Below are 140,121 nucleotides of genomic sequence, written 5' to 3' on the forward strand. Positions count from 1 at the left end.
TGTTTATTTCTTTTGTTTATTGGTCGCCGGCGACGTACACGCTTCTCTCCCCTTCCTTGCTTTTCTCCATAGCGCTGACATCTGGCAGGCTTCCACGTGCTTGTGGATGGATAGCGGATGAAATGAAGTACTCTAGATTTAGAGTACACCGTACGTGCGCTATATTTTACCGATTCGTTTGCAGTCTGTTGTTAGAGAGATAACGGATGTCTTTCTCCTCTAAATTTAGCGTTCAGTGTCATTTACATTGTCTTGTTGGAGGCAATCTAACGTCGAGCATCTCGCGTGCGTCGTGCCCGGGCATCGCCGCCACGGCCGTGTCCGTCGTCGTAACGGACAGCCGTTCCCCGTGCATAGGAATCCACATCGTGCTGCACCCCCGCAGGGCGTAGCGGAGCTCGGTGTGGCTTGCCAAAATGGAGAAGTGACTGCTGGGCCCCCATTTGGACAGGGAGCAAAGTGGAGAATTCACGATCTGTCCCTGATATTTTATTTTTTCTTTGGTACCCAACAGCAAATCCAGCTATCAAAGGTACACAATTGAGCAGTGTCCAGTAGCCAATACCACGTTTATAGAGTAGTGTCCTAGAGCAGATTTACCCATTCTATACCAGCACCGACGTAGAAAAGCAAGAGGAAGGACAGAACACTGCACTGTACTGCTATGTAACAGTATGTACACCACGTCCACGTGCAACCCTTTTTCACTGTTCTGGACCGCACGTGAAATCCGGATCCGTGGTAAAATCGATAGTGAGCTCATGATTTGGAGCATGCAGTTCAAAGATTACCTGAAGAAAACAAAGATAATGTTGCGTATGTTAGTTTCCTCCTCCACCTACCCAACACCTAACGACAAGTAATCTTCTGGAAAATAGATCTGCTAAGGCGTTAACACATATGTTCCTAAAGTTCGCTGAGCGTTTCTTTTCCTCCTTTTGTTTTGACATGATGGGTCAGAACAGGAAAAGTAAGTATTCAGGTCCAGGTACGCTACAGTTTTGTCAAAGAAAACTTCCTCTGCATGGAAAGCTGGATCAATGCTATTTCTTCACAATTTGGAGTTTTGGACCCAAAAAAATGTACAGCAAAAGCTGAAAAGTATCATAACCAGACAGCATATTAACGTAATAAGGATAGATAAGCTACGTACAACAATGTTATCCCCAGGTCTGAGGATAGGCGCTGGAACATAAAGGGTACACTGTGGTCCGCATGCCTGGGGAAAAAAATCAATTTCAGCTCTAATGAGCAAACACATAGATTATATTTATTAAAATTAACAAATGTAACTGCAAATTATGAACAATGTGCAGAACAAAACTCTCAGGATTGTACCGGCCAAAATCTTCCAATGTTGAAGTTGTTCACAAAAGCAACACCTTTGTTCCAACCACGAAACGATATGAATGTATCCTTTATCTCAGTCTCGTTGTCAATACGGAAATGGCCTTCATAAAACGCAGGCTCCGCAGAAGTGCTTTCTGTTATAAGATGATGCAAGGATACTGAGTTTTAAAGCACCATGTTTCTCAAAAACATAAATTAGATATGACATCCAAAGAAGAAACCAGACAAAATGTTGATTAAAAATTTCTGAAAAAAAGTTATTATTTTTCGTTCTTACTCAATGAATTAAAGATAAGAATGAACCCCACGTGTTACAGTAACCCTAGGAACTACATATGACACAGATAGCTAATATTGCTCCTAAGATCTGTACTATCGTAGAAGCAAGCTGTCACTCATGCCATGAGCCCATGATGAACCATAAAATGTGCCTGACTATTTTACAAAGACCATAACTGCATGAGAATTAATCGTCTGACCCTTTCACTGCTTGCAAAACTGTTTGAATGTAGAGAGTTACCATTTGAACAGCATGACGAGTCCTGTAAAATCTTTTCTGAGTCTCCATGAATGGACATTTTACTGGCTCCAGCATAAGGTATTTGAGTGATTAGTTGAAGTTTTGGAAGGATGTCCAGTGAATTGAGTGCCAGTGGATACATTTTCCAGTGACGGAGAGTAATGCCATCTATTTGAATAGGAGATAGTATTCCCTGTATTTCAAAACTGGTCACTGATCAGCAGTAGAAGCCTATACAACCATGATCCACACAAACGCTGCAGCTAAGGAGAGGCAATGTGGCACTTACCTTCCGGTCAAAAATATATGGCCCATAATTTACACGACCCATATTTTCTACCTGCAGATAAAACATATATACAGTAAGCAACAAACTATTAAGATTGTAAGAATTTTTCTTGGAGTAAGATTGTAAGAATAATTTAATGATGAATAGGAAACTTAGAGAACATGACATCCGTTCTTTTTTAGTTGATGTTTGAGAAATGAAAAAAAAACATTCTAAGGCATAACACTGAAGCCCAAGTCAATTAACAATAGTGTTACGACGCTAGAAACAAAGTTCTGAAGAAAATGCAAGAAAGATTACCAGGATATATAGGCTGGTCTTAGATGAACATCTTAAGTTCGGTATCTCTAGTGTTTTATTAGACCATCTTTCAATTACACCACAATATCTTAGGGTTCTAACACCAGCTGAGCAAGACACAAACACCTGAGCTCTGTCATGTACCTGCAGCAACACAGAATTCACGTCTTACAAGAGATGATCTTTCTTTGATGCCAACAAAATAAATATGAAAGCCAAAACCTTTGGAATTGACAGGATGCTTGATGGGAGTTTCCCTTGGTATTCTGACATGTACAGGAGAAATCCAAACATCTGACAAAATAAACCCCATTACAGATACATGAAACGTAAACTTAAATCAGAAGTCCAGTAAAAGTAATGGAAATACACATATAGTTAGTTACATTTGTTGATACCTGGCCTATCTGTTCCATATAAAGTGGATGCTCCGAAACAGAAACTTTCAGAGGATCATTGATATTATCAATGATGTCAAACAGAGAAACAACCTTTTGTAATTTCATAATCCCGTAACTTGCTTTTTTAATGTTAGCAGGAAGTGGATGGAGAGGAGTCCCAGTACACTCATGTATTACTCTTCTTAGCGCTGCTTGATAATTGTAATGATAAATCAAAATATAGAAATAAAACACTGCTTAAAAAACAAGTTATAGGCATATAAAGTTCTTTTTGGGAATTTGCCAGAGATTCAAATGAAGTCATTCCTGCATCCACTAATGACTAATCTACATTGGCACACACTATGCACAGGTTAGGATCTACCACTAAAAATCCATTGACTATTCCATTTTTATCAGATGCTAAATTTTGCAGGCCGAGACACAGTGAGCAAAAAAAGATATTTTTTGTTCCAAGTTAGTGAATATCTAAATTGGATGCATCATAGAACTGGTTTTCTTTACTTGTGGTCAAGGTCGTGTTTGTTGTATAAAAAAGACATGTATGTTTGCAAAGAAACCAAGTGTGTTGTGCTCCCCCGTTCTTATTTATTTGTCGCGGTTTAGTGTAAAAATGAACTAGCGGACGACAAATATTTAAGAACGGAAGTAGTAACGTGTAACGGTTCTTGTCCATTTTTTCTTTTTAATATAAAGATACAGAAGTCTCTTGCATGTTCGAGAAAAAAAGATTAGGAGTCAGGGAGTTTTTTTCTTTTCTGATTTAGGCTTTTTTTTACTTGTGATGTACTGCAAAGGTTTCTTGTCTCAGAGTTGAGATGGGGAGGTTGTGTGAAGGGGATCATTATTTCTTCTCTCCATAATATAAAGGCACGCTGTTAGTGTATATGGATTAGGCCCATGAGGCCCATGTATGAATATTGTATAGCCACCCTCTAGGGTTGGTCCAGTAATGTATTCTCTCTCCAACAGGTTTCTCCCTCCCCTCCAGCCGCAGCCGCCGCCGCCGCCGTCCCCTGCCGCGCGCGCCAGGACTGCGCACGCGCGCGCCAGGACTGCGCACGCGCGCGCTCGCGCCTCCCTCTCCCGTCCCGGTCGCGCGTGCCCGCGCCTCCCCCGGCGGCGGCGCCGCCTCTCCTCCCCGGTCGCGCGCGCCCGCGCTTTCCCCGGCCGCCGCGCCGCCTCTCCTCTCCCCATTCGCGGCCTCTGCTTGCTCCGACGCCCGCGCAAGGCCCAGGCGCGCGGCCCCGAGCACCGCGCAGCCGCCGCGACCCTCGCCGCCGCACGCGTGCCGCGCCGTCGTGCCCTCCATGGCCGGCGAGCACGACCCTCCTCCTCCCCCCTCCTATTCCCAGGTTTTTCCTCCCCTCACCTCTTCCTCCTGGGCTCGCGCCGCCGCTCCTGGTGCTCGCGCAGCCGCTGCTCCGCTCCGCGCCGGCGTCGCGCGCACTCCCCCGGCCGCACCATTCCCTCCCCACCCCCTCCCTGCTGCCGCCGCCGCATACCCTGCTGGCGCGCCGGGGCCGGTGGCAGGGGCGTGGGGGACTGGTGTCGCCGCCACCTCCCCTGCGCTCGCCGGTGTGCTGGGTGCGTGGGGGGCAGGGACTCACGTCGCCGGTGGGGGTGGTACCCTCCCTGCCGCGAGCGCCGTCGCTGCCCTTGCTGCTGTGGCGGATGACGTTCCCGCGGGGGTTGAGGGTCAGGGGGACCTTCCCCCTCCGCTCCCCCCTCCGCCGGTCGTCGATCCGCCTCCTGTCATCGACCTGTCACCTCCTCCACCTCCTACACCGGTCTCCCAGCAGGGGTACACCGTCGCTGCCCTCGCCGCTGCCCGCGCGGAGCATGCGGCGCGACAGGCCCGCCTGCGGGAGGCGGCCCTCATGTGGGAGCGCGAGCGCGAGGCCACCGATGCTATCGCTGCTCAGATTGCCGCGGCGGAGCAGCTCCTCGCTTCACCTACGGCCCACGACGGCGGGGCCACCTCCACTGATACCGCGGGCATCGTGTACGGCGTCCCGGCCGCACCGGTCGTCGGAACCGGGCACCGCACCACCTCCACCACCACGGTGCCCTGGCACGACCCGACCGACCCACTCGTGGCTCAGCTCCACCTTCAGGCTGGGAGTGTCCAGAACATTCGCCTGATGGTCCCTGTCGTCCTGGAGCCGGAGTCGCCGTCCTACGCTCGCTGGCGGGACCTGCACCTTCTCACCCTTCGTCGCTACGCCCTGGACGACCACGTCCTATGCGACCCCAACGGCGTGGCGCCGACCGCCGCGTGGGTACGCCTCGACAGCATCGTGCTCGCCTGGATCGTGGGGACGATCTCCGTCGACATCCACAGCCTCCTCCGGAACCTTCCTCACGCTCGCGCTGCCTGGCTGGCCATCGAGGGCCAGTTCCTCGGCAACGCCGAGGCCCGGGCTCTCCGCCTCGACGCGACCTTCCGCACCTTTGTCCAGGGGGACCTCAGCGTCAGTGAGTACTGCCGCAAGATGAAGACCATAGCGGACTCACTTGGCGATCTGGGTTGCCCCGTGGAGGACCGCATCCTCGTCCTCAACGTCCTCCACGGCCTCAGCGATCGCTATGCCCACCTCCGGTCGTTGATCATGCGCCAGCGCCCCTTCCCCACCTTCCTCCAGGTCCGCGACGACCTTGCCCTGGAGGAGATCACTCTGGGTGCTCAGGCTGCGTCGATCTCCGGTCCGGGGTCCTCGTCTTCCTCCATTGCGCTGGCGGCTACCACCCCGACCCGTCCACCCGGGCCGGGCGGGGGACGCGGTGGTAGAGGCTGGGGCGGTGGGGGCCGTCGCCGCCGTGGTGGCCGCGGTGGTGGTGGAGGTGGCGGTCCCGGCGGGGGCAGTGCTGGCGGTGGTGCCCGTGGCAACGCACCGACGTCGGGACCCCACCAGGGTGCGCCTTGGCCCACTTTCCACCACCCGTGGTCCGGGCGCATCTCCATGTGGCCGTTCCAGGGGCCAGGTTCTGAGGCTCGTCCCCCGGCGGCCATGTTCGCCGGTGCGCAGCCGGGGTTCGCCTTCGCCTCTCCGTCGCCCTGGACCTCGACACCTGCCGCTTCGTCGTGGCCCACGCCGCCGGCTGCTCCACCGTCCGGGCTGGTTGGTTGGGACGCGGCCGCCCTGGCTGCCTTCCAAACTCCCACTCTGACTCCGCCAATGGGTCCCGAGTGGATCGCGGACACCGGTGCTACCTACCACATCACTCCTGACCCTGGTATACTCACCTCTATTCGCCCTCCTTCTTCCTCTCTTCCTTCGTCCATCATGGTGGCGAATGGCTCGTGTCTTCCGGTCACATCTGTGGGTGCCGCCAGCACTACCGGCTCTTTTCGCATTCCAGATGTTCTTGTCGCTCCTTCTTTGGTCCACAATCTTCTTTCTATTCGTCGTTTTACTGCTGATAATTCTTGCTCTATCGAGTTTGACTCTTCTGGTCTTACTGTGAAGGACTCGGCAACTCGGCGCCCCCTCCTCAGATGTGACAGCACCGGCCCCCTCTACACCCTTCGACTTCCGCACGCCACCTCTTCTTCGTCTTCATCGCCTGACAACGCTACTGTTTTTGCTGCCACTACACCTACCTGGCATCGTCGCCTTGGTCACCCCGGACGCGATGCCTTGATGAAGCTTACTCGTAGTGCCACTATCCCATGTACTAGATCCCATGATGAGCAACTTTGTCATGCGTGCCAATTAGGCCGTCATGTTCGTCTTCCTTTTTCTTCTTCTTCCTCCCTTGCTACTCATGCATTTGATCTTGTACACTGCGATTTGTGGACTTCACCTATTACCAGTATGTCAGGCTACAAATACTATCTTGTGGTGCTTGATGATTTTTCTCATTATGTGTGGACTTTTCCTTTGCGTGCCAAGTCTGAGACCTTCTCCGCCCTCCGCCACTTCTTCGCCTGGGTGACCACTCAGTTCGGCCTCACCATTAAGGCCGTTCAGTGTGACAATGGTCGGGAGTTCGATAACTCCACCTCCCGTGACTTCTTTCTCTCCCACGGGATGCAGTTGCGGATGTCTTGCCCGTATACCTCCTCCCAGAACGGCAAGGCTGAGCGCATGATCCGCACGACCAACGACATCATCCGCACTCTTCTTCTCCAGGCGCACCTACCGGCACGCTTCTGGACCGAGGGCCTCCACACCTCTACCTACCTCCTCAACCGTCTCCCTTCCACTGCGTGCCCGGCTCCCACTCCTCACCAGGCACTCTTCGGTACCCCTCCGCGCTATGACCACCTCCGTGTCTTCGGGTGTGCTTGCTACCCGAACACCGCTGCCACTGCTCCTCACAAGCTAGCACCCCGTTCCACACTCTGTGTGTTTCTCGGGTACTCCCCAGACCACAAGGGTTACCGCTGCTTTGACCTCTCCTCTCGCCGGGTCCTCATCTCTCGCCATGTGGTGTTTGATGAGTCCGTGTTTCCCTACCCCACCACCACCACACCACCCTCCTCCGACCCTGACCTTGACCTCTTCACTCTCTTTCCGACTGATGCGATGGTCGAGCCACCTATACTTCCTCTTTCTGCAGGTACTAGCTCGCCGCCTGTCGGTACTACTCCCGGTCCGTTGGCGTCACCTCTCCGCGGGGCCCCGTCTCCGACCGCCCCCGGGCCGAGCGGGCCTACACCGCCTGCGGAGCCGTCGTTACCGACCCCTCCGACCCGCTTCGCACAGCCGGTGCGGGTCTCCCAGCGCCAGCCCCCGGTGCCCACGTCGCCGGCCGCGGGACCGCCGTCGTCGGCCCCTCCGGCACGCTTCGCCCAGCCGGTGCGCGTCTACCAGCGCCGGCTACCGCCGCCGGGGTTCGCACCACCACCGTCGTCCCCACCGGTGACCTCTCCTCCGACGGCGCCGCCGGTGGCCCAGTCCCCGCCAGGGACACCTACACCTCCGCCGCAGCCACCCGTGGCACGTGTCGAGACGCCGGTGTACCACCCGCCGCTCCTTCACCGCGACCCGCGACACGTCCACCCGATGGTGACGCGGCATGCGGCTGGTACCCTGCCGCCCCGGGTCCTGGCGGCCACGCCCGGAGACTCGCCGGTTTCTCCGGTACCCTCCTCCGTCCGCACCGCCCTGCTGGACCCCCACTGGCGTCGGGCGATGGAGGAGGAGTACACGGCACTCATCGCCAACCAGACGTGGGATCTGGTGCCCCGTCCGCCCGGCGCCAACGTCGTCACCGGCAAGTGGATTTGGACGCACAAGCGGCGGGCTGATGGTACCCTGGAGCGGTACAAGGCTCGCTGGGTTCTTCGGGGCTTCACTCAGCGCCCCGGAGTCGACTACGATGAGACCTTCAGCCCGGTTGTGAAGCCGGCCACCGTCCGCACGGTGCTCTCACTGGCCCTTGCTCGCTCCTGGCCAGTCCACCAGCTCGACGTCAAGAACGCCTTCCTGCACGGCGCCCTCACCGAGACTGTCTACTGCTGTCAGCCGGCGGGGTTCGTGGACTCCTCTCGCCCTAACATGGTCTGCCGGCTCAACAGGTCCCTCTACGGCCTCAAGCAGGCCCCCCGGGCGTGGCACTCTAGACTGGCTACGTTCCTGGTGACACTGGGCTTCGTGGAGGCCAAGTCAGACACGTCTCTGTTCGTCCACCATCATGGAGCAGAGACTGCCTACTTGCTTCTCTACGTGGATGACATCGTCCTCACCGCCTCCAGTCAGTCACTTCTTCGCCGCCTCATCGACGCGCTTCAGCGGGAGTTTCCGGTCAAGGATCTGGGCGTGGTTCACCATTTCCTGGGGGTCACTGCTGAGCCTCGCCCCTCGGGACTCCTTCACCAGCGACAGTACACTCTTGACATTCTGGAGCGAGCCAAGATGATTGACTGCAAGCCCTGCTCCACCCCAGTCGACACGCAGGCGAAGCTCTCTGAGGCCGAGGGTGACCCAGTCGAGGACCCCACCGGGTACAGGAGTCTTGCCGGTGCCCTTCAGTACCTCACCTTCACCAGGCCGGACATCTCCTACGCCGTGCAGCAGGTCTGTCTCCATATGCACGACCCCCGGGAGCCCCACCTCGCGGCTCTTAAGCGCCTCCTCCGCTACCTCCGGGGCACCGTCGACTACGGGCTGCTTCTTCACCGGTCCACCGCCTCCGAGCTGGTCGTCTACACCGACGCTGACTGGGCCGGGTGCCCGGACACTCGGCGCTCCACCTCCGGCTACGCCGTCTTCTTAGGCGGCAACCTGGTGTCCTGGTCGTCGAAGCGCCAGCCGGTCGTCTCCCGCTCGAGCGCCGAGGCGGAGTACCGTGCCGTGGCCAACGGCGTGGCGGAGGCTGCGTGGCTCCGCCAGCTCCTCGCCGAGCTCCACAGTCCCCTCTCCAGGAGCACGTTGGTCTACTGCGACAACGTTAGCGCCGTCTACCTCTCCACCAACCCGGTGCAGCACCAGCGAACCAAGCATGTGGAGATCGATCTTCACTTCGTCCGAGATTGCGTCGCCGTCGGCGATGTTCGGGTACTCCACGTGCCGACCACCTCCCAGTTTGCCGACATCTTCACCAAGGGTCTTCCGTCCTCGACCTTCGCCGAGTTTCGCTCCAGCCTCAACATCAGTAGTGGCTAGTTGAGTCTGTGGGGGGATTCTATGGTGTGATGTACTTCTTCTCTTCGAGTCCAGTCTGTGAACTCCGCTGCGACGGAAGTTCAGACTGCGGGGGGGTGTTAGTGTATATGGATTAGGCCCATGAGGCCCATGTATGAATATTGTATAGCCACCCTCTAGGGTTGGTCCAGTAATGTATTCTCTCTCCAACACACGCAAGTCTCCTGCGTGTTTGAGAGAAAAAAAAGCATGCCTTTGTATTTTGCATTATGCACATCTCCATGCTCCTTAATCGGTGCATCCTGCACAGTAAATAGGTCACGAAATAAGTTGACTTGCGAAAAAGGATCAATAAATGAAAGAAATTATTTGGAGTGATACTTACATAGTCATAAGAAGTGAGGTCTGCCTTGTAATCAGATTCATCTTGACCAGTGTTTGCACCATTATAAAATCCAAAATTGGTCCCGCCATGAGCCATCTGGACAACCTCATGAAGAAATAGAATTAATAGACCTAGACTGCAAATGCAATGCACTGATGAATGGGCTCCAGTGACAGACATAAAGTACAGCAGAACCATTGTGGCACAAAATGGTTTTAAGGGCTTTAGCTGTACTAGTAGCATCTGTTGTTGCGATTCTTTCACCCCAGTGTGTTAGCCATCCAGTATAAAATTCCCTGAAATGTAAGAGGTTCCAAGGTTAGGTAAAGTCACATCCAAAAAATAGATGACAGAATATTTGACATTGTGTGTACTGTAACCAACTTACGAACTTAAAGGGACTGATTTTCCTGGCAAGTTGTATTTCTTCTGTAATTTGAATATGGGCCATGGATTGGATCCAGTTTCAAAATCAACAGCTGCACATCAGCCACATTATCATTGGTTAAAGTGATTAAATGATCAAAATCAGGGTAAAATGCAAGTTTGGAAAATTAGATAGTTAGGCATGTCAGCATATTAAGGAAACATAATTATTTACTGTTACTGAAGGCAACAAGTAATCTATATCATAGCACAGCTCGGTTATCATATTTTTACCAGCAAAAACGTCATCTTGAGGAATTGATCCATTCTTTAAATTACCCAAGGCGCCCCCATCAGTTGTATAACTGAAATAGGAATTAAGAGTACACATGATCACGACTTTGGTAATTAGAACCAAATCATATGAAACGTTAATCGGATGAGGGCATCTAGCACCTCAAGCTAGCAGAACTCTCAAAAAGTCTGGACTCATTTTTTCATGTTTCTTTTTTACGCTGTGTGATGCTATTGTATCGGTCCTTTTTTATAATGGAAGATGCTAATGTATTATTGCGCATAGTGTGTGTGTCAAACATTTGTAATTACATCATGTTAGACTACCCGTCTAGGGTTTGGGGTGTTCCCCCTGTAATTACCATCTCACCCTCTCTGTATTGGGTCTGGCCCATTTACTGCGTCTATTAATATCACTCCTAGCCCTGTTTAGGGTTTAGGTTCGCATTCCAACATGGTATCAAATTAGGTTTAGGTCCCAACAGCAGCCCCAACCGCCGGGGGACTTTCTCCTCCCGTACAGCCGCCGCCGGCTCCCCTACAGCCGCCGGCCTCCCTCCCCCGTCGGCCTGACCTCTCCCCTTCCTCCCTGCTAGCCGCGCCGGTCCCTCTCCCTCTGCCGCCGGCTCCTCCTCCCTCACTGCTCGCCGCCGCGCCAGGCAGCAACCGCGCCGCCAGCCGCCAGCCGCGCCCGGAGCCGCCGTCCGCGACCTCGCCTGGCTGCCGCGCCACCGTCCCAGGTGACTGCCGCGCCGCCGTCCCTGGTGGCTGCCCTGCCGCGCCGCCGTCCCAGGTGACTGCCGCGCAGCCGTCCCTGGTGGCCGCCGTCCGCGACCTCGCCTGGCTCTGGCCGCGCCGCCGGCCGCTCGGGCGCCATCGCTACTGCCGCCGCCGGCCCAGCACCCGCTCGGCCCGCGCTCGTCGCGCCCCTGCTGCGCCCCAGCCTCCGCACGGGGTTGCCCGGCTGCTTCTCCGCGCTCGACGTCGCCCGCCCAGCCGCCCTGCTGGGTCCTCGCCCGATGGACGCCCCCACTGCCGCCACCACTGCTGCCGGACCCAACGTCGGGGTCACCACCGGCCCTGGCACGCACGCTCCTGTTGTACTCAACAGCGAGCTCGCCCATGGAGGGGCCCCCTACATCGCCGGTCTTGGGCCGATCCACGCTGTTTCCCCGCTGCCCATGCGACGTGGCTCCCCGCCGGGCTTCCCCGCCTTCGCTTCTCCCACCTGGAGTCACACAGTCGCGCCCTCCGCCCTCCCCGCCACCGACTCCCCGCTCGTCGGCACCCTCGCCACGATCCAGGCCGCTGTGACGGCCTCGCGGGAGCGCGAGCGCGCTGCCTCCCTCGCCCTGGAGCGTGAACGTGCCCTGGGCGCTGCTCTGACCACCCAGATGGCTACCACGCAGCGCCTCCTCGGCCGCCCGACACTCGCTGATGCGGCGCCCCCAGAGGACCCCCACGCCTCTGACCTCGACGCCGACCTCATCGCCGCTCTCCACGCTCAAGCCGCCAGCCTGCACAACATCTGGGCCCTCGTGTCCGTGGTGTTGGATCCGGCGTCTTCCCACTACCCCCGTTGGCGAGGACAGGTCCTCACACTACGGCGGTTCGTCCTTGACGATCACGTCCTCGTCGATCACGACACTCCGTCGCCTCGCTCCTGGAGCCTCATGGACAGCGTCGTCCTCTCGTGGCTCCACGGCACCATCACCGTTGAGCTACAGGACATCATCCGCGACCAGGCGGACACTGCGCGCCAGGCGTGGCTCGCTCTCGAGGACCAGTTCCTTGGGAATCGGGATGCTCGGGCACTCCACCTCGACGCCCAGTTCCACCTGTTCTCTCAGGGGGACCTCTCCGTGGGAGAATACTTCCGCCAGATGAAGGGTCTGGCTGACTCTCTCCGCGATCTCGGCGAGCCCGTTGCCGATCGTACCTTGGTGCTGAACCTCCTGCGTGGCCTCAGCCCCCGCTACGGCCACCTGAAGGCTCTCATCAAGAGGACCGTGCCCTTCCCCACCTTCCACGCCGCGCGGAACGAGCTTCTCCTCGAGGAGCTCACCATGGCGCATGAGGCACCCACTCCTGCCTCGGCTCTCTACAGCGCTCCTACCAGCGGTCAGCCGACTTCGGGGGGCCAGGCCACTCGTCCTCCGTCGACCGAGGCTCCTACCCGCCCTCCACCCACCGTCCCGGTGGCCCCTCGTCCGACTTCCACGACCGACGGAGGTCGTCGCTCCCGCAAGGGCGGCCGTGGGGGTGGCGGATCCTCTCGTGGTGGTCCCTCCGGCCGGGGTGGAGGCCACGCGTGGCCGTCCTTCTACAACCCCTGGACCGGGACCATCGCCATGTGGCCGGGCCAGGCACCGAGTGCCTCCCGTCCCTCGGCACCGGCGCTCCTGATTGCACCTCACTATGGCATGCCCCCGACGCCTCCTTACGGTGTGCCCGTCGTGCCCCAGGCTCCGCCCGTGCTCCTGCCCCCAGGGACCCACACCTCGACGCCTTGGTCCCCGCCGGCTGGCGGTTGGGACAACGCCTCCCTCGCTGCTGCCTTCAGCACCATGGCGATGACCCCACCCCCCTCCGACTGGGTGATCGACTCCGGTGCCTCGTACCACACCACTCCCACGACAGGCACGCTCTCTCGCTCCCATCCCCCCCTACCCTCTCACCCATCCTCGATCGTCGTTGGAAACGGTTCCACTCTGCCAGTCACCTCCGTAGGTGTCTCGGTTCTCCTTGGGCCGTTTTACCTCAACGATGTTCTCGTAGCTCCCCACATCACTCACAATCTTCTTTCTGTTCGTCGATTCACCACTGACAACTCCTGTTCCCTTGAGTTTGACCCCTCTGGTTTTTCTGTGAAGGATCTGGCCACCAGGACCCTTCTCGCCCGCTGTGACAGCTCGGGGCCGCTCTACACGCTCCAGCCCTCCATCGCCGGCGTGTCTCCACCCCCTGTCCTGGTCTCCACCACCTTCTCCACCACATGGCATCGTCGTCTCGGCCATCCTGGACCCGACGTCATGACCAAGATTACCAGTAGTCTAGATCCTTCATGTAGTAGGGGACATTTTGAGGGTCCCTGTCATGCTTGTCAGTTAGGCCGACATACTCGTCTCCCATTTACTACTTCTTCTTCTCGGGCTGAGCAGGCTTTTGACCTGGTTCACTGTGATCTTTGGACCTCCCCTGTACTCAGTCTTTCTGGTTATAAATACTATTTGGTGATTTTGGATGATTTTTCCCATTTTCTCTGGACCTTCCCGCTTCGGTTGAAGTCGGATACATTCACCACCCTCACACACTTCTTCACCTGGGTATCCACTCAGTTTCGTCGCCCGGTCCGTGCTCTGCAGTGTGACAATGGCCGCGAGTTCGATAACAACGCCTCTCGCTCTTTCTTCCTCACTCATGGCGTCCAGTTGCGTCTCTCGTGCCCCTACACCTCTGCACAGAACGGCCGAGCCGAACGCATATGATCCGCACCACCACTAATATGCTCCGCTGCCTCCTCTTCCAGGCATCTCTCCCTGCCAGCTACTGGGCAGAGGCCCTGCACACTGCCACCCACCTCCTCAACCGTCTTCCCTCGAAGGCGGTGCGCCACCCTACCCCTCACATCGCCCTATACGGCACATGTAAGTAGAGGGACTCTAACTCTCATCAGAGGATGACACTATGAGTTGGGGCAATTTTCTGTTTATTTCTTCAAAATTGTAAGTAGAGGGACTCTAACTCTCATCAGAGGATGACACTATGAGTTGGGGCAATTTTCTGTTTATTTCTTCAAACACTACACAATGCCATACCCTTAGAGGGGCTGGGGACACATATTTATAGCCCTAGGGGCTGCACTACACTGCACTACACACAACACTACACGCTGCAGCACACAGGTGCTGTCCTTTAGATACTAAAGTGCAGTCAAAACAGCTGTGCTGCTACTGCTGTCCTCTGCTGTGCTGCTACTGCTGTCCTGCGCAGTCAAAAGACTGCAGCTGCATGCTGTCCTGCTGCAACTGCTGCTGTCCTGCAGCAGTCAAAAGGTTGCTGCTGCTGCGCAGTCAAAAGACTGCTGCTACTGTTGTCCTGCGCAGTCAAAAAGACTGCTGCATGTTGTCCTGCTGCAACTGCTGCTGTCCTGCAGCAGTCAAAACTGCAACTGCTGCTGACCACATGACTTATTCCATCATTCTCCCCCTAAGTCTTGTGCGTCGTCTTGTGGGAAAGTTGGGTCATCCCGGACCTGGAGCAAAGCTCAACAAACTTGATCTTCCCAAGGGGCTTGGTGAGCAGGTCTGCAAGCTGATCCTTGGTGTTGATGTAACGCGCCTTGATGCTCCCTTCTGCCAAGCAGTCTCGGATGAAGTGATATCTCAGCCGGATGTGCTTGCTCCGTTCATGGAACACGGGGTTCTTGGCCAATGCCAGAGCGGACTGGCTGTCCACCCTGAGTTCCACCGCTCCAGTGTCTCTCCCGAGGAGATCACCGAGCAGTCGAGCCAGCCAGAGAGCCTGAGTCGAAGCAGTGGACGCCGCTATGTACTCGGCCTCGCAGCTGGACATGGCCACCACCTGTTGCTTGACCGACTGCCAGCTGATGGGGCACTTGCCGAGGAAGAAGAGGATCCCGCTTGTGCTCTTGCTGGTGTCGATGTCGCCGGCGTGGTCGCTATCGCTGTACCCGACAAGGTGTGCCTCCCCAGGGCACCTCGGGTAGTAGAGACCGTGGTCGAGAGTCCCCGCAACATAGCGAATGATCCTCTTCACAGCTTGCTCATGCTTCGTCGTCGGTCGCTGCAGAAACCGACTAACGTAGCCGACGGAGTATGCCAAGTCAGGTCGTGTGTGGACGAGGTAGCGAAGGCTCCCCACAAGACGCCGGTGCTGAGTAGCATCCACCTCCTCCGTCGTGCTGTCGCGACTCAGCTTCAGCCTCTCCTCCATCGGAGTGATAGCTGGGTTGCAGTCGGTGAGCCCAGCCAGCTCAACAATGCGCCTGACATAGGCGGTCTGGCGAAGTGTGATCCCGGAGTCTCCCTGGTGCACCTCAATCCCCAGGTAGAAGGAGAGATGCCCCAGGTCACTCATTTGGAAGGTGGCCTTCATCTCTTCCTTGAACGCTGCCACCTCTGCATCCTTGGCGCCGGTGATCACCAAATCGTCGACGTAGACACCCACCAGCAGGGCATTTTCTCCATTGCCCCGCCGATAGATGGTCGCCTCGTGCGGGCTTGGCATGAAGCCCATCCTCTTGAGCGTGGAATCCAGCTTGGCATTCCACGCCCTTGGTGCCTGTCGCAAGCCGTAGAGAGCCTTGCGCAGGCGCAACACCTTGCCCTCCTTGCCAGGGATCGCAAAACCTGGCGGCTGGTGTACATAGACCTCCTCCTTTAAGTCGCCGTTAAGAAACGCCGACTTGACATCCATGTGATGAACATGCCAGCCCTTCAGGGCTGCCAGCGCGAGGAGGAGTCGCACGGATTCCATCCGTGCTACAGGGGCGAAGGCATCGTCGAAGTCGATCCCCTCCTGCTGCAAGAAACCGCGTGCCACCAAGCGAGCCTTATGCTTGACGATGGCGCCGGCTTCATCCCTCTTCAGTTTGAACACCCACTTAAGGGTGATCGCGCGATGACCATGAGGGAGATCAGCGAGCTCCCAAGTGCGGTTCGTCTCAACCGCGTCCATCTCCGACTGCATCGCGGCACGCCAAGCCGCATGTTTCTCGGCCTCCGCGAAAGACCGAGGCTCACCATCGTCGCATGCAAGATGCAACTCTCCTGCCAGAATGCGAGACGCAGGGCCCGGCACCGACGGGTCGATGAGAAGGCCCTCCACCCTTCGATACCGCAACGGCTCGCCGTCGTAGCACGCGTCGACGCGCTCCTCGTCGCGGGACAGAGGGGTCACGAGCTCCACTGGGTCGTGCTCGACACGAGCTGGTGTCGGAGAGGACGTTCCCGGAGAGGGTACCGTCGGTGCTGGAGTGCGTGGTGGCGAAGAGCTCGTTGTAGCCGGAGTCGTGGCTGGAGTGCGTGGTGGTGAAGAGCTCGTTGTAGCAGGAGCTGGAGAGTTTGGCGCTGGAGTCGGTGGAGACTTGGGGGCTGGGGTAGACCTGCTCGGAGAAGAGTTGCCTACTCCCCCAGCTCCCTCAAAGTGGACGTACTCGATGGTGAAGTCGTACGTCGGAGTCGTGCCGTCGTCCACCGCCTTGTCCCACGCCCATCCTCGCCCTTCATCGAACACTACGTCGCGCGCCGTGCGCACACGCTGTGTTCTCGGGTCAAGGATGCGGTAGGCCTTCGAGCCCTCCGCGTAGCCAATGAACACCCCCGGGGTGCTCCTATCGTCGAGCTTGCTGATGTGGCCAAGCTCCTTGGTGAACGCGAGGCAGCCGAAGACCCGTAGGTGAGAGACCGCCGGCTTGCGCCCATGCCAAGCCTCGTACGGTGTCATCCCGTTGAGAGCCTTGGTGGGCGAGCGGTTGAGGATGTAAACCGCTGTCACCACCGCCTCTCCCCAGAAGACAGCTGGCATTCCTCTCTGCTTGAGGAGAGCCCGAGCCATCCCCACAACCGTCTGGTTGCGCCGCTCGACGACGCCGTTCTGCTGCGGGCTGTACGGCGCGGAGTAGTGACGCTGAACGCCCTCATCCGCGCAGTACGATGCGAACTCAGCCGCCGTGAATTCGCCGTCGTTGTCGGTGCGCAGCACGCGCAGCTTGCGGCCGCACTCCGCCTCCGCAGCGACCTGCACACGCCTGATGGCGTTCGCAGCCTCTCCCTTGCTGCCAAGGATCAGCACCCACATGTAGCGGGAGAGATCGTCGACGAGCAGCAAGAAGTAGCGTCGTCCTCCTGGTGTGGCTGGTGTCACCGGGCCACACAAGTCCCCATGCACGAGCTCGAGCCTCTCCTTGGCTCGGAAGCTCGACTGCTGGGGAAAGGGGAGTCGTCTCTGCTTTGTCAACACGCAGACATCGCAGAATTGCTCCACATGGTCAAGGCACGGCAGGCCTCGTACCATCTCCTTGGCGCTGAGCCGCTTCAGGGCTTCGAAGTTAAGGTGCCCGAAGCGCTCGTGCCACTGCCATGCCCCGTCGTCTCGACGAGCAGCAAGGCAGCAAGGTTGTGCCACCTTCACATTGAGGATGTAAAGCCGATTTGCACTCCTGCGTACCTTGGCAAGAAGGTGACGAGAGGGATCCCAGATCCTCATGACTCCGTGCTCGACCTCCACGCGCGAACCGTTCTCATCCAGCTGTCCCAAGCTGATGATAGAGTTCCTCAACGCGGGGATGTAGTAGACTCCGGTGAGCAGCCTGTGCTCACCAGACGCGGCGGTGAATACGACTGAGCCGGCGCCCTTGATCTCTACGCCGGAGGCGTCCCCAAACTTGACGGAGCCTCGGACGCTAGAGTCAAGCTCGGTGAAGAACTCCCGCCGGCCGGTCATGTGATGAGTGGCGCCGGTGTCGAGGCACCATCCTTCGATCATGTCCTTGTTGGAGCCGTCGCCGAGGAAAGCGCGTGCTTTCGACTCATCAAGGTGGAGGAGTGCCGCTGCGGCCGGTGCCGCTGGAGATGGCTCGATGCTTGCATGTGCCAGGAGCAGGGCCTCCTCCTCCGCCTCCGCCTGTGCGACGTTGGCCTGGCCACGTCGTGGCTGCCGACAATCCCTGGCCCAGTGGCCAAGCTTGCCGCAGTTGTGGCAGCCGTCGTCTCGTGCCGGCTTCTTGTTGCCGACGGCGCCGCCTTGGGCACCTCCACGTGCACCACCCTCAGCATGTCCTCGCGCCCCGGCCTGGGCGCCTCCACGCGCCTTGCGCGGCTTGCCGCGTTTGCGGCCTCGTGTCGAGGAGGACTCCCCCTGCTTCTTGTCACCCTGGCAGGCCTCCCACTGCTCCCGAGTGAGATGTAGCTTCCCGCCGATAGTGATAGGCCCAGAGAGAGCCTGTGGTTCGTCGCCGTCGACCACCTTGAGGCGACCAATCGCCTCTTCGATCGTCATTGTGGAGAGGTCTAGCAGAGACTCGATCGAGCGAGCAATCTGCCTGTACTTCTCGGGGATGCAACGGAAGAGCTTCTCAACAGCTCTCTCCTCATCGTAGGTGTCATCGCCGAACTGCACCATCTTCTGCAACAGAGTGTTGAGGCGGAGAGCAAAGTCATCAACATCCTCACCTGGCTTGAAGGCCAGGTTCTCCCACTCCTTGCGAAGTGCCTGCAGTGTGGTCTTGCGGGCACGATCGCTGCCGATGCGGGTCGCAGCGATGGCGTCCCAGGCCTCCTTGGCAGTCCGCTTCTGGGAAAGCGAAAACTGCATCTCGGGCGGGACTGCAGCAATGAGAGCATCCAGCGCCCGCCGATCCTCGTGGTAGTCGACGTCGTCGTAACGAACTGCTTCCCACATGTGGCGAACCTGGAGCCGTACCCTCATCACCGCGGCCCACTCGACGTAGTTGGTCTTGGTGAGGGTAGGCCACCCACCGCCGAGACCGATGTCCCTGACAATGGCTTGGGCCATGCGACGACCATGGTACCGATCCGGGGAGGGAGAACCGCGCCGCCTGTAGAGGCCGCGATCTCCGTCGACTCGGTCGCCGCCGCCGGGAGCACCGCCGGCGCGTCTACGCCCGTCTGGGCTGCCGCCGCGTGCGCCCCCGCCTGGAGCGCCGTCAGCGTGTCGGCGCCTATCCGGGCTGCCGCCACGCGCGCCCCCATGGGGATGCGCGGCTGCCCACTGTGCCGCCTGCTCTCGCGCTGCTTCCCTCGCCAGCCTGAGCTCGTCGTCGGTGTTGTCGTCGACAGAAGCAGAGCTGCCAGCTCTACTGCCGCGCAGAACCTCGAGCTCTGTTGCCGCCGCACGTGCAGCATCCGCCGCCTCCGCTGCTTCTACTTCCGCTCTCGCCGCTGCCAGTTCCGCCGCCGCCAACCGTGCTGCCCTCGCCGCTGTCGCTGCAGCCGCTGCTGCTGCTCGCTCGCGTTCTTGTGCCGCGGCGACCTCGGCCTCCTGCTGGCGCCGCGCACTCGAAGTGGCCGAGTGTAGGGACATGGTGGGCTAGTGAGGGGTCGCTGCGTGTGGAAGAGGCTGTCTCAGACGAAAGGCTGCTCGTCTGAGCAGGGGAGGAAGGAACAGTTGGAGCTCTTGCTACCGACTGAGTGTGGGGAGAGGCACGGGAAGGAGATGAGCACGAGATGTTTAGGCTGCAGGATAGTTTGGCTCCGATACCAATTGTAAGTAGAGGGACTCTAACTCTCATCAGAGGATGACACTATGAGTTGGGGCAATTTTCTGTTTATTTCTTCAAAATTGTAAGTAGAGGGACTCTAACTCTCATCAGAGGATGACACTATGAGTTGGGGCAATTTTCTGTTTATTTCTTCAAACACTACACAATGTCATACCCTTAGAGGGGCTGGGGACACATATTTATAGCCCTAGGGGCTGCACTACACTGCACTACACACAACACTACACGCTGCAGCACACAGGTGCTGTCCTTTAGATACTAAAGTGCAGTCAAAACAGCTGTGCTGCTACTGCTGTCCTCTGCTGTGCTGCTACTGCTGTCCTGCGCAGTCAAAAGACTGCAGCTGCATGCTGTCCTGCTGCAACTGCTGCTGTCCTGCAGCAGTCAAAAGGTTGTTGCTGCTGCGCAGTCAAAAGACTGCTGCTACTGCTGTCCTGCGCAGTCAAAAAGACTGCTGCATGTTGTCCTGCTGCAACTGCTGCTGTCCTGCAGCAGTCAAAACTGCAACTGCTGCTGACCACATGACTTATTCCATCAGCACAGCCCCTTCCTATGACCACCTTCGCGTGTTCGGCTGTGCCTGCTACCCTAACACTTCCGCTACCGCTCCACATAAGCTTTCTCCTCGCTCCGCCCGCTGTCTATTCCTTGGCTACTCTCCTGACCACAAGGGGTACCGGTGTCTGGACCTCACCTCCCACCGCATCATCATCTCTCGTCATGTCATCTTCGACGAAGCTGTGTTTCCTCTTGCTGGCTCCACCCCACCCACCGATCTTGACTCCCTCCTCGAGTCCGATCCGATCCCTCCCCCACCTCCGGCTCCCCGTCTTGCGCCGTTACCTGCTCCTCGTGCGGCCACTACGACCTCTTCCGCGCCACGCGTGGCCCCGTCGACCCCGCCTGCGCCACGCGCGGCCCCGTCGACCCCGCCTGCGCCACGCGCGGCCCCGTCGACACCGGCTCGCTTCGCCAACCCCGCACTCGTCTACCATCGCCGTGACCACGCCACTACCTCGGCGCCCCCCGACTCGGGCCCGTCGACGAGCGCGGCCCGATTCGCCGACCCCGCCGTCGTCTATCACCGCCGCGAGCCGGCCCCACCAGCCGCTCTCGACGTTCCGGCGGGTCGCTCCGAGTCGTCCGTGTACCACCCGGTCGCCATCCACCGCGACCCCGGGCACGTCCACCCGATGGTCACTCGGCGCGCTGCTGGCGTTCTCCGCCCCGTCGACCGGCTAATCCTGGCAGCTGCTACGTCTAGCACTCCACCCGACGCCTCCCCAGTGCCCTCCTCCGTTCGCACTGCCCTCGCCGACCCACATTGGCGTCGTGCTATGGAGGAGGAGTACGCGGCCCTCTTGGCCAACCACACCTGGGACCTGGTGCTGCGTTCACCAGGCACCAACGTGGTCACGGGCAAGTGGCTATTTCGCCACAAGCTAACCTCGGACGGCTCCCTCGACCGCTACAAGGCCTGTTGGGTCCTTCGGGGCTTCACCCAGCGCCCCGGAGTGGACTACGACGAGACCTTCAGCCCTGTCGTCAAGTTCGCCACTGTTCGCGCCGTCCTCTCCCTCGCCCTCTCCCGCGACTGGGCGATCCATCAGCTCGATGTCAAGAATGCCTTCCTCCATGGCACTCTGACGGAGACTGTCTACTGCAGCCAGCCCACCGGCTTCGTCGACGCTGACCGTCCGGATCTGGTTTGCCGGCTGAATAGGTCCCTGTACGGCCTCAAGCAGGCGCCACGGGCTTGGTACAGTCGCTTCGCCTCCTACCTGGCCTCCATCGGCTTCGTCGAGGCCAAGTCGGACACGTCCCTGTTCATCTACCGGCGCGGCGACGACACCGTCTACCTCCTGCTCTACGTCGATGACATTGTGCTCACGGCATCCACCGCCGACCTTCTACACCGCACGATCGTCGCCCTTCAGCGAGAGTTTGCGATGAAGGACCTGGGGCCCCTACACCACTTCCTCGGTATCACCGCCGAACGACGGCCTCAGGGTCTCTTCCTCCACCAGCGCCAGTACGCCATCGACATCCTGGAACGGGCTGGCATGTCTGACTGCAAGCCCTGCTCCACGCCTGTCGACACTCAGGCGAAGCTCTCTGAGGACGACGGGCCTCCGATCGCCGACGCGACGTCATACCGGAGCCTCACCGACGCGCTCCAGTACCTCACGTTCTCCAGGCCCGACATCGCTTACGCCGTCCAGCAGGTGTGCCTTCATATGCACACTCCGCGGGAGCCCCATCTCACTGCGCTCAAGCGGATTCTGCGCTACCTCCGCGGCTCCCTCGACTACGGCCTCCTACTCCGCCCATCCCCGACGTCGGAGCTCGTGGTCTACACCGACGCTGACTGGGCTGGTTGTCCCGACACGCGCCGGTCCACCTCCGGCTACGCCGTGTTCCTGGGCGCCAACCTCGTCTCTTGGGCCGCCAAGAGGCAGCCCGTCGTCTCTCGCTCCAGCGCTGAGGCCGAGTACCGTGTCGTGGCCAACGGTGTGGCAGAGGCCTCCTGGCTACGCCAGCTCCTCCATGAGCTCCACAGTCCCCTCCAGCGCGCCACTCTCGTCTACTGCGACAACGTCAGTGCGGTCTACCTCTCCACCAACCCCGTGCAGCATCAGCGCACGAAACACGTCGAGATCGACCTGCACTTCGTCCGCGAGCGTGTCGCTGCCGGTGACGTTCGGGTTCTCAGCGTCCCCACCACGCTGCAGTTCGCTGACATCTTCACCAAGGGACTACCGTCGAGTGTATTCTTAGACTTTCGACCCAGTCTCAACATCTGTACAGGATAGAGTTGTGAAAGGGAATTAGGCTTACACCTAGTTCCTAAATAATTTTGGTGGTTGAGTTGCCCAACACAAATAATTGGACTAACTAGTTTGCTCTAGTGTATAAGTTATACAGGTGCTAAAGGTTCACACTTAGCCAATAAAAAGACCAAGAGTGGGGTTCAACACAAGAGCAAAGGGTCAACCGAAGGCACCTCTGGTCTGGCGCACCGGACTGTCCGGTGTGCCACCGGACAGTGTCCGGTGCACCACCGGACATGTCCGGTGCACCACCGGACATGTCCGGTGCACCAGAGGACTCCAACTCAAACTTGCCACCTTCGGGAATTTACAGAGGCACTCGCGCTATAATTCACCGGACTGTCCGGTGTACACCGGACAGTGTCCGGTGCTCCAAGGAAGAGCGCCGTAAGGAACTCGCCAGCTTCGGGAATCTCCAACGGCTAGTCAGATATATTTTCACCGGACATGTCCGGTGTGCACCGGACTGTCCGGTGCAACTCCGGGGCAACGGCTATTCGGTGCCAACGGCTACCTGCGACGCATTTAATGCGCGCACTGCGCGCACAGAAGTCAGGCGTGCCCATACTGGCGCACCGGACACTCAACAGTTCCTGTCCGGTGCGCCACCGGACATCAAGGTGGGCCCACAAGTCAGAACTCCAACGGTCATAATCCAACGGCATTGGTGACGTGGCTGGGGCACCGGACATGCCCGGTGTGCACCGGACTGTCCGGTGCGCCATCGAGCAGACAGCCTCCACCAACGGTCAAGTTTGGTGGTTGGGGCTATAAATACCCCAACCACCCCCACATTCAAGTCATCCAAGTTTTCCACTTCTCAACCACTTACAAGAGCTTGGCATTCAATTCTAGACACACCAAAGAGATCAAATCCTCTCCAATTCCACACAAGGCTTTAGTGATTAGCGAGAGAGATTTGCCGTGTTCTTTTGAGCTCTTGCGCTTGGATTGCTTCTTTTCTTTCTCACTTGTTCTTGTGATCAAAACTCCATTGTAATCAAGGCAAGAGGCACCAATTGTGTGGTGGCCCTTGCGGGGGAAGTTTTGTTCCCGGCTTTGATTTGAGAAGTAAAGCTCACTCGGTCCGAGGGACCGTTTGAGAGAGGGAAGGGTTGAAAGAGACCCGGCCTTTGTGGCCTCCTCAACGGGGAGTAGGTTTGCGAGAACCGAACCTCGGTAAAACAAATCCGCGTGTCACACTCTTCATTTGCTTGCGATTTGTTTTTCACCCTCTCTCGCGGACTCGTTTATATTTCTAACGCTAACCCGGCTTGTAGTTGTGTTTACATTTGTAAATTTCAGTTTCGCCCTATTCACCCCCCCCCCCCTCTAGGCGACTATCAATTGGTATCGGAGCCCGGTGCTTTTATTAGAGCCTAACCGCTCGAAGTAATGTCGGGAGATCACGCCAAGAAGGAGATGGAGACCGGCGAAAAGCCCACTACAAGCCATGGGAGCACTTCATCGGAAGAGTCCCACACCAAGAGAAAGGAGAAGAAGAACTCCTCCAAAGGAAAGGAGAAGAAGTCTTCTTCACACCAAAAGGAGAAGAAGGAGAAATCCTCTTCTCACAAGACGCGTCGAAGTGGGGACAAGAAAAAGAGGATGAGGAAAGTGGTCTACTACGAGACCGACTCTTCATCGCCATCCACCTCCGGCTCCGACGCGGCATCCGTCACTTCTAAGCGCCAAGAGCGCAAGAAGTATAGTAAGATTCCCCTACGCTATCCTCGCATTTCCAAACATACACCTTTACTTTCCGTCCCATTAGGCAAACCACCAACATTTGATGGTGAGGATTATGCTAGGTGGAGTGATTTAATGCGATTTCATCTAACCTCACTCCACAAAAGTATATGGGATGTTGTTGAGTTTGGTGCACAGGTACCATCGGTAGGGGATGAAGACTATGATGAGGATGAGGTGGCCCAAATCGAGCACTTCAACTCTCAAGCAACAACAATACTCCTCGCCTCTCTAAGTAGAGAGGAGTATAACAAAGTGCAAGGGATAAAGAGCGCCAAGGAGGTTTGGGATGTGCTCAAAACCGCACACGAAGGAGATGAGCTTACAAAGATCACCAAGCGGGAGACGATCGAGGGGGAGCTCGGTCGGTTCCGGCTTCGCAAAGGGGAGGAGCCACAAAACATGTACAACCGGCTCAAGACCTTGGTGAATCAAGTACGCAACATCGGGAGCAAAAAGTGGGATGACCACGAAGTGGTTAAGGTTATTCTAAGATCTCTTATTTTCCTTAACCCTACTAAAGTTCAATTAATCCGTGGCAACCCAAGATATACACTAATGACCCCCGAGGAAGTAATCGGGAATTTTGTAAGTTTTGAGTGCATGATCGAAGGCTCGAGGAAGATCAACGAGCTTGATGATCCCTCCACATCCGAAGCTCAACCCGTCGCATTCAAGGCGACGGAGGAAAAGAAGGAGGAGTCTACACCAAGTAGACAACCAATCGACGCCTCCAAGCTCGACAACGAGGAAATGGCGCTCGTCATCAAGAGCTTCCACCAAATCCTCAAACAAAGGAGGGGGAAAGACTACAAGTCCCGCTCCAAGAAGGTTTGCTACAAGTGTGGTAAGCCCGGTCACTTTATAGCTAAATGTCCATTATCAAGTGATAGTGACAGGGGCGACGACAAGAAGGGGAGAAGAAAGAAGAAGAAGAGGTACTACAAGAAGAAGGGCGGCGATGCCCATGTTTGTCGGGAGTGGGACTCCGACGAAAGCTCAAGCGACTCCTCCGACGACGAGGACGCCGCCAACATCGCCGTCACCAAGGGACTCCTCTTCCCAAACGTCGGCCACAAGTGCTTCATGGCAAAGGACGGCAAAAAGAAGGTTAAATCTAAATCCTCCACTAAATATGAATCCTCTAGTGATTATAATGTTAGTGATGAGGAAGATAACTTGCGCTCTCTTTTTGCCAACCTCAACATGCAACAAAAGGAGAAACTTAATGAATTAATAAGTGTCATTCATGAAAAGGATGATCTCTTGGACTCTCAAGAGGACTTCCTTATTAAGGAAAACAAAAAGCATGTTAAGGTCAAAAATGCTTATGCTCTAGAAGTAGAAAAATGTCAAAAACTATCTAGTGAGCTAAGCACTTGCCGTGAGATGATTGACAACCTTAGGAATGAAAATGCTAGTTTAAATGCTAAGGTTGATTCACATGTTTGTAATGTTTCAATTCCCAACCCTAGAGATAATAATGATAATTTGCTTGCTAGGATTGAAGAATTAAACATTTCTCTTGCTAGCCTTAGGAGTGAAAATGATAAATTAATTGTTGAGGCTAAAAATTTTGATGTTTGCAATGCTACTATTTCCAACCTTAGAACCAAGAACGATATGTTACAAGCTAAGGTTGTAGAATTAAAATCTTGCAAACCCTCTACATCTATTATTGAGCATGTATCTATTTGTACTAGATGTAGAGATGTTAACATTGATGCTATACATGATCACATGGCTTTAATTAAACAACAAAATGATCATATAGCAATGTTAGATACTAAAATTGCCGAGCATAACTTAGAAAATGAAAAGTTTAAATTTGCTAGAAGTATGCTCTATAATGGGAGACGCCCTGGCATCAAGGATGGCATTGGCTTCCAAAGGGGAGACAATGTCAAACTTAATGCCCCTCCTAAAAACTTGTCTAACTTTGTTAAGGGCAAGGCTCCCATGTCCCAGGATAACGAGGGTTACATTTTGTACCCTGCCGGTTATCCTGAGAGCAAAATCAGGAGAACTCATTCTAGAAAATCTCACTCTGGCCCTAATTATGCTTTTATGTATAAGGGTGAGACATCTAGCTCTAGGCAACCAACCCGTGCCAAGTTGCCTAGAAAGAAAACTCCTATTGCATCAAATGATCATGACATTTCATTTAAAACTTTTGATGCTTCTTATCTGTTGACTAACAAATCCGAAAAAATAGTTGCCAAATATGTTGGGGGCAAGCACAAGGGGTCAAAGACTTGTGTTTGGGTACCCAAAGTTCTTGTGTCTAATGCCAAAGGACCCAAAACCATTTGGGTACCTAAAGTCAAGAACTAAACTTATTTGTAGGTTTATGCATCCGGGGGCTCAAGTTGGATCATCGACAGCGGGTGCACAAACCATATGACAGGGGAGAAGAAGATGTTCTCCTCCTACGAGAAAAACCAAGATCCCCAACGAGCTATCACATTCGGGGATGGAAATCAAGGTTTGGTCAAAGGTTTGGGTAAAATTGCTATATCACCTGACCATACTATTTCCAATGTTTTTCTTGTAGATTCTTTAGATTACAATTTGCTTTCCGTATCCCAAGTATGTCAAATGGGCTACAACTGTCTATTTACTGATGTAGGTGTCACTGTCTTTAGAAGAAGTGATGATTCAATAGCTTTTAAGGGAATGTTAGAGGGTCAGCTATACTTGGTGGATTTTGATAGAGCTGAACTCGACACTTGCTTAATAGCTAAGACTAACTTGGGATGGCTCTGGCACCGCCGACTAGCCCATGTTGGAATGAATAATCTTCATAAGCTTCTAAAGGGAGAACACATTTTAGGACTAACCAATGTTCATTTTGAGAAAGACAGGATTTGTAGCGCATGCCAAGCCGGGAAGCAAGTTGGTGCCCATCATCCACACAAGAACATCATGACGACCGACAGGCCGCTTGAGCTACTCCACATGGATCTATTCGGCCCGATTGCTTACATAAGCATCGGCGGGAGTAAGTATTGTCTTGTAATAGTGGATGATTATTCTCGCTTCACTTGGGTATTCTTTTTGCAGGAAAAATCTCAAACCCAAGAGACCTTAAAGGGATTCTTGAGACGGGCTCAAAATGAGTTCGGCTTAAGGATCAAGAAAATAAGAAGCGACAACGGGACGGAGTTTAAGAACTCTCAAATCGAAGGCTTCCTTGAGGAGGAGGGCATCAAGCATGAGTTCTCTTCTCCCTACACGCCACAACAAAATGGTATAGTGGAGAGGAAGAATCGAACTCTATTGGACATGGCAAGGACCATGCTTGATGAGTACAAGACTTCAGATCGGTTTTGGGCCGAGGCGGTCAACACCGCCTGCTACGCCATCAACCGGTTATATCTACACCGAATCCTCAAAAAGACATCTTATGAACTCCTAACCGATAAAAAGCCCAACATTTCATATTTTAGAGTCTTTGGTAGCAAATGTTTTATTCTTGTTAAGAGAGGTAGAAAATTTAAATTTGCTCCTAAGACTGTAGAAGGTTTTTTACTAGGATATGATTCAAACACAAGGGCATATAGAGTCTTTAACAAGTCCACTGGACAAGTTGAAGTTTCTTGTGACGTTGTGTTTGATGAGACTAACGGCTCTCAAGTAGAGCAAGTTGATCTTGATGAGATAGGTATTGAAGAGGCTCTGTGCATCGCTCTAAGGAACATGTCCATTGGGGATGTGTGTCGTAAGGAATCCGAAGAGCCTCCAAATGCACAAGATCAACCGTCCTCCTCCACGCAAGCATCTCCACCAACTCAAAATGAGGATGAAGCTCAAGTTGATGAAGAAGAAGATCAATCAAATGAGCCACCTCAAGATGACGGCATAGATCAAGGGGGAGATGCAAATGATCAAGACAAGGAGGATGAAGAACCAAGGCCGCCACACCCAAGAGTCCACCAAGCAATCCAACGAGATCACCCCGTCGACACCATCCTCGGCGACATTCATAAGGGGGTAACCACTAGATCTCGTGTTGCCCATTTTTGTGAACATTACTCTTTTGTTTCCTCTATTGAGCCCCAAAGGGTAGAGAAAGCACTCCAAGATTCGGATTGGGTGGTGGCGATGCAAGAGGAGCTCAACAACTTCACTAGGAATGAGGTATGGCATATAGTTCCACGTCCTAATCAAAATGTTGTAGGAACCAAATGGGTCTTTCGCAACAAGCAAGATGAGCATGGTGTGGTGACAAGGAACAAAGCTCGACTTGTGGCCAAGGGATACTCCCAAGTCGAAGGTTTGGATTTCGGTGAAACCTATGCACCCGTAGCTAGGCTTGAGTCAATTCGCATATTATTGGCCTATGCTACTTACCATGGCTTTAAGCTTTATCAAATGGACGTGAAAAGCGCCTTCCTCAATGGACCAATCAAGGAAGAGGTCTATGTTGAGCAACCTCCCGGCTTTGAAGACAGTGAGTATCCTAACCATGTCTATAAGCTCTCTAAGGCGCTTTATGGGCTCAAGCAAGCCCCAAGATCATGGTATGAATGCCTTAGAGATTTTCTTATTGCAAATGGATTCAAAGTCGGAAAGGCCGATCCTACGCTCTTTACCAAAACACTTGAGAATGATTTGTTTGTATGCCAAATTTATGTTGATGATATTATATTTGGGTCTACTAACGAATCTACATGTGAAGAATTTAGTAGGATCATGACACAAAAGTTCGAGATGTCTATGATGGGGGAGTTGAAGTACTTCTTAGGATTTCAAGTGAAGCAACTCTAAGAGGGCACCTTCATTAGCCAAACGAAGTATACTCAAGACATTCTCAACAAGTTTGGGATGAAGGATGCCAAGCCCATCAAGACACCCATGGGAACTAATGGGCATCTCGACCTCGACACGGGAGGTAAGTCCGTGGATCAAAAGGTATACCGGTCGATGATAGGCTCTTTACTCTATTTATGTGCATCTCGACCGGATATTATGCTTTCCATATGCATGTGTGCAAGATTCCAAGCCGACCTTAAGGAAGCTCACCTTACGGCCGTAAAACGAATCTTGAGATATTTGGCTTACACTCCTAAGTTTGGGCTTTGGTATCCTAAGGGATCCACATTTAATTTGATTGGTTATTCGGATGCCGATTGGGCGGGGTGCAAAATCAATAGGAAGAGCACATCGGGGACTTGCCAGTTCTTGGGAAGATCCTTGGTGTCTTGGGCTTCAAAGAAGCAAAATTCGGTCGCTCTTTCCACCGCCGAAGCCGAGTACATTGCCGCAGGCCATTGTTGCGCGCAATTGCTTTGGATGAGGCAAACCCTGCGGGACTACGGTTACAAATTAACCAAAGTCCCTTTGCTATGTGATAATGAGAGTGCTATCAAAATGGCCGACAATCCCGTCGAGCATAGCCGCACTAAACACATAGCCATCCGGTATCATTTTCTTAGGGATCACCAACAAAAGGCAGATATCGAGATTTCCTACATTAATACTAAAGATCAATTAGCCGATATCTTTACCGAGCCTCTTGATGAACAAACTTTTAACAAACTTAGGCATGAGCTAAATATTCTTGATTCTAGGAACTTCTTTTGTTGACTTGCACATATAGCTCACATACCTTTGATCATGTCTCTTTTATATGCTATGACTAATGTGTTTTCAAGTCTATCTCAAACCAAGTCATAGGTATATTGAAAGGGAATTGGAGTCTTCGGCGAAGACAAAGTCTTCCACTCCGTAACTCATCCTTCGCCGCCACTCCGCGCTTCTCTCCATCTTTTGGGGAGAGAGCAAAAGGACTTCATCTTTGGTATAACCTTAACTCGTTCATTTATGACCAAAGGGGAAGAAAGTACTTTGAGGGCTATAATGATTCCGTTTTTGGCGATTCATGCCAAAGGGGGAGAAAGTAAGAGCCCAAAGCAAAAGGACCGCACCACCACACCAATTTTCAAAATTTAAAAGGTCTTGAAATTATTGTGTTCAAAAGGGGGGAGAAAGTAGTATTTCAAAAATGATATATCAAAACTCTCTTAAACACTAAGAGGAGGACCTCATTTAGGGGGAGTTTTGTTTAGTCAAAGGAAAAGTATTTGAGACAGGGGGAGAAAATTTCAAATCTTGAAAATACTTTGCAAAATCTTATTAATTTACCTTTCACTATTTGCAAAAGAACTTTTGAAAAGGATTTACAAAAGAATTTGCAAAACATGTGGTGCAAGCGTGGTCCAAAATGTTATATAAGGAAGAAACAATCCATGCATATCTTGTAAGTATTTATATTGGCTCAATTCTAAGCAACCTTTGCACTTACATTATGCAAACTAGTTCAATTATGCACTTCTATATTTGCTTTGGTTTGTGTTGGCATTAATCACCAAAAAGGGGGAGATTGAAAGGGAATTAGGCTTACACCTAGTTCCTAAATAATTTTGGTGGTTGAGTTGCCCAACACAAATAATTGGACTAACTAGTTTGCTCTAGTGTATAAGTTATACAGGTGCTAAAGGTTCACACTTAGCCAATAAAAAGACCAAGAGTGGGGTTCAACACAAGAGCAAAGGGCCAACCGAAGGCACCTCTGGTCTGGCGCACCGGACTGTCCGGTGTGCCACCGGACATGTCCGGTGCACCAGAGGACTCCAACTCAAACTTGCCACCTTCGGGAATTTACAGAGGCACTCGCGCTATAATTCACCGGACTGTCCGGTGTACACCGGACAGTGTCCGGTGCTCCAAGGAAGAGCGCCGTAAGGAACTCGCCAGCTTCGGGAATCTCCAACGGCTAGTCCGCTATAATTCACCGGACATGTCCGGTGTGCACCGGACTGTCCGGTGCAACTCCGGGGCAACGGCTATTCAGCGCCAACGGCTACCTGCGGCGCATTTAATGCGCGCACTGCGCGCACAGAAGTCAGGCGTGCCCATACTGGCGCACCGGACACTCAACAGTTCCTGTCCGGTGCGCCACCGGACATCAAGGTGGGCCCACAAGTCAGAACTCCAACGGTCAGAATCCAACGGCATTGGTGACGTGGCTGGGGCACCGGACATGTCCGGTGTGCACCGGACTGTCCGGTGCGCCATCGAGCAGACAGCCTCCACCAACGGTCAAGTTTGGTGGTTGGGGCTATAAATACCCCAACCACCCCCACATTCAAGTCATCCAAGTTTTCCACTTCTCAACCACTTACAAGAGCTTGGCATTCAATTCTAGACACACCAAAGAGATCAAATCCTCTCCAATTCCACACAAGGCTTTAGTGATTAGCGAGAGAGATTTGTCGTGTTCTTTTAAGCTCTTGCGCTTGGATTGCTTCTTTTCTTTCTCACTTGTTCTTGTGATCAAAACTCCATTGTAATCAAGGCAAGAGGCACCAATTGTGTGGTGGCCCTTGCGGGGGAAGTTTTGTTCCCGGCTTTGATTTGAGAAGTGAAGCTCACTCGGTCCGAGGGACCGTTTGAGAGAGGGAAGGGTTGAAAGAGACCCGGCCTTTGTGGCCTCCTCAACGGGGAGTAGGTTTGCGAGAACCGAACCTCGGTAAAACAAATCCGCGTGTCACACTCTTCATTTGCTTGCGATTCGTTTTTCACCCTCTCTCGCGGACTCGTTTATATTTCTAACGCTAACCCGGCTTGTAGTTGTGTTTACATTTGTAAATTTCAGTTTCGCCCTATTCACCCCCCCCCCCCCTCTAGGCGACTATCAATTGGTATCGGAGCCCGGTGCTTCATTAGAGCCTAACCGCTCGAAGTAATGTCGGGAGATCACGCCAAGAAGGAGATGGAGACCGGCGAAAAGCCCACTACAAGCCATGGGAGCACTTCATCGGAAGAGTCCCGCACCAAGAGAAAGGAGAAGAAGAACTCCTCCAAAGGGAAGGAGAAGAAGTCTTCTTCACACCAAAAGGAGAAGAAGGAGAAATCCTCTTCTCACAAGACGCGTCGAAGTGGGGACAAGAAAAAGAGGATGAGGAAAGTGGTCTACTACGAGACCGACTCTTCATCGCCATCCACCTCCGGCTCCGACGCGGCATCCGTCACTTCTAAGCGCCAAGAGCGCAAGAAGTATAGTAAGATTCCCCTACGCTATCCTCGCATTTCCAAACATACACCTTTACTTTCCGTCCCATTAGGCAAACCACCAACATTTGATGGTGAGGATTATGCTAGGTGGAGTGATTTAATGCGATTTCATATAACCTCACTACACAAAAGTATATGGGATGTTGTTGAGTTTGGTGCACAGGTACCATCGGTAGGGGATGAAGACTATGATGAGGATGAGGTGGCCCAAATCGAGCACTTCAACTCTCAAGCAACAACAATACTCCTCGCCTCTCTAAGTAGAGAGGAGTATAACAAAGTGCAAGGGTTAAAGAGCGCCAAGGAGGTTTGGGATGTGCTCAAAACCGCACACGAAGGAGATGAGCTTACAAAGATCACCAAGCGGGAGACGATCGAGGGGGAGCTCGGTCGGTTCCGGCTTCGCAAAGGGGAGGAGCCACAAAACATGTACAACCGGCTCAAGACCTTGGTGAATCAAGTACGCAACCTCGGGAGCAAAAAGTGGGATGACCACGAAGTGGTTAAGGTTATTCTAAGATCTCTTATTTTCCTTAACCCTACTAAAGTTCAATTAATCCGTGGCAACCCAAGATATACACTAATGACCCCCGAGGAAGTAATCGGGAATTTTGTAAGTTTTGAGTGCATGATCGAAGGCTCGAGGAAGATCAACGAGCTTGATGATCCCTCCACATCTGAAGCTCAACCCGTCGCATTCAAGGCGACGGAGGAAAAGAAGGAGTCTACACCAAGTAGACAACCAATCGACGCCTCGAAGCTCGACAACGAGGAAATGGCGCTCGTCGTCAAGAGCTTCCGCCAAATCCTCAAACAAAGGAGGGGGAAAGACTACAAGTCCCACTCCAAGAAGGTTTGCTACAAGTGTGGTAAGCCCGATCACTTTATAGCTAAATGTCTATTATCAAGTGATAGTGACAGGGGTGACGACAAGAAGGGGAGAAGAAAGGAGAAGAAGAGGTACTACAAGAAGAAGGGCGGCGATGCCCATGTTTGTCGGGAGTGGGACTCCGACGAAAGCTCAAGCGACTCCTCCGACGACGAGGACGCCGCCAACATCGCCGTCACCAAGGGACTCCTCTTCCCAAACGTCGGCCACAAGTGCTTCATGGCAAAGGACGGCAAAAAGAAGGTTAAATCTAAATCCTCCACTAAATATGAATCCTCTAGTGATTATAATGTTAGTGATGAGGAAGATAACTTGCGCTCTCTTTTTGCCAACCTCAACATGCAACAAAAGGAGAAACTTAATGAATTAATAAGTGTCATTCATGAAAAGGATGATCTCTTGGACTCTCAAGAGGACTTCCTTATTAAGGAAAACAAAAAGCATGTTAAGGTCAAAAATGCTTATGCTCTAGAAGTAGAAAAATGTCAAAAACTATCTAGTGAGCTAAGCACTTGCCGTGAGATGATTGACAACCTTAGGAATGAAAATGCTAGTTTAAATGCTAAGGTTGATTCACATGTTTGTAATGTTTAAATTCCCAACCCTAGAGATAATAATGATAATTTGCTTGCTAGGATTGAAGAATTAAACATTTCTCTTGCTAGCCTTAGAAGTGAAAATGATAAATTAATTGTTGAGGCTAAAAATTTTGATGTTTGCAATGCTACTATTTCCAACATTAGAACCAAGAACGATATGTTACAAGCTAAGGTTGTAGAATTAAAATCTTGCAAACCCTCTACATCTATTATTGAGCATGTATCTATTTGTACTAGATGTAGAGATGTTAACATTGATGCTATACATGATCACATGGCTTTAATTAAACAACAAAATGATCATATAACAATGTTAGATACTAAAATTGCCGAGCATAACTTAGAAAATGAAAAGTTTAAATTTGCTAGAAGTATGCTTTATAATGGGAGACGCCCTGGCATCAAGGATGGCATTGGCTTCCAAAGGGGAGACAATGTCAAACTTAATGCCCCTCCTAAAAACTTAATGCCCACAAGTCAGAACTCCAACGGTCAGAATCCAACGGCATTGGTGACGTGGCTGGGGCACCGGACATGTCCGGTGTGCACCGGACTGTTCGGTGCGCCATCGAGCAGACAGCCTCCACCAACGGTCAAGTTTGGTGGTTGGGGCTATAAATACCCCAACCACCCCCACATTCAAGTCATCCAAGTTTTCCACTTCTCAACCACTTACAAGAGCTTGGCATTCAATTCTAGACACACCAAAAAGATCAAATCCTCTCCAATTCCACACAAGGCTTTAGTGATTAGCGAGAGAGATTTGTTGTGTTCTTTTGAGCTCTTGCGCTTGGATTGCTTCTTTTCTTTCTCACTTGTTCTTGTGATCAAAACTCCATTGTAATCAAGGCAAGAGGCACCAATTGTGTGGTGGCCCTTGCGGGGGAAGTTTTGTTCCCGACTTTGATTTGAGAAGTGAAGCTCACTCGGTCCGAGGGACCGTTTGAGAGAGGGAAGGGTTGAAAGAGACCCAGCCTTTGTGGCCTCCTCAACGGGGAGTAGGTTTGCGAGAACCGAACCTCGGTAAAACAAATTCGCGTGTCACACTCTTCATTTGCTTGCGATTTGTTTTTCACCCTCTCTCGCGGACTCGTTTATATTTCTAACGCTAACCCGGCTTGTAGTTGTGTTTACATTTGTAAATTTCAATTTCGCCCTATTTACCCCCCCCCCCCTCTAGGCGACTATCAAGTTGTGACTGCGGGGGGGTGTTAGACTACCCGTCTAGGGTTTGGGGTGTTCCCCCTGTAATTACCATCTCACCCTCTCTGTATTGGGCCTGGCCCATTTACTGCGTCTATTAATATCACTCCTAGCCCTGTTTAGGGTTTAGGTTCGCATTCCAACGCATCAAAATGCTTTTATTTACTATTTGAGAAAACTAACATTTCAATATTGTCAAATTTCTGGTTGTCTTTCTCTTTTTTCTTCTTGTTTTCCTCTCTTTTTCTCACCCCTCTTTTTGTATAGCCGATGTTCTTGGTCTTCTTTAGACCTTTCTCTCTACTTAATATAATGATGCGCAGTTCTCCTGCGTGTTCGAGAAGAGAAAGAAAAATATTGCCAAATTTCTTATATTAAATGTCAAGCATGTGAATCGTAGCATTCCAGCCAAATTCTTATATCATCCCCACTATCGACCCCACACATTGGCACAATGGTATAAATTACACTTGTGTAGTAAATACCTGTAGAATTTCATAAGAGCACAAATAACAAGTGTGCATGTGCATGGCACACACACATCTTTTTCATGCCAAGCATGAAGAGAAGATTGTAAATGAGTTTTATTGTAACCTCTTGGGGGTAAGCATGAACATGATCTCAACCATTAACTGAAGAAGTTTAGGCCATGGTACACTCAAATCTATTCCATAAGCATATGCATCTCCTAATGCAGATGATTGGAAACAAGCGATCCATAGCGAGATGGACTCCATCATGGCTAGTAGGACTTATAAAATAGAATTAAATGCATCAACGACGTCTAAACTTGTCAAAGGGTGTCACTTAGGCCCATGAACTTTGTAGATGTGTTTTTGGGTCCCTAAATTTGTTTTATGGTGCACCACACATCCGTAAACTTGTAAAATGGTGCACGTTAGGTCCATTTCTGGACCATACCGACCATTAGTCGCGGTCTGTGAGTTATGGTAATTCTCTAAGAAGCTCATGGAAGAGACACGTGAGTATGACTTATAAGCTCCACCCAACGAGGTAGTTTAAAGGGTGTCAAGTATTAGTCAGATTCTTGAGTTAAACTAGATTGCGCAAAATTGCCTATTCAACACATAGTCCATTGAGTAGTTATGAGATAATGTACCTCTTGAGTCTAGATGGATGTTTAACTTAACAATCTCTACCATAAAACTAGTATATAAACAATATTTGAGGAAATGCGGAGAGTTGGTTATGTTGTTCCTTCAAGATCTGGTGGGGGATTGTTGGAATTTATTGAGCTTGGCCCATTTACTTAACCATAAAGAATAATCTCAAAGGCACACTTCAGAATGGTAGGAGCAGAAGTAGTGAATTTATAGTCCTGCATGGGAAGTGAAAGGTGTTAGAGTGGACGCACTAACCAGTTCAACCCAAAAGCTTAAGCTGATAAGATAAGGTAGTCAATCCACTTATACACTTCAACACCCCCACTCACGTGCAGCCATAGAGAAAGGCGCAAATGTGGAAATAAATTGGTGTAGGCGCAAATAAAGACTCTGCTAGGATTCAAACTCGAGACCTCTCACTTTGATACCATGTTAGAGTGGACGCACTAACCAGTTCAACCCAAAAACTTAAGCTGATGAGAGAATGTAGTCAATCCACTTATACACTCTTTGATACCATATTGGAAACTGGAACTCAATTGATTGCGTAGAGGTAGGTTACATATATAGACTCAGGGGAAACCTTAACCCTAATGGGTCGGTATCCCAACAGTGGTAGAGGCCCACAAACATAGTCTAACAGAAGGGAGATGGTACCAAATTAAATTGTTTGTCTCTTGCCATTTTTTAAAAGGAAGCATGAGATGGAGAAGCTAAAGCCACATGCTCGCGCATACGTGCGCGCGTTTCGCGGTTTTTTCCACATGATTATTCGTGTGACTTGTGACTAGCACTAATTCAGTTTCTATCTATTGTCGTTATCAACAATAATCTGACTTTGCCTTGCACAACAAATTCAGAACTAAATCCATCAAATCATAGATATCACAACCGAGTCAATTTGCTACCTTTTTGTGTGTGGTTATCATGAGCCTAATCCTCTATATAATAGTGTGTTCTCTCTAAAGGCACGAGAAACAACTAGACTGCTACGGGTTAGGGTTTTAGACAAGAGAGTCCTCGATGCTGCACAATCTCAGACTCCTCCATCCCTGACGCCGATGTGACAACGGTGACCAGGCGAGCAATGTCTTCAAAAACCCAACTTCATCGAAGAATCTACACGGGGTGGGGCGAATCAATTTTTTAGGCAGCGATCACGCGACTACGATTTGATCTACTGTCATGTGGGGCCGCACCTACACGCGGGCCCGCGACGCCAGGAGGGCTGAGGCTAGGGCGTTTAAGGGAGGCGCCAGCAGCAGCACCACCAAGGAAGGTCCATCCAAGGAAAGTGGCTAGATTAGTGGCCAAATTGATAGGCCTTAATTAGAGGGGAGTTGGTTTCCAAATAAGTCATTTCCTAAATTAGGGTTTCCAAATAAGTCATTTCCTAAATTAGAAGTTACCTAGTTGGTCGGGCCAGTGGCCTATTTATATGGAACCATGAGGCAATGAAGGGAATAAGAAATACATCAGCTTAATCTCCCATCTCCCTGCACTCTCTCTAAAGCCTACGACAGAGGAATACCTCGCCGGAGAAGACGGACAGCGGGTACGAGTTACGTAGTCGCGGTCCAGCTGCTCGAGGGGTTAACGCCCTTGACAACCTGGTATCACGATCCCGGCGATCCTCTTCCCAGTCCACCACTACGCCAGCCGCAGCACCAACATCACCGGCGTCCTCTGTGGCGTCTTGCGTTCCAGCCATGGGCGATTCCAACGACTTCAAGGCCTTTGCCGAGGCTCTCAAGTCCCTGCAGGCGTCCGTCGCAGCCAACGCCCAGGCCATCGCCAGCCTCACAGCCGACCGCACGTCCGCCTCAGGCCACAAGATCGGCTACGGAGAGCACCATGGGGACCGGCCACCGAGGTTCCAAAAGCTGGACTTTCCCCGGTACGATGGTAAAACCGATCCTCTCATCTTCATCAACCGCTGCGAATCCTACTTCCATCAGCAGCGCATCATGGAGGAGGAGAAGGTCTGGATGGCATCCTACAACTTGGAGCACGGGGCGCAGATGTGGTATATCCAGGTCCAGACGAACGAGGGTACTCCATCGTGGCGCAGGTTCAAGGAGTTGCTCAATCTGCGCTACGGTCCTCCTCTCCGCGCCGCGCCTCTCTTCGAGCTGGCTGATTGCCGCCGCACAGGGTCTGTCGCGGATTATCAGGACCGCTTCCAGGCGCTCCTGCCACGTGCAGGACCCCTCGACGAGGCACAACGGGTCCAACTATTCACGGGGGGTCTCCGTCCCCCGCTCAGCCTTGACGTCCAGGTACACAACCCGCAGTCCTTAGCGGCTGCCATGAGCCTGGCGCGCCAGCTGGAGCTTCGGGAACAATATACATCGTCGCCTCCCAAGGGCGCCACCCGTGGTCTGCTGCCAACCCCTGCACCGCGACTAGCTCTGCCTGCCCCGCCGGCTGAGAAGGCAGCCACGCCCGCGGTCATGGCAGATGGGCGCAAACGCGTATCCATGCAGGAGCAAGAGGAGCGTCGTCGGCAAGGCCTCTGCTTCAACTGCAACGAGCGCTACACACGGGGGCACAACCGCGTCTGTACGCGGATCTTCTACATCAACGGCGTCGAGTTGGACACCACCGACGAGTCCGCCACAGGGGAGGACCCCGACACGGAGACATCGGTGTTCTCCCTTCACGCCGTCGCAGGGGTACTCGTCGGCAATACGGTACAACTGCAGGTGATCGTCGGCGCCGCTACTTTCGTCGCGCTCATCGACACGGGCTCAACACACAGCTTCATCGGGGAAGTGGCTGCGCGACGCTCCGGGCTGACCATCGAGCCGCGGCCTCGACTCACGGCAACGGTGGCCAATGGGGAGCGTGTGGCCTGCCCGGGCGTTCTTCGCAACGCTCCGATCGACGTGGGTGGCATGGTATTCGGCGTCGACCTCTTCGTAATGCCCTTAGTGAAAGGGAATTAGGCTTACACCTAGTTCCTAAATAATTTTGGTGGTTGAATTGCCCAACACAAATAATTGGACTAACTAGTTTGTTCTAGTGTACAAGTTATACAGGTGCTAAAGGTTCACACTTAGCCATTAAAAAGACCAAGAGTTGGGTTCAACAAAAGAGCAAAGGGCCAACCGAAGGCACCTCTGGTCTGGCGCACCGGACTGTCCGGTGTGCCACCGGACAGTGTCCGGTGCACCACCGGACATGTCCGGTGCACCAGAGGACTCCAACGCAAACTCGCCACCTTCGGGAATTTCCAGAGGCGACTCCACTATAATTCACCGGACTGTCCGGTGTACACCAGACAGTGTCCGGTGCGCCAAGGAGAAGCGGCCTCAGGAACTCGGCAGCTTCGGGAATCGCCAACGGCTAGTCCGCTATAATTCACCGGACATGTCCGGTGTGCACCGGACTGTCCGGTGCAACTCCGGAGCAACGGCTATCTCCGCGCCAACGGCTCTCTGTGGTGCATTAAATGCGCGCGCAGCGCGCGCAGAAGTCAGGCGTGCCCATACTGGCACACCGGACAGTAAACAATACATGTCCGGTGTGCACCGGACACCCAGGCGGGCCCACAAGTCAGAAGCTCCAACGGTCAGAATCCAACGGCGGTGATGACGTGGCGGGGGCACCGGACATGTCCGGTGTGCACCGGACTGTCCGGTGCGCCATCGAGCAGACAGCCTCCCAACGGCCACTTTTGGTGGTTGGGGCTATAAATACCCCAACCACCCCTCCATTCATTGCATCCAAGTTTTCCACTTCTCAACTACTACAAGAGCTCTAGCATTCAATTCTAGACACACCAAAGAGATCAAATCCTCTCCAAATTCCACACAACGCCATAGTGACTAGAGAGAGTGATTTGCTTGTGTTCTTTCGAGCTCTTGCGCTTGGATTGCTTTCTTCTTTCTTGATACTCTCATTGCGATCAAACTCACTTGTAATTGAAGCAAGAGACACCAAACTTGTGGTGGTCCTTGTGGGAACTTTGTGTTCCAAGTGATTGAGAAGAGAAAGCTCACTCGGTCCGAGGGATCGTTTGAGAGAGGGAAGGGTTGAAAGAGACCCGGCCTTTGTGGCCTCCTCAACGGGGAGTAGGTTTGCAAGAACCGAACCTCGGTAAAACAAATCCGCGTGTCACACTCTTCATTTGCTTGCGATTTGTTTTGCACACTCTCTCGCGGACTCGTTTCTTTACTACTAACGCTAACCCGGCTTGTAGTTGTGTTTATATTTGTAAATTTCAGTTTCGCCCTATTCACCCCCCCCCCCTCTAGGCGACTATCAATTGGTATCGGAGTCCGGTGCTTCATTAGAGCCTAACCGCTCGAAGTAATGTCGGGAGATCACGCCAAGAAGGAGATGGAGACCGGCGAAAAGCCCACTACAAGCCACGGGAGCACTTCATCGGAAGAATCCCGCACCAAAAGGAGGGAGAAGAAGAAGAGCTCCTCCAACAAAGGGAAGGAGAAGAAATCTTCTTCTCACCACAAAGAGAAGAAGGAAAAATCTTCTTCCCACAAGCCGCATCGGGGTGAGGACAAGCCAAAGAAGATGAGGAAAGTGGTCTACTACGAGACCGACACTTCATCAACATCGACCTCCGGCTCCGATGCGCCCTCCGTAACTTCTAAACGCCAAGAGCGTAAGAAGTTTAGTAAGATCCCCCTACACTATCCTCGCATTTATAAACATGCACCTTTACTTTCCGTCCCATTAGGCAAACCACCAACTTTTGATGGTGAAGATTATGCTAGGTGGAGTGATTTAATGCGATTTCATCTAACCTCACTCCACAAAAGTATATGGGATGTTGTTGAGTTTGGTGCACAGGTACCATCCGTAGGGGATAAGGATTATGATGAAGATGAGGTGGCCCAAATCGAGCATTTCAACTCTCAAGCAACAACGATACTCCTCGCCTCTTTAAGTAGAGAGGAGTATAACAAAGTTCAAGGGTTGAAGAGCGCCAAGGAGGTTTGGGATGTGCTCAAAACCGCGCACGAGGGAGATGAGCTCACAAAGATCACCAAGCGGGAAACGATCGAGGGGGAGCTCGGTCGGTTCCGGCTTCGCAAAGGGGAAGAGCCACAACACATGTACAACCGGCTCAAGACCTTGGTGAACCAAGTGCGCAACCTCGGGAGCAAGAAGTGGGACGACCACGAAATGGTTAAGGTTATTCTAAGATCTCTCATTTTCCTTAACCCCACTCAAGTTCAATTAATTCGTGGTAATCCTAGATATACTAAAATGACCCCCGAGGAAGTTATCGGGAATTTTGTAAGTTTTGAGTGCATGATCGAAGGCTCAAGGAAGATCAACGAGCTTGATGATCCCTCCACATCCGAAGCTCAACCCGTAGCATTTAAGGCGACGGAGGACAAGAAGGAGGAGTCTACACCAAGTAGACAACCTATCGACGCCTCCAAGCTCGACAATGAGGAAATGGCGCTCGTCATCAAGAGCTTCCGCCAAATCCTCAAGCAAAGGAGAGGGAAAGACTACAAGTCCCGCTCTAAGAAGGTTTGCTACAAATATGGTAAGCCCGGTCATTTTATTGCTAAATGTCCCATATCTAGTGACAGTGACCGAGGCGACGACAAGAAGGGGAGAAGAAAGGAGAAGAAAAGGTACTACAAGAAGAAGAGCGGCGATGCCCATGTTTGTCGGGAGTGGGACTCTGACGAAAGCTCAAGCGACTCCTCCGACGACGAGGACGCCGCCAACATCGCCGTCACCAAAGGGCTTCTCTTCCCCAACTGAAAGGGAAATGTGCCCTTGGGCCATTTCTAAGTATTTTGGTGATTGAGTGTCAACACAAGTGCTTAAATGTGAATCAATGCCCATGGATGAACAAAGTGCAAATCTAGAGCAAAGGTATGTTTCTAAGTCTTAGTACATTGGTTTTGTGTACTAATATACTTGTCTAAGAATCAGAAACAGGAAGAAGAAGAAAAGAGGAGAGTTGGCTGTGTACAGCCAAAAGGCTGTTTCGGTCTGGGGCACCGGACTGTCCGGTGGTGCACCGGACAGTGTCCGGTGGTGCACCGGACAGTGTCCGGTGCGCCAGGCTGCCTCGGGCGAACTGGCCGCTCTCGGGAGTTGACTGGCGACGTACGGCTAAAATTCACCGGACTGTCCGGTGTGCACCGGACTGTCCGGTGAGCCAACGGTCGGCCGGGCCAACGGTCGGCCGCGCGATCTGCGCGGGACACGTGGCCGAGCCAACGGTCGGAAGGGGGCACCGGACATGTCCGGTGCCAACGGCTCCCAGATCTGCAACGGTCGACTGCGCTGTTTAAGGAAGGAAATCGGGCACCGGACAGTGTCCGGTGTGCACCGGACTGTCCGGTGCGCCCGACGACAGAAGGCAAGGATGGCCTTCTGGATTTGTTCTCAACGGCTCCTAGCTGCCTTGGGGCTATAAAAGGGACCCCTAGGCGCATGGAAGAATATACCAAGCATTCCTACAACACTCCTAAGCACCAAGACATCGATCTCACGCATTCGTTTCATTGTGATAGCATCTAGAGCTCTTGTTGAGTTGCGAACTCTTTGAGTTGTGTTGCGAGCTCTTGTTGCAACTTGTGTGCGTGTTGTTGCTCTGATCTTTTGAAGTCTTGTGTGCGTTGCTCATTCCCCCTTTGCTCTGTGTTCTTTGTGAACTTCAATTGTAAGGGCGAGAGGCTCCAAGTTGTGGAGATTCCTCGCAAACGGAATTGAGAAAAAGCAAACAAAACACCGTGGTATTCAAGTGGGTCTTTGGACCGCTTGAGAGGGGTTGATTGCAACCCTCGTCCGTTGGGACGCCACAACGTGGAGTAGGCAAGCGTTGGTCTTGGCCGAACCACGGGATAAACCACTGTGTCGTCTCTGTGATTGATCTCTTGTGGTATTGTGTTTTGGTCTAGCCACTTGGCATTTATTGTGCTAACACTTAACAAGTTTTTGTGGCTATAAGTTTAAGTTTTACAGGGTCACCTATTCACCCCCCCCCCCCTCTAGGTGCTCTCAATTGGTATCGGAGCCGTTCTCTTCAAGAAAGGGACTAACCGCCCGAAGAGATGGATCCTAAGGGGAAGGGAATCGTGATCAACGACAAGGAAAAGGAGTCCTTCGTCAACGAGCCAAAAGATGACAAATCCAACGACTCTGGCTCGGGCCACAGACGTAAAGATGGGAAGAAGAAGAAGACAAGACGTATCAAGGAGATCGTCTACTACGACAGCGACGAGTCTACTTCTTCCCACAAGGACGACGACTACGACAAACAAAAGACGGTTAACTCAAACTTTTCTTTTGATTACTCGCGCATTCCGCACAGCTCAAATGCTCATTTGCTCCCCATTCCACTTGGCAAGCCTCCTCACTTTGATGGAGAGGACTACGGATTTTGGAGTCACAAAATGCGTACACACCTATTTTCTCTCCATCCAAGCATTTGGGAGATTGTGGAAAGTGGAATGAAATTTGATAGCTCGGATAGTCCTTCGTTTATTAATGAACAGATCCATAAAAATGCACAAGCTACTACTGTGTTGCTAGCCTCTTTGTGCAGGGACGAGTATCACAAGGTGAGCGGCTTGGACAATGCCAAGCAAATTTGGGACACCCTCAAGATCTCTCATGAGGGGAATGATGTCACCTTACTCACCAAGATGGAGTTGGTGGAGGGCGAGCTCGGACGATTCGCGATGATAAGGGGCGAGGAGCCGACGCAAACATACAACCGGCTCAAGATCCTTATCAACAAAATAAGGAGCTACGAAAGCACGCGATGGACGGATCACGACGTCGTCCGCCTAATGCTAAGGTCATTTACCGTTCTTGATCCTCATCTCGTGAACAATATTCGTGAGAATCCCAGGTACACGAAGATGACGCCCGAGGAGGTACTCGGAAAATTCGTAAGCGGGCGGATGATGATCAAGGAGGCAAGATACGTGGACGACGCCTTGAATGGACCGATCAACGAGCCTCAACCCCTTGCTCTCAAGGCAACAAGAAGCAAGGAGGCGCTACCTAGCAGGGTGGCACAAATTGAGGCGGCCGGACTTAATGATGAAGAGATGGCCCTCATCATCAAAAGATTCAAGACGGCGCTTAAAGGTCGCAAGGGACAGCCAAGCAAGACCAAAGCCAAGGGGAAGCGTTCGTGCTTCAAATGCGGTAAGCTTGGTCATTTTATTGCTAACTGTCCCGACAATGATAGTGATCAGGACCAAGGGAACAAGAGGGAGAAGAAGAAGAATTATAAGAAGGCAAAAGGCGAGGCTCATCTTGGCAAGGAGTGGGATTCGGACTGCTCCTCGTCTGACTCCGACAATGAGGGACTCGCCGCCACTGCATTCAACAAGTCATCCCTCTTCCCCAACGAGCGTCACACTTGCCTCATGGCAAGAGAGAAAAAGGTAATCACTCGTAATGATGTCACTTATGATTCTTCTAGTGACGATGAGTCTAGTGATGATGAAATAGATTATTCTAGTTTGTTCAAGGGATTGGATAGAAATAAAATTGATAAAATCAATGAATTGATTGATGCCTTGAATGAAAAGGATAGGCTTTTAGAAAAGCAAGAGGATTTGTTGTATGATGAACATGATAAGTTTGTAGAGGCACAAAAATCCTATGCTTTAGAAGTTAAAAGAAATGAAGTGCTTTCTAGTGAATTATCTTCTTGTCATGAAAACATTGCTACTTTAAAGAGTGTTAATGATGACTTAAATGCTAAACTAGAAGTAGCTAGTAAATCAACATCTTGTGTAGAAATTGTTGAAACGTGCACTAGGTGTAAAGATCTTAATGTTGATGCTTGTAGTAAACATCTAGTTTCAATTTCTAAATTGAATGATGAAGTGGCTAGTCTTAATGCTCAACTTAAGGCTAGCAAAAGCGAATTTGATAAGCTAAAATTTGCAAGGGATGCCTACACGATTGGTAGACACCCCTCAATTAAGGATGGACTTGGCTTCAAAAGGGAAGCCAAGAACTTAACAAGCCATAAGGCTCCCATTCCCGCTAAGGAGAAAGGGAAGGCCCCTATGGCTACTAGTGCTAAAAAGAACCATGCCTTTTTGTATCATGATAGGAGACAAACTAGAAATGCCTATAGGAGTTATAATGCTTACGATGATTTTTCTCATGCTATGTTTGCTCCTAGTTCTTCATATGTGCATGATAGAAATGTTGGTAGAAGGAATGTTGTTCATAATATGCCTAGGAGAGATGTTGTTAATGTTCCTAGGAAAGTCAATGAACCTTCTACAATATATCATGCTTTGAATGCTTCCTTTGCAATTTGTAGAAAGGATAGAAAGGTGATTGCTAGAAAGTTAGGGGCAAAATGCAAGGGTGATAAAACTTGCATTTGGATCCCTAAGGAAATTGTGACTAACCTTGTAGGACCCAACAAGAGTTGGGTACCTAAGTCCCAAGCCTAAATTTGCCTTGCAGGTTTATGCATCCGGGGGTTCAAGCTGGATTATCGACAGCGGATGCACAAACCATATGACGGGGGAGAAGAAGATGTTCACCTCCTACGTCAAGAATAAGGATTCCCAAGATTCAATTATATTCGGTGATGGGAATCAAGGCAAGGTAAAAGGGCTAGGTAAAATTGCAATCTCCAATGAGCATTCTATCTCTAATGTGTTTTTAGTGGAGAGTCTTGGATATAATTTGCTATCTGTTAGTCAATTATGCAATATGGGATATAACTGTCTATTTACAAATGTAGATGTGTCTGTCTTTAGAAGAAGTGATGGTTCACTAGCTTTTAAGGGTGTATTAGACGGCAAACTTTATTTAGTTGATTTTGCAAAAGAAGAGGCCGGTCTAGATGCATGCTTAATGGCTAAGACTTGCATGGGCTGGCTGTGGCATCGCCGCTTAGCACATGTGGGGATGAAGAACCTCCACAAGCTTCTAAAGGGAGAACACGTGATAGGTCTAACCAATGTTCATTTCGAAAAAGATAGACCTTGTGCAGCTTGTCAAGCAGGGAAACAGGTGGGAGGCTCTCATCACACCAAAAATGTGATGACAACATCAAGACCCCTGGAGCTGCTACATATGGACCTCTTCGGACCCGTCGCCTATCTGAGCATAGGAGGAAGTAAGTATGGTTTAGTTATTGTTGATGACTTTTCCCGCTTCACTTGGGTATTCTTTTTACAGGATAAGTCTGAAACCCAAGGGATCCTCAAGCGCTTCCTCAGGAGAGCTCAAAATGAGTTTGAGCTCAAGGTGAAGAAGATAAGAAGCGACAACGGGTCCGAGTTCAAGAACCTTCAAGTGGAGGAGTTCCTTGAGGAGGAAGGGATCAAGCACGAGTTCTCCGCTCCCTACACACCACAGCAAAATGGTGTGGTAGAGAGGAAGAACAGGACGCTAATCGATATGGCAAGGACGATGCTTGGAGAATTCAAGACCCCCGAGTGTTTCTGGTCGGAAGCCGTGAACACGGCTTGCCACGCCATCAACAGGGTCTACCTTCATCGCCTCCTAAAGAAGACGTCCTATGAGCTTCTAACCGGTAACAAACCCAATGTATCTTACTTTCGTGTATTTGGGAGCAAATGCTACATTCTAGTGAAGAAGGGTAGAAATTCTAAGTTTGCTCCCAAAGCTGTAGAAGGGTTTTTGTTAGGTTATGACTCAAATACAAAGGCGTATAGAGTCTTCAACAAATCATCGGGTTTGGTTGAAGTCTCTAGCGACGTTGTATTTGATGAGACTAATGGCTCTCCAAGAGAGCAAGTTGTTGATCTTGATGATGTAGATGAAGAAGACGTTCCAACGGCCGCTATGCGCACCATGGCGATTGGTGATGTGCGACCACAGGAACAATTAGAGCAATATCAACCTTCTTCCTCAACTATGGTGCAACCCCCAACTCAAGACGATGAACAGGTTCATCAAAAGGAGGCGTGTGATCAAGGGGGAGCACAAGATGATCAAGTAATGGAGGAAGAAACGCAACCGGCACCTCCAACCCAAGTTCGAGCGGTGATTCAAAGGGATCATCCCGTCGACCAAATTTTGGGTGACATTAGCAAGGGAGTAACTACTCGATCTCGATTAGTTAATTTTTGTGAGCATTACTCCTTTGTCTCTTCTATTGAGCCTTTCAGGATAGAGGAGGCCTTGCTAGATCCGGATTGGGTATTGGCCATGCAGGAGGAACTCAACAACTTCAAGCGCAATGAAGTTTGGACACTGGTGCCTCGTCCCAAGCAAAATGTTGTGGGAACCAAGTGGGTGTTCCGCAACAAACAGGACGAGCAGGGGGTGGTGACGAGGAACAAGGCTCGACTTGTGGCAAAAGGTTATGCCCAAGTCGCAGGTTTGGACTTTGAGGAGACATTTGCTCCTGTGGCTAGGCTAGAATCAATTCGTATCTTGTTAGCATATGCCGCTCACCATTCTTTCAGGTTGTTCCAAATGGATGTGAAGAGAGCTTTCCTCAACGGGCCAATCAAGGAGGAGGTGTACGTGGAGCAACCCCCTGGCTTCGAGGATGAACGGTACCCCGACCATGTGTGTAAGCTCTCTAAGGCGCTCTATGGACTTAAGCAAGCCCCAAGAGCATGGTATGAATGCCTTAGAGACTTTCTACTTGCTAATGCTTTCAAGGTTGGGAAAGCCGATCCAACTCTGTTCACTAAGACATGTGATGGTGATTTGTTTGTGTGCCAAATTTATGTCGATGACATAATATTTGGTTCTACTAACCAAAAGTCTTGTGAAGAGTTTAGCAGGGTAATGACTCAGAAATTCGAGATGTCGATGATGGGCGAGTTGAACTACTTCCTTGGGTTCCAAGTGAAGCAACTCAATGACGGCACCTTCATCTCCCAAACGAAGTACACGCAAGATCTGCTAAAGCGGTTTGGGATGAAGGACGCCAAGCCCGCAAAGACTCCGATGGGAACCGACGGACACACCGACCTCAACAAAGGAGGTAAGTCCGTTGATCAAAAAGCATACCGGTCAATGATAGGGTCTCTACTTTATTTATGTGCTAGTAGACCGGATATTATGCTTAGCGTATGCATGTGTGCTAGATTTCAATCCGATCCTAAGGAGTGTCACTTAGTGGCGGTAAAGCGAATTCTAAGATATTTGGTTGCTACGCCTTGCTTCGGGCTCTGGTATCCAAAAGGGTCTACCTTTGACTTGGTTGAATACTCAGATTCCGACTATGCTGGATGTAAGGTCGATAGGAAGAGTACATCAGGGACGTGCCAATTCTTAGGAAGGTCCCTGGTGTCGTGGAACTCTAAGAAACAAACCTCTGTTGCCCTATCCACCGCTGAGGCCGAGTACGTTGCCGCAGGACAGTGTTGCGCGCAACTGCTTTGGATGAGGCAAACCCTCAGGGACTTTGGCTACAATCTGAGCAAAGTCCCACTCCTATGTGATAATGAGAGTGCTATCCGCATGGCGGAAAATCCTGTTGAGCACAGCCGCACAAAGCACATAGACATCCGGCATCACTTTTTGAGAGACCACCAGCAAAAGGGAGATATCGAAGTGTTTCATGTTAGCACCGAGAACCAGCTAGCCGATATCTTTACCAAGCCTCTAGATGAGAAGACCTTTTGCAGGCTGCGTAGTGAGCTAAATGTCTTAGATTCGCGGAACTTGGATTGAATTGTAGCATACTTATATTTATGCTTTTGATCATGTTCCTTTCTGCATTTTGTTGCTTATTATGGTGCTCAAGTTGTACAAACACTCCCTGGACCTCACAAGTCCGTTGCAAAGTGATGCACATGTTTAGGGGGAGATGTGTTACAACTTGACCCTTTGAGACTAACCATGTGCTTGAGTTGATGATTTAGTCTCGAAGGAGGAATTGAAAGGGAAAAGGTGGACTTGGACCATGAAAGACTTCCACTGCACTCCGATGAGAGGGTAACTTATTCCAAGTTCATCTTTAAACTCTTATTGCCTATTTGCTCTTAATTGAAGATTTTGGTGAGGCAATGGGGTTAAAGGGCCAAGATTGATCCCGTTTTGGTGCTTGATGCCAAAGGGGGAGAAAATAAAGGCCAAAGCAATAAATGGATCAGCTACCACTTGAGAAACTTTGAAAATAGTAGGATAGAGCTTTTGGTTTGTCAAAACTCTTGCATTGTCTCTTTTGTCAAAAGTTGGCCTCTTGTGGGGAGAAGTGTTGATTATGGGAAAAAGGGGGAGTTTTTGGAATCTTGAATCAATTTTCTTTGGAAAACCTCTCTTTATGTCTCTACAAGTGGATTTGACTTAGAGATAGGATTTTGTGGTTGATTTGCAAAAAACAAACCAAGTGGTGGCAAAGGATGATCCATATATGCCAAAATTGAATCAAAATAAACTTGAGTTTTATTTGAAGTAATATTGCACTTGTTCTAGTTGCTTTATGTTGTGTTGGCATAAATCACCAAAAAGGGGGAGATTGAAAGGGAAATGTGCCCTTGGGCCATTTCTAAGTATTTTGGTGATTGAGTGTCAACACAAGTGCTTAAATGTGAATCAATGTCCATGGATGAACAAAGTGCAAATCTAGAGCAAAGGTATGTTTCTAAGTCTTAGTACATTGGTTTTGTGTACTAATATACTTGTCTAAGAATCAGAAACAGGAAGAAGAAGAAAAGAGGAGAGTTGGCTGTGTACAGCCAAAAGGCTGTTTCAGTCTGGGGCACCGGACTGTCCGGTGGTGCACCGGACAGTGTCCGGTGGTGCACCGGACAGTGTCCGGTGCGCCAGGCTGCCTCGGGCGAACTGGCCGCTCTCGGGAGTTGACTGGCGACGTACGGCTAAAATTCACCGGACTGTCCGGTGTGCACCGGACTGTCCGGTGAGCCAACGGTCGGCCGGGCCAACGGTCGGCCGCGCGATCTGCGCGGGACACGTGGCCGAGCCAACGGTCGGAAGGGGGCACCGGACTGTCCGGTGTGCACCGGACATGTCCGGTGCGCCAACGGCTCCCAGATCTGCAACGGTCGACTGCGCTGTTTAAGGAAGGAAATCGGGCACCGGACAGTGTCCGGTGTGCACCGGACTGTCCGGTGCGCCCGACGACAGAAGGCAAGGATGGCCTTCTGGATTTGTTCTCAACGGCTCCTAGCTGCCTTGGGGCTATAAAAGGGACCCCTAGGCGCATGGAAGAATATACCAAGCATTCCTACAACACTCCTAAGCACCAAGACATCGATCTCACGCATTCGTTTCATTGTGATAGCATCTAGAGCTCTTGTTGAGTTGCGAACTCTTTGAGTTGTGTTGCGAGCTCTTGTTGCAACTTGTGTGCGTGTTGTTGCTCTGATCTTTTGAAGTCTTGTGTGCGTTGCTCATTCCCCCTTTGCTCTGTGTTTAGAGATGGCAATGGGTACCCGAAACCCGAAACCCGATGGGTTTTTACCCCATTAGGGTACGGGTTTGGGTCAATTTTCATACCCATGGGTTTGTTAATGGGCATAAATGTATACCCGACGGGTTCATGGGTACGGGTTTGTTCCTATAGTACCCAAACCCGTGAACCCGTGGGTTTTTTAAACCCGACCAAACCTAGTGTATATTGTCATTTTATTTTATAAACGAACAACAAACTTGTTATCTACCTATTTACTTCCTAATTTTTATCAAATAGTGAATGTATAAGTAGTTGGTGAGAGTGTTGCTTGCTTGCTATTATATTTATTACTAGTGTTATATATGTGGTGGATGTATAACCTAGTGCAAGGTAACTTGATTATACAACTTATTATTTGTATTTAATTATCTCTATTAATATTTTTATACCAAATCATGAACTCATTGTTCATTACATAAATTTTGGACCATGATCTCATTAATCATTATGATACTTATTGATTATAAAAAGAATAAGCATATTGGACATAAAACCCGCGGGTAACCCGTGGGTACCCGCTAACCCGATGGGTACGGGTTTGGGCAAAATTTCAAACCCGTCATGGGTACGGGTTTTTTAATGGGCGTAAATATTTTTCACGGGTACGGGTTTGGGATAGCAAAACCCGACGGGTTTGTACCCGTTGCCATCTCTATCTGTGTTCTTTGTGAACTTCAATTGTAAGGGCGAGAGGCTCCAAGTTGTGGAGATTCCTCGCAAACGGAATTGAGAAAAAGCAAACAAAACACCGTGGTATTCAAGTGGGTCTTTGGACCGCTTGAGAGGGGTTGATTGCAACCCTCGTCCGTTGGGACGCCACAACGTGGAGTAGGCAAGCGTTGGTCTTGGCCGAACCACGGGATAAACCATTGTGTCGTCTCTGTGATTGATCTCTTGTGGTATTGTGTTTTGTTGAGACTCCTTTCTAGCCACTTGGCATTTATTGTGCTAACACTTAACAAGTTTTTGTGGCTATAAGTTTAAGTTTTACAGGGTCACCTATTCACCCCCCCCCCCTCTAGGTGCTCTCACCAACGTCGGCCACAAGTGCCTCATGGCAAAGGACGGCAAACGAAAGAAGGTTAAATCTAACTCCTCCACTAAATATGAATCTTCTAGTGATGATAATGCTAGTGGTGAGGAGGATAATTTGCGTACCCTTTTTGCCAACCTCAACATGCAACAAAAAGAGAAACTTAATGAATTGATTAGTGCTATTCATGAAAAGGATGACCTTTTGGACACTCAAGAGGACTTCCTTATTAAAGAAAATAAGAAGCATGTTAAGGTTAAAAATGCTTATGCTCTAGAAATTGAGAAATGTCAAAAATTATCTAGTGAGCTAAGCACTTGCCATGAAACAATAGACAACCTTAGAAATGAAAATGCTAATTTGTTAGCTAAGGTTGATCCTCATGTTTGCAATGTTTCAATTCCCAACCCTAGAGATAATAATGATGATTTCCTTGCTAGGATTGAAGAATTGAACATTTCTCTTGCTAGCCTTAAAGTAGAAAATGAAAATTTGATTGCTAAGGCTAAAGATTTTGATGTTTGCAAAGTTACAATTTCCGATCTTAGAGATAAAAATGATATTCTACATGCTAAGATTGTTGAACTTAATTCTTGCAAACCATCTACATCTACCATTGAGCATGTCACTATTTGTACTAGATGTAGAGATGTTGATATCAATGCTATACATGATCACATGACTTTAATTAAGCAACAAAATGATCATATAGCTAAATTAGATGCTAAAATTGCCGAGCATAACTTAGAAAATGAAAAATTTAAATTTGCTAGAAGTATGCTCTATAATGGGAGACGCCCGGGCATTAAGGATGGCATTGGTTTCCAAAGGGGAGACAATGTCAAACTTAGTGCCCCTCCTAAAAGATTGTCCAATTTTGTTAAGGGCAAGGCTCCCATGCCTCAGGATAACGAGGGTTACATTTTATACCCTGTCGATTATCCCGAGAGCAAAATTAGGAGAATTCATTCTAGGAAGTCTCACTCTGGCCCTAATCATGCTTTCATGTATAAGGGTGAGACATCTAGCTCTAGGCAACCAACCCGTGCTAAGTTGCCTAGAAAGAAAACTCCTAGTGCATCAAATGATCATAATATTTCATTTAAAACTTTTGATGCATCTTATGTTTTGACTAACAAATCCGGCAAAATAGTTGCCAAGTTTGTTGGGGGCAAACACAAGGGCTCCAAGACTTGTGTTTGGGTACCCAAAGTTCTTGTTTCTAATGCCAAAGGACCCAAAACCGTTTGGGTACCTAAAGTCAAGAACTAAACTTGTTTTGTAGGTTTATGCATCCGGGGGCTCAAGTTGGATACTCGACAGCGGGTGCACAAACCACATGACAAGGGAGAAAAAGATGTTCTCCTCCTACGAGAAAAACCAAGATCCCCAACGAGCTATCACATTCGGGGATGGAAATCAAGGTTTGGTCAAAGGTCTTGGTAAAATTGCTATATCTCCTGACCATTCTATTTCCAATGTTTTTCTTGTAGATTCATTAGATTACAATTTGCTTTCTGTATCTCAATTATGCAAAATGGGCTACAACTGTCTATTCACTGATATTGGTGTCACTGTCTTTAGAAGGAGTGATGATTCAATAGCATTTAAGGGAGTGTTAGAGGGTCAGCTATACTTGGTAGATTTTGATAGAGCTGAACTCGACACTTGCTTAATTGCTAAGACTAACATGGGCTGGCTCTGGCATCGCCGACTAGCACATGTTGGGATGAAGAATCTTCATAAGCTTCTAAAGGGAGAACACATTTTAGGATTAACAAATGTTCATTTTGAGAAAGACAGGATTTGTAGCGCATGCCAGGCAGGAAAGCAAGTTGGCACCCATCATCCACACAAGAACATCATGACGACCGACAGGCCGCTTGAGCTACTCCACATGGATCTATTCGGCCCGATTGCTTACATAAGCATCGGCGGGAGTAAGTATTGTCTTGTAATAGTGGATGATTATTCTCGCTTCACTTGGGTATTCTTTTTGCAGGAAAAATCTCAAACCCAAGAAACCTTAAAGGGATTCTTGAGACGGGCTCAAAATGAGTTCGCCTTAAGGATCAAGAAAATAAGAAGCTGCAACGGGACGGAGTTCAAGAACTCTCAAATTGAAGGCTTTCTTGAGGAGGAGGGCATCAAGCATGAGTTCTCTTCTCCCTACACTCCACAACAAAATGGAGTAGTGGAAAGGAAGAATCGAACTCTATTGGACATGGCAAGGACCATGCTTGATGAATACAAGACTTCGGATCGGTTTTGGGCCGAGGCGGTCAACACCGCTTGCTACGCCATCAACCGGTTGTATCTACACCGAATCCTCAAGAAGACATCTTATGAACTCCTCACCGGTAAAAAGCCCAACATTTCATATTTTAGAGTCTTTGGTAGCAAATGCTTTATTCTTGTTAAAAGAGGTAGAAAATCTAAATTTGCTCCTAAGACTGTAGAAGGCTTTTTACTTGGTTATGACTCAAACACAAGGGCATATAGGGTCTTTAACAAGTCCACTGGACTAATTGAAGTCTCATGTGACGTTGTGTTTGATGAGACTAACGGCTCTCAAGTAGAGCAAGTTGATCTTGATGAGACAGGTATTGAAGAGGCTCCGTGCATCGCGCTAAGGAACATGTCCATTGGGGATGTGTGTCCTAAGGAATCCGAAGAGCCTCCAAATGCACAAGATCAACCATCCTCCTCCACGCAAGCATCTCCACCAACTCAAAATGAGGATGAAGCTCAAGTTGATGAAGAAGAAGATCAATCAAATGAGCCACCTCAAGATGACGGCATAGATCAAGGGGGAGATGCAAATGATCAAGACAAGGAGGATGAAGAGCAACGGCCGCCACACCCAAGAGTCCACCAAGCAATCCAACGAGATCACCCCGTCGACACCATCCTCGGCGACATTCATAAGGGGGTAACTACTAGATCTCGGGTTGCACATTTTTGTGAGCATTACTCGTTTGTTTCCTCTATTGAGCCACACAAGGTAGAGGAAGCACTTCAAGATTCGGATTGGGTGGTGGCGATGCAAGAGGAGCTCAACAACTTCACTAGAAATGAGGTATGGCATTTAGTTCCACGTCCTAACCAAAATGTTGTAGGAACCAAATGGGTATTCCGCAACAAGCAAGATGAGCATGGTGTGGTGACAAGGAACAAAGCTCGACTTGTGGCCAAGGGATACTCCCAAGTCGAAGGTTTGGATTTCGGTGAAACCTATGCACCCGTAGCTAGGCTTGAGTCAATTCGCATTTTATTGGCCTATGCTACTTACCATGGCTTTAAGCTTTATCAAATGGACGTGAAGAGTGCCTTCCTCAATGGACCAATCAAGGAAGAGGTCTATGTTGAGCAACCTCCCGGCTTTGAAGACAGTAAGTATCCTAACCATGTCTATAAGCTCTCTAAGGCGCTTTATGGGCTCAAGCAAGCCCCAAGAGCATGGTATGAATGCCTTAGAGATTTCCTTATTGCTAATGGCTTCAAAGTTGGAAAAGCCGATCCTACACTCTTTACCAAAACACTTGAAAATGACTTGTTTGTATGCCAAATTTATGTTGATGATATTATATTTGGGTCTACTAACGAGTCTACATGTGAAGAATTTAGTAGGATCATGACACAAAAGTTCGAGATGTCTATGATGGGGGAGTTGAAGTATTTCTTAGGATTTCAAGTAAAGCGACTCCAAGAAGGCACCTTCCTAAGCCAAACGAAGTACACTCAAGATATTATAAGCAAGTTTGGAATGAAGGATGCCAAACCCATCAAGACACCCATGGGAACCAATGGGCATCTCGACCTCGACACGGGAGGTAAGTCCGTGGATCAAAAGGTATACCGGTCGATGATAGGTTCTTTACTCTATTTATGTGCATCTCGACGGACATTATGCTTTCCGTTTGCATGTGTGCAAGATTCCAATCCGACCCTAAGGAATCCCACCTTACGGCCGTAAAACGAATCTTGAGATATTTGGCTTATACTCCTAAGTTTGGGCTTTGGTACCCTCGGGGATCCACATTTGATTTGATTGGTTATTCGGATGCCGATTGGGCGGGGTGCAAAATCAATCGGAAGAGCACATCAGGGACTTGCCAGTTCTTGGGAAGATCCTTGGTGTCTTGGGCTTCAAAGAAGCAAAATTCGGTCGCTCTTTCCACCGCCGAAGCCGAGTATATTGCCGCAGGCCACTGTTGCGCGCAATTGCTTTGGATGAGGCAAACCCTGCGGGACTACGGTTACAAATTAACCAAAGTCCATTTGCTATGTGATAATGAGAGTGCAATCAAAATGGCCGACAATCCCGTCGAGCATAGCCGCACTAAGCACATAGCCATCCGGTATCATTTTCTTAGGGATCACCAACAAAAGGGAGATATCGAGATTTCTTACATTAATACTAAAGATCAATTAGCCGATATCTTTACCAAACCTCTTGATAAACAAACTTTTACCAAACTTAGGCATGAGCTCAATATTCTTGATTCACGCAATTTCTTTTGCTAGATTGCACACATAGCTCATTTCTATACCTTTGATCATATCTCTTTTATATGCTATGACTAATGTGTTTTCAAGTCTATCTCAAACCAAGTCATAGGTATATTGAAAGGGAATTGGAGTCTTCGGCGAAGACACAGGCTTCCACTACGTAACTCATACTTCGCCAACGCTCCAAGTCACTCTCCATTCTTGGAGGAGAAAAAGCATGAGCATCAAAGAAAAGGACTTCGTCTTTGGGGAGAGAGTAAGAGCCCAAAGCAAAAGGACCGGACTTCGTCTTTGGTATAATCTTAACTCATTTATTTATGACCAAAGGGAAAGATAGCACTTCAAGGGCTCTAATAATTCCGTTTTTGGCGATTCATGCCAAAGGGGGAGAAAGTAAGAGCCCAAAGCAAAAGGACCGCACCACCACCAATTTCAAAAACTTCGTGTTTTCCAAGAACTTTATCAATTGGTTTTCCTATTGTGTTCAAAAGGTGGAGAAAATAGTATTTCAAAATGACATATCAAAACCCTCTTGAACACTAAGAGAAGGATATCATTTAGGGGGAGTTTTGTTTAGTCAAAGGAGAAGCATTTGAAACAGGGGGAGAAAATTTCAAATCTTGAAAATGCTTTGCAAAATCTTATTCATTTACCTTTGACTATTTGCAAAAGAACTTTGAAAAAAAGATTTACAAAAGAATTTGCAAAAACAAAACATGTGGTGCGAGCTTGGTCCAAAATGTTAAATAAGAAAGAAACAATCCATGCATATCTTATAAGTATTTATATTGGCTCAATTCCAAGTAACCTTTGCACTTACATTATGCAAACTAGTTCAATTATATACTTCCATATTTGCTTTGGTTTGTGTTGGCATCAATCACCAAAAAGGGGGAGATTGAAAGGGAATTAGGCTTACACCTAGTTCCTAAATAATTTTGGTGGTTGAATTGCCCAACACAAATAATTGGACTAACTAGTTTGTTCTAGTGTACAAGTTATACAGGTGCTAAAGGTTCACACTTAGCCATTAAAAAGACCAAGAGTTGGGTTCAACAAAAGAGCAAAGGGCCAACCGAAGGCACCTCTGGTCTGGCGCAACGGACTGTCCGGTGTGCCACCGGACATGTCCGGTGCACCAGAGGACTCCAACGCAAACTCGCCACCTTCGGGAATTTCCAGAGGCGACTCCACTATAATTCACCGGACTGTCCGGTGTACACCGGACAGTGTCCGGTGCGCCAAGGAGAAGCGGCCTCAGGAACTCGGCAGCTTCGGGAATCGCCAACGGCTAGTCCGCTATAATTCACCGGACATGTCCGGTGTGCACCGGACTGTCCGGTGCAACTCCGGAGCAACGGCTATCTCCGCGCCAACGGCTCTCTGCGGTGCATTAAATGCGCGCGCAGCGCGCGCAGAAGTCAGGCGTGCCCATACTGGCACACCGGACAGTAAACAGTACATGTCCGGTGTGCACCGGACACCCAGGCGGGCCCACAAGTCAGAAGCTCCAACGGTCAGAATCCAACGGCAGTGATGACGTGGCGGGGGCACCGGACTGTCCGGTGCGCCATCGAGCAGACAGCCTCCCAACAGCCACTTTTGGTGGTTGGGGCTATAAATACCCCAACCACCCCTCCATTCATTGCATCCAAGTTTTCCACTTCTCAACTACTACAAGAGCTCTAGCATTCAATTCTAGACACACCAAAGAGATCAAATCCTCTCCAAATTCCACACAACGCCATAGTGACTAGAGAGAGTGATTTGCTTGTGTTCTTTCGAGCTCTTGCGCTTGGATTGCTTTCTTCTTTCTTGATACTCTCATTGCGATCAAACTCACTTGTAATTGAAGCAAGAGACACCAAACTTGTGGTGGTCCTTGTGGGAACTTTGTGTTCCAAGTGATTGAGAAGAGAAAGCTCACTCGGTCCGAGGGATCGTTTGAGAGAGGGAAGGGTTGAAAGAGACCCGGCCTTTGTGGCCTCCTCAACGGGGAGTAGGTTTGCAAGAACCGAACCTCGGTAAAACAAATCCGCGTGTCACACTCTTCATTTGCTTGCGATTTGTTTTGCACACTCTCTCGCGGACTCGTTTCTTTACTACTAACGCTAACCCGGCTTGTAGTTGTGTTTATATTTGTAAATTTCAGTTTCGCCCTATTCACCCCCCCCCCCCTCTAGGCGACTATCACTTAGCGGGGTACGACGTCGTCCTCGGCACGCACTGGATGGCCACGCTCGGGCCCATTGTATGGGACTTCACCGCCCGAACCATGGCATTCCAGTGGGAGGGGCGGGACGTCTGCTGGCGCGGCGTAGCACCTCCATCAACGCCGACTCTCCTGGCCGCCACAACCGACGACACCCTCATCGACGGGCTGCTACATGCCTTCGCAGATGTCTTCACCGAGCCGAGCGGACTACCTCCAACACGCGGCCGCGAGCACCACATAGTCCTCAAGCCAGGCTCCTCCCCGGTGGCGGTGCGACCGTACAGGTACCCTGCGGCGCACAAGGACGAACTTGAGCGGCAGTGCGCCGCCATGATCGACCAGGGCATCGTCCGCCGCAGTGACTCGGCGTTCTCTTCCCCGGTCATCCTCGTCAAGAAGCTGGACGGGTCGTGGCGCTTCTGCGTCGACTACCGCGCGTTGAACGCGCTCACTGTCAAAGACGCGTTTCCGATTCCGGTCGTCGACGAGCTCCTCGACGAGCTCCATGGTGCACGCCTCTTCACCAAGCTGGACCTGCGGTCGGGGTATCACCAAGTGCGGATGCGGCAGGAGGACGTCCATAAAACAGCGTTCCGCACCCACGACGGCCTCTACGAGTTCCTGGTGATGCCGTTCGGGCTGTGCAACGCCCCAGCCACATTCCAGGCTTTGATGAATGACGTCCTGCGCGCCTACCTCCGCCGGTTTGTGCTTGTCTTCTTTGACGACATCTTGATATACAGCACCTCATGGGCGGACCACCTCCGGCACCTCCGCGTCGTCCTCAACACCCTGCGCCAGCACCGACTCTTTGTCAAGAGGTCCAAGTGCTCCTTTGGTGTTGACTCCGTCGCCTACCTCGGCCACGTCATTTCTGCGGCTGGTGTCGCTATGGACCCCGCGAAGGTCCAGGCCATCCACGACTGGCCCCAACCTCGTTCGGCGCGCGCCGTGCGTGGCTTCCTCGATCTGGCAGGCTACTATCGCAAGTTCGTCCACAACTACGGCGCCATTGCAGCACCCCTCACAGCACTCCTGAAGAAAGAGGGGTTCGTGTGGTCCGACGAGGCAAGCGCCGCTTTTAGTGCCCTCAAAAGGGCAGTGACGACAGCACCGGTGTTGACATTACCGGACTTCACCAAGCCCTTCATCGTGGAGTGCGACGCGTCCACCTATGGCTTCGGGGCGGTGCTCATACAGGAGGCTCATCCGCTCGCCTTCTTCAGTCGACCGGTGGCGCCCCGCCATCGCTCCCTAGCGGCCTATGAGCGCGAACTCATCGGGCTGGTGCTTGCCGTACGGCATTGGAGGCCGTACCTATGGGGGCGTCGCTTCGTCGTCAAGACAGACCACTACAGCCTCAAGTACCTCCTCGATCAGCGCCTGGCGACCATTCCACAGCATCATTGGGTGGGTAAGCTCCTCGGGTTCGACTTCTCCGTTGAGTACAAGTCAGGAGCAACGAACACGGTGGCCGACGCGCTCTCACGCCACGACACCGACGAGGACGGCACGGGGACTCTCCAGGCAATCTCAGCTCCCCGCTTCGATTTCATCAGCCGCCTCCGACACGCCCAGGCTACTGAGCCCGCTCTGGCTGCCATCCACGACGAAGTCAGGGCGGGCACACGCACTGATCCATGGGCGGTGGTCGACGACATGGTTCTCTATGACAGGCGTCTATACATCCCACCGGCCTCGCCACTTCTGCAGGAGATTGTGGCGGCTGTCCATAATGATGGACATGAGGGCGTCCAGCGCACACTACACCGCCTCCGTCGTGACTTCCATTTTCCCAACATGCGGAGTATGGTGCAGGACTTCGTACGGGCATGTCCCACTTGTCAGCGGTACAAGTCAGAGCATCTTCACCCGGCAGGTCTCCTCATGCCACTACCGATTCCCATCGTCGTTTGGGCAGACATCGGCCTCGACTTCATTGAAGCACTTCCCCGTGTCAACGGGAAGTCGGTGATCCTCTCCGTCGTCGACCGCTTCAGCAAGTATTGCCACTTCATCGCCCTCGGCCACCCATACACCGCCGAGTCAGTGGCGCAGGCCTTCTTTGCCGACATTGTACGTCTCCATGGTGTGCCGCAATCCATGGTGTCCGACCGCGACCCGGTGTTCACCTCGACGTTCTGGCGTGAGCTCATGCGGCTCATGGGCACTAAGCTGCACATGTCATCCGCCTTCCACCCACAGTCCGACGGCCAGACGGAGGCGGCCAACCGCGTCATCATTATGTACCTACGCTGTTTCACAGGCGACCGTCCTCGACAATGGCTTCGCTGGCTGCCGTGGGCCGAATACGTGTACAACACGGCATACCAGTCCTCGCTCCGGGAGACGCCATTCCGGGTGGTGTATGGTCGTGACCCGCCCTCCATCCGCTCTTATGAGCCTGGTGAAACAAGGGTGGATGCGGTCGTACGCAACATGGAGGAACGCGAGGCATTCCTTGCCGATGTGCGCTATCGCCTCGAGCAGGCCCAAGCGGTGCAGAAACGACACTACGACAAGCAACACCGGCCAGTGACATATGCAGTCGGCGACTGGGCACTCCTTCGACTTCGCCAGCGAGCTCCGTCCTCACTGCCCCAACAGACATCGGGCAAACTGAAGCCCCGCTTCCTCGGGCCATACCGCGTCATCGAGCTCATCAACAATGTCGCCGTTCGCCTGGAGCTACCACCACAGGCCCGCATTCATGACGTCTTCCACGTGGGCACCCTGAAGAAGTTTGTAGGGGCACCTCCATCCGCCCCACCGCCTCTACCCGACATCCATCATGGGGCGATTGTTCCAGAGCCAGCTCGGGTGGAACGCGCTCGCCTGGCACGGGGTGTTCAACAGGTGCTGGTCCAGTGGAGGGGCGAACCAGAAACTTCGGCGACCTGGGAGGACCTCGACAAGTTTCGCGCTACATACCCAGATTTTCAGCTCGAGGACGAGCTGGACCTCGAGGGGGGGAGAGATGTCATGTGGGGCCGCACCTACACGCGGGCCCGCGACGCCAGGAGGGCTGAGGCTAGGGCGTTTAAGGGAGGCGCCAGCAGCAGCACCACCAAGGAAGGTCCATCCAAGGAAAGTGGCTAGATTAGTGGCCAAATTGATAGGCCTTAATTAGAGGGGAGTTGGTTTCCAAATAAGTCATTTCCTAAATTAGGGTTTCCAAATAAGTCATTTCCTAAATTAGAAGTTACCTAGTTGGTCGGGCCAGTGGCCTATTTATATGGAACCATGAGGCAATGAAGGGAATAAGAAATACATCAGCTTAATCTCCCATCTCCCTGCACTCTCTCTAAAGCCTACGGCAGAGGAATACCTCGCCGGAGAAGACGGACAGCGGGTACGAGTTACGTAGCCGCGGTCCAGCTGCTCGAGGGGTTAACGCCCTTGACATCTACACTGCGATGTCTACGGACTTCAACAATGCTGCGAACTCATCTTCAACCAGGCTGGAGTAATCCTCGTGGTGAGTAATAATAAGGTCCTCGCTCTTGTTTCGTTCAATAAAGATTTAATCTATTAAGATGACATGCTTTTATTTACTATTTGTGGTTTATCCATTGTTCATATAGTGACTGTTCTACAAATTAACTTAATCTTAAAAGTACGCAATCTTCTAACACAAACCTCTATCAATCATCCCATATCCAATCACTCCTATAATTGCTATATCAGAACTTCTAAAGCCATACAAAATGGACATAACTGCAAATGTTTTTTCGAATACGCAGATGAAAAGAAAACTGCACTGACTTGCATAGCTAAAAGTATGAGCAGAGAGAACTGTGTACAGAATAATGTCGTTTCCAAGATATCTCCTGGCCAGTTGAACAAGGTGATGAAGGTAATTCTTATCATCTCCAAAAGAACCAAATTCATTTTCAATCTGCCAATCATGCTATAGAATTAGGCTCTTCCATATATAGAAAAGGCACATACGCTAGAAATGAAAATGAACAGGACATAGTAAAGCAACTTAAACTCTGGTGAACTTGCCTGAACCATAATAACTGGACCTCCATTATTGTATAATAATGGTGCCACTTTCAGAAGTAGTACTCCCCACCATCTCTCCACCTTAAAAACATCGTAATGTTGGTCAAAATATCTCCAGAAACATCTTAAACCAGTGCTATATACCCAAAGATTGGTCATGTTTTGATAAGAATACCAAGGAAAGATAGGACGAATCTGATGAACGCAGTTTAAGGGCTGGTTCTATGGTGAGCAACCAAGGTGGAAAACCTCCTAAGTCCCATTCTGCAGTGCAGAAATTACAAATAATAAGTTTTAATCCAAGCATATCCATCATCACAACCCAATCAAATTTGAAAATAATAATCATGGTATTACTTCATCACGCTTGGTACATTTACATGGTATCAAAATGTAAAACTGAGTCACTCCTTTTACAAATAAGCAGAGGAAAGCTTTATTTCTTCTTTCACTGATTCAATGATCTATTTTTTAGTTGAAAACCAAGAAGTGACTTCTGATTTTCTAATGACAATTTGACGCTATCAATCCTCTGCAATAGTACTAATTCTATTTGTTCAATGCGGTATAAATATACAGATATATCTTTAGCCTTTGCCATGCCGAACATATGAAGTTTCAATACGAATGTCAACTTGCCTCCACAAATGTATGGCCCTACACGAAGCATGACCAGCATTTCTAGTTCTTGAGCAAGTCTCAGATATGATTCAATGTCTGTGAAGCCCTTGAATTTCCAGCTCTGTGGTTCTGGCTCATGCAAATTCCAAGGTACATATGTTTGAATTGTGTTCAAGCCTAATGCTTTTGCTCTTAAAAGGCGATCCTTCCAGTACTGCAAGCACCAGTGCATTGCAGAAGGTCATGATATCATAATAAAGATATATAGAACATGCTGGCACGAGCTGATAAAGAAGGTCAATTACATAGTTACGTGCACTTTTCAATTTCCATATCAACGAGACAATGTCATTTCTTGAGGATTTTTTGAACACTTTGCAAGTTGGTGTGTGTCTAAAAAATAGCTAGGCATATCATAGAATATTAAAACGTCTCCGAAGAAATCACACTCATGTCTAAATATATGAGGCAATGGTGTACAGTATTTTGATAGTTAGCATTATCAACATTTTGGAAGTTGGTGTCTTCAACAATATTACTGGGAAAACAAGCATATGCAGAACAATTGGAATTCAAACTCCAAACAACTAGGACCACTTGCTCATATGCATGTGAGGTAGGAGTACTTAGCACTGATAAATGTTTTAGTTGCTGAAACTCTTTTTTTGTGCCAACAGTGCTTCTGGCCTAGATGGATTCAATCCAGTCCAAGCAAAAATAAATTGGTTCAACACCAGTCTATCAAATGGCAACATCACTAAGACTCAAGTCACTCAACTACGTATTACTACTCTAGAGAAGCACAAAGTGAAAATCTCACCTCAGGAACAATGCGGAAATAGTGAACATCGCCACCGACGATTTGGAACGGTACTCCATCCTTCCTAAAGGTATCGTTCTCGATCCAGAACCTCCTCGAGGCCTCGCCACCGACCTAACAGTCAACCAACCATCCAGGGGCACCGTGCCACCGACATAACGAAGCAGTGCCAACAATTCAGCATGGGCTCGACATGGAATTGCAGGACCATCGGGCGGGCCCCAGACGGCACGGAAATGCGCGACGAGCAATTGGGCGTACGTACCAACGAGGCGAGCGCGAGGTAGAGGGGGAGCACCAGGAGAAGGTTCCGGAAGGTTCCACCAGAAGCCATCCCTGAACTCGATCTTCCGCTGCTAGGTTCCTCTCCGCCAGCACCGTGGGTCGCACTTGTACCGCGGGAAGAGTGCCTTACGAGCCACGCGTCGGGGAACGCCGTGAGCAGGATGTTCTACTGATCGACCCCCCGTGTGAGCACGGGGCCAAGCGCGCGGGCGGCAGCAGGAGGAGGAGGTGCGAGTTGCCGGGCTGGGTCCGGACGCGGCGGCCGGTGGGTGAGGAGACCTCGTGCACAGCTGCGTGCGCCGGTGGCAGTGGTTGACCCTGCTGCCGATGGGAGTGATGGCCGTGCACCCGTGCTCACTGCTGCTGCTATAGACGCCCAATCGGCCGTAGGCACGGCAGTGGCACAACTAGCAGTCCTGGGCGAACTCTAGACCGTCCGTAATGGACGTGAAAAACACAATTTTCTACTATATTATTGGTTCCACGATTTTCACCTTGGTCGTGTTCCACCACAATTAATTAGCAAGAATACTAAAGTTATATATAAATAGGGATTCAAATCATATTGCTGGCTCTAAAATCACATTCATACCATGTTGGTCTCTTAATTTTAATCCCTTAAGATATTAAAAATCAAGACAACATAATTTAGAACACAGTAGCCTTCTCCCATAAACATAAATCACATCGAAGGACAATTAAGGGATAAGATGTGAAACAAAAAAGAATGTGTAATGACAAATAAGAGAAAATAAAAACAAAGAATAAAGCACATTACTTCTCTTTTTGCCCTAACATTTACCATTCCTTCTCTTGTTGCATAATACTACCTCTATTTTTTTATTTGATGCTACATAGTACAACTTTACACTAGAAAACATTAAATAAAAAACCTTGAGTATATAATTACAAACGTACATTCGGCTTTATATAAATAATAGCTCGAAGATACTTAGAAGTTTGAGTTAGCCGAAGCTTTGGACTCTCTTTCAAACAGATAGATTTATGCATTATATTGTTCCTCTATTTATAGAGGATGGCTACAGCCAGGGACAGATCCAGAATTTTTCTATGACCCGGGCCAAATCTATCAAATTTTCTTCTCTTCATTTTATCTTAACTATTTTATACCATATTAAATAGAGACTTATATATAGTTACATGGATCAAGCCCCAGACACGGACTGGGTGCCCCGGGGTGTAGATCTGTCACTGGCTACATATTTGAGCTATATATTTGAGCTATCCTGCCCAACGAGGGTGAACTGGTCTTTTTCCTTTATCACTTTTGTAAAAACTTTGACTTCGTCATACTTCGTATCATGTCCATTGCTCCTTCTCTGTAATATTCCGAAGCATGCTCCTTTGCCTCTAACTGGTCCATCCGAAGGTACTGAAAGGGAAATGTGTCCTTGGGGTATTTCTATATTGTTTTGGTGATTACATGCACAACACATTATGTTTAGACTAACATGATGTTGAGCAAAGGTATATAAAGCAAATTGAGCTCAGAAGAGGACTTAGTGCAAATCTATATGGATCAAATAAAAAGGTAAGCTCGTTTTGTGTACTGGTTATATTTGTCTAAGTGTCAGGGACTTTATGAAGTCAAGTACAAAAGGAGCAAAAGAAAACAAAGAAAGAAAAAGAAAAAGATTGATGGACTGAAGGCACCGGACAGTCCGGTGCACGATCCGCCGTACTGCTTGCTCTTGGGAATTTTAGCCAACGTTGGCTATAATCCACCGGACAGTCTGGTGTGACTGCCAACAACGGCTAGCTGCTACGTCGGTCAGGGGCCCATGGTCAAAAGGAGCACAGGACAGTCCGGTGCCACCCACCGGACAGTTCGGTGCCCCCTAGAAGCAGAAAGTAGCCAATCAGGGGATTCTGTGTCGTTGCACTGTTTCACTGTCCGGTGCACCCGCGGACAAAAGGCAACTAGAGCCTTCTAAATAAAGCTCCAACGGCTGCTAGGTCCCTTGGGGCTATAAAAGAGATCTCTAGGCGCATTGAGCTCTACACCGAGCACCCATTGAACATTCTACAACGCCGAGACTTCGCAAACACGCAATTGTTTCACTGTGATAGAGATTTGAGCACTTCTTTGAGTTGTGACTCTGTTGTGCTGTTTCGTGTGCTCTTTTCTTGACTTGTGTGAGTGTTATTGCTGCAACTCTAGTTATTGTGTGTGTTTCTACTCCCCGATACTCTTGTGTTCATTTGAGATCATTTGTGTAAGGCGTGAATGACTCCAAATTGTGGAGATTCCTCACAGCAGGATATTGTTGAGATAAAAAGAGAATTGTGGTATTCAAGTTGTTCTTTGGATCACTTAAAAGGGGCTGAGTGCAACCCTCGTACATTGAACGGCACAACATGGAGTAGGCAAGTATTCTACTTGACCAAACCACAGGATAAAAATCGTCGTGTCACTTGCCTCTATCTTACTACGATTTTCTCTCTATTCACTTCAATTACACAATTGCTCTTAGTTTAATACTCACTTAGTGAAGAGCAATTAAGTGAAGAAGTTTACTCCTCTCATACTCCTCATTCGAACTTGGCTCTTGATTTCACTAATCCAATAGTAGTCCAAGTTTGTTTTGTTGAGCTGTTTTTACATGATCACTTATTCACCCCTCCATCTAGATGCTCTCAGGTACTCCGGCAAGGGTACATGTAATACTTAGAAATATACCAGAAAAAACCATTATCTTGGTGTTTCGAGGACCTTCGTAAGAAGGCCCCCAACACCCCATCTAGATATAGAACACACATGCTTTTGTGATTTACATTCTATACTTAAGCATAAATGAAAAGTGTAGCAATGTACGAGCACATTGCTATTATAATACAAACAACACTATTTATAAAGGTTTAAAATAGAAAGAGAGATAGAAATCTTAACCGTTTCTTATGGTAGTATACCACCGTGTGTAACATTGGTCGGTACTATAGTATTTAGGGAAAACATTGGTCGGTACTATAGTATTTAGGGGGGGTGAAGTTTAGCATGTCACATTGGATGTTTGAACACATTAAAAATAATAATTATACAACTAAAGATTAAATGCTGAGACATTTTTTTAGCCTAATTAATCTATGATTAGCAAAAAAAAATATTGCAGCATAACATGAGTGAATTATAAAATAATTAGGTTTAATAGGTTTATCTTATTATTTAGTTCCCATCAGTGTAATTAGTTGTAATTAGACTATAGTTAACATTTTGTACTAACATCCAAACATCTCATGTGACAAACGAACCTTTAATCATGCCGTGTCGGTATGTCACTAACACCTATTAATACTTATATCAGTTATGATACTATTTTACTTTAAGAGCTTAAAATTTGAAACATCTTTAAAATTGTATATATAGTTTTAAAACATGAACATTAATACCAGTATAGAGTGCATTTCTTATATTTAAAAATATGAAAATTCACAATTCATAATCAAATGCACACATCATAATCACATCTATAGACCACCAATTGGTCTAAACCGTCTCTAATCGTGTCAACCACTTAGTCGCATCATGCTCGTGCCAGGGTGGTGGTCCAAACACGGCACTAGACTCATATTGTGCTGGCACGAGCACTATATAATCGTATTGTACTGTGATAAAGTATAGATCGTATCATGCTTAGTGTCGGTTTATTTAGCACGATCCACTTGACCATCTATAGCTTTCGCTAGACAAAGATGTGGGCCATGAGGAGCCCATGCTGACATGGTATGTGTGTGGACCACAATTTGATCGTGTGCGTGTGGATCCGAACCGTTTAGAGTGACTTATGTTCGTATGAATATTTTTGCAATTATAGCTCATTATGTAAAGTGGGATTCACAATTATACCTAGACAACGTTGGGCTGCTACACTAGTTAGATGACTATGCACTGCTACAATTTCTATATATCACATACTTTGTTAAAATGTTATAGTTGGTCAAACACATTTCAAACTTTTTATAATGAACATTCAAAAGTCATGAGCGGCTTGCAAGGATGGTGTTGGTGGAGTCTTGCTCGTGTTCTCGTGACTTCAGGTCTCGCAGACATGGTAGGCGGTGGTGCCACGATGGGTTCTTGCGCTGGCGCCCTTTCTTTCATCAATCAAATGACTATAATCTCGAAGCAAACCTAGACATTCCTAAATTTACCAAATTAAAAATACATGTATCTCAATCTATGACCTAATAGTTTGCTGCGCTGACACCTAATAGCTTCGACTACACATGTCATTGTCTTGATTGCGCTGATGCTTGCCTGCACGGGTGCATTATTGGTGTACATGTATACATGTCCAAATAGGCCAGGTCTGCTAGGCGACCCATGGCTCGACACGGTTTAGCCTAGCCCAAGCATGGCTTGGCTCGTTGTCTATCGAGCTCATGTCGGTTCAGCCCGATCACCGTGTCATGTCAGGACCTTATGTGTAGCATGGCGGGCTAGGCTTAATACAGATCGGTTTTATTTTTTTCAATTTTCATAAAAATATATAAATTATGCTTGAGTATAGAATATAAAATACAAAATTATGTGTTTATGTGTGTTATGTTGGCTAGGTAGGCGTGAATGTGGAGCGAGAAGGGGAGGGGAGAAAGTCCTGCATTATAGGAGCTGAGATTTTATCCTTTACTATTAAAGGTTGTTCTTAGCGAATCCCTTGATATGGAATTAATCCTTAGTTTTGTGGTGGCCTTTTGGATGTGAAACGCAGTATCCTCAACATGTATTGGTTAGAGGCGGAAGAACATCGTTGGGCCCCTTGTTTCACTATTGCTGCAAATCTATGATTTTTCTTATGCTTCTTGTCCCCATATTTATCTAGCTTGGATTTCTACTCCTTATTCTCCTTATCCCTTTGAGATGAGAACATGTGCCGAAGAACTTCCTTGCCCGTGGTGTACTTGTCGATAATTTGGAACATACAGGAAAGGGTCGCTAGAGCCTTACGCACAAGCTTTTGAGATAGTTCATGATTATTGAAGCCTCTATGAAAATTATAGACAAATATTTCATCAGACATGTTAGAGATGTTGGCTTTTACGTCATGCTACCTTTTGATGTAACTGCACAACGACTTGTCGTCTCTTTGAATGACTTGCTTAAGATCATGTTGAGTCTTCTCTCGATCATAGATCATGCTAGAGTTGCCGATGAACTTATGTGTTACTTCTCCCTATGAGTCGATAGAATTTACGAAAAGACCAAATAACAATTTACTTACTATGGTACCAAGACAAATGGCCAAGTAGTTAGCCACGACAGAAGAATCATCTCATGTCATAGTGATAGATTATTGGTATACTCAAAGACAATATATTGGGTTTATGCGGCCATCATACAACTTGATCAATGTTGGCTTGAGGTTTTTCACAACCTGTAAATGCCTTATCTATGGTTTCCTTGAGGTCTTCAAAGGTTAGCTCTCACTGGACTCGGTCATAATTTGAACCCTAGTGCTCATGATCATGTTTCTTGGCTTCTTAATGTTATTGCTCCCTAAAAAGCCACTATAGGGGGTGAATAGATGAAACCTAAAATTTTAACTCAAATAACAAAACTAGATCTAAGATATATAATTTTAAGTGTTAGAATGGTAGAGGTTAGTCCGGAATGAGTATAAGTGCGGAATTGAACTTAGCAATAATATGGAATGCAAATGAATTATAAGACAAGTATGAACTTAGGGAGGAAATGGGAAAAAGCAAGCCACAAGGTGGAAGCACAAAGACACGATAATTTGTTTCTGGATTTTGATTTTCCAACAAAACTGTAAGTACAATCAACCTCTTGAGGGTTTTGGTGATTAATGGACAAAACAAATAAAAAATGTACTAATAAGTTTGCTCCAAATGTATGTCAGTTTTAAATTATAAAAGGATGCACATGAATGAAATAAATGAACTAACAGAAAACTAAGTGACGAAAAGTAAAGATCTATATGTGGTTTCTAGCGAAGATTCCTCAGTATTTTGATCATCTACTCTTAGTAATATGGATATTCGCGTGCTTAGTTCTTTCGCGAGGTAAGAATGATAGGCACCAATTAATTCTATCCACTTCAAAATTCTTGTTTTGAAAAGTTGTGAAGTCACCATTTGGTTTCTCCCTCCTTCCCTTCAAAATCTGCTTTTTCCTGTGTATATCGGTTCAACCGAAATTCTCCAAGATCTTCTCTAGAAAATCTATGTTCAACCGGAATTTCAAATTCAAGTTCAGTCGAGAATTTACAGAGAGTTCTCTGTTGAATATCGGTTCAACCGGGATTAGGGTTGGTTCAACCGATAATCGCGTAGTCGTTTAGAATCAACCAGATCTGATTTGTGGCAGCTATAAAAACCTTTCTCCCCACTTCTAAACCTTAAGGCTCTCGAACCTAAACCTTGTGACAGTTGCTCTCCTTCTTTTCAAAGCACTTCAACTCCGATCTTGCATCCTAGATCCTTCCCCATTCGATCGGTAGGAAGATTCTTCGGTGTGAGATAAGTTCTCGATCTAAAGCGCGATTTTCACTCAAGTTCTTCGACCTCTCTCTCTTTTATAAGATGCAAATCATTATTACTTGTGATCTCTTTGTTCTTGGAACGAGATGTTCATTGTGCGCTTGTAATTTTGCCTTGGGAGTCTCCAAAGTTGTGGACGACCCCAAGAACGTTTTGTTTCACTGGCTCTTTGTGGGCAAATTAAGTAAGGGATCGCCTTGACCTGTGTGGTCGGCAACGAGGAACGGGGTTGAGAAAGACTCGGCCCTTTGTGGGCACCTCAACGAGGAGTAGGGCACCTTGATGGTGTGACGAACCTCAATAAAAATCGTGTCTCGTGTGGTTTTGTCTCTCATCATCTCAGATCTTTGATCTACTTAGTTGGTTTAATTCAACTCTTCCACTGCGTTTATTATTAGTAGATCTAAGTAGTTTCAGTTAAGTTTATAGTTGAACAGGTGAATCTCGGTTGAACCGGCCTCAAACCCGGTAGAACCGACCTCCCCTGTTAAATTGCCTTTTCTCACAAAAGTTCGAAGTTTGTGCTAAGAATTGCAAGTGTAGGTTATTCGGCCTCTAAGCTACTTTAAAAAACATGTCTCCATTGAGGAGTCCCAAAGGATCGACTCTCTGTCAACCATTTCCTCAATCAAGTGGTCACCAAGATCCAATTTGACTTTCCCTTTCTCAAATGGTGAGACCGAAGTCTCTAATATACAAAGCGCGACACAAAGCGATGGAGGGGCGTTGGAGCTGTAATAGTAGGCGGGCGACGGGAGTACACCCGCCCGCAGAAATGACCAGCAGGGGTTGTTGTTCCATGGACGACAAGGGCTGAAGAAGGTCGAGCAGGTGTCCCAGGTGACAGTGTTGCTTGTGACGATGCGCCTGGGAGACCAGCCATCCAGACAGGAGACCAGAGCACCGGGGCTGGTGGCGGGACCACGCTTGATGACTGGCCAATAGGGTCAGCCAGCGCTGTAAGTGGACGAGTGAGAGCACCTAGAGGGGGTGAATAGGTGATCCCGTAAAAATCAAGTCTAAACAACACAAACTTGGTTTATAATAAATGTTAGTGAGATCAAATCAAAACCAAGATGATTTGAATAAAGAGGAGAGAACTCTTCACTTGATTGTTCCTTTAAGATATATTTTGAACTTAGGAACAATAGCGCAAGTGAATATATGAGAACTTTTTGGAAGAAAACAATCACAAAAAAAGGATGTGCAAGTGACACGGTGATTTTATCTCGTGGTTCGACCAATGTCTACTCCACGTTGTGGTGACCTCCTTCGGTCAAGGATTGCACTCAATCCCTGTCAAGTAATCCAACGATCACACTTGTGTACCACAATTTTCTTCCTTTTATCAAGTGTTCCCTTTGTGAGGAATCTCCACAAGTTGGAGTCTCTCACCCTTACAAGATTGATCACAAGAACCACAAGAGTAAGGGAGGGAATAGAAACACACACAAGAACTAGAGTCGCAGCAACAACACGCACACAAGTCAAGAACTGAGCACACAAAACAACGCAGCGGAGTCACATCTCAAAGAAGTGCTCAAATCTCAAACGTAATCAACCAAATGCGTGATTGCAGAGTCTAGGCGTCTTAGAATGTTTAATGGAGGCTTGGTGTACTGCTCCATGCGCCTAGGGGTCCCTTTTATAGCCCCAAGGTAGGTAGGAGTCGTTTGAACTCCATTTAAAAGGCTCTGGTTGCCTTCTGTCCGTGGACGCACGGGACAGTCCGGTGTACCACCGGACAGTGAACAGTGTGTCATTCCCTTCATTTTCTGGCGAAGCCGACCATTGCAGCCACCGGTCCCAGTGGCACACCGGACAGTCCGATGCGACCTTCTGACCGTTGGCTGAGCCACGTGTCACCCGCTGATCGTGTGGTTGACCGTTTGGCCATCTATACTTGGCACTATGATTCAAGGGGATTTTTTTGTGAAATCTGCATATAAGTTGGCTGTTCAGATTCGAGATAGGGAGGGATGCATCATCTTCGGGTTCTGATCAGGAACCTGGTGGAGCTTTTCCTCGTCATAAGATCTGGCAACTCAAATTTCCAAATAAAATCAACATGTTTATGTGGAGAATGGTGCATAATAGTCTCCCTGTAAGAGCAAATTTGTCAAGAAGAGGAGTTAATTTAGATACCATTTGTCCCATGTGCCAAAGGTATGATGAGGATTGTGGCTACCTTTTCTTTAAATGTAAGCGAGTGAGAGCATGCTGGAGGGATATGAACCTTGAGTAAGCGCGAGCTGAGCTAGAGTTGTGTTATTCTGGTCAAGAGACTATTACAAAAATATGGTCTTTAGAACGTGATGTGCAAAATAAATCTTGGTGTTTCTCTGGAGATGGTGGTCCGCCAGAAATAAGGTGAATGCAGGGGAGAAGATGGCAACCTCAGCCGAGGTTTGCAAATCTGTTGCTTTTTGTTCAATGGAGTTTGATAAAATCTTCAATTCTTCTCATAAATTTTCCCGGGCTCCTCTTTTGAAATGGAGACCGCCTCTTCCTGAATGCTATAAAATTAACGTGGATGCATCTTTCTATCCTGTAACAATGGCAGGAGGATGGGGATTTGTGGTACGTGACTGCGATGGAAATTTTCTTGAAGGAGGTGCTGGTAATTTTCTTCACGTGGCTAGTGTGTTAGCGCCTCTCTCCACGGATACAGGCAGAAGTACAGTGGTTTTACTGATAATAGGAAGGAAAAGCAGAGGTACACGATCTCGGGCTAGGAGATCAGGAGCACGCTAAGCAGGGAGAGGTAGAGGACTAACCCTAGAAGAAGCTAGAGATAGGAAACAACAGCTAGAAAGGAGGAAGACGATACTGTATCTGTTCTCCTTTTCCCTGTCGCTATTGCTTCTGCCTCTTGTAGAAGATGCTCGTGTACTATTCAACCAGGCTAAGGCCCGAGGCCCACGATGGCCCAACTGTAATCCCTGACATTCCCCCCTTCTTAAGTTTCGGCTTGCCCCCAAGCCGATGAGAACTTTTGGTACTACCAGGATCACAAAGAAAGACCGATAGACAGTTCCGTGAATGTTCCCGTGAATCACATGCTATGTCAGGTTGTTCCACAATAAACTCTAGTCTCTCCATTCCCATATATTCAAGCAGCTCCAGTCCTTTGGTCTTTGTTGCCTTCCATGTATTAATCTCTAGGAATGTTCCAAAGCTTCTCAAATTGTGCTTCTTAACTTTCATTTTGGCCGCAAGACAAACCAAGTCACAAAGTGGCATGCTGATGTTGTAAATTTCAGCTCTGAACACAGGGTCAACCCTAAGGACACGTGCAGATCCACCACAATTAGCTAGTTGCATGAATATTTGCTGATATTGTGCAAAACAAGCAAACTGACCATTGGTCATCAGTTGCACAAAAAGTCCATAAACTGCAATCACGTTTCCTCCAATGGCCTGCAGGGTGTACGGAATTTTTAGCTCTTCTATTTTTGGTGACATATTTGCAAGTAGGAACCGTAGGATGCTAGAATCCCCCTCATTTACATAATCCTCGCCCGCAATCTGTTCAGGTTCAACTTGTATTTCTTTATGCTTCATAATCAGCTTGTCAACGGTGTTCCTTATAAGCATCATTGCCTTGTCTGCTAGTAGCTGTCTTGGAATTATCTTGCACAAGCAATCAACCTTCCAGTATGGCCAAAGATCCGTAGAACGAAGCTCTGCTTCTTTGAGTGCAGTATAAACAGCATCAATGGCAGGACTATCTGTTGTGTAAGAATCGAACTTGCAGTTGAACAATGATAAATCAATCTCATCTTCAAATAATATTTTCTGATCCTTATCTTGCAATCTACTGTCATACTCAAAATACTGATGATCAGCAAAAGCCTCCCTGGTTTTGCATGCATTCATCCCATCATTAAGCGAAGCTTCTATACAAGCTGGCACAAAAACTGCAGCTGCGATCTGTTCATCCATCGTCCGATCAACCATATCATCAACCTTACCATCCTCAGATATGATGAATATTCTCTCCTCATTGGTACTAGCTATGGTGGGAGACAACCATGGAATTGAACGTAAGGCCTCACTGCCACATCCCAACCCAACTTGTATATGTGGTGGTGGCCAAGGAATTTTCCAGCACGGAGAGGCTAAGAGCTTCCCAATATTGACCCAAGTAGCAGGGGAGGTAAGAGACAATTCCTCGAACACCTCCTGTGCAGCAAACACCTCGTATGTGAATTCCAACTGGGAGCAGTCTGGTAGCTGATGATGCAGGTGGCAGGGAAGTCGGACAGCTTCCAGGCTTTGTGGTTGGCCGAGCTCGGTGAAAATGTGGTTGAAGGTACCGACCCACGCATCTCTTTTATTGAGGACATCAGGCGAGAGGTTGAAGACCTTCTGGTTGGGGGTCGGAATGGAGGAGTGCTCGAACTTGGAGGAGATCCAGCTCTGTGACATGGTGCTGCAAGTCGTGCCCGTCGAAGTCCCGCTTGCGATGTAGCCGCTCCATGCACAGCAGAGTTTGAACAGGGTGGCCGTCGTGGAGATGCTCTGCATGGACATGCGGGTATGGTTGGCGGCACGCTGGTCGGAAAGGCTTCGCGCGCGCAGGCCCGAAAGCACGGCGAGGACTTCCAGGTCAGGCGCGCTCCTCGCCAGGTAGAGCCGCTCCAGCTTCCTCTGTAGGCCCTGCACAGAGCCGAAGTCGCAGAGCGCGAAGACGCAATGCCAGAACCTATCGCGCGCGTCGAACATCCTGTTGGGGTGATGCTCGAGCATGATGTAGTTCCGTCCGCCAATCCTCTGCCACTCGGGCCGCGCGACGAGGCACTCGAGGCGCCTCTGCTGCAGCGCGTGGTCCTCGCTTGTGGGCGCAGCACAGATAGTCCTCAACAAGACGATGCCATGGCTGAAGCATTCTGTCGAATACTGGGTGGGCGAGTTGGTGGCTGAGGCATCCTGGAGCAGCGAGTGGTTACTCGGAGTGAGGGAATCTAGATTGGAGCGGAGCATCCGATCGTGTCTTAGGTAGTCGGCCTGTCCCTCCAGCCAGCGCGCCCACCCGACGTGGAGCTGCATCTCGGTGGCCTGGGATGTGGCGACCCCCACCATGGAGGCGGAGGCGAGAGAGTCAGCCTCGACATCGTCGATGTTGGCGATGGAATCGACCTCGGCGGCGGCGGTGGTGACGGTGAGCAGTGGTTCGAGCGTGGCGGGGTGGTTGTCGTCGTCTTCCTCGGTGAAGCGGGTGCCATCGTCGTTGATGGGGATGCAGTTGTCGATGTCCTGTTCTTCCTGGAAGTGAGCAGGATACTCGAACAGCCCACCCCAGTTGTCGGCGATGATGCAGTCGTCGCCTGTGCCGAAGAGGCCACCCCAGTCGTCAGCGACCACGGCCAGACACTCGTGGGTCGCGGCGACCTGAGCGTCTCGCTCTGGCCTCAACGCCGCGGATGGCACAGTGGCCACTGCTACCTCAAGGTCGTGGATCGACGCCGAATGGTGCGCCACTTTCGACTCCCAACTGCGCCACCGTGCTTCTTGGGCAGCGAGGCGGGCACTGAGCGTGCGAAGGATCTTCGTTTGTTCCTCCAGTGCGGATTGAAGGTTAGGCTCCATGGACTCCGAGAACGATGACGTCCGATACCAATTGTTAGCGCCTCTCTCCACGGATACAGGCAGAAGTACAGAGCACCACTGGTTTTACTGATAATAGGAAGGAAAAGCAGAGGTACACGATCTCGGGCTAGGAGATCAGGAGCACGCTAAGCAGGGAGAGGTAGAGGACTAACCCTAGAAGAAGCTAGAGATAGGAAACAACAGCTAGAAAGGAGGAAGACGATACTGTATCTGTTCTCCTTTTCCCTGTCGCTATTGCTTCTGCCTCTTGTAGAAGATGCTCGTGTACTATTCAACCAGGCTAAGGCCCGAGGCCCACGATGGCCCAACTGTAATCCCTGACATAGTGCTCTACATGCCGAGGCTTTGGCGATCCTAAAAGCTATCGAACGAGTGGCTGATTTAGGCATGAATAGAATTATTCTGGAGACTGATGCTGCCATCCTGGGGGCGTGCACTTGCTTCGAATGAGTATGACCGTAGTCCAAATGGTACTTTGTTTAGGAAAATAAGAGAGCTGATGTATCTGCATTTCATTCAATGTACGGTGTCTGTTTGTCCAAGAGTTTGTAACTCTGTAGCTGATAGGCTAGCTGCCCACGGGGCATGTGATGTAAATCCAGGTTCGTGTGTGTTTATGTGCCAGGCCCCTGTCTTTGTTCTTGAACTGGTATCTGGCGATATAAGAGCCAGAGAGTAATGGAAGGTTTCCTTTCCCTTTAAAAAATTTCCTAGCTATGTCGCAACCACATGGTCCTTTTGTTCTAGCCATCGGTCATCAAGTCATGTGGGTACACGCTGTCAGCGTCCTCCACCTGATGGCGAACGCTGCTCGTTGCAAAGAGGAAACGAGAGGGAGAAGACAACCAGGAAGGAGAGGTGAGTTCTGTATTTTTATTCCAAAACTGTCTTTCTCAGTACAAGTGCTACTATTTATTACAACCAGCTATTAAGCGCCGGCCCACACTTCAACGGATCCACTCGGCACCGGACCATTTGCTATTGGGCTTCCTTGTTCGCCGGCCCATCACTTCATCAGTTCCTGCTCTCCTGTCGTCCCCCAATTCCAGGTCGCCTACAGGAATACTGACATTCCCCTCCTGTTGAGAGACAGCTTGTCCCCAAGCGTCGGCCCCTGGAAAACGAGCGTGCAAAGCTGCTTCATCTTCCCAAGAATCCAGCGCTTCATCAGACTCGGACCAACGTACACGCACTTGGGGCAGCAGGGCTCCACTACGAGATATCACCCGCCTGTCCAAAATCTGAAGAGGAACACGGGGAGCAGCGAAGTTGTCTGGCAATGTGGTGCTGACTTGGTGATGCCCTTTGGATTGTTTAAGCTGAGACACATGGAATACAGGATGTATTCGTGCTGTCGAGGGCAACTGCAACTTGTAAGCAGCCTTGCCCACTCGCTGTAAGACTGTGTATGGTCCAAAGTAACGAAAACTCAGCTTATGATTGGCCCGTGTAGCAACTGATGACTGTACGTAAGGCTGGAGCTTCAGATAAACAAGATCGCCGATACTGAATTCCCGATCAGACCTGCCCTTATCTGCTTGTGCCTTTGTCCTCTGTTGAGCTCGCAAGAGATGCTGTCGGACAAGCCGCACCATCAACTCTCTGTCAGATAACCAGGACTGAAGATCATCCGAAGTAGGAACATTCTCAGTTGTAAATCCAAAATGGCGGGGAACATGTCCATAAAGTACTTCAAAGGGAGTCCGACCCAAAGAGGAATGGAAATTGGTATTGTACCAATACTCAGCCAAGGGCAACCATGCCGACCATTTGGAAGGACAGGAATGCACAAAGCAGCGAAGATACGTCTCTAAGCACTGGTTCACCCTTTCCGTCTGCCCGTCCGTCTGAGGATGATATGATGAACTCATCTTTAGTGTAGTACCCGACAGATGAAACAACTCTTGCCAAAACCGACTTGTAAACACCTTGTCACGATCCGACACAATGGCTGTGGGAAGGCCATGGAGCCTGTAAACTGAATCTAAGAACAGTTGGGCTACCTTGAGTGCAGAGAATGGATGCAACAATGGTAGAAAATGTGCATATTTGGAAAAATGATCCACCACCACCAGGATTGTATCAGCACGATTAGAGCGAGGAAGACCCTCCACAAAATCCATTCCGACCACTTGCCATGACTGTTCTGGTACTGGAAGGGGTTGCAATAACCCTGGGTACTTGCTTCTGTCAGACTTAGCCTGTTGACACACAGAACAATTGGCCACAAATTCTTTGACTGCTGATTTCATTCCAGCCCATGCAAAGATTTGCTTGATCTTGCGATAAGTAACAGGAAAACCCGAATGCCCCCCAAGAGGGCTGTCATGTAGTGCTGACATAATGTTCTTGTGAATACTTGGATCATTACCAACCCATATCCTGCCTTTATAACGTATAATGCCCGAGTGCAAAGTGTAGTGGGTGGAATCAGACTGATTGGTAGCAAGAGCAGCCAAAAGAGCTTGTGCTTTAACATCTTGAACATAGCTATCAGCAACCTGAAGTAGCCATTGAGGAACTGCAGTAGATAGACTGAACAAGGCGGATTCAACAGGTGGCATGCGAGACAAGGCATCAGCTGCCCCATTTTCCACCCCTTTCTTGTACACCACCTTATATTGGAGACCCAATAACTTGGAGAACACTCTCTGTTGCCAATGAGTGTTGAGCTTTTGTTCAGATAAATGAGACAAACTTCTGTGGTCAGTAAAGATAATAAATTCGGCATGTTGTAGGTATTGTCTCCATTGATTGACTGCAAGGAGAATAGCAAGATACTCCTTTTCATAGGCTGACAGTCCTTGGTTCTTGGGTCCTAAGGCCTTACTGACAAAGGCCAATGGGTGACCTTCTTGTAGCAGCACAGCACCAATACCATACCCCGATGCGTCACACTCAATAGCAAAAGGAACTTCAAAGTTAGGCAATGCTAAGACAGGGGCAGAACATAGTGATTGTTTAAGTGTATCAAAAGCCACTGAATGATCCTGAGTCCATACAAACAGAACCCCCTTCTTTAGCAGCTCAGTCAAGGGCTTGGCAATCATGCCAAAATGCTTGACAAATTTTCTATAGTACCCAGCCAGTCCAAGAAATCCTCTGAGTTCCTTGCAGTTAGTAGGCACATGCCACGATTTAACAGCCTCAACCTTAGCAGGATCTGTAGACACTCCTTTGCTGCATATAACATGGCCTAGGTAAGCAATTTGCTGTTGTGCAAAAGCACATTTGGTGAGCTTGATATGCCATTGATCTGTTAAAAGCAATTGCAGGACCTGTCCCAAATGAACAAGATGACTCTCCCAGGTTTTACTATATACCAAAATATCATCAAAAAACACCAGTGCGCACTTCCTTAGTAAAGGAGCTAGGGTGGAATTCATGGCTCCTTGGAAAGTAGCTGGCGCCCCAGACAACCCAAATGCCATGACTCGAAATTCAAAGTGTCCATGATGCGTTTGGAATGCTGTCTTATATTGATCTTGTGGGTCCATTCTGATTTGGTGAAAACCAGCCCTCAAGTCTAGAGTAGAGAACCAACAGGCACCATGGAGCTCGTCCAGAAACTCATCTATCACTGGCACTGGAAACTTTGTTTTGAGTGTAAGAGCATTGAGGTGACGATAGTCCACACAAAACCTGTAGGTTTGGTCCTTTTTCTTAACCAAAATGACAGAAGAAGAAAATGCACTCTTGCTTGGCTGAATAATGCCTGACTGCAACATTTCAGAAACTTGATTTTCAATTTCTGTCTTCAGAGCAGGTGCATACCGGTAGGGTCTCATCTGCACGGGCCTAGCACCAGGTATCAATGGAATTTGATGATCACACTCTCTGGCAGGTGGCATGCCTTTGGGTACATCAAAAACTGAAAAATACTGCTGTATCAAATCCTGTATAGCAGCAGGTAGCTTCTGCAATATAGTATGTTCTTTGTCAGAGAGCTCGAACAAGGTGCAGACCTGGACCATTGATTCCAGCAGTACTGATGAAGTAAGACCATGAAGGGTTACATAAGTTCCTTTAATAGGAATGGTCAACCACTTATGTGCCCAATGAACCATCATAGGACTGTGAGCCTCGAGCCAATCCATACCAATAATCAGGTCATACGTAGATAGGGGCAGCACCCTTAAGTTGGAAGAGAACGACACACCACTCAAGGACCAGGAAACGTTCAAAGCTTGGCTGGAGCAGCACAAGTAAGAACCGTTTGCTATCTGAACATTAACAGGTTTGTCCAATTCGACAATATTGGGCAAGACAGAAGCCACTGTTGTACTAACAAAAGAATGGGAACTGCCTGAATCCAATAAGGCCAATACGTCCATTCCAGCAATATGTCCCACAAAGCGCATGGTTCGCGTAGCATGAACTCCTTGCTCAGCAGCCTTGGACAAGAATGAATTCAACTCAAAAGTGTCCTCCTTCTCCAGGATCTCGGGGTCATCAGTATCAGGCAAAGGTACCATTTGCCATAACTCTTCCACCATTTGCAACTGAATAGTGTCAGCACATTTGTGACCCTTGGCATACTGTAGTCCACACTTGTAGCACAGCCCTTGTGCTTTGCGGTAAGCATACAAGGATGCTAACCGAGAGTCAGTAGAAGAATTAGGGGCCCCTTGTGGTCGCTTGTCCTCCATCCTCGCATTAGGCACCACCTTGGAGTCCTTAGGCACCATCGATTGTGCTTGAGTGGACTGCATAGATGGAGACGACAGCCAGTTTTGAGGCCACCGGCGAGGCTCACGTTTCTTGATCATCTCACCAGCTTCTTCCTGCAATTGAGCCAATACAGCAGCAGTATCGAAATCCTTGGGACGTTGAATCATTACTACTGCCTTAATATCGTCCCTTAAGCCATCAACAAACTTCATCGTATAATAAAGAGGGTCAGACATGTGCTGATATGCATTGAGTTTGTCTACTAACTGTGAAAACTCATCGACATAAGATGACACCGATCCTGACTGTCTGATATGGAAGAGCTGTCTAAGTAAAACTTGGTGTTGGTCCTTGGCAAAACGCTCTCGGATCAAAGCACAAAAACTCTCCCAAGATATATAACCCAACTGATTCTCCACTGACTGCAACCACCTAGCTGCAGGCCCCACAAATTGCATGGAAGCGACCTCAATCCACATGACATAATCGACCTCATACATGCGAAAATAGGCCTCACATCGGGACTGCCATAACTTGGGGTTTTCGCCATCGAAGGAAGGAAAATGGAGCTTAGGCAGATTACCCAGAGGCCGGCTATGGTGATCCCCAACCCCCTGTGGCCCAGTACGATGTCCCAAGGGCGCATCAAATGTCCGTGGAAATAAAGTATGACGAGGAGGTGGACCAGGGTCGTGCATACCATTGTTCGGGAGATGGTGATGGAAATGGGTATTTCCAAAACCAGTCCCCCGATGTAGAAGAGGAGAGCCATGCCCCATGGGCCCGTCGGTGTGGTTCGCGGACGCAGGTTGGCGCTCCGCTGCCGACGCGAATGAGCCAAGTACCCCAGCGTGGGACGCTGGTTCTTCGACCGCTGCGCGCTCCAGGAACCGAGCGACCTTGTGGAGCTCCGCCTTGATGCCCTCCACGGAGGAATGGATGTCGTGGACCGACCCTTCGATGCGGGGACGCCATGCTTCGAAGGAGGAAGTGATGTTCTCCAGGGATGCGACACGGCCCGATGCATCCGCCGCCAGCGCGTCGAGACGGTCCATCGCCACCGCCTGCATCTCCGCCATCTGGCCGTCGAGATGCGCCCGTAAGTCGCGCCCCAGGTCCGCTCGGGGCAGAACACCTTCCACCCCGTCAAATTTGGCAGACAATGATGCAATATTCTCGGAGTTCTTCCCCACGGTAGACTCCAATTGCTTCCAGCGCTCCTCGGTAGACTCCAGCCGATCGCACATCTGCTGCAGGAGTCTTGATTGCGTCGCCAGCGTCTTCGATTGGGCCTCAATGGACTTGGACTGCGCGGCTATTGCCGCCGCAACGCCGGGGTCTGCTGCGCCCGACATCTTAGCCCTCCTGGTGTAGTGGAAGGTCGTCGCCAGGGCCGGAACCAGACCTTTGATACCAATTGTCAGCGTCCTCCACCTGATGGCGAACGCTGCTCGTTGCAGAGAGGAAACGAGAGGGAGAAGACAACCAGGAAGGAGAGGTGAGTTCTGTATTTTTATTCCAAAACTGTCTTTCTCAGTACAAGTGCTACTATTTATTACAACCAGCTATTAAGCGCCGGCCCACACTTCAACGGATCCACTCGGCACCGGACCATTTGCTATTGGGCTTCCTTGTTCGCCGGCCCATCACTTCATCAGTTCCTGCTCTCCTGTCGTCCCCCAATTCCAGGTCGCCTACAGGAATACTGACACGCTGTCGCCCCCGTCGTGCGACGCCGCCGGCTGGGCATCGCCCCGGAACTCCTCCTGAAGGCCCCTCATCACGCTCTTGCAGGTTCTGGACGGACGTGGGAGGCCCCGCGGCGCCCGTACGTATATCTAGCGGCGAGACGGCAAGCTCCCGCCCCATCTCCGCCGCCTCCGCTCCCCGTCGTCCGGCTGCGCTGTTGCTGCTCATACGGATCAAGCTCGGCTACACCCGTTTCTGCGAGCAGATCAGAGGACGCCATCGTCGGGTCGGTAGGGATGGGACATGTTCACTCCGATCAAAAGGCGAAGAAATTGGCGAGTGAGTCTTTCTCTCTCTCTCCTATCCCGCGCCTCTGCTTCGTCCTCAGCCAGCCTTGGAAGAGTGGCCAAGGGTGGGGATCAGCGACTCGAAGCACTTGAAGACGAGATCAATGGAGCAGAAGGGCCGAAACGCTAACTGGGATCGCTGGAACCCAAGAGGGGGCGGCAACCTTCTCCTGTTTGGGGGAGAAATCGCAATCTAAGCTGGCGCCTAAGGACTCCACATGCTTCGTCGGAAGCAAAAGTGGACCAGCTGGGATCTTCTTCTGGAGACGGTAGCACTCCAGGTAACATGATCCAACCTGTTCCTTCTGGGGGTATGGAAGTTGAGGGGGGGGGGGGGGGGGGGGGGGGACACCGTCTATTCTGCCAAAAGTGCGGTGAAGATGGTCACCACGCACGAGGCCCCACATGACATCTCTCCCCGCCTCAAAAGGCAGCTCGTCCTCGAGCTGGAACGCCGGAAACTTGGTCATGAAGGAGTCGACGTCTTCCCATGTAGCTGACGCAGGGGACTGATCCTTCCACTGGATGAGCACTTGGCGTATGCCGCGGGCGACTCGGATCTTGACGACGCGTTCGGGTTCAGGGGTGACCGCACCATGGTGCAGGACCGGCAGGGGAGGTGTTGTCGCTGGTGGAGTGCCATGGAACTTCTTGAGAACGCCCACGTGGAACACGTCGTGGATGTGGGCACGGGCGGGCAGCTCTAGGCGGACATCGACGGTGTTGACGATCTCCGTCACCCGGTATGGCCCGTAGTACTGGGGCTTTAGTTTGTCGGCGACATCGGTGGCCAGCGACGATGGGGAACGGTGGCGGAGTTGGAGCAACACCCATTCACCCACCTGATAGATGATGTCGCGGTGCGTCTTATCATAGTGCTTCTTCTGTACCGCCTGAGTCTGCTCCAGGCGATGTCGAACGTTAGCCAGGAACTCCTCTCGTTCTTCCATCGTGCGTGCAACAGCTGCCACACGTGTTTCCTCCGGCTCATAGGAGGAAGGAGGGTCACGACCGTAGACGACCCTGAATGGCGTGTCGCGGAGGGAGCTCTGGTATGCGGTGTTGAAGACGTACTCCGCTCACGGAAGCCACTGCAGGCACTGGCGGGGTTGATCATCGGTGAGGCACCTTAGGTACATGACGATGACGCGGTTGGTCGACTCGGATTGACCATCGACTGCGGGTGGAAGGCCGACGTTATGTGTAGTTTGGTGCCCATCAGCCACATGAGCTCCCGCCAAAATGTGGAGGTGAACACGGCGTCACGGTCGGACACCATGTACTGCGGAACGCCGTGCAAGCGAACGATCTCGGCGAAGAAAGCCTGGGCCACTGACTCCGCCGAATAAGGATGCGCTAGCGGAATAAAGTGGTAGTACTTGCTGAATCTGTCCACCACCGTCAAGATGGCGGACTTGCCGCGGACCCGAGGCAGGGCTTCAATGAAGTCGAGCGCTACATCCGTCTAGACGCCTTGGGGCACCGGTTGTGGAAGGAGGAGGCCCGCAGGATGAAGGTGCTCAGACTTATGACGCTGGCACGTCGGCACGCCCTCACGTAGTCCTGGACGACCTGCTTCATATTAGGAAAATGAAAGTCACGTCGAAGCCGGTGCATCGTGCGTTGGACACCCTCGTGCCCCTCCTCGTGGATGGCCGCCAACAACTCCTAGAGCAGTGCCGAGGCTGGTGGCACATATAGGCGGCCTGTGTAGTGGATCATGTCGTCGATGACCGCCCACGGCGACCGGCGGGTACCAGCTAGGATCTCGTCCCGGATGGCGATGAGGGCAGGATCGGTGAGCTGTGCCTGACGGAGGCGGTCGAGGACGTCGAATCGCGGCGCGGAGAGAACCAGAATGGTCCCGTCTTCCGGGGAGTTGCGGCGGGACAGCGCGTCCGCCACCACATTGGACGACCCGGGCTTGTATTCGCCGGTGAAATCAAAGCCCAAGAGCTTGCCCAGCCAGTGGTGTCGCGGGATTGTCACAAGCCTCTGGTCCAGCAGGTACGTGAGGCTGCAGTGGTCTGTTTTGACGACGAACCGGCGACCCCATAGGTACGACCTCCAGTGTCGGACCGCATGGATGAGGCCGATGAGCTCCCGCTCGTATGCCGCCAGTGCCCGGTGTGTATCGAGCTCTCTAAAGTCAATGTCCATATTCAAAACCTAAAAACAAGAGCCAAAACGAATACTAGTTTGAGACGGAGGGAATACTCATTAACTTTTCACATAATAAACCAGGGCAGTGCACAGTACATAGGACTTAAAATTAGGCCCTGTTTATTTACTTCTAAGATTATATAATCCAGCTTATAGATTATATAAGCACCTAATGACCTGCTTATGGATTATCATAATCTAGGTATCTAGATTATATAAATCACCTAATAATCTATGTTGTTTGTTTTTTTAACAGAACGTGGGGCCCATTTTATTAAGAAATAGGAATTGAGTTTAAACACGACCAGCAAACCAACCAAAAACAACGACTTAGAAGGCTGTCACCAGAAGGAAGCTAGCAGAATTAATCGTAGACATAAAGCCTTCATGAAAAGGAAAATACACAAAACCATGCATGACCATTTCTAGCTAAGTCTGAGTTTATTACAGGGGGGAATCACAAACCCCGGCGGGTTGCAGCTAACCACGCCACACCTAGAGTCGCAAACTTTTTAGGGGAGAGTTTTACATCATCTGCCATCCAGGTAGGATAATATGCATCAGAAAAAACATCAACAGTTAAAAGTTCCGAAGGTGGAAGTCTACCAGAAGAACAACAAAACGCAAACACCATCTGAGACATTAACATTTTTAACTACAGATGCGTCTGTCTACCGGTCTCCATCCAAAATTTCTATTGAAAATTTCTTTAACCAGTCTTCGGATTTGCAAGCTTCCTTCCTGTAGGGTCCTTCCTTCCGTCTTTGTGTGGATCATGGCATTAACATTTTTTAACCACAGATATGTTTGCCCACCGGTCTCCATACAAAATTTCTATTGAATTTTTTTAACCAGTCTTTGGATTTGCAAGCTTTCTTCCTACAGGGTCCTTTCTTCCGTCTTTGTCTGGATTAGAGTCCAAACATTCATTCAAAAGCACCATATAGGGAAAATAACATTAGTGTATACTATGTTTTTTTTCATCGAAACAAACATCATTCCTAATCCTCCAGAGGATCCATAGGACCACACTATAGCCCATCCTATTTTTTTTAATTTATAAATCTATTCTCCAAACATATTTTCATCATCTTTGTAAGTACGTGCACGTTCAGTGCCATACTAATCACCCTCCAAGTGAAATACACAATCTGGCAATCGAAAATATGTGTTGTGTGGTTTCCAGACAACCACACTAGTAACAGTTAAAGTCTTTTTTCCAGTTTCTGTTTTTTAAGTTTTCTTTTGATAAAACTTTATTTTTGGGTATTTGAGCCTTCCAAATAAACTAGAAAGGAACCTTATCCACAGAGCTCCTACATTTGAGATAAAGGAATTTAACAGAAAATCATTTTTTTATTAATAGACCAGATAGCTTTATCTCTTGAATCATCAAGATTAATGTCATTACATATGTTTTTCAACTCCTCCAACAACTGAGCATTTTCTTCATGTAATCTTCTTCTAAATTTTAGAAATTCACAATTTTTGGACAGAGCAATATTAACATTTATTTCTTTATTTAAAGAAAGCTCAAATAATATTTTGAATCTAACTGAAAAGGGGGAATCACCATTCCACACTTCAGTCCAGAAGCTGGTGGAATTTCCATTTCCATTTTTTTTGCTGTTCTTGTAGAATAGCTCTTGAACTTCAAGAATCCCTTTCCAAAATTGCGACTGCCCTTGCTTCTTTTGCAGACTCATCGGTTTGTCTCTCATATATTTTTTTCTAACCACAGTTTGCCAGAGACCCTCTTGAAAACCACACAACACATTTTTTTTGATTGTCGGATTGCGTCTTTCACTTGGAGGGTGATTAGTATGGCGCTGAACGTGCACATAATGCCCAAAGATACTGAAAATATGTTTGGAGAATGGATTTATAAATTTAAAAAGAAAAGTAGGGTGAGTTGCAGTGCGGTTTTATGGACCATCAGGAGGATTAGAAATGATGCTTGTTTCAATGAAAAAACATAATATACACTAATGCTATTTTCCTTATGTGTTGCTTTTGGATGAATGCTTGTACCCTGATCCAGACAAAGATGGAAGGAAGGATCCTAGAGGAAGAAAGCTTGCAAATCCGAAAACTGGTTAAAAAAATTTTCAATAGAAATTTTGAAGGGAGACCGGTGAACAAACGCATCTGTGGTTAAAAAATATTAATGTCCTGATCCAGACAATTACAGAAGGAAGGACATGCAGGAAGCTTGTAAATCTGAAGACTGGTTAAAGAAATTTTCAATAGAAATTTTGGATGGAGACCGGTGGATAGACACATCTGTGGTTAAAAATGTTAATGCTTTAGATGGTGTCCGCTTTTTGCTGTTCTTCTAGCAGACTTCTACCTTCAGAACTTTTAATTGTTAATGTCTTTTCTGGTGCATATTATCCTACCTGGATGGCGGATGATGCAGAACTCTCCCCTAAAAAGTTTGCGACTTTAGGTGTGCCGTGGTTAGCTGTAACCCGCCGGGGTGTGTGATTCTCCCCTGTAAAAAATTCAGACTTAGCTAGAAGTGGTTATGGATGGTTTGGCGTATTTTCCTTTTCATGAAGCCTTTATGTCTAGGATTAGTTTCACTAGCTTCCTTCTGGTGACAACCTTCTAAGTCGTTGTTTTTGTTTGATTTGTTGGTCGTGTTTGAAACTAACTTTCTATTTCTTAATGAAATGGGGGACCCCTTTCTGTTAAAAAAACAAACAACATAGATTATTAGGTGGGTTATATAATATAGATACCTAGATTATGATAATCCATAAGCAGGTCATTAAGTGATTATATAATCTATAAGCTGGATTATATAATCTTAGAAGTAAACAAATAAGGCCTAATTTTAAGTTCTATGTATTGTGCATTGCCCTGGTTTATTATGTGAAAAGTTAATGAGTACTCCCTCCGTCTCAAACTAGTATTCATTTTGGCTCTTGTTTTTAGGTTTTGAATATGGACATTGACTTTAGAGAGCTCGATACTCACAACCTTTCACATAATGCAACGAGGCATTACACAACACATAGCCACATAGGGCTTAAAATTAGCTTGTTGACTTTAGTGAGCTCAATATATTACTCCCTCCTTCCCAAATTAAAATTCGCTTTTTGAAGTAATTAATATATTCCTACATTGTTTGATGTATGCGTTTTATAAATATGTATAGATTTATCATCATCTATTTGAATCAACATCAACATGTCTTGTTGCATTTGGGACATATATTAATTACTTCAAAAAACGAATTTTAATTTGGGACAGAATTCACAAAGTATTGAAGAAAGGATTATGGATAAAGAGTTAATATGTTTCTACTTGAGTTCTATACTGTTATGGTCACTATTCAAAACCTTGATTTAATATAGTTATACCTGATTACATATTTGTTTCACAATGTTGTTTCCTACTCTGATTTGTACTTGTATGACAATTTGAACATGTGTCTCACAGTTATTTGCGAACAAAGAGTTATAATTCCAAACGGGCATGGGGAGAAGCTTGTTGGTTTATTACATCGAACAAGTTCAAAGAATCTTGTGATCCTTTGTCATGGATTCCAAGCCACAAAGGCAAGTCCGTACCATCCATGGATTTTTTTTTTTTTTTTGCATTTAGGTACGTTAGATTGGATATTGAGTTTTGCCCTATGGTTATAGTCTCCCACCCTACTTATAATATACACTAGGAACAAAATCGTTTAATTGGTATCTGATCCTCCTTGGTACTAATTCCCTGTGCATGTACTTATGAGAATGTTGAGTGAAGTGATAAGTAGGTGTATAGCTATTTAAACATCAAAGATCTGAAGATACTTGTATGTCTCCATATTTGGTCTGCTAAATTATTCTTTTGAGTGGGGATGGAACATGGTTTTGCTTTGTTTATATTCTTTCATTCGAGATGTAAAACTTCCAAGATGCTTCAATATCTTGCTCTCTCTCTCTCTCTCTTATCGAACGCACAGGAGGACTGCGTATCTTTTATATATCAGAGAGGAAGAAACGGGTCAAGTCTCAAGTACACAATCTTTTATATATTAGAGAGGAAGAAACAGGATAAGTCCCAAGTACACAGAGAACCCTGCTACAGGGCCAAAGCATCCTGATATAAACCTATTAAAGATGAAATATGAAACTCAACCCAACCCTCCTAAGATCATCCTCAACCCTTTGCAGGTGACGAGCCCTCACCAAAACCCAGCAGCTGAGCTCTTGAAGAAAGCTTTGCTGCACCTTCCCAAGGGCCGGTTGATCCCCATCAAACACACACCTGTTGCGCTGAAGCCATATGCACCAAGCACCCAGGATGATGGCGCTGTTTATGCCTTTCCTTTTATCCTTTTGAACAAACTCGATCACTTTCCTCCATTCTGCAAAGGATGCCTCCTCTACCTCTGGAGTCAGTGTTTCAATCCAAGGGGACCCAATAGACTAAACCAGAATTGTCGTGCCAAGACACAGGAGGTCAAGATATGTTTGGACGGTTTCGTCTTGATCACGAAGTGGATAGGTCTCAGGATGGTTTGATCCTTTCTGTTGCAATCTATCGGCTGTCCAACATTTGTTCCGAATTGCTAACCAACCATAAGAATACTTTCCTTTCTCCCTTTCTTTTTTGTAGACTTTTGCTTGTGCAAAGTTGTTCCACTTCTGATGCAAATTCAATTGAGATCTTGCTAGTCTTATTATAAAGAAATGAGCAATAGTAAGACACTTGTACCTGTCACAACAAGGATATGTACATTCTCAATGTATGGCAACAATAACGAGGACAAAGATCTTGCTAGTCTTATTATAAAGAAATGAGCAATAGCAAGACACTTGTACCTGTCACAACAAGGATATGTACATTCTCAATGTATGGCAACAATAACGAGGACAGAGCCTTTTTAACCCCGAGCAAGTTGGGGTAAGATGGAGAAAAAATGCACAGAATTCACAAAGTAGAGAAGAAAGGATTAAGGATAAAGAGTTAATATGTTTCTACTTGAGTTCTATACTGTTATGGTCACTATTAATGATCTGCACTTTTGAACAAAACTTGTAGGATGACAGCATCTTGGTTGACCTTGCTGATGCCATCACAAAGGAAGGAATTAGTGCTTTTCGGTTTGATTTTTCTGGAAATGGGTAAGCCATTGTAGCACCTTGGTGACCATGGCACATATGAGATCATGATATCAAATGTCATGGGGACTTCTAATTTTAGCATTGAGTTAAAAATGTTTCCATGCCATTTATAACATGTGAGCAAGTAGTTACAGCCTACGGTCATCATTCACCAATTGAATGTATATTCCCTTCATCCTGAGAACCACATTGAATTTTTCTTTCAGTTTATACTTATGTGTCCTCTTTCTCCTTTAAAGGGAAAGTGATGGTGAATTCCAGTATGGAAGCTACAGAAAAGAGGCAGCTGATTTGCGCTCTGTAGTATTACATTTCTCAGAACAGAAATATGACATAATTGCTCTTATCGGGCATAGCAAAGGTAGGAAAGCTACTGTTTATATGGATTAAGTTCTCCTTTTATGTTGATGCCTATCATGCACAGTATATGCACAGAAACTTGCATTAACATGCAAAATTAGCATCAAAAGTTGGTAGGGATGCAAACTTGAACTACTACTTTCTGAGTTTGTTGCTTAGGGTCAAGATAAGTTGAGGAACATTCACTATAACTGAAAGCAATCACTTTAGTAGTTTAGTTTTTTATACCTGACATGCATATAACTTCTGATTTCTGCTTCATTTTTTGTGTGTACGCAAATCATATGGCAGGTGATCATGATAGTAGACAGTGGCCTTTTTTCTCTAATGAGGCAGGAGAACTGTGTATCATTTCATTAAGAAGGAAAAAATACAAGGAGAGGCTAGAGGGCCAGCTCTGTAGATGTATAGTTGCAGGCGAGCCACATAAATTAGAAAAAACTGACCTCCACCACACACATCCTGACCTAATTGTCAAGGATAATGTGACCTGACGAGTAACTCGTAGAGGGCTGAAACACCACAAGCTATTCTCATTCACCGCCAACTGTAACATACCCTCATCGTTGCGGTGTTCCCATATCTCCCAAACCACCAGATGACCATAATGACGAGGGAGTTGATGCCTTTTTTCAAATCCTTGGGCACACTTCTGACTGCACTATTCCACTAATTAGAGACGTGCCTTGCATCAAGCTGAGGGGCAAGTCCTGCCAAACCCATTTTTTGGAGGATGAGCAACCAAACTTGTCTTATGAAGACATGAGAGACCAGGATATGCTGGATTGTCTCTTCTTGGTCACAAACGGGACATAGTGCGATGTTTTTTTTTTTCTCGAATATGCAGGAGAGTTGTATATCATTATATTTAAGAAGAAGAAAAAAGTTGGGCCGAAGCCCTTACAAGCCATAACACTGAGGTTTAAACCCCTCAAAAACAGAAAAAAAAAAACAACCCTTGAACAGAAATTAGCCGTGAGGAAGATTAGCTGCTAGGAAAATAAGCCCCTTAGCCCCTGCCATCTCCCACAACCTTCGCTCTTCTCCAACCTGCTCCAGAACAGCAGCAACACTCGGATTGCCGCCCTCGAAGACACACACTGATTACAGTGTTTCCATAAGGTTCATGCACCAAGCAAAACAAGGGAGTTAATCCCCACCTTCATTTGTCCAGCTGCCATTTCACTTATTGTCCTCCACCAGTCCAGCAAACTATCATTTTCTGGTTGAGGGGACAGAGTATGCAGTCCAAATTGTCTCAACAAAAGGAACCAGCACTCCCTTGTGAAAACACAAGAGACCAGTAGATGGTCTATTGTTTCACTTTCTTGTTCACAAAGAGGGCAACTATCAGGGTGATCCAATCCTCTTTTTGCAAGACGATCAGCTGTCCAACACCTTTTTTGTGCAACTAACCACAGAAAAAACCGACATTTAGGAGGCGCCCAGGTTTTCTATATCCTCTCATACGGTTCAAAAGGAAGCGAGCCAATGAAAACCCCCTCGTAGGCAGATTTCGCTGAATATTTTCCATTGGCAGCCAGCCTAAAAATGTGCTTATCTTCAACATTCTGCCTTAATTCAGCAGTTAACAGTAAGTTCCAGAGGTGCAGATAATCAACAATTGCCCCCACAGATAGGGCCCCTCGAATATCCGACATCCATGCTCTTCCAGTTATAGCTTCTTGGTCTGTCCTTGTATTGATTTTTCTTTTCGGAACAACTTGAAGAAGTCTTGGCGCAATATCTGCCACCCTCTGTCCTTGAATCCATTGATCCTTCCAAAAAAGAGTATTAGCACCGTTCCCAACTTCCGTTTGCATCGCCATACTGAAGAAGGTCTGGACCTTGTCCAGAACTTGGATAGTCAAGGATGACCAAGGTCGGTTAGGCTTCGTTTTTTGCAGCCATAACCAACGCATCCGCAGCGCCCAACTCAGCTCCTTAATGCTTGAAATACCAAGACCACCCAAATCAAGAGGTCGACAAACTTTGCTCCAAGAAACAAGGCAATGCCCCCCATTTATCTCTTTGCGACCTCTCCAAAGAAAGCCTCTTCGGATTTTATCGATTGCTTTTGTGATATAAGTTGGGAGTTCAATTGCCATTGCTAAGTAGATGAGCATCCCAGTAAGCACAAACCACACTTGAACTGTTCGCCCAGCCCTTGTCATCAAGTCTGCCTTCCATCCAGGAAGCTGATTTGCAAATTTGTCGATAATTGGCTGCGTCTGTTCCTTGGTTATCTTCCGTAGTGTTAATGGAAGTCCAAGATATTTACAAGGGAAGGACGAAATTCCACATGATAGCAAACTGTTGGAATACGAACCCATACCCCTAACCAGGGATGGGGAGCAGTATTAATAGGCTTAGTAACTGGGCCAGGCCCATTACAGTGAGGGGTGAGACGGTAATTACATGGGGAACACCCCAAACCTTAGAATCCTAGACGGGTAGTCTAACACCCCCCCGCAGTCACAATTAGGTTTAGGTTTAGGTCCTGTCAGCTACAGCCGCCAGGGGTGAGACGGTAATTACATGGGAAGCCCCTGGCGGCTGTCAGGGGTGAGACGGTAATTACATGGGAAGCCCCTGGCGGCTGTAGCTGACAGGACCTAAACCTAAACCTAATTGTGACTGCGGGGGGGTGTTAGACTTCTAGACATTACTATGCAGCCCGGAAGCCTCGCCGAATAGGTGAAGAATATCCACTATGGTTGCTAGTTTTAGTTGGTCAATTGGATGCCCAACATATATTCTTGATTGCCAGCCAAATAAAGAATTTGCAGTTGAGTGGAGCCCAAGGTTTCCAAATCTGTTTCCATGGCACACATTTGATGGAGCCAAAAAAAGTAAGCATTATAGTTCGACATAATAGTGCATGACCCTGGTGCCAAATTATCAGGCACATTTTGCTGAAGAGCCAAGTTATCCACCAAGTCCCTGTTATGGTCGCTAGATCGGTGAAGGATTGGAGAGGGGTATCGATGGGCAGGAACGTCGGCCGGGAGCCTTTGCCCACGACCGAGCAAGAGGAGGGGTTCTCCCTTCTAATTCTTGTCTACTTTATTTCTCATCCATTGATTACATAAATAGGTCGGCTGACCGCCCCTGTCTAGCTAGAGATCCTTATATCCTTGAAACTCTCCTAAAAACTCTCAACAAACTACATGATAACCTTCCTAGATAATCTCAACTAATCTTCTAAATAATCTCAACTAATCTTCTAATCTTATCTCTAACTATCCTTATCTAATCCCTCTTGGAGGGCCCATGGTTGCTGCTCCCGCAGCCCCTCCATGGGCCTCCTTAGGCCCTGACATCTAATCTCCCTTGGAGGGCCCATGGTTGTTGCTGCCGCAGCCCTTAGCTCCGATACCAGATGTTATGGTCGCTAGATCGGTGAGGGATTAGAGAGGGGTATCGATGGGCAGGAACGTCGGCCGGGGGCCTCTGCCCACAGCCGAGCAAGAGGAGGGTTTCTCCCTTCTAATTCTTGACTACTTTATTTCTTATTCATTGATTACATAAGTAGGCTAGCTGCCTGCCCCTATCTAGCTAGAGATCCTTATCTCCTTAAAACTCTCCTAAAAACTCTTAACAAACTAATAACTAATAACCTTCCTAGACAATCTCAACTGATAACCTTACTAGACAAACTACTAATTGATAACCATTACACAAATATGTGAACCAAACGGCACCTAAATGAAGTCTCGTACATAGTTTATAAGGACACTTGGCCTGCTAACCGAATGGAGGAACCAAACTCTTGAAATTGAGGCAATAATCTAGGCGCGGTGACCGCGTCTACGTCACGCTGAGCGCGTCCGCGTCCCTGGTACCATGCTTCTTGCCAGAGTAGTGGTGGCCCCACATGACATACACATTGCAGGAGAATTATTTGACCTGTCATTTACTCCTATAGTTCAAAATACTTGGCCAAGTTTGCATGACCATTCTTTTTCTGGTGATGTGTTTTCATCTTTGTGAGTAACAGACTGTGCCACCCACGCTATTCATTCAAGTAACACGACAGACTTATATGGTCTTACTGCCTGTGTTCCTTTGCTTCAGGAGGAAATGCTGTTCTTCTTTATGCTTCCAAGTACCATGATGTCCCTGCCATTGTGAACATTTCTGGCCGCTTTGCATTAGAGCGAGGTATGGAGGGACGCCTTGGGAAGAATTTCATGAGGAGAATAAACGAAGATGGATACATTGATGTGAAGAATAAAAAAGGTCTAGCCTTTCTTTACTTGATTAATAATACGTCATTTTTTTCATGTTAATCTTATTATGAGTCTGATTCAATGGACTATCCCTTAGTTTTCTAATCAATTAGCACAGGGTCATCAAACAAATGCATGCGTCTGATCTGGTGTCAATCTTGAAACTGTCAAAAACTAAACTATAGGCTCGGTGTTTCTGCTCACTCTTTCCAAGCCAGGACACATGGCAATGCGATTGTAAAGAGGATCATGCATCGCGTTGTTTTGGTGGTTGTGCAGGGGAGTTGCAGTACCGGGTGTCGAAAGCGAGTCTGGATGACCGGCTGAGCACTGATACCCTATTCTCCAGCCGTGCCATAAGCGAAGGCTGCAGGTGAGAGTGAGACACCCTCCGTTGAACGAAGAAGAAACACTCCTCTGATGTACTGATGTGTAGGGTTCTCACGATCCACGGCGCCAAAGACGAGATCGTCCCGGCGGAGGACGCCCGGCAGTTCGCGGCGAACATCCGCAACCACGAGCTGCGCATCGTCGCAGATGCCAACCACCGTTACACCGGGCACAGGGAGGAGCTGGCCTCGCTGGTGCTGGGCTTCCTCAGCTCCCATCCCTACCAGATCACGTCGCGCTTGCGTCCGAGACTCTAGATAGAGTAGAGCACACCCACTTGACCGTTTGCGAACAAAAAAAAATCCCCTGTACCAATCTAAGAGTTGTGGGTGTGGTGATGTGTTTATCCAGAACCAGAACACGAGCACCTGCCGTCCAAATCAGCGTGACTCGCTCTCGCTCTAGAATTTCAAAAAAAGTCAGTGCCAGGCATCTAACAGCAATCTCCTCATCATTGCGTTGCGTCCAAAAGAAGTGACAATGGCAGGTGGGCCCCGCATGGCAGGCCATCCGCTCTCTTTCATCGCTGCCCCAAGGAAGAGGAGGATAGGATCGATGGAGGCGTGGGGACTGGGGACACGCAAGGTTGATACCGCCCGCGATAGCCGATAGCCATCCCGATGCGCTCGCGCCCAACCGACCCGACTCTACCTGACCCGGGCCGAAACAGAAAGGCGCCGTCTGGTAGTGGAGATAATTGCCATTGTAGACGAAGAGGGGACGGGATTCGACGAAATGGAGGCCATGCCGTTGGTTTCTCTGTTCTGGAGACGCAGACGACAGCCAATCGCCAAATTGGAAAGGTGACAGCGCTTGTAGCTGCGTAAACAGGTATTACTCTGCTGTCCAAGATTACCGTTCGCCTGCGCAGACGGCGTCCCTTGTACCCCTTCATGTATATCTTCCGTCGCCGAATTGGACTCATCTGGGGGTCGACATCGCCGCCTGCTTTCTTCTTCCTCTTGCGGCTGCTTGCGGTCTGCTATTCTCAGAGGTGAGTTCTCCTGCTCCGACAATGCTGCTCCTGATCTCCCATCTCTGCCTTGTATGGTTAACGCGTTGCTGAACCCTAGCCGCCGTTCCTTGTTCATGTCGCCCCCATCCTGAATCCAGAAACCCTAGCCGTAATTTCTCTGCTACTGTGCGGATGGATTTTCCACCGAGCAAAGTTGTTGCCGATGCTGTGGAAGCTGCTCGTGCTGCTGCCGTTGCGGCCTCTGAGGCGAGATGCGCGGTATTTGTTGCTGAGAAGGAGGCCAAGGCTGCGGTTCAGTTCGCCGCCATTGCCGTGGACAAGGTTGAAGCAGTTAAGGCCTCATCGAATGTGGTATGGATTATCAAACTCATACACTCTTTATTTTTGTTGATAGAAATGGATTGTCATCTGGTTGTTGCACAGGATCTTGTCGACTTCAAGTATCATGTGAACATAAAGAATTCGTTGAGATATGCTATTCAAGAAATGAGGAGGCAGACTAAACTGTTGCATTCGGTTCAAAATTTGTGTTGTGTTCGACTATTCCAGAGGTACAAGGTGGCAAGATAGGAAAGGTTCGTGGGCATCTGGAACATGTGTGCAAGGAGCTAGAGAAAACTTCAATTATCTGTGAAGAAGATTTAGAAACAAAGAATCCAACTTGGGATCTTTACGACAACCCTTCCGTAGATGATGAACATCCTCTAGATGATGATGAACTTGGTGATGGCTACAGTACAGAAGATCCAGAGCTATGGGAAATGGCTTTTGAAGACTTCAAGTGGGAAGAGATTAAAGCTAATGTCTCATTCGAAGAGCACAATCGTGTCATAAACTACAGGTTCGAAGAGATAAACGACCGTAACATGTAGTTGTCGACATGAGGTTGCCTTTGGTGGGTTGGTTTCACTCTGGTGTCATTTTGGTCTGTCTAGGATATATTTTGGAAGGACGGAACTGATATGTGTTGTATGAAGTATTATCTGTTGTATGAACCCTAGTGTTTGTTGTCGTGTTCAGACAAGATGAATGGCGTTTGTAAGAACATTAGTGTTCTATGTTTTCTGTGTTGTGGACATGCGGTTCTATGTTTTCTGTGTTGTATGAAGTATTATCTTTTGTATGAACCCTTTGGTATGTCTGTTATCTGTTACCCAACTTCGCGTTATATGTTATCTGTGGGCGATATCTGTTATCTGTGACCGAACTGGGCGATATCTGGGAAAGTGACCGAACTGGGCGATTTCTGGGCAAGCGAATGAACTGGGCGTTATGTGGGCGATATCTGGGCGTTACCTGGGCGTTACCTGGGCGATATCTGGGCGTTACCTGGGCGTTATCTGGGCAAGCGACTGAACTGAAACTGGGATACACAGATGACGGCATGCATAGATACACAGATACACAGAAACTGAACTGAAACTGGGATACACAGATAACTGAAACTGTGATAGCAGTGTTACACAGAAACTGAAACTGAATCTAGGATAACTGAACTGAAACTGGGATAACTGAACTTAAACTGGGATAACAGAACTTAAACTGGGATTCACAGATGACTAGCAGTCTTCCGTAGCAGACTTACATAGCAGTCTTACAACAAATACATTGGGTCTTAGCAGTCTTACATAGCAGTCTTAGAACAAATACAGCGTACACAGTGGTTACTCTTAGCAGTTAATACTGCTTCTTCTGAGCACTAATCCTCAGTCTTTTCTTGGGGGTGATTTTCTTCACTAGCCATTTCCTTGTCGGTGGTGGAGAAGCAGGTGGAGCTTGCTCGACTTGTTCATCGGCCACTTGTTCAGTGATTTGTGCACCGAGTGGCTGGAAGAGTGCAAGACCCAATGGTTCTGTCTCTGGCTGTGGTTCTCCTAGCTCTTCTTCAGTGATTTCTTCTGCAAGCTCTGGCTGTTCTGGTACATTCTGTGAAGAAGTCCGCAGCTCTTTAGGAATCCAATTTTTTGTGGTGTTCTTCCGTGGTTTCCTTTTCCTACTCAAAAAAGTACTCAAACATTTAGATCAACAGTACTATTATAAATTGAACATATAGAAGTAAGTTGAGAACTAGCCTTTTTTTTTGTCCCATTCAAAGGGCACTTGTAGCTTGATTGTCGGTGTCCCAATTCACCACAATTAGGACAAGTGTATTGCCTTTTGAGTCTTTTTTTGGTTTTTTCATTGTCGTTGCTACTTTTTTTTCTAGCACTCCCACCCTCAAGACAGCTTTTAATTCTATTTTTTCGTTGCCTTCCAAGACCTCTTCTAGCTATTGGTGCAAACACTCCACTGGCGAAATCAACTGATGGCCAAAACGAACGATCACCAATTGGTTCTACCCTTCTAGAATATGCTATCTTGAATCTTTCAGTAGAGTAATAATCGTCAACAAAATTTTCCATACCTACATCTCTGGAATCTTGGGCTATTATTAGGGCTAGACCATGTTGACACGGTTTCCCAGTGTGTTGCCATTCCTCACAAGAACACTGTTTCAGTTCTGCATTCACGACATGTTTAGTCATACAATTAGTGCTGTCTCGTACCTCTGCCATGTAGTTGTCACATTTTACAATGGACAAGTGGCCCAACCCTCTAGTACGAGCCTTTAGTATCGCTAAAACAGATGGCAAAATAATACCATGAAGCTTACGACCAATCCTTCGCCTACGATGAAACAGCTCCATTGTCATCTCCCTAATTTTCTCAGCCAAATCACACACAGGAAGGTCTTTGTGGTCTTTAACCCAGTTATTATAAACCTCAGCCATGTTATTTGTGATGTAATCACATTTGATATCTTTGTTGAAACCACTCCTGTACCAAAGGAATTTATGGTGTTGGTCTAAGTACTCAGCAATCTTGTGAACATTTCTGACCTTGGTAACATGGTGTTCAAATACATCTCTCCTATAGGCCCTTGCTGCTGGATACATGTGCTCTGAACCAGCATGGTGTTTCACATAGTTTCCCATTAAGTGTCTGAAGCATTCTCTTCTCTCAGCATAAGGAAATACCTCATTTACAGCATGCATCAGACCTTTTTGTGCATCTGAACATATAGCTAGAAGTGTCATATCACCCACAACCTTTTTCAGCTGTTTCATGAACCAAATCCAATTGTCAACCGTCTCAGCTTGGAAAAAGCCAAAACATACTGGGTACATCCAATTGTGGCCATCTACACCAGTAGCAGATGCAAGATGTCCGTTCCATCTACCGTTCAATGCTGTCGAGTCCACACTAAGATAAGGTCTGCACCCATCTCGGAACCCAGATATGCATGGACCAAAGGCACAAAAGAATCGACTAAAATAGTACTTCCCATCTTCCAAAATAACATCAATCTCAATCACACTATCGGGCATCACTGCAATTACAGCCTCCTTCCAAGAGTACAAGAGCTGGAAGCTTTCCTCCCAAGATCCATACAACTCTCTCAAAGCCTTCTCTTTCCCCTTCCAAACTGTATCATACCCAATAGTGACATTATGAGTTGTCTGTAGTGTTTGTTGTAACTCTTTAGCACCCATTTGTGGTTTCTTCATGAGCAAGGGTTTAGCGTGGAATGCGACCCAACCACAAGTTGGCGTAGTAGTCCTCCTCCTTCCACTAGATGTGCAAGTGTGAACATCATCTAGTACAGCTACCACAATAGTAGGCAATCCTTTCTTCTCTTCACGTGCATATATCCTCCAAGGGCAATCACCACCCTTACAGTATCCAACGTATCTAGTTGTCGAAGTAACTTCAATTCCAAGCTCGAACTCATGTTTTATTGCATACTGTCGCATAGCAATCCTAAATTCTTTCATGTTAGGAAACAAACAACCAGGCTGCATAGAAGGATTCATCCTATTGTACACCACCCTCTTTTCATCTGGAATGTAGTCTTGACAAGGCTGATCATCATGGTGGTCTTCGTTGTCCGTATCCAAACTTCCTTGTGCATGACAATTTGTACCACTGCCAGAAAACCTATTATTCGCAGCCTCATCCTCTTTATTGAGTCCAAGATTAAAATATATCTCATTTTCGCATGGTACTTGTACTCTGCCTTCATCATCCAATACATCAGAAACTATAATCGAATCCCAGTCCAGTTGTGATTCCCCATCAATCCTCTGAAGTCCCTATATTACATCCAACACTATTTTACAAATTGAAGACATAATCGACACAATGTATGTAAATTGACCTCACCTCACTGCCACCTGTTTCGCCCAATGCCGGATCTACATCGGGGGAGTTGGGAATGGCGTTGGAGTCTGGCGAATTGCAACTGGGCTCGAAGTCCATGGATCCCAAATCAGAGAAAACCTAAGACCGAGGATAGCAGGAGAACTCTTGAATACGAAACCGGAAGCATGCGAAACCGGACCGAAGTCCATGGATCCCAAATCAGACCGAGGATAGCAAGGGGACTCTTGAATACGAAACCGGAAGCATGCGCAGTAGGAGAGGAGAGGAGAGGAGAACTCACGAAGACGCCAGCTCCAGCAGTCCAAATCGGCGAGGGGATGAGTACGCCAGCTGCCGCGAGCAGGCCGACCCCGAGACCAGCCGCAGGAAGAAACGGTGTACAAAGGAGGAGAAAGGAGTATGCCAGACGGCGTCTGCGCAGGCCAACGGTAAACGGGGATAGGAGAGTAATACGTGTTTACGCAGCTCGAAGCGCTGTCACCTTTCCGTTTTGGCAAACGGCAGTCGTCTGCGTCTCCAGAACAGAGAAACCAACGGCATGGCCTCCATTTCGTCGAATCCCGTCCCCTCTTCGTCTACAATGGCAATTATCTCCTGGTAGTGGTAGTCTGGTAGACTGGTAGTAGTAGTAGTTGGTTTGTTCAGGCCTCAGGGCAGGGGACCGCCTCCTCGAACAGGCCACAGCCCGCAGCGCAGGGGGTAGCGAGGAGTGCGAGAGGAGGCGAGTGGGTCCAAACACCAGAGGGAGGGGAGGGCAGGCGAATGAGCGAGGAGGCGGCGCGGGCGGGAGTGGAGGAGTCCATCGGGCAGCGGCGGCGGCGGGATGGGCGCGGGGAGGCGGCGGCGGCGGGGCGGGTGTGGGAGTTCGAGCGGGATCTGGTGGCCGGCGCGCTGATGGGGGGCGCCGTGCACACCGTGGTGGCGCCGATCGAGCGCGTCAAGCTGCTGCTGCAGACCCAGGACGGCAACGCCGCGCTGCTGGGCAGGGCGCGCAAGTTCCGGGGCTTCGCCGACTGCGTCGCGCGCACCGTTCGGGACGAGGGGGTGCTCTCGCTCTGGCGCGGCAACGGCACCGCCGTCATCCGTTACTACCCCTCCGTCGCCCTCAACTTCTCGCTCAAGGTTCTTTCCCTTCCCCAATCCGCACCCCACCCCACCCCACTGCCGTCCTTTTATCTATTCCGTTCGTTCGTTCGCATTTACAGCTGCCATTCCCTTGAGGTGGTATAGAGGGCACTGCATCATATGCAAATATTATTAGGTTCGTGGTTCAGCTCCTTGTTTCGTATATGCGCTTGGTTCAGTTTATGATATCAGCCTGTGGGGAAGGTATTTAGGAAGGCAGTCGGTTGCTTGGTTTAGGACTGTGCGGGTCGGGGTCGGGCATCGAGTACTTTCCGTGTTTATGCTTGCAGGTTGCGGCGTGTGGTGTGGATGCAAGAATATCAGGTCCCTCCATTTGGTTCTGTCGATCTTTGTTGCCAACAGATGAGATTTTGGTGGGATTTCACTTTCAACATGTAAATATTTGCCACCACAAACGGCAAAAAAGAATGAGAGAATAAAGGGATCACGTGTCTCGTCATAGAGAGCACTACATACTAGCAAGTACCATTGGAATAGTCATCGGTGTCTTTTGGGCATAAATTCTTGCGCTTTATCTACATTTTGGGCTTTGGAGTCATCTTTTTTTTCCTGTCGAGAATCTAGGGGTTAGGGATTATTCATGACCGGAACTTTGACGATTGTCCCCTAGCTGGGATGGTATTGTGCTGATACTGTCATCTTGTCATTTCTTGTTTGGCTGACCTACACTGAATATTTTGGTTTCATGTTTCTATCAAAGTTGTTTAGCATAGAAACGAATCTGGAGATTACTTGTCGGTTCATTGGGTATTAATTCATCATAATTATATGGCATGGATTCCTAGACCAAAATTTGTGTAATTGTTTATTACGGAAGCTTGGTTGTTAAAGTTTACAACTGTCGAACAGCTTTAGCACAAGATGACAAGAGGGAATGTGGAAAGATAATGCCTGGATAGATAATAGTTTCTGGAGCATCTATTGGACTTGGCATTGTTTCCATGGGTTTTGGAAGTAATGAATGACATGCATCCATAAGACGTATTTTGATATTTTATTGCAATGCCCTAACAGGGTTTGGAAGGTATGTCATGTTGTGACGTGGACACTTGGTTAATTTTATGATTACGAGTGACCATGACATGGTACACATACTTTCTGTGTTTTACCAACACTATAAGTCTATAACCAATGGTATACATTAATGTATCTGATATCCTTTACCTGCACAAAGTTTGGAAACCCTTCAGTTAGAAGTTAATGGATGTTTATGGTAAATGATGCACCATATCCGGTCAATGTCTTGGAGAACATCGTCAACTTATACTGTAGATGGCATTGCCTTTCATAAACTCCCATCATGTTTATAAGATGATGTTAGCATCGATCTCCGGCTAGCATGTTATATTTTCCCTGTACTGTACATGAGTACCTATGTTCAATTTTCTTGATTTATCAAGAGTACATTAGTCAATTATAAAGTTTGATGAGTATTTGTGATGTTGTAAGGGCATCCTCTCACAAGCCACAACTCGTCTACGTGGATCATTGTCTGTAACCTGTCTTTATTATTCTTGCAGGATCTGTACAGGAGCATACTGAAAGATGCTGGAACCTCATCAGACAATAAGTTCACTTCTATTGCTCTTAGCAACTTCTTTGCTGGTGCTGCTGCCGGATGTACAACCCTGGTCCTCATCTATCCGCTCGACATTGCTCACACTCGTCTTGCAGCTGATATCGGGCGTACAGACACCCGCCAGTTCAGAGGCATCCGCCACTTCATCCAGACCATCTACAAGAAAAACGGCATCAGAGGCATATACAGGGGATTACCAGCATCGCTCCACGGGATGGTCGTTCACCGGGGCCTGTACTTTGGCGGCTTCGACACTGCCAAGGATGTCCTGGTCCCTTTGGAGTCCCCCCTGTGGCAGCGCTGGGTTGCAGCCCAGGCAGTGACATCCATGGCAGGGCTCATCTCGTACCCACTGGACACCGTGCGCCGGAGGATGATGATGCAGTCAGGGATGGAGGTGCAGATGTACAGCAGCACACTCGACTGCTGGAGGAAGATATACAGGCTGGAGGGGATCCGGTCATTCTACCGTGGTGCATTGTCTAACATGTTTAGGAGCACTGGTGCAGCCGCCATACTTGTTTTGTATGACGAGGTCAAGAAGTTCATGGACAGGGGTAGGTTGTAACAGCTATAGAGGGGTTTCTTTCACAGAATTTTGGATTCGATATGGGAAGTGGGATTAGGCCAAAAGGTGCAAGGAGCAGCAGCTCGAGCATTTTGTAACTGGATGCTGGTTTCCTCCTGCTTACTAACCTGCTCGATGTAACCGAGCCTGAAGGTTCTGACTCGCGAACAATGCAGCTTGTTCAGTTCACCTCATCTTTACCTCTTCGAGGTTCCACTTATGGGTTGTTTGTTGCCTGCACGGAGGGGCCTGCGCCATAGTTAAACCCATAATCACGTACTTCATTCTTTTTTTTATTTGTCTTGTTTTAGTTTAAAAATAAATTAGTGGACGACAAATATTCAAGACGAATGTATCCTTCTGTTCTTTTTTATTTGTCGCGGTTTAGTATATCTTTTTTATTTGTCGCAGTTTAGTGTAAAAATTAACTAGCAGGTGATAAATATTTAAGAATAGAGGTAGTAGCACGTAATTAGCTGCCTAGCTCCGCCCTACTTGTCTTCGCTTAGACGCGTAGCCAAGAATACCTACTTCTGGTGGTCCTTAAACAACAAAGGGAATTCTATTTTTTTTCGCCATTAACTATTGTCGGAGTCTGGTTTTGATGACTGAACTTCAAAACCTGAAATCTTTGCCTTTCGACTCAACTTGGCCACTACACGTCTACACCCGTTTGATGCCCTCTCAACTTGCTGACTCAGCTTCATCTAAGTACACCTATGACCTATCCAGTCTAATCTGCTATGGCTCATCCCATCATATATGATGTCCAATAAAGATATTTTCTTATATAAATACTGTATATTACGTTGTACGTGATTAATATGATGCTGAAGTTTTATATTGGGGTTTAGCATCGCGGTATCAAATAAACAATTTCAAAACTATAAAGCTGTAGACTACATCGAGAGATATAAATTACATATAAAATTTATCATCATTTGTATAAGAGATAACTTTTCAAGACAATAAACGTCCGTATATGATTATTGTACTACTTGCACTTTACTAGATTTTTTTAAGCATATTAACATCAAATAAAGAACTCAAAATAAACAAGTTATAGACGCCAAGAACTTAATTTTTTATTAAATTTATCATCATTTTTGCGTAAATTTTTTATGTAAAATCATACAGATTTTTTTTAAGTACAATGTGGTGCACTACGTTCTAACCTCGTCTAAGAATTTAGCGCCACCAGCCACCAGTGCTTAAAAATAGACGGCCTGGATGCCCGATCTAGTTTGGCTGTGCGCGTGGAAAAAACTGACTTCTCAGTCTGACTCCACATAAAACGATGCTTCTGGCTCCACATAAAACGATGCAAGGTCCGTTTCCTAGGGCACGGCTGCGCGTGACACAAGACGGATTAAATTAGCTAGTTTTAGCCTCTTAGAGCTAGTGGGAACCATATTTTCCCAAGGGCTTTTCATTTTCCCTTGAAAAATAGGAAATCTCATGCAAAAATGTAGTTGCCAAACTAGCTCTTAGCCTCACTACCTACAAGGTGACAAACTAGACCCATTTGGTACAAGTACGTAAACAAGATTAGTTGCAGTAGCTGGGAATTGCCTAGCCGACTAGTTGGACGACGAGCCATGCCGGCAAGTACAGGGTCGCAAACTAGCTCATAGTTGGGAATTAGTCTTTCACCAAGCAATCACCCCATAGGAGGCCTAGCGCACTCACTAGCCAGCGCACAAAATGCAAGACCCATGTGCAAGATGCAATTCGCATAACATTCAGGCAGAAGGCTAGCCTTTCCCCTAGTAGAACAAAATTTCTCAGCGGCACGGCATCGGCACGCTTGAAAGTACAGTACACAATGCCAGTGACCTGAACAATAAGACACCCAGAGTGGCAACCATGGACTATCTTCACTCCAAGCATAACAGCATATATAACATCTGAAACCCAATACAGACCCACATGTAACATGTCCCAGAAAAATCCCCCCGCCAGTTCCATAAAATAAAACCAACAAGAACCCCCACCCAACGGCCCCACAAAACCAACTTAATGACATCACACCTCACTGTTGCTTGCACTCTGCAGGTCGTTCACCCTGCTGCCCTTCCCCTCCAGCAGTTCCCTTGGTCTTCTGTTCCAAAGAGTCAAGGATACTCAGAAGCTAGAAATGGTGTATAAGTGATATTCCTCATAGAAAAAGGCTTCCATACCTTTGTATCATAATCATCGTCATCTTCATCCTCGTCGTCTTCATCATCGTCGTCTTCATCGTCGTCGTCCTCGCCATCCATAACTTCAAAGTCCTCATCTTGAGCAGCCTCTCCAGTGAACCACGAGACAGCATGTGGGATAATCTTGTCTCTGATGGTAGATCTGGCAGATATAGAAACGATAGTTTAGAAGTAATAAACAAACTATTAATCTTGGTGCATCAACAGATTGATCAAATCCCCTGATCGCAGAAGCAGAATCTGTAACAGGACTGCAACCACTACATATAATACAGAACCCATGACATACCCAATATCATAATCTTGCTCCATTTGGTTCTGCAACTGTTCAGCCTATTGAAAAGTGAATATCAAGTCATGTTCAATTATGTTCGTGTATGCATGTTTAACCATAAAAGCAGGTACATAAGCTAAAAACTTACTGTGTCCTCATCAATTTCCTCGTCGTCATCAGGGACTTGAGGTGGACTGAAGAAGTTGAAGAAGCTCTCACAATCTTCGGTTTTTGTGATAGGTTTCGTGTTCTTTGACCCCTTCCGTGGCTTCTTTTTTAGCACTTTTTGTGTCAAGCACTTCCCAGGGTACCATTCAATTTCAGTACTGAAATATGTAAACATAGTCATTACTAAAACTTTGTATCCATCCAAAATAAAACTGAATTCCACGAGAGGAAAGTAGTACTAATTACCCAATGGCTTTCTCCAGAATTGGTTCATCCTCATCGATCATGTGATATGTTTTTGTAAGCACCGAATTCTTGAAGAACATATTCGTACCAAAGTGAAATTCAAGCTTAAAACCCTTCGGCTCGCTGATCCTGTACCACTTGATGTCCTTGAGGTACTTGAGAGCTTCCTCATCCCTCTCCTGGATCTGAAAATTGAAGGATCACAATTATTTACAAACAGTAAAAGATTGTTTGTATAATAATGCATTTCGACATGTTGGAACACAGTATTGATGGTTCTCAGAACAAAAAAAAACTGTAGAAAGATGCAAGACTTCACCTCCTCAGCTAAAATTTCATGATTCTTCATTGCATTAAGCCAGAAAGCTGGTACACCTTTTTCTTCTGCAGAGAAGCATTACGATTGAGTCCAAACAGAAGTCGAGAAGATATGTTTCTTCTTTAATAGAGTTTCATTATCCAATAGAGATGAGATCTTAATACAAGTGGAAACTGTATTCACCTTTTTGCTCAGCAGAGGTCTCATCTCCACTTTTTTGCTCCTCTGGGGTTTCAGCTGCACTTTCTTTTGTGATACCCTCAATCTCGACCACACCATTGACAATTTCATAACGCTGTCAATTTCAGGTTCAATAAATAAAATAATCAGATGGCTCATGGCATCAAATATGATGCAGCAATAGTGAAGGGATGCCTGTACTTCATGGGGGCATCAGAATACTACCATTTCTTGTGTACACATGCTAACCTAGTGTCTATTGCTATTGTAGATATGTGAGTTCTCAGAACAGTTTAGTAGTTAAAAAACAGCAATAGTGTGGAACATGCTAACACATATAGAGGTGTCATTGTATTCAAGACATGAACAAGTTTACCTTTGAGTAAAGTGGTTCATACAACTTCTGATACTTAGCTTCTAGAGCAGCTCTCTCTTCGAAAAACTTCGCCTCAAGTTCATCGTGTTCGCCCTAGAAGACAGTACACAATGGTAATGAACTAACTGCAATTGTATCTAGAGCATCAATTCAAATTGCCCAGGTGATTATTATATATACAGAACCAAGTGGTAAACCAATTGGCGATATATATACATGACAGCAAGGCAGAAATATGTTGCACAAAGTAAACACAATATAGGAACATGTGTAATAAGAGAGCTTCTGCCAGATCTAAACTAAGGTTTTCTCATAGAAATCTATGAAGATAATGTTTCTCAGTATCATACAATTTCCAAAAATTTCTAACAAAATCTCAATACACCTTGAGTCAGGAGAAGAGCTCATTACAGCCAAAAATAAATCTAGAACTCGTGCCAACTAGGCATCATAAATATGTGTGATACAAACATTCATAGTGGATGCCACTTCTCCAGAATCCCCTGCGATAATAGTATCCAACAGTATCCTAGATGCTGTTAGAGTTGGAATTTCTGGTGATAGTGTGTACCACCCATAGCATTATGACAAGTATCAACACAATCACGTAAAGCATCCTTTATTAGACACACACAATGACATAGGACCACCAAGCTCCCTGCCAAGTGCCAAGTCACAATGATATAGGGCCACAACCGCAGATATTATAGCAAAACCAACATCATAGTTCCACAAGTGTAAGCAACTTCATACCTGGATCTCCCTGAGCTTCTCAACGCGCTTCCTGACCTTGGGCTCGAGGTTCTCGAGCACGTCGGTATGCCGCGATGCCAATCCCTCGAGCGTGTTCTAAACAAGCGCGCAAAAAAATCGAATCAGAATAGGCTCACTGTGAAATGCCCCAAAACCGCCCAACCCGACCGCAAGCCCGCCAAAACTGCAACAACAACAAAAAAAAAACTGCGAACCGCCGCCCGAGAATGGAATAGAAAACTCACCTTGATCGACGCCACAAGGTTAGCCTTGTCTTCCGCGCTGAGCTCTGCATCGGAACCGCCACAAACCAATCAGAAAAAAGACACCGTGCCCGAGCAACGGCAATAGAAACCGAGAGGCGAAGTAACGAACCGGCCGAGTTGGGGATGGCGGCGCCGAGGGCGGAGAGGTCGAGGGAGTCCTTACCGTCGCTCATGGTTGCGGCGCGACGCACTGGAAGCTTCGGGGATGGTTTGGGGGTGGGCGGGGAGGAGAAACCCTAGTGGCGGCGGGAGGGGGGCGCTGGGTTGAGGGGAGAGGGAGGGAATGGCAGAGGAGGGGATAAAAAAAGAGTGAGGAATTGAGGGCTGCGCTGGTTTGGTTTGGTTTGGACTGGAGTTTGGACTCCGCCAGTCGCGAGCGGGCCAAGAGCGGGAGAGAGACTGAAGAGGGTACGCTTGGGCCCACCTGTAGGTCACCGAGATGCTGGAATATGCCTGTCCGCTGTCACGGTCACGGTCCGGTCCGTCGTCCGTGCTCTATAAAAATGGGATAAAAGTCACAAGATTATTTGGAAATTATTTTTAAATAATGGAACGGCTGTTGACAGTAGAGAAAGGGGTTTAATGGCTAGGTCGCTTCGGATTAAAGTCAGTTGTTTAAACTGTTACAGTTGTAATTTATATTGACAAAAATATCGTTGGAGGGTGATGTTGTTGGTGGAGCGACGACTCCGCCTGCACGAGATGACGTCTTAGGCCGAGGTGGAGAGCTCTCGGATGTCGTCGGCCACCCTCACCACTGACAACCTCCTTAAGCGGGTCAAGGGTGTGGTGAGGAAGGCTGATTACAGCATCCTTGCCCAGGTCCTGATGCGCCCCGACCAGGGTTATGTGTCACTGGTAAGCCGCAGAACTTGCTTCTGCCTTATCCCTGTTTCTGCGTCTCAATCTGATTATTTGGGTTTTCCATTTGTTCTCAAGGGTTGCGGGGTTACAGGTCAGCCTTGCCTTCGGTCCCGGAGGACGCGGCGGGCCGCGCGACGCGTAGGTTGTATGTGGAGTAGCAACAGAAGAAGAAGAAGCACGAGGAGAGGAAGCGAGCCCGCGAGGAAAGGACGGCTCGTGACGAACTCGAGAAGCGCCGCCGAGCGTAGGAGAAGGAGGGATTGCCGCTGGAGCCCTGGAGGCGTCCCTGGATTCGTTCGGTGACGACGACGATGATGATGAAGGGATGAAGTTTCGGCTCGGCTTATGCCCCGAGGTGAGGCCTCAGTTTGAGCCACCTTCGGCGCCCATGTCTAGTGGGTTGGATGTGTCGGCGCTTGGTCTCGAGGTGTCGGTGTCTCGGCCCGAGACGCATACGTCGATCGAGTTGGTGACTGTCCCCGCGGCTGAGGAGGAGGTGGCGACGAAGCGGGTTGTCGCCGACTCCAAACGCTGACCATGGAACCAGGGGGCCGAGGAGTTCTGCGCCAAGGAGGCTAGCCATGCCTCAATCTGGGTAAGTGTCGTGAGATATTGAGGTCGGTCATGCTTTTCTCAGCCAGAAGCACAAAGCGGGTGCGTCGGCCCTGGCCCCCGCGAAGGCTGTTAAGACGAGTGCATCGGACTATGTGTGCCCAGAAGGAAAGTGCTATGGCAGAGGACATAGAGGCAGCTGAGATGTCCCGGACCGAGGGCTCATAGTGGAAGCCTCGGGCAGAAGGTATGTTTCGCTTACCTGTTGAAAGGATCACGATGCCCAAGAGGGGTGAATTGGGTTTTTCTAAAAATCAACACTAATTAAAACCTAAGCAACAGCCCAACTTCACCCCAACAACTAGCATTAAGAGAATAATACTAGAAATACAACAATGCTAAGTCAATACTTCAAATACTTGCTAAACAAATACACAATGTAGAATGCTTGAATTAAGTGTGGAATGTAAAGCAAGGTTTAGAAGACTCCTCCAATTTTTCCCGAGGTATCGAAGAGTCGGCACTCTCCACTAGTCCTCGTTGGAGCACCCGCGCAAGGGTATCGCTCCCCCTTAGTCCTCGCAAGAACCAAGTGCTCGCTACGAGATGATCCTTTGCCACTCCGGTGCGGTGGATCCCTCACAACCACTTACAAACTTGAGTCGGTCACCAACAAGATCTCCACGGTGATCATCGAGCTTCCAACGCCACCAAGTCGTCTAGGTGATGCCGATCACCAAGAGTAACAAGCTGTAGACTTTCGCTTGACCAAAAGAAGCCTAATGCAAGTGGTGTGTACTCTATGTGGCTCTCGTTAGCGCTAATGAGGTCCAAATGCGGGATTAAGATTCTCTAATCTCCTCACTAGGCTTTTGGTGCTTGCAATGCTCTACCAATGTGCAGGAATTAATGTGGGCAGCAAGACATTGAATATGGTGGGTGGTGGGGGTATAAATAGCCCTCACCCACCAACTAGTCGTTGCAAGCAGTGTTCTGCGCATGGGCGCACCGGACAGTCCGGTGCGCCACCGGTGCGCCAACGGTCGATTCCAACGACTAGTTCTCACAGCTAACCGTTGGGCAGATGGCACACCGGACAGTCTGGTGCACTGTCTGGTGCGCTGTCCGGTGCGCCACTAAAATTCCACTCGGGAACCTTGCGCTCTCGGGTTTCTGCGTGGGGAAACCCTTCCCCTGGGCCAGCCTGGCCCCACCTGGCAGAGGGCGCACCGTACAGTCCGGTGCACACCGGACAGTCCGGTGCCCCAAAGTCAGAAACCCTATTTTCTATTTTCTGCTATTTTCAAATCGATTTTCGTTCTAACTTGTGAGTATGTTCTAGAGTATCACCTAGCACTATATGTGAGTGTGAATATGCACCAACACTACATTAGAACTCTCTTGGTAAAACTACTCATCGACAACCCCTCTTTATAGTACGGCTAAAACAAAATAAAAGACCTAGCTAAATCACGAGTGTCCACAACTCCTTGACACTCGGACTACGTAGTCCTTCACTTTTTCTTTCGTCATTTTAGCCGTCGCTTCGAGTTCTTATCCCCGGGATTGTTTTTACTGTTGTAGTACTTCTACCTGTAATGCGACCTAACTTACCATTTGTCTCTGCAAAACACACGTTAGTCACATATAACATTACGTTGTCATTAATCACTAAAATCAACCAAGGGCCTAGATGCTTTCAATCTCTCCCTTTTGGTGATTGATGACAACCCTACAAGATTTGTGAGAGTAGTTTGTTTTGAAATTTCTGTCAATAGAGAAGATGGTTAGTTATACTCAGTAATCTTTGACAGAAAGAGTGTGTACCATAATAATAGGATTGAGCGCATACACATCGTAAGTTTCTTGTTCATATAAAAATGAAATCAAATCGATGAACAAGAACTAGAAGACTGGTGACAACATATAAGGTGAAAACATAATACACACACAGTCAACATAGGCATCGAGAGTATATAATAGAGTGTGTGAGCCAAAATCATCATATAAAAGTGGAGCTAGTACAGAGAGTAACAAGCACATATATTGCATCAAAATGACTCTCTACTAACTCCCTAACTCCCCCTAGCTCTCACAACTCATATCTCTCCCCCTTTGGCGTCAAACACCAAAAGGGAACCTGAACCTACACATCAGAAGAGGGAGGAGGTGGCGGGGGCGCATCCGGTCGCGGTCGAGGCAGTAGAGCAAACGCCAGATGTGGGTCAGAGTCAGTCTCGGATCCAGGATCTGTTGTAGAAGCTGGAGCTGGTACTGACTCAGACAGAGACTGCGCTGCAGGAGCTGCCGGAGCCGAAGAAGTCACAGACACCGCCACAGTGGCAGTGGGAACAACAGGAGCGGGTGGCACTGGTGGCTGAGTGCTGACGGAGCCGATGACTGGCGACGTGAAAACCAGGGTGACCAGCCGGAGCGGAGAGGAAGAAGGACCAACTATAGGAAGAGGGGGTCCTGGCTGAATAGCTGGCACAACAGGAGTCTGAAGAGGTGGAGGCGGTGCTGACTGAACTGGGGGAATCGGCACACCGGTGTGCTGAAGCATGAGAGTCATGAATGCCCTGTTCTCAGCCCGGTCCTAGAGAAGCTGCTGCTGCAGAGTATCCTGTCTATCCTGAATCATCCGGAACATCGAGACCATTCTCTCGGACATCTGCTGCTGGACCGCTGCCAAGTGAACCTGCTGCTGAGTAAGAGTCTGGAGGATCGCCGCAAGAGCTGGGTCAATGGCAGGAGGGGAAGCAGGGGCAGAACCACTGGAACTCCCAGCCTCATGATCATGAGTGTGTGGAGGCATAGGAGGCGGAGGTGGAACCCCAAAGTCGTCATCATCATCGTCGTCGTCGTCGTCGTCAGGGACTGCTGCACCCTGAGTCTCGAACTGGTGAAAAGTGGTATCCTCAGCCTGAGTATCAATCACTGGAGCAGGTGCCGTGTAGCATCCCAAAAATTTAAATCTTGAAATTTTCTCAAACTCCCTCTAAATTCAAAATGAATTTCAAATTTCATTTCAAAATGTTTGTTTGCGAGTTGATATCAGCAAATAATATATAGTGTCTATATTCTCTCCAAAATCCTTCTCAAATATCCTACAAATATTTCCCCAGTGATCACCCTCAATTTCTTTTCAGAAATACTGTCCAGATATTTCTCCAGTGATCCCCCTCAAATTCTTCCAGAAATACCGCCCAGATATTTCCCGAGTAATCCCCTTCAAGTTCTTTCCAGAAATACTGTCCAAATATTCCATCAATATATCTCCAAGTATTTTCCTCTTGAGAAATACCATCAGAATCATTTTTCAAGTCCCTATAAATATTTCTTCATAACTTTCCTCATGCTCATACGTATATGTATGCCTCCAGTGTCATACGGTGAGCTCTACAAGCTAATTACACTCATATAAGACAAATCCATGCTAATCCCCCACTAAACCTCTCATCCTCCCACTAATTCTCTCATCCCTCCCCCTAATCCCCCCACCATGGCTATAAATAGAGGGGCAAGGGCCTCCTCTCATCCCACCCCAAGCCATTTCATGCCAACTCTCTTCCCCCCCCCACACACCCACTCCATGTTCCACACAAGCACACACTAGCACAAGGACCGTTCGGTCGTTCTTCGATCGTTCGTCCACCTGTTCTTAGTTTGTTCGTTCGTCCGATCATTCGATCGTTCGTCCGATCGTTCATGGTTCGTTCGTCCGTTCGTCCGATCGTTCCATCGTTCATCCATTCGTTCGTCCAAATAATCTTTGTTCAGCCGTTATGCTGCCGAAATTCCGATCATTCATTCGTTCGATCATCCGATCGTTCATCGTTCGTTCATAGTTCCTATTCATCGTTTATCGTTCATCGTTCGTTCATAGTTCCTATTCATCGTTCATTCATAGTCCTTATTCATCGTTCGTCCAGATAATCTGTGTCATGCAGTTATGCTGCCGAAATTCCAATCGTTCGTTCGTCCGATCATTCGATCGTTCGTCCGTTCGTTCATAGTTCCTATTCATCGTTCATCGTTCGTTCATACGAACTATCCAATGTCACTATTCACCATTACTATTCACTGTTACTATTCACCGACACTATTCAACATCGTTACTATTCATCGACGATATCTATAATTACTTTTCGTCGCCATTATTCATCATTACTATTCATCGATCATCCGATCACCCCAAATTTTAACTACTCATCCATCATGTTATCCAGTCCACCTAAGACCATATTCTAGTCATACGAACTCCGGTGACTGTGATTTTCCTTCCAGTAGGGAACCTCCCATCTGGTCACCCATCCTAGGTTTCTCCAAGTTGAGCATGCTAAACTTTGAGATTCCTCTGAACCAGGCTTCTAGACTCAGATTCCAATAATTCTTGTTTCTAAATTCTTATCAAACTATTCCCTATCCAACCATGTCATCCCTTAAACCTGGTCCATATTCCAGAAAACTCCCAAAATACTCTTGTCCCATATTCTGCCTATAACTCTCCTGTTCATAATAAGTCAAACGATTCATTCGTCACTATTCTCACCAACAGTGAACTTCACTGTGCTACACCACATACACCCGGCTATAAATACACCCGGCTACCCTCTCCCTCTCCACACACTCAACACCCTCAGCCAAGGCAAACACCCCACCCACTTAGTTACTCTGCTCTGTCGGCTACACGCATAGTGTCGCTTCGCCTCTAGTCCACCCTCCTAGTAAGCACCTCCGCTCCACCACCAGTAATATCACAACACCACATGACACATATTCTACTCAAGACTCTACCCATCCATATATCGCTATTCTGACCACTATACTAAATATTTGTTGGTATACTTGCTGGTTTGTATGTTTGCTTGTTCATGTTGCATAGTTATCGGAGCGTTCGTGCCGTCTCGTGGAGGCCAGATCTGCAAGTCTACGCCAGGCGATGGAGCTAGAAGCCAGTTCCGCGAGCTCTCCTTCCCCCTTCGCCGGATAAGCACGGCAAGCTCACTGGATCCCTTTGATGCATAAATTACCGATGATTTTTCAACCACAGCCCTCAGCCTGTTATTTTATGCATGATATGATTTTGAGACAAGTTATTATGGCCACCCAGCCGCTTGCCACAATCAAACCTTGATATATTTGTTACAAATGATTTGAGAAAATGTGTGAGTTTTCAAAAGAAAATGCTTTTCAAAATGTGCATGATGAAGGGTTTTCACCCTTATCACCTTATGAGTGGGATGATCAGGGACTCCCTGGTTTAGGGGAGGGCCTAAGGTGATGGCTCAGCTGGTTTAGGCGTGAGCAGAAGGATTGTCCCCTCATATAAGGATCAGTTTATCATCCTTCACTACCTGTACTCATGATAAGTACAACCACTCGAGACTGTATGGACAGTCACTCAATCTGAACTCGTACGGTCCAACCCCAGGGTTATGAAGGCTGGGGAGCACCGGGAGGATAAGGAGGGGAATGTTTTGTCCGGTTTGGACATGGTGGTGGTCTGACTCCTTCCGGTATAACCGTTAAGGTTAGGACGTGCGAGGAAGGAAAGAGATTCAGATTCGGATCTCATTGGCCATGAGATCGCAGAGCCGGACTAGTGGGTAAAGTGTACCCCTCTACGCAGAGTTTGAAAACCTATTCGAATAGTTTGTGTCCACAAGAATGGACGAGTCTGGTGTGGTATGGCAATTAGTATTTTTGTTTTCCAAAAAAAAGATGCGTTTGAGAAAAGTGGTTTTTAAAAGGTTCGGCGGTTGAGCCGTGAGCTATGGTGGACGGGAAGTCCAGTGGCTGTTGTTGAAAATGAAAACCAGTGGGAAACTGCTGAGATACCTGGATGGTTTAGTCTAGGGGATTTTATTCTATATTGAAAAACTTCCTGCTCCTTTGGGAGAGGATGCGCTTTGAAAAATACAAAATGTTTACAAAACAACCCTGCATAAAATATTGTTGTTTCTGCAAAATATCCTGAGCTCCACATATTCCATGCATTATTGAAAGTCGCCTAGAGGGGGGGGGTGAATAGGCGAAACCTGAAAATTAAAACTTTATCCCCCAACTAAATCCCTTGATTAGTGGTTAGAACAAGATATACAAATATATGAGTATACAAACTAAGTTCTTGCTTGAAAAGAGTATTGCTAAATAATGCGGGAGTGATAAATCAATAGAACTAATAAGTTATAGAATAACAAAGCAAGAAGCCTTAGATGAGAAGAGCACTAGGACAAGTTCTTTCTTGCAACGCGTTGCTTCACTAAATGGGAATTGAACTTGAAGCAACACCAAATGATATTAGCAAATAATGGTGAGGAAAACAAACAAATCACAAGCAATAAACACAATGGACACGGGTGATTTGTTTTGCCGAGGTTCGGCCCTCGAAGGCCTAGTCCCCGTTGAGGAGTCCACTTAAGGACGGGTCTTTTTCAACCCTTTCCCTCTCTCCCCCGATCACACAAGGATCGGCGAGCTCTTTTTCTTCTCAAGGATCACTCTCGATCCCACAAGGACCACCACACTCTTTGGTGTCTCTTGCTAGCTTTTACAAGCCTCCAAACTTTGGAGGAAGTTCGATGGGAGTCAATACTCCACGCACAAATGAACACAAAGATGTAGCACACACTATCTCTCAATGAATCTCACAAGGCGCTAGGGCTAAACTCAATTGAGTAGCTCTCTTTTGCTTGCTCTCTCTTTTGTGGCACTTGTGTTGGTTGTAGTGGTCTAAATCTTGTGTATAGGATGGATCAATGAATATATGTGGTTGGGAGGGCTTGAGTATGTCAACTAGATGACTTGGAATGTTGCTTGGGCTCCCACACCTTGGAGTGGCCGATTGGGGTGGTATTTATAGCTGAAAGTGCATTCATCCCTTTTGTGAGTTTTGGTGATTTGGATAACAACACATTTAAAGGTCTAACGAGTTTGCTAAGTGTTGAACAGGAAATTCAGTATGATGAACATACTTGAATAGTGTATAATGATCAGTGAACGAAGGTTCAACACGAGGTTAAATAACCAATAAGACAATGCAAATGGATATTATATGATCTCTATATTGGTTTGAATATATGGACAAGTCCTCAGAAATCACTATGCATAAATATGATCAGAATAGAGGTTGAAGTGATTAAGAGGATTGGTCAAGCCAAAGTGAATAAGATATGAGGAATCGTGAATTGGCTTGACCATATTACTATCAGTCCATATATGCTTCTATGAGAATCAAACTAAAGCTTGATTAATCTTAACAGTTATATCTAGAAGACATTCAAGCAAGGTTCACAATATTGAAGAAATGATTCTCTTAATGGATGCTCAATAGGATGTGACTCAAGAATGGCTTGATAGGGTGAAGATAGCAAGGAAAGGGCTTTGAGGAACTAAGCGAAGGTGAAGGCCAAGCGACGGCTTGTAGACCGAGGTACCATGGCTAAGGTGAAGAAGAGAGTACTTGCACTAAGTCGATGAACTAATCAGCTATGAAGAGTTACAACATGTTGATGCATCAGTAAGGTGACTTGAAGCCATGATTTGAACTCATATAAGGTGATATGGTACAAGTCACAGGGTTTGATTTGAGTTTGCTTCAAAAGGTGAGACAAAGATGTTTGTGATCCTTATGAAGCAATGCCATGGAGAAATCACACATGAGACACCAATGACTCAAGGAGTTTACTTCATTATATTTTATTTAACTTGAGTATAGGAATCGTCGTACTATAAAGGGGGATCCAAAAAGAAGGTTGGTGTTTGCCAAAGCTCAAACCTCTCTATTCAAAAGCTATTTTTGAAAAGCAAAAATCTCTTTAACGTTCTATGGTTGACCGTGGTTAGGGTTGAGAAACCTAGAGTGTTCTTGCTGAAAAGCAGCTGAACTCTTCAACTGCAGCTGAGCTTTCCAGCTGAACTTGACTTCAGCTGAGTTGAGCTTCTTCAGCTGCAGCTGAGCTTTTCAGATGAGCTGAACTTCAGCTGAGTTGAGCTTTCTCAACTTCAGCTGAACTCAACTTCAGCTGTGAACCTCTTTGACCATACACCAGCTGAACTTACCTCCGGGCAGTTGAGCTGGGGTTTTCTCTCCTAAACTCACTGGTCAAGACCGGTTGAACTGGTCCTGAGGGGCAGTTCAGCTGGTTTCTGACCCCTCTGACCTCTGATCTGCAGTTTGCCAGTCAGACTGGCAAACAGGTCGCCAGGAGCTGTCAGGGGCGGTTCAACCGCCCCCCCTGGGCGGTTCAACCGGTTTTGGTCAACTTTGACCAGTCTGCGGTCAGTTTGCGCGTCAGTCTGCCAATTAAACTGGCAGACAGGCTGCCAGGCCTGCCAGGGGCGGTTCAACCGCCCTAGGGGGCGGTTCATCCGGTCTCAGGCAGAAAAATCTGCCCAACGGCTAGTTTTGAGCTCCACCTATATATACTACCTCCTACCTCTCTCCCCACAGCAGTGAGCACGATTTGAACTCCATTTCTAACCCAAGAAACACCTCCCTCTCTCTCTCACATCTCTTGCCTCTCCCATTTCAAATCTTTGGAGAGAAATCTTTGAGTGAGCTTGAGAGCTGTGGTTTTGTGCTTCATCTCTAAATCTCTCTTGCTCTTCTTCTTCATTCGAGCTTTGGTACTACATCGAGTTCTTTGTGGATTCATTACTCTTGGAGCTTCTAGCTCCTAGACGACTAGGTGTCTCTTGTGAGTCTCCAAATCTTGTGGAAGACCACAAGAAAGTTTGTATTACCCGCTCGTTTGAGCAAAGATTATTGTGTGGGCTTGACCTTTGTGGTCGGCAAAGGGAGGATTAGGGTTGAAAGAGACCCGGCTCTTTGTGGGCGCCTCAACGAGGAAGTAGGGCACCTTTTGTGGTGTGACCGAACCTCGGGATAAATCTTGTGTCTCTTGTGTTCTTGCTCATTGTGTTTGTTCATGTTCTTCGTTCTCTCACCATTCCGTGGAAGATTGTTTATATCTTTTTGGTGTGTGGATTTTGAGAAGTGCCCTTCTCAGATCTACTACTTTGAACCCTGTGGATCATTTAGAACATCTCATTTCCAAAGTTAACTGGGTGAATTTCGAGATCAATTCAGTTTTACCCAGTTTGCTTCTAGTTTTTTGTTGAAAAAGTTTTAACTTGCCTATTCACCCCCCTCTAGGCAACTTTCAATTGGTATCGGAGCCTAATCCTCGTTCTAACGCTTAACCGCGTGAGGAAAGATCATGTCGGGGGGACTAAGAAACGAAAGTGCTTCTAAGCTTGAAAAAGTTGAGATTGTCTCGACTTCATCTTTTGGTGCAGATGTTGATCCTAGGGCAATAGATCTTGCCATGAGAATCGCCGAAAGGATGTTCCTCAAAATGAAGGAAGATGAGGCGAAGAAAAGTATTGAAGAAGAAGAAAATGATCGATGGAGACCAAACGACGAATCCACCTCTTCACAAGGTTCGTCTTTCAAATCCACTTCTCATATGTGCTTTGTTGCTAATGAGAGTGACAGTGAAAGCGAAAGTGAGGATGAGGAGGAGCATGAAAGTGATAGTGAAGATGAGGATGATCTTCAAAAATTCTTCGCTCAACTAAGCAAGAAGAACCGGATGAGCTTGCTCAAACTCATGAAAAGAGCGGAAGAACAAAAGGAAATGCTTCATAAGCAAGAAGATATCCTCATCGAAAAAATCAAAGACTTGGAGAAGTTGACCAAAGAGCATGAGAAGATAAAGTGCTCTCATGATGATTTGGTCCAAAGGTATGAAGACATTTCAATTGAGCAAATTAAAGCTATTAATCATTCATCATATATTGCTCAATTAGAAAATAAAAATGTTATGCTCAAGAACACGGTAGAAAAGCTAAACATTGAAAATCTAGCTTTGCAAGAAAAACATGATATGCTTGTATGCTCTCATAATAAATTTATGGATTCACATATCATGTTAGAAATGGCTCATGAGGCTGTGTTAACTAATTTGAAATCATACCAACCTCACATGTGCACATGTGTTGAAATTGAAACTATATCACCATGTGCTAACAATTGTTGTTATCAAGCAAGCCAATCTTCCATTGAGCTAGAAATTTCAGGAATTAGTGATATTTCTATCACACAAGAAAATAAAGAGCTCAAGGAAGAAGTTGGAAGGCTAAGAAGGAGCTTAACACTTTTGAAGGGAAAGTGTCATGCTCAACCTTCTCACGATAACCGTGATAATATGGTGAAAAAGCTTGAGAAGGGGACAACCGTAGCATGCACAAAACCCCTTCAAAAGAATACCAAGCTTTTCAAGAAGGGCATGAGCAAAATCCATGGTAAGAAAATTAATGATCATACTATTTGCTCTAACAATGTGCCTATGTGCTTCAACAAAGAAAGATCAAAGAGAAGCGATAGAAGGTGCTATGGATGCAAGGAGAAGGGTCATGAAATTGGTTCATGCCCCCACATGAAGAACCAAGACCTTGCACAATCAAGAAAGATGATCATCAAGAAAGATGAAAGCAAAAGGCAAATGCATTGCAAGGACAAGCACCGCATTTGCTACAATTGCCGTAAAAAGGTCATCTATTCAAGGTTTGTCCAAATGATAAAACTCCTAAGCCTAACTTGTCAATACATTCAAATATGCTTAGGAGACCCAAATTTGACTCTTGTGCTAGAAAGGTGATGAGTTCACCACATTCTAGGACCAAGGCTGTTTGGGTGCCTAAGTCCTTATTGGCTAACCTTGATGGACCCATCATGAGATGGGTACCAAAATGTACTTAATAAGTTTTGCAGGTACCCAGAGATGATATGAAGCTTTGGGGTGCTTGAGCGGTTCAACTCAATTCTTATCTCAAGCTATCAATCTTACATTGTCTATCCTTTAAGATTGACCCAAAGATGAATTGAGTTGTTATATCACTAACTTCATATTCATCTCTAGCAAGAACTTATGTTGTAGGGAATAAGGATTAACCTTTGTGGGAATCAAGCAAAAGGCCTACAACCAAGTGATATCCAAAAGATGGTAACAATTAATTCTTAAGTGCACATTGCTTTTAATTGGTATATTCCTTTGTGTCTTTTGTAGCCACATAGGAAAAATGAAGCACTTGAGAATGAACTTAAAAGATTTTACCTTGCTTTGGAAAGGATCTAATTATATGGTAGATTGTAAGTTCATATTTTTATATTGTGACAATCTACATGCTTTAAATTGGTTGTATGTATCTTGTGGCATATTTCAAATTGATTATCGTATTATTGCCATGACCTAGACATAAAGAGGATTATCCCATGTTCTTAAATGAATAGAGTGCTAAGTAAGAAATTCAAATTCTTAAAGCACTTACCAAAAGGGAAATTCTCTATATGACTAGAGTTGTGAGACTAATGTTTTATCTAAGTGATTTATGTAGTTTCACAACATGAGAATGTGTTTCCCAAATGGAGTGTGACATTCAACGTTCAAAGAAGATCTAGCCAATACTATGTGATGTATTCATTCTCATTTAAATTGGTTTTGAGTCTTCTACATTAATCACTCACCATGCTATGAATTAAACTTGCCATGTAAACTTAATTAAATAATCATGTTTTTCACCTTGTTTAATTTTGGTGTTATGCATGATGCTTGTAAGGGCAATTTAGTTCATATCATGAAGTTTCCTTATTTTAGTAACCTTCTTGTCATTCATATACTAGAGGTTTCTAAATAGGAAACAATTGTTTGTGTTTCTAATGCAATCTCTTTTAAGCCATTTCATGGAAATTCATAAGTAGAGATTGTGCTTTTTCAATTGGTAAAATCACAAGCATTAAAGGTTAATCTTCACCTAAAAGAAAGATTAGGAATGCTCAAGGCAAAGGTATGGAACTAATTGCTTTAATTGGTAGTTGATCAATAGTAGTTCTTTTCAAGTGGCATTCTTTCAATTGGTAATAATCTATTTTATGGAAAGAAATGCCAATATGAAGGTTAAATTCCTTTTGGCTTAAATTTGTAAATTGGTGCATATTATTAATTCACTCATCCATGTGCATTAATTTAAAAGGAATTATTTTATGCCTTTATGCCTCATAAGTGATGATTTGTTTGCCATTCATATATAGATATCATCATTCATTAAATACTTCCTTGTACTACTAATACCTCTTTTCAAAGTGCTTTTCAACTAGTTCTAAAAGGAAAAGGGATAACAAGCTAAAGAAGGAAGTCTCCACAAATGAAGAAAAGAAGAATACTTAGATGACACCATCTCATATAGTAAGACCTTTCAATTGATATAACAAATGGTACGCTCTACATGGTGGTAAGTATTCTTAGGCATAAGTTAATTCATTGCAAATTTGTCATGCCTTGACCATGATATGTAATGTACTCCCCATGAGACTCTTAACTGAATTGAAAGTGCATGTAGCAAGTCATTCAAATACTTGATGCACATATCTAGTGGGAGAACATTATATGTCTTGTGTCGTAGAGAATAAGTTTCCCTTGAGTAAGCTATACTAAGACAATCCAAAATGGAAAATTTGTATCTCATTCATATGGATTGTAATCTTTGTTTTTTTAATAGCTACTCTTGATGCAGTTTAAAATTCCCTTATAGTTAAATCTAAAAGTGCATAAGAATCTTTTTTGTTGATATTCATCTCATACATATGCACTAACATGGATATGTTTTTTAAACTGTAAAATGTACAATTAGTGATCCATACTCTCTAAATTTTGGAAACCCATATTTTGATATCTTAGAAATCTACTTCAATCGGTATCCATATGCTTCACATTGAATTGGATCACTAAGTTGTAAATTCCATGCATAACTTGTCTTTATGATATGAATGCTTGTGCGACTAACCTTGATAAGCTAGGTGCACCCAAAGTCAAGGTAGGTTCATCATCAAGAAGGCAACACAACGATGTATTAATAAAAGGAGAAAAGGCTCCTATTCTTAACTCTAGTTTTTATCTATGTGATTAAATATTGAATTGAAACCATGTAAGATGGTTGTCATGTATATGTGGGTGCCTACACAAAGAGAAAGGCCACAATAAGGATTGTGTGGGTACTCAAGGCTTTTACTACTAATCTCAAAGGACCCAATTCAAATTGGGTACCAAGATATGAAGCTTAAACTTGTTTTGCAGGATCACTCCTTCAATGGATCAAGTTGGGTGCTCGATAATGAAAATAGTAGCAAGGGTGGTAACAACTGAATCTCAAGTGCATATTACTTTCAAATCTTATTTTTTTGACTTGTGTAGCCACTAAGGAAAAAGAAGCACTTGAGGATATGCATCAGTTGTTGATTATGAAATAAAGGTCTAATTGGAAGATGAATGAATATTATCATATGGTGAACAATCCAAAACTATGTGATGTACTCTTTCTAATTAATTTGGATTTGATTCTTCTATATTAGACAATCACCATAATATGGATTAAGTCAGCCCTTTAGACTTCATTGAATAACCATGCATATTATCCATGTCATTCAAAATATATTGTGCATGAGGGCTCAAGGGAAATTTAGTCCATATTATGAGGTTTCTCTATTTAGCAACTCGCTTGCCTTCCACATATAAAGGGTTGCTAAATAAGAAACTAGTGCTTGTGCTACTAATGTCATCTCTTGTGTTGAGTTTATCCATAGAAAATCTATGTTAAGAGATGGTGCTTGTTTTAAATTGGATAAATCACAAGCTTAAAGGATATTATTCAACTAAAGTAAGATGAAGTTGATAAGAGGCCAAGGTATGAAAACTTCCTCTTCCTCAGTTGTTTTAGTATTCTATCCTTAGCGGGATGTACCATAGTATAGGTTAATTTCCTTGCAATATAAAATGTTCAATAGTGCATATAATTTTGAGATCAACTATATGTGTGCACTAATTTAAAGGAATTTAATTTATCCTTTTGGGTTTCAATAATGATGATTCATTTGCCATCCACATATAAGGATCATCATTTGTGAAACCCTCTCTTGTGATTCTAATGCTCTCTTTTCTAAGTATTTCAACAAGGTCCTTCCAAGTGCTTTCAAGATGGATTCAAAATCTACAAATATAAGAGTCTTGGTTCTTTCAATCATTGAGTTTCAATGGGTCTCATATCAAGCATGATCGAACCAAGCAAAGATGAATGAAGTTCAAGATCGCTTGGTTGGATGAAATCATAAAGAGAAAAGAAATCACAGTGAATCAAGAAGGAAGTTGAACTATCATGAAAACCAAATAATGAAGAAGTAGTGACATAATCATATAATATACTTCATTATGAGGTTTGAGGTTCATATTAGCATGCTTTACCCTTCAAGATTTCAATTGATATACTTTCAGTTCTTAAATCTTCAATTGGTTTAATTTTCATCATCTATATAAAGCATGTTATGTTAAGCCAAGATATAGTACAAACATCTCCTTTAACCTCACATTGTTAATGTGCATAAGTGTACTTTGTGTACTCTTGCATGCACAAATTGAGGGAGAGTTTAGCCTATATCTTGTGAGACTAATGATTTCTTTCAAGTTCATGTTGTGTAGTCTCACACCTTGGAGAACATCAAATGAGGATGAGTGGTTCCAAGGAAATGATCAAATATTTACCACATGTCACCCCATGGATTAGTTCTATTGGGGAACGATATGTGTTCTCTAACATAAATTCAATTGTTTCAAATATATTATGCCTTGACCAAGATATATGATGAACTCCTCTAAGAATCTTAATTGAATCAAGTGCATGTTACAAGTAATTCGAGTACTTGATGCATACATTTAGGGGGAGCTCATTCTATATCTTGTGTCCTTAAAGACTAACATTTTCTTTTAGTGAATTTGTGCAGTTCTTTGAAGAGAATGAGTTTCTCTTGATCGTTTAAAGAGGATAAGTTTCTCTTTGAAATGTCAAGCTTATCAAAATCTAAGATAGAAATTCATGATTATAATGAAGATCATATGGCATGGAACAAAGTCTCAAATTAGAAAGGAATCTTCAAGCAAAGACAATCGCTTCCACTGCAAAATTTGATGGGTATCAAAGATTCTTTGCTCCAATAAATGTATCTTTTATACATTCCACAAGGGAATGAGTTTCTCTTTTATATGCTACTCCAACATCATCTAAAATTGGTAAACATGTATCACATGCTTCTGGATTGCAAATGTCTAAAGTAGCATAGCTTATAAATTCTCTTGTCTAGAACTTAATTGATTAAATAGTGCACATGTTCCTTATGTTGTATAATTATGTTCAATTGATACTCCTTTTATGCCAATGGTACTTTAAGTTGCAAATAAGTACTCTCAACAGGTATCAATTGAATTCATATATATGTGTGCACTAAAACTTGAGGAGAACTTAGTGTAATATGCAATTAGTGATCTGATTATCTATCAAATTGTATCAATTGGTGGTTTTCAATTGATATTTTTCTTACATGATCACTAGTTGTATAATTCATACTTGTGCAATTTTCATGCTGCCTCTTGTTATGATAAGAAAATGCTAGGTGACATCTAGACTCCAGGTATCAAGATTTATCTTTCAATTAGTATGACAATATTCATTTGATATCTTAGACCTATGTCAAAATTATGCCAACAAGAGATTGCAAAATGAACTCTAAATACAACACAAGTGTGGAACACCCCTTTAAAAAGGTAAAACACAAAGGTACATCACTTATGACACTTCTCCATTAACTTTGTGCCATATAAGGACCATTTTCATGATAGTGTGTTTAAATCTTGATTAATCATAATTTCTACCCTTTATATTTTTTGTATCCTTTTTGGAGATTTATGACAAAAGGGGAGAAATTTTGCATTAAAGCTTATCTTTATTTTTGAAAAGGGGAGAAATAATTAACAAAAGGGGGAATCATAAGAAAAACATAAGATGTAGAAATTTGATGAGTGCATACTATGTCATGAGCATCACGTTTATTTTATGACACACTGCACCTCATGAATAGTATAATATAAGTTGTCTCCATACTTTGACCCAAATATGTGCTTTTGGCATTTGAGTACAAAAGTGTTATTTTCTGAAATGCACATATTTAGGGGGAGGAAACTATATCATAGGATTCAAAATCTTATTTATCAAATCTTATGTAAGCTTTAAATGTGTTGTCATCAATCACCAAAAAGGGGGAGATTGAAAGTGCATTCATCCCTTTTGTGAGTTTTGGTGATTTGGATAACAACACATTTAAAGGTCTAACGAGTTTGCTAAGTGTTGAACAGGAAATTCAGTATGATGAACATACTTGAATAGTGTATAATGATCAGTGAACGAAGGTTCAACACGAGGTTAAATAACCAATAAGACAATGCAAATGGATATTATATGATCTCTATATTGGTTTGAATATATGGACAAGTCCTGAGAAATCACTATGCATAAATATGATCAAAATAGAGGTTGAAGTGATTAAGAGGATTGGTCAAGCCAAAGTGAATAAGATATGAGGAATCGTGAATTGGCTTGACCATATTACTATCAGTCCATATATGCTTCTATGAGAATCAAACTAAAGCTTGATTAATCTTAACAGTTATATCTAGAAGATATTCAAGCAAGGTTCACAATATTGAAGAAATGATTCTCTTAATGGATGCTCAATAGGATGTGACTCAAGAATGGCTTGATAGGGTGAAGATAGCAAGGAAAGGGCTTCGAGGAACTAAGCGAAGGTGAAGGCCAAGCGACGGCTTGTAGACCGAGGTACCATGGCTAAGGTGAAGAAGAGAGTACTTGCACTAAGTCAATGAACTAATCAGCTATGAAGAGTTACAACATGTTGATGCATCAGTAAGGTGACTTGAAGCCATGATTTGAACTCATATAAGGTGATATGGTACAAGTCACAGGGTTTGATTTGAGTTTGCTTCAAAAGGTGAGACAAAGATGTTTGTGATCCTTATGAAGCAATGCCATGGAGAAATCACACATGAGACACCAATGACTCAAGGAGTTTACTTCATTATATTTTATTTAACTTGAGTATAGGAATCGTCGTACTATAAAGGGGGATCCAAAAAGAAGGTTGGTGTTTGCCAAAGCTCAAACCTCTCTATTCAAAAGCTATTTTTGAAAAGCAAAAATCTCTTTAACGTTCTATGGTTGACCGTGGTTAGGGTTGAGAAACCTAGAGTGTTCTTGCTGAAAAGCAGCTGAACTTCTTCAACTGCAGCTGAGCTTTCCAGCTGAACTTGACTTCAGCTGAGTTGAGCTTCTTCAGCTGCAGCTGAGCTTTTCAGATGAGCTGAACTTCAGCTGAGTTGAGCTTTCTCAACTTCAGCTGAACTCAACTTCAGCTGTGAACCTCTTTGACCATACACCAGCTGAACTTACCTCTGGGCAGTTGAGCTGGGGTTTTCTCTCCTAAACTCACTGGTCAAGACCGGTTGAACTGGTCCTGAGGGGCAGTTCAGCTGGTCTCTGACCCCTCTGACCTCTGATCTGCAGTCTGCCAGTCAGACTGGCAAACAGGTCGCCAGGAGCTGTCAGGGGCGGTTCAACCGGTTTTGGTCAACTTTGACCAGTCTGCGGTCAGTCTGCGCGTCAGTCTGCCAGTCAGACTGGCAGACAGGCTGCCAGGCCTGCCAGGGGCGGTTCAACCGCCCTAGGGGGCGGTTCAACCGGTCTCAGGCAGAAAAATCTGCCCAACGGCTAGTTTTGAGCTCCACCTATATATACTACCTCCTACCTCTCTCCCCACAGCAGTGAGCACGATTTGAACTCCATTTCTAACCCAAGAAACACCTCCCTCTCTCTCACACATCTCTTGCCTCTCCCATTTCAAATCTTTGGAGAGAAATCTTTGAGTGAGCTTGAGAGCTGCGGTTTTGTGCTTCATCTCTAAATCTCTCTTGCTCTTCTTCTTCATTCGAGCTTTGGTACTACATCGAGTTCTTTGTGGATTCATTACTCTTGGAGCTTCTAGCTCCTAGACGACTAGGTGTCTCTTGTGAGTCTCCAAATCTTGTGGAAGACCACAAGAAAGTTTGTATTACCCGCTCGTTTGAGCAAAGATTATTGTGTGGGCTTGACCTTTGTGGTCGGCAAAGGGAGGATTAGGGTTGAAAGAGACCCGGCTCTTTGTGGGCGCCTCAACGAGGAAGTAGGGCACCTTTTGTGGTGTGACCGAACCTCGGGATAAATCTTGTGTCTCTTGTGTTCTTGCTCATTGTGTTTGTTCATGTTCTTCGTTCTCTCACCATTCCGTGGAAGATTGTTTATATCTTTTTGGTGTGTGGATTTTGAGAAGTGCCCTTCTCAGATCTACTACTTTGAACTCTGTGGATCATTTAGAACATCTCATTTCCAAAGTTAACTGGGTGAATTTCGAGATCAATTCAGTTTTACCCAGTTTGCTTCTAGTTTTTTGTTGAAAAAGTTTTAACTTGCCTATTCACCCCCCCTCTAGGCAACTTTCAATAGCCACCAAACAAAAACTAGCCGTTGGTGAAGGCTGACTGTCGCATGGTGCACCGGACAGTCCGGTGCACACCGGACATGTCCGGTGCGCCAGCCACGTCACCCGACCGTTAGGGTTCCGACCGTTGGAGCGCTGACTTCTGGGCCCGCCTTGATGTCCGGTGGCGCACCGGACATGTACTGTAGAGTGTCCGGTGCGCCGTCTCGCGCGTGCCTGACTTCTGTGCGCTCTGGCGCGCATTTAATGCGCTGCAGGTGACCGTTGGCGCCGAAGTAGCCATTGTCCCGCTGTCACACCGGACAGTCCGGTGTACACCGGACATGTCCGGTGAATTATAGCGGAGCAGCCAAAGTGAATTCCCGAGGCTGCCGAGTTCGCGAGGGCGCTCATCCTTGGAGCACCGGACACTGTCCGGTGTACACCGGACAGTCCGGTGAATTATAGCGCGCCGACTTCCGAGAATTCCCGAAGGTGAAGAGTTTGAAGTCGGAGTCCTCTGGTGCACCGGACATGTCCGGTGGCACACCGGACAGTCCGGTGCGCCAGACCAGAGGTGCCTTCGGTTGGCTCTTGCTCCTTTGTTTGAACCCAATACTTGGTCTTTTTATTAGCTAAGTGTGAACCTTTGGCACCTGTATAACATATACACTAGAGCAAACTAGTTAGTCCAATTATTTGTGTTGGACAAATCAACCACCAAAATTAATTAGGGACTAGGTGTAAGCCTAATTCCCTTTCAATCTCCCCCTTTTTGGTGATTGATGCCAACACAATCCAAAGCAAATATAAAAGTGCATAGTTGAACTAGTTTGCATAATGTAAGTGCAAAGGTTGCTTGGAATTGAGCCAATAAATGTTTCTTACTAGATCTGCATGGATTGTTTCTTTATTTTAACATTTTGGACCACATTTGCACCACATGATTTGTTTTTGCAAATCCTTTTGTAAATTCTTTTCAAAGTCTTTTTGCAAGATAGTCAAAGGTAAATGAATAAGATTTTGAGAAGCATTTTCAAGTTTTGAAATTTTTCTCCCTTTGATCCAAATGCTTTTCCTTTGACTAAACAAAACTCCCCCTCAAATAAATTCTCCTCTTAGTGTTCAAGAGGGTTTTAAGATATTAAGTTTTGAAAATACTACTTGCTCCCCCTTTAGAACACAAAGAGATACCAATTTGAAATTTACCAATTGAAAACCATTAATTTTAAAATTAGGGTGGTGGTGCGGTCCTTTTGCTTTGGGCCAATACTTTCTCCCCCTTTGGCATGAATCGCCAAAAACGGATACTTGGAATGAAATATAGGCCCTTTTCTTTCTCTCCCCCTTTGGCAAACAATTGAAATACTCAATTGAAATAGAGATATGAGTGAAGATTATACCAAAGTGGAGAACTATGCGGAATACCGACAAAGAGTGTATAATACCGATGGAGTTGAGTGGAAGCGTCGTCTTTGCCGAATACTCCATTTCCCTTTCAATCCTATGACTAAGCATGAGAATATACTTGAAAACACATTAGTCATAGACATAAAAGAGATATGATCAAAAGGATATGTCAAATTAAGCATGATCATGATTCTATATAACATAGATTGCTCCCCCTAAGTATGTGCATGGAGAGGAACACATATTATGGCCTTAAATGCCAATTGCACATAATTAGGTTAATGAGAACATATCTATATCATACAGAATGTGAAGTGCATTGTGTCATATTATAAGTGTGATGCTCATGACAGTTTATGCACTTATGAAAGCATGTTGTAAACATTTCAAGCATTTTCCCTTAAGGATTTCAAAGAGGCTTAAGGACCATCCACCTTTGGAACAAAGGCAGCTTATCCTCGTTACAAGGTTAAGCTTTAGGCTCTTTGACAATTAAATCACTTCATCTAGTTTCAACAAAGATGCATTAAAGCATGAATGAATTTTTGAGAAGTTAAACTAGATATGAAGCAGGGATATGCATGGACATGCTTTCTCTTCCTTTTAAACAAGATATGTAAAGAGAGTATAGAAAAGGAAGATTTAGGTACAAGTTTAAATGAAAGGAGATAGTTTTACCTTTGTACCTTTACATAGGGACACTCTCTTCATTGTGCTTTGACCTTAGTCTTAGATGCTTAAGACCTATTCTTAATGACAATATAGGGAAATATTTTGCACAAGAGAGAGTTCTACAACTAGTGATCTTTTCAAGTTATTGTTAGCATATATCAAATGGATCACAAGTTGCATAAATGTATCATGAATTCTCCTTTTAACTTAGTGCATATCAAGAGAGATATCGATTGATAGTATATACGGCACTAAGAAGCATGATTGTTGATTGAAGTCATTCAATGATCAAACAAATAACGTATGTGATCAAAAGAACAACATACACAATAAATTGTCAATAAAGCTTAGAGTCGGAGAATCCAGCAAATATGCTACTTTAGAGTGAAAGACAAGAATTTAAAAATAGTAGCATATTTCATGAGAAACTCATTCTCATGCAAGAGACTATATGAAATAATTGAGATAAAGCAATAGTCTCAACGCAATCAAGATGTAGATAGAGGCTCCCCTTAGAGATATGCATCAAGTATTTGAATTGAATGGATGCATTTACTTTAAAGACAAATATGGAGAAGCATTGTACATCTTGATCAAGGCTCATAAATTTTGCAATAACAACTTAAGCCTAGTAATCTCATAATGAAAGTATTTAGAATACTCACAACCACACCATTGATTGTTTTGTAGACCTTATTATCCAAGTAGGTGTTGTTGTTCTTGATGTCCTCCTCTTTCATTTGAGAGTCCTCCCTTTGTAGTTGTTTCCTTTTCCTTTCAAACTTATTGAAAATACTCAAGAAAGATGTTAATAGCACAAGGGAGTATATAATGAAGGATGATTTCTTTCAGATAGGAAATAAGCACAATTCATCATCCATAGATCACACAGACATGAAGTAAAATCCTTAACATTAGTGCATTTCATTTGAGAAATATGAGTGAGCAACTTTTAAGCATTTTAATAATCATTGGAGATTTTATTTTATCATATTAAATTTAGTTACTCAATACTTGAAGCAAATCAATATGATAACAAATATAGCAAAGGTATGAAATGGATTCTAATGGATAAGTGCATTGATGAGAATGAGATTGAATGCACATCTTAGCCAATTTAAATTCGATAAAGAATCTATTCCTTCACAGAGATATAATTAGAGTAAATAATCATTGATGGGAACTATATTTGATTAAGAAGATGAGTTCCCATACCTTTGCTTTTACCTTTCTTCTTTTGGGTGAAGAACAACCCATGAGGCTTGTGTACTTTCTCTTTTGTAGATATTCATAAGTAAGCTCAAGAGATACATTGTTAGTAACACAAGCACTAGTTTCCATTTTTGTAACCATTTTTGATAAGGAATGAAAAGCTAGATTACTAAAACATGGAAACTTCATAGCATGAACTAGATTATCCATAGATGATGTTATGCTCAATTTTAACTCATAAAACAAGCATAAATAATCCTTTGAGATTATGGGAATAAATCTAATTCATGATATGGAAAGCGATAAATGTGAAAGAATCAAATCCAATTTAAGTAAGTAGAAGCACATCATAAGTCATTGGATTGATTTTTCTTTTTATGTTAGATTACATGCTTTTCCAAAGAGAAACCTATTCTCTATAAGTGAGACTACTTGGGTTACTTAGATAAAATCATTAATCTCACTATTCTAGTTATAGAGAGAGTTTTCCTTTTATAAGTGTCCTAAGGATTTGAATTTCTTACATGACACCTTAGTCTTTTAAGAACTTGAAATATCTCTCTATATCTAGAATCATGGCAATAATAGAATAACTTAGCGAAGAAACATGCCATGAGAAACTTGCAACAAATTAAAGCATGTAGATTACCATAGGATGGAAATGATGGGTATGCAATCTACCATATGAGAGGAAATTCTTCAAAGAATGGTGATATGAATTTTAAAGACATTTGAAGCGCTACACATTTCTTATGTGACTACACAAGACACATAATAAAATACTTGCACTTTAAAAGCATAGAGGTTACCATCCTTTGACTTTCCTCCTTGTTGTAGGCCTTGATTTTTCGCATAAGATAATTCTTTATTTCCTACAACATCAATAACTTCCTCGAGATGATATGAGTTTAAGATGTAGTAGTTTGAAGAATAACCTTGGGTCAATCACGGATAAAGATCATTGAAGATTTGATAGCTTGAGTTAAATTGAATTAACTTTCTCAAGCACCCCAAGGCTTCATACCATCTCCTTTTCCTACAAAGCTTGTCAAGGATACTTTGGTACCCATCGCTTGATGGGTCCATCATGGTTAGTCAACAAAGATCTAGGAGCCCAAATGTCCTTTGTGTTAGCACTAGGTAAACTCATTACCTTTCTAGCACAAGTTGCAACTTTGGGTTGCCTAGTTACATGAGAATTAATTGACAAGCTAGGAGTAGGATTGTTACCAATGGGACAATCCCTGCATTGATGTCCCTTCTTACGGCATGTGTAGCAAAGGCGTTTTTCAAGTTTTGAAGTTTTCTTCTTTCCTTGTTTGTTGCTTGCTACATGGTTAGTAAAAACTTTCTTTTCTAACCCTATGCCTTTTTGTTTTAAATGGGGACAAGATCTAAGCAAGTGTCCCTTCTTGGAGCATTTAAAACAAAGTCTATCATCCTTGTTCATGATCAAGCCATTTTTAATGTAGGGACATGACCTAATCAAGTGCCCCTCTTCAAAGCATTCACTACACCTCTTAATGTGAAGTGTGGCTTGATCATTACCTTGGATGTTACCTTTTGTGGAGGCGTGGTTGAGGCTTTTGGAGGAGGTGTTGAATTTCATCTTTTATTTCTTCCTCTTGGCAATCCTCAAATCCTTGACATTTTCTTCAAGGGATGTAGTGCATGCCACGGTTGTTCCCGTCTCAAGCTTCTTCACCATGTGATCACGGTTATCTTGAGAAGGTTGGGCAATGCATTTCCCTTTTAGTTGTGTCAAGCTCTTCTTTAGCCTCTCATTTTCTTCTTTGAGCTTTTGATATGAATCATCATTTGTTCCTGCAAATTCTAGCTCAAAGGAAGATTTGCTTGTCGACAAACAACAAGCATTAGCACATGGTAATATAGTATCAATTTGAATACATGTGCACGAATGAGGTTGTTGGGATTTTAAGTTTTCTATCACAACCTCATGAGCAATGTTTAATATGATATGATTATCCATAAGATTTTCATGAGAACATAGAAGCATATCATATTTTTCTCGAAAAGCTAGATTTTCAACTTTTAGCTTTTCTACTTGGTCCTTAAGCAAGGTATTCCTATTTACTAATTGAGCGATACAATGTAAAGCGTTGTCATGCTCAATTGAAACAGTTTCATACCTTTGGACCAAATCAACATGAGAGCACTTTAGCTCCTCATGTTCTTTAGTCAACTCGTCAAAGTGTACCATTTTCATGAAGAGAACATCTTCTAGCCTTTGACGAGCTTCGCTTTGCTCTCTCGCTCTTTCTAGAAGTTTGAGCATGACCGCCTTATCTTCTTGGCTTAGGCGAGCGTAGAGATGCAAGAAGCTTCTTTCTTCCTCCTCATCCTCATTTGTCCTTCCGCTATCATTTTCATTAGCCACACAACATATGTGGGAATTGAAATGGGAAGACAAACCATTTGAAGAGGTGGATTCATCGTTTGGTCTCCATCGTTCATTTTCTTCTTCTTCCTTGCAAGGGTTAGTATCACAAATACCAAGGGAAGTAGAAGCACAAAATGAATTATCATGTTTGGACTCATTAAATTTGCTTTTAATTCTAGTCCAAATATCGTGCGCATTATGGATGGATTCGTCATAATTTGATATGAAGGCACGATAATCTTCTTTGCTAAGAGAATTGCTTAAGATGTCAAAAGCTAGGTAGTTTAAGCGAAAACATCTTTGATCCTCCTCGGAGATAATTTTTCCATTAAAACTAGGAGGGAAGATACTCTTGTCTAAAATTTGTTCTAATTGTGGATCTATGGTTCTAAAGGCATCTATTACTCTAGTGGACCAAGAAACATAATTAGAACAATCGGAAAGTAATATCTCAAGAGTTACCTCCTTGTTCTCCTGGGTCTTCTTGTTCTTTTGGGATCTTCTACGAGCCATCACTTCGAGTTGTTAGACTCAAGATGAAGTGCCTAACTCCGATACCAATTGAAAGTCGCCTAGAGGGGGGGTGAATAGGCGAAACCTGAAAATTAAAACTTTATCCCCCAACTAAATCCCTTGATTAGTGGTTAGAACAAGATATACAAATATAGGAGTATACAAACTAAGTTCTTGCTTGAAAAGAGTATTGCTAAATAATGCGGGAGTGATAAATCAATAGAACTAATAAGTTATAGAATAACAAAGCAAGAAGCCTTAGATGAGAAGAGCACTAGGACAAGTTCTTTCTTGCAACGCGTTGCTTCACTAAATGGGAATTGAACTTGAAGCAACACCAAATGATATTAGCAAATAATGGTGCAAGAAAACTTAGAGCAAAGGAAAACAAACAAATCACAAGCAATAAACACAATGGACACGGGTGATTTGTTTTACCGAGGTTCGGCCCTCGAAGGCCTAGTCCCCGTTGAGGAGTCCACTTAAGGACGGGTCTTTTTCAACCCTTTCCCTCTCTCCCCCGATCACACAAGGATCGACGAGCTCTTCTTCTTCTCAAGGATCACTCTCGATCCCACAAGGACCACCACACTCTTTGGTGTCTCTTGCTAGCTTTTACAAGCCTCCAAACTTTGGAGGAAGTTCGATGGGAGTCAATACTCCACGCACAAATGAACACAAAGATGTAGCACACACTATCTCTCAATGAATCTCACAAGGCGCTAGGGCTAAACTCAATTGAGTAGCTCTCTTTTGCTTGCTCTCTCTTTTGTGGCACTTGTGTTGGTTGTAGTGGTCTAAATCTTGTGTATAGGATGGATCAATGAATATATGTGGTTGGGAGGGCTTGAGTATGTCAACTAGATGACTTGGAATGTTGCTTGGGCTCCCACACCTTGGAGTGGCCGGTTGGGGTGGTATTTATAGCCACCAAACAAAAACTAGCCGTTGGTGAAGGCTGTCTGTCGCATGGTGCACCGGACAGTCCGGTGCACACCGGACATGTCCGGTGCGCTAGCCACGTCACCCGATCATTAGGGTTCCGACCGTTGGAGCGCTGACTTCTGGGCCCGCCTTGATGTCCGGTGGCGCACCGGACATGTACTGTAGAGTGTCTGGTGCGCCGTCTCGCGCGCGCCTGACTTCTGTGCGCTCTGGCGCGCATTTAATGCACTGTAGGTGACCGTTGGCGCCGAAGTAGCCATTGTCCCGCTGTCACACCGGACAGTCCGGTGTACACCAGACATGTCCGGTGAATTATAGCGGAGCAGCCGAAGTGAATTCCCGAGGCTGCCGAGTTCGCGAGGGCGCTCATCCTTGGAGCACCGGACACTGTCCGGTGTACACCGGACAGTCCGGTGAATTATAGCGCGCCGACTTCCGAGAATTCCCGAAGGTGAAGAGTTTGAAGTCGGAGTCCTCTGGTGCACCGGACATGTCCGGTGGCACACCGGACAGTCCGGTGCGCCAGACCAGAGGTGCCTTCGGTTGGCTCTTGCTCCTTTGTTTGAACCCAATACTTGGTCTTTTTATTGGCTAAGTGTGAACCTTTGGCACCTGTATAACATATACACTAGAGCAAACTAGTTAGTCCAATTATTTGTGTTGGACAAATCAACCACCAAAATTAATTAGGGACTAGGTGTAAGCCTAATTCCCTTTCAATTATATCTGATTTCCCCATTCCGCGGGTGAAGGTGGGTTGCTGAGTACGTTTGTACTCACCCTTGCTTATTTGTTGTTTTTTAGAAAAAGGAGATCGGGTAAGAGTTACGACTGTTCCCAACCTTGCTTGTGGCTGTTGGACCGCTGATTTGCTTCGCTGCGTATATCGGGCTGCTTCAGCCCCACTCTGATGATATGTCCCGAGTTGTGGACCAACTCTTAAAGTTGATCGCCACCTTTATAGGTTTGTCTCGTTTAACAGATCTGAAATCATCTGATGTATAAATGTGTTTACTAGCCTCCTGTGACTAGTAATTGTATCACATTTGAGTCCCAGAGGATTGGGGACGCTTCACTTGTGAAGGACTCCCAATGATTTGGTTTTGAGGGTGAGCTTGAAGTATTGATGAGTTTCTCATGTCAACCACTTGGGAAGAAGATCCTGGAGCATCAACATCTTCGGCTTGTACCCTAGCTTGTTCATGAGAGACAAATGTATCTTCATTTGCATGTCTCTCATCTTTCTCGTCATCTTGTGGTACACTTGATGAAGAAGGCTTGTCAATGTTTTGCACCTCTTCTTCATCTTCTTTTGGTTTGATAGCTCCAATTGGCATGTTCTTCATGGCTTCCCTAAGTGGCTCATCACCTACATCATCAAGATTTTCAAGTGCTCCTTGGGAACCATTAGTCTCATCAAATTCCACATCATATGTTTCTTCTACCATGCCAGTGGCATGATTGAATACTCGATATGCTTTGGACTTTAATGAATAACCCAATAGAAAACCAATATCACAACGTCTTTGAAACTTCCCTAGGTGATGGCGTTTCTTGTAAATGTAGCATTTGCATCCAAACACCCGGAAGAAGGAGACGTCTGGCTTTTTCCCATTTAGCAGTTCATAGGGAGTCTTCGCAAGTAGCCGATGAGGAAATAGCCTGTTTGATGCATAACATGCAGTGTTGCCAGCTTCGGCCCAAAACCTCTCCGTGTATTATACTCATCAATCATTGTTCTTGCAAGTGTGATCAAGGTCCTGTTTTTCCTTTCAACAACTCCATTTTGTTGAGGTGTATATGTTACAGATACTTCATGCTTGATCCCAATCTCATCACAATATTCATGAATGTTGGTGTTGTCAAATTCTTTACCATTATCACTTCTAATCTTCTTGATCTTGCAATCGAATTCATTTTGAGCTTTCTTAGCAAACTTCTTGAATATAGATGCAACTTCAGATTTATCATGGAGAAAGAACACCCAAGTGTATCTTGAGAAATCATCAACTATCACCAGACAGTAGAGGTTGCCACCAGCACTTACATAATTTGTAGGTCCAAATAAATCCATATGAAGTAGTTCCAGTGGCCTTGATGTTGACATGAAAGCTTTTGTAGGATGTGTGTTGGCAACTTGCTTCCCAGCTTGACATGCACTACAAGGCTTGTCCTTTTAAAATACAACATCCTTTAATCCTCTAACCATGTCCTTCTTTAATATCTTCTTGAGTGTGCTCATCCCAACATGTGCAAGCCTCCTATGCAAGAGCCATCCAAGTGATGCTTTGGTGAAGAGGCAAGTTCTTAAGTCTGCATCTTCTGAAGTGAAATCCACTGAGTAGAGATTGTTGTATCTAAATCCTTTGAACACCATTAATTCATCATCCATTTTTGATACAATAACCTCTGTTGGAGTGAATAAGCATTGAAGTCCAAGATCACAGAGTTGACCCACTGATAATAAGTTGAAGCTCAAAGGTGCAACCAAGAGAACATTTGAAATTGATAGATCATTTGAAATTGCCACCTTGCCAAGTCCTTGAACTTTCCCTTTTGAATTATCCCCAAATGTGATTTTGTCTTGTCCATCAACGTTCTCATCAAGTGAGGTGAACATCCATGGGTTGCCTGTCATATGTTCTGTGCATCCACTGTCAATAACCCAATGGCTCTCACTGGTCTTGTAGTTCACCTACATCCACAGACAAAATCAAGCTTGAGTTTTGAGGGCCCTATTATATTGCATAGGACCAGTGACTCTCTCAATCAAGGACTTTGCAACCCAAATTTGTCTAGGTCTACTCTTGCTTGGTGGACCTAGGAATGTAACTTTGACCTTTCCATTTGCTACTTTTCTTAGAACATAATGAGCATTGAAAGCAAATGGTCTTGAGTGCTTAGGCAAGGGAGTTGGTGGTTTGGCTTTGCAGTTGCGGGCAAAGTGACCTTCTTTTCCACACTCAAAGCATTTGATAGGCTTGTGAGTCTGCTTTGGCTTGTATTGAGTAGTAGCTTTCTTTTGCACAAAAGCATGGTATCCAATACCACTCTTGTTGTTTTTTATGACAGTGTTCATGAGCAATTCATTTTGGAGGTATTGGCCCTTGTTGAACTTTTGCACACTTGTTGCAAGATGTTCATTTTCACTCTTAAGTTTCTTGACCTCATTTTAAGCCTTTCATTATCCACTACCAACTCATTGTTGAAATCATTGTTCTCAATGGCAACCTTTTCCCTAGTAGTTGCATGAGTCAAGTATCTCTTCAATTTTTGGTTATCTAAAGTCAAGACTTCAACTTTTTCGGTCAATTCATCATGTAGGCTAGTTTGATCTCCTTGACTCAAATCATCACATGAGGTTGCTACATCAATCTTAACAACAGGGTTAATAGCCTCATGTGTATTGCAAGATAAAAGTTCATTTTCAACAAGAAGATTATCATGACAAATTTAATCCTAGTATAGTCTTCCTTGATTTTCACTAGTCTATCTTTAAACTCCCTATTAGCTTCATTTAACTTGTCATAAGTATGTCGTATTTGGCATTCAAAAATTCATTTTCATTTTTCAACTTATCACATTTAGCTTTTGACTTCCTAATGATTTGAGTGTATTCCTTTAGCAAGTCAGCTAGTTCATCATAGGAAGGTGAAGCAAATTCCTCATCACTATCACTGTCATCAGTAATATCAATATCATTTTGTACCTTCCGTTCACCTCTAGCCATGAGGCATAGGTGAGAAGTCGATGATGGCAATGGTAGTGGTGAAGAGAAGTCCCCAGCGATGGCGGCAACTTTTTCATCATTTTCTTCTTCACTTCAACAAGATCCACTTGATGACTCAATGTCAGTGAGCCAATCACCAACAATATATGCATTTCCATTTTCTTTTTGTGGAACCTCTTGTGCTTCCCATCCTTTCTCTTGAAGAATCTCTTTTCTTTTTTCTCATCATCATTGTCATCTTCTTTCTTGCCATTGAACTTGTTCTTCTTGGGCTTGTTACATTGATGAGCAAGATGACCAAGCTCTCCACAGTTGTAGCAATCCATCTCAGAAAATGGGATTTCTTTTGCTGGAAAGGAATTTCTTCTTTCTTGAATCAAATTTGATGCCTTCTCTGTTGAGCTTCTTTAACATCTTGGTGGTCTTCCTCACCATCAAGGCAATGTTAACATCAAGGTCATCATCACTTGAGGATTCTTCCTCAATTTGTACTTTAGCTTTTCCTTTTCTTTCTTTCTTGATTTGCTTTGAGAGCCAAATCCTTTCTTTTGGAAGATGACTCATCCTTGTCATTGATGTGCATGTACATCTCATGAGCATTGATCTTTCCCAATATCTGTGTAGGTGTGGCAACTGAAAGATCCATTTGATGCAGCACAGTGACAATGTGTCCATATTTGTCAATTTGGAGGACACTGAGAATCTTCCTCGCAACATCCGGTTGTGAGATTTGAGTAAGCCCCAAGCCATTTACTTCCTCTACAAGAATATTGAGACGTGAGTACATAACATTGGCATTTTCATTAGCAAGCATTTCAAAAGAATTTAACTTTCTCATAGCAATGTGATATCTCTCCTCATGCTCACTTCTAGTTCCTTCATGTAGAGCACAAATGCCCATCCACAAATCATGAGCATTTTTATG

At 46.7% G+C, this 140,121-nt stretch overlaps 5 protein-coding genes across 7 annotated transcripts; 2 read left to right on the forward strand and 3 right to left on the reverse strand.

Annotated features, from left to right (window-relative positions):
- Positions 1-556: 556 nt before the first annotated feature.
- LOC100502243 (beta-galactosidase) lies at positions 557-64,442 on the reverse strand. The gene is made up of 19 exons (NM_001196720.1): positions 64,098-64,442; positions 63,833-63,946; positions 63,031-63,226; positions 62,567-62,655; positions 62,392-62,472; positions 62,187-62,281; positions 10,499-10,569; positions 10,227-10,317; positions 10,017-10,134; positions 9,839-9,934; positions 9,707-9,755; positions 2,858-3,048; positions 2,682-2,753; positions 2,460-2,603; positions 2,160-2,210; positions 1,871-2,063; positions 1,339-1,484; positions 1,154-1,219; positions 557-791 (listed from the first exon to the last, which is right to left on the reverse strand). Exons 1-19 carry the CDS (start codon positions 64,164-64,166, stop codon positions 705-707), a joined length of 2,019 nt encoding a protein of 672 aa, NP_001183649.1. The 5' UTR covers positions 64,167-64,442; the 3' UTR covers positions 557-704.
- Positions 64,443-82,418: 17,976 nt separating this feature from the next.
- Positions 82,419-97,330, forward strand: LOC100283073 (uncharacterized). Of its 3 annotated transcripts, XM_023300285.2 has the most exons (9): positions 82,419-82,948; positions 88,567-88,685; positions 90,163-90,245; positions 90,485-90,606; positions 94,683-94,847; positions 95,117-95,210; positions 95,274-96,221; positions 96,341-96,554; positions 96,627-97,330. In XM_023300285.2, the coding sequence occupies exons 1-7, from the start codon at positions 82,906-82,908 to the stop codon at positions 95,482-95,484; spliced, it is 837 nt and encodes a 278-aa protein (XP_023156053.1). In that variant the 5' UTR covers positions 82,419-82,905; the 3' UTR covers positions 95,485-96,221; positions 96,341-96,554; positions 96,627-97,330. The 3 variants fall into 3 exon arrangements, with proteins under 3 accessions (XP_023156053.1, XP_023156054.1, NP_001149447.2); XM_023300286.2 differs by lacking the exon at positions 88,567-88,685 and having other exon boundaries at positions 82,419-83,237; NM_001155975.2 differs by lacking the exons at positions 96,341-96,554; positions 96,627-97,330 and having other exon boundaries at positions 82,618-82,948; positions 95,274-95,662.
- A 401-nt stretch (positions 97,331-97,731) lies between these two features.
- LOC103630667 (uncharacterized) lies at positions 97,732-100,789 on the reverse strand. Its single transcript, XM_020539636.2, has 2 exons — positions 100,407-100,789; positions 97,732-100,336 (listed from the first exon to the last, which is right to left on the reverse strand). Exons 1-2 carry the CDS (start codon positions 100,500-100,502, stop codon positions 98,213-98,215), a joined length of 2,220 nt encoding a protein of 739 aa, XP_020395225.1. The 5' UTR covers positions 100,503-100,789; the 3' UTR covers positions 97,732-98,212.
- A 330-nt stretch (positions 100,790-101,119) lies between these two features.
- LOC103630666 (probable ADP,ATP carrier protein At5g56450) lies at positions 101,120-103,996 on the forward strand. Its single transcript, NM_001353317.1, has 2 exons — positions 101,120-101,528; positions 103,073-103,996. Exons 1-2 carry the CDS (start codon positions 101,169-101,171, stop codon positions 103,697-103,699), a joined length of 987 nt encoding a protein of 328 aa, NP_001340246.1. The 5' UTR covers positions 101,120-101,168; the 3' UTR covers positions 103,700-103,996.
- A 1,534-nt stretch (positions 103,997-105,530) lies between these two features.
- On the reverse strand, positions 105,531-108,774 carry LOC542588 (Nucleosome assembly protein 1-3). The gene is made up of 11 exons (NM_001112124.3): positions 108,592-108,774; positions 108,462-108,505; positions 108,217-108,312; positions 107,464-107,556; positions 107,091-107,202; positions 106,908-106,972; positions 106,589-106,773; positions 106,323-106,500; positions 106,190-106,233; positions 105,880-106,042; positions 105,531-105,800 (listed from the first exon to the last, which is right to left on the reverse strand). The coding sequence occupies exons 1-11, from the start codon at positions 108,653-108,655 to the stop codon at positions 105,732-105,734; spliced, it is 1,113 nt and encodes a 370-aa protein (NP_001105594.1). The 5' UTR covers positions 108,656-108,774; the 3' UTR covers positions 105,531-105,731.
- Positions 108,775-140,121: the final 31,347 nt, after the last annotated feature.

Source organism: Zea mays, chromosome 6 (genome assembly GCF_902167145.1).
Source record: "Zea mays cultivar B73 chromosome 6, Zm-B73-REFERENCE-NAM-5.0, whole genome shotgun sequence".
NCBI lineage: Eukaryota > Viridiplantae > Streptophyta > Magnoliopsida > Poales > Poaceae > Zea > Zea mays.

Excerpts from the sequence above, each read along its gene's own strand:
- LOC100502243 (NM_001196720.1), bottom strand. The coding sequence starts at position 64,166 with ATGGCTTCTGGTGGAACCTTCCGGAACCTTCTCCTGGTGCTCCCCCTC. Across the intron at positions 62,656-63,030 it reads AGGGCCATACATTTGTGGAG|AATGGGACTTAGGAGGTTTT; the intron begins GCAAGTTGACAT and ends TCTGCACTGCAG. Across the intron at positions 9,935-10,016 it reads ATGGTTCTGCTGTACTTTAT|ATGGCTCATGGCGGGACCAA; the intron begins GTCTGTCACTGG and ends GAGGTTGTCCAG.
- LOC100283073 (XM_023300285.2), top strand. The coding sequence starts at position 82,906 with ATGGGACATGTTCACTCCGATCAAAAGGCGAAGAAATTGGCGA. Across the intron at positions 82,949-88,566 it reads AAAGGCGAAGAAATTGGCGA|TTATTTGCGAACAAAGAGTT; the intron begins GTGAGTCTTTCT and ends TGTGTCTCACAG. Across the intron at positions 90,246-90,484 it reads TTTGATTTTTCTGGAAATGG|GGAAAGTGATGGTGAATTCC; the intron begins GTAAGCCATTGT and ends TCTCCTTTAAAG.
- LOC103630667 (XM_020539636.2), bottom strand. The coding sequence starts at position 100,502 with ATGGACTTCGAGCCCAGTTGCAATTCGCCAGACTCCAACGCCATTCCC. Across the intron at positions 100,337-100,406 it reads GCGAAACAGGTGGCAGTGAG|GGACTTCAGAGGATTGATGG; the intron begins GTGAGGTCAATT and ends GATGTAATATAG.
- LOC103630666 (NM_001353317.1), top strand. The coding sequence starts at position 101,169 with ATGAGCGAGGAGGCGGCGCGGGCGGGAGTGGAGGAGTCCATCGGGCAG. Across the intron at positions 101,529-103,072 it reads CCCTCAACTTCTCGCTCAAG|GATCTGTACAGGAGCATACT; the intron begins GTTCTTTCCCTT and ends TTATTCTTGCAG.
- LOC542588 (NM_001112124.3), bottom strand. The coding sequence starts at position 108,655 with ATGAGCGACGGTAAGGACTCCCTCGACCTCTCCGCCCTCGGCGCCGCC. Across the intron at positions 108,506-108,591 it reads CGCCATCCCCAACTCGGCCG|AGCTCAGCGCGGAAGACAAG; the intron begins GTTCGTTACTTC and ends GTTCCGATGCAG. Across the intron at positions 106,501-106,588 it reads ATTCTGGAGAAAGCCATTGG|TACTGAAATTGAATGGTACC; the intron begins GTAATTAGTACT and ends TACATATTTCAG.